We start from the raw sequence: 125,019 nt of genomic DNA, 5'->3' as shown, positions 1-125,019 counted from the left end.
TTCATTCGTGACTTTGTCTTGCCATCTTTCTTGTAATATGTACCTCAGGCATCTATTCAAAACGTCTGCAGTTTGTGTGTTGAGGACTTTGTGGTGTGCCATGATTCACAGACATACAGCAGGACAGACTTTACATTTGAATTAAAGATTCTCAGCTTTGTTTCAACAGAAATGTTGTGTGATCTCCATACTGGCCACAGAGTTTGAAATGCTGCTGTGGCTTTGCCAATCCTGGATTTGATGTCTAGGTCAGTACCACCATCTTTATTCACAACACTACCTAGATAAGTAAATTCCTCGACATCTTCAAGGGTCTCTCCCCCTAAAGTGATGTTGTCTTGTTTAGTGTGGTTGACCCTCATAGTTCTAGTTTTACATCTACTGATTTTCAGGCCTGCTTTTGAGGCAGCGCTATCCAGTGCTGCAACTTTGCTGTCCATATGCTCATGCTGATGTGCCAGGAGAGCAATGTCATCAGCAAAATCGATATCCTCTAATTGACGAGAGAAGGTCCACTGAATACCTCTCTGGTGTCCGCTTGTTGTTTTTAGCATAATCCAATCCATAACTATAAGGAAAAGGAATGGTGAGAGTAGACATCCCTGTCTCACACCTGTTCGGACAGTGAAAGCTTCCGTCAGAGTGCCATTATGTACAACCTGGCAAGTGGAGGGTTCATAATTGGCTCGAATGAGATTAGTGATCTTCTGGGGAATGTCATGATACTGCAACAGTCTCCACAGTGTATTTCTGTCTACACAATCAAAGGCCTGTTCAAGGTCTATGAAAGTTATATACAGTGGGGAGTTCCATTCCAATGACTGTTCTATGATGATCCTCAAGGTCATTAGCTGGTCTACACATGATCTCTCGCTCTGAAAACCAGCTTGTTCATCCCTCAACATCCTGTCAATCTCTGCTTTCATTCTCTCCAACAGGATCCTGTTAAAGACTCCCAGGAATAGACAGCAGAGTGATACCTCTCCAGTTTCTGCATTCATTCAGACTTTCTTTCTTGGGTATTTTAATTATATGTCCATGTTTCCAGTCTCGTGGTATTTCCTCGGTGTCCCATATTCTGCCAAAGACTTCATACAGCACGTCTGTGGAGGTTTCTAGGTCCAACTTCACTGCTTCTGAGGGAATGCAGTCTGGCCCTGGAGCTTTTCCACTTTTCAGCAGAGAAATGGCCTTCCTTATCTCCTCCTTAGTTGGTCTGTCTGTATTTATTGGTAGTGGTATTGGAGCTGAGGGTAAGTCTGGTGGATCTGTTGGTGCTGGGTGGTTTAAGAGACCCTTGAAATGCTCTTTCCATCAAGTAAGTTGTTCAGCTAGATTTGACAAGACTCTTCCATCCTTGTCTTTCACGGGACGATCTACTGTCTGTCTTGCACCTACTAACTTCCTTGTGATATTAGACAGTTCTTTTAGATTCTTCTGGCCTACGGCTTGCTCGGCTTGTTGTGCTAGTGCTTCCACGAAGTTCTTTTTATCCCTCTTTATACTTTTCTTCACTTCCTTGTTAGCTTCTGCATACAGTCACAGCGCTTCTGCCTTGATAGCTCTGGTCTTGCTGCTGTTGATAACTGCCTTCTTGTCTTTTCTATCCTTTATCTACCTTAGAGTCTCTGGTGATATCCATTCGTTGTGTTGTCTTGTTCTTTTGCCCAGGATTTTCTCACAAGCTTCTTTCCATGCTGATTTAGAGCTTTCCCATACTTGCTCTACCGCTACATCTTTTGATCTTAGATCTCTAAGGACTGTACATCTGTTTAACAGTTCTAACTGGAATCGTGATTTTGTCATCTGATCTCTCAGGAGTTCTGTGTTATATCTCGGCCCTGGCCTGTTTACTTGCATGTGGCGCTTTTTCAGTTTCAGCCTGAGCTTTGCTAAGACAAGGTGGTGGTCGGATCCCACATACGCCCCTCTTCTTGCACGTACATCTTGCATAGAACGTCTGAAGGTGCTGCTGATATAGATATGGTCAATTTGATTTTCCGTCCAGTGGTCTGGTGAAACCCATGTTGCTTTATGGCTTCTTTTATGTGGAAAGATACTTCCACCAATCACCAATCCGTTAAATATGCAGAAGTCACTGAAGAGGTTGCCGTTCTCATTGGCTTTTCCTAACCCTTCTGTACCCATGTACTGCTCCTTTCTTGTGTTGTCACTTCTGATTTTGGCATTGAAGTCACCCATCAAAATCAATATATCTTTCTGTAACCCTTCTGTTAACGCCAGATGCCTGCCAGAAGGGCCGGGTTCAACTCTTGTGGGGTTTTCCTATCAAGGATACAACCAACCGGCTCGAGCCCCCACCCAGTGGCCTGGGACAATTTTACCCCCATGCTGGGTGCCTGTAATGCAGTTCTCCCCCCAGCTTGCAAGCACAGAGTTTGAGATAGAAATGGCTTGTTTAATGACTGTAACCTACCCCAAGGTTACAGTGACAAATGCAGTATATTTCAGCAAAGAAGAGACAAACCCCCCTTTACCCAGATACCATCCCCATATGCAGTAGAACCCAGTCTCTTGCTGGGGCTCTTGGCCCTTTTCCACACACACACAGTTTTAGGATGTACCTTCTGCGGTGCAGTCCCAAACCCAAAGCCCGCAGATACATCACCAGGGCAATACTAGCTGTCCACTTGTCTGTAGCCTCCCCTTGCTGTTACCAGCCATCTGCCAGTCGCCGTCATCCGCCGCTGCTCCTGCCGGTCTGCTGCCGCTCCTACCGGCCGCCCGCTGGTCACCGTCGTCCGCCGCCGCTCCTACCGGCCGCCCGCCAGTCTGCCGCTGCTCCTACCAGCTGCCCGCCAGTCCACTGCCGCTGCTCCTACCAGCCGCCCGCCAGTCCGCTGCCACTGCTCCTACCAGCCGCCCGCCAGTCGCCATTGTCTGCCACTGCTTCTACCGGCCTCCTGCCAGTCTTGCTGTTATCCGCCAGTCCTAACCCCACTGCTTAGGACTGCCCTAAGGCAGAACCCAGTGATTTTAGCTTTGTGTGGCCTTAGCTGCCACTCTGTGATTTTAGCTCTTAGTATTTTTAGTGTGGGGTTTCACGAACACCCTAGTATTCAGCTTTATTTTTCAACAGGTGGAAAGGGTTAGTCAAGCCAGGCTTATAGCTATATGGCCAAGGCATTGAGCAAGCTGACTTAACCAGTACCCCTCCCCTTCATTCCGCAATGCTTTCAACCAGGGAGCCCTGTGTAATCAATGTCTTACACAGCTAAGGCGACTGCCCTGTCCCCCACAACAACCCAGAGCATTGCTGAGATCTCACAACTCCCACATTAAGTGTCAGCTTAAATTGTGATTTTTACAACTACATGTTTACAATAGACCAAATCTCATGGCTTACTTGCTACCCATTAGGCTTTGCCTGAAAAGGTATCACACATGCACACCTTTACATTCTCATGCAAATGATCACTGGGAAACACACTCCTCCCAGCCTCAGTATCACACCTGCCGCCGTTTGCATTCTCATGCATATGACCCCTGGGAGACACATTCCTCCCAGCCTTCAGCACCATTGCGTTGCTTCTGCCACATTCCTTACATCCTCCCCCCAGCTGAGAATTTGACGTCCCGGCAAAACACTGTTTCGATTATAACATCCACATGAATTCCCCTCTAATGGCCTGAGAAAGCTCACTATGGCTTCTACAAGTTTGTGTGCCAGATGTATTACATCCTCCCCAACTACTCCAGGTGCCTCATAAGTTAGTCTGTTTATGGGCTTTATGGCTTTATCTCGCCTATTGAGGATGGAGATAACAGGGGTTGCAGGGTCCTCCTCTGACGGCAGGGACAAGGGACGTCCACCCGGGGACTCCCCCTCCACCCGCATTGGTCCTTGTGTCTCTCACTCACAGACTGGGATGTCCTGGACAAAAACATTTCCGTCAGCTAATTGGGGTGTATTTGCACATGCCTGGTTTTCCTTCAAACTGTCGGCAATTGGGGCAGGTTCATCATTCCAGACTAGTCTTGTTGTGGAAGGAGGGTCCCCAGGCTGGGGCCTAAACACTTCTGCTCTGGGATTTAGTGCCAAAGGTGTTGCCCTTTCCCCAGGTTCCTGCAATAGACTCTGGGACCTGGTTCCCACTCTAGGGTGTTCAATGGGAACCTCATTCTCTTTAGAATCACTCTTGAAGTTGCTAGATAAGGGTAGATCATCTCCACTGCACCCACTGCCTGTGTTGGGTAATGGGTGTGACCTTGCACTTTCTTTGCAACCCGGCTGTATGTCATAGTCCATCTCTGCAGATGCACCAACCAACTCTCCCACGGGCAGTAGGAGATTCCTATGTACGGTTTTTATTGGCCCTGATCTGCTCTTAGGTTTAATCTTGTAAACAGGTAGGTCCTTAAGTCTTTCCACCACCAGGTAGGGTGTTGCCTTCCATTTATTAGCAATCTTATGTTTACCAGCAACCCCTAGATTCCGCAGGAGAACTTGGTCCCCAGGTTGGAGCTCCTGAGGGTGCACTCTTGCATCATACCGGTGTTTGTTACGATCTGTGTTCCTGCGGGCAGCTGCCGTAGCCAAACGGTAGGCATTCCGCAGCTTTTCCTTTAGTCGAGAAACATACTGCAGATGTGTCTCATAGCCTTCCCCATCCCCTGACACCCCAAAACATAAGTCTATTGGTAGTTTGGGCTTTTGTCCAAACATTAGCAAATACAGGGTGGTTCCCGTAGCATCATTCTTTGTGGCATTGTAGGCATGCACCAAAAAAGCAACATGTTGACTCCAGGCCGCTTTTTGCTCCGGGCGCAATGTCCCCAGCATGTCCAATAAGGTTCAGTTAAACCGTTCTGGATGAGGGTCACCTTGTGGGTGGTACGGGGTTGTCCTGGACTTCTTTATTTCTGCCACTCTTAGCACCTCCTTTAAGAGTTGACTTTCAAAGTCTCGCCCTTGGTCAGAGTGTATCCGAATTGGGAGTCCAAACACTGAGACGTACTTTTCCCACAATCCCGTGCCACAGTGGTGGCTCTCTGGTCCCGTGTGGGGTAGGCCTGAGCATATCGGGTAAAGTGATCAGTTACCACTAAGATGTTTCCAACATTCTTCCTATCCAGTTCCAGAGACAAGAAGTCAATGCATATCAGTTCCAAGGGTTTGCTGGTTGTGATGCTCTGCAGACAGACTGCTCTAGTGGGCAGAGTTTTGCGTTGAACACATCGAGCACACGTCTCACATTTCCTGCGTACATCCTTGACCATCCGGGGCCAATAGAACCTATTACGGAGAAGCTCAAGTGTTCTTTCCATACCCAAATGTCCGAAATCATCATGCAGAGCCCTCATGGCCAGAACCCTTTACTTGGTTGGTAGTACCAGTTGTGTTCGTTGATTTTGCAATGGATCTGCGGTGACCTGGTGCAGCACGCCTTGTATCAGTCTCAGTTTGTTCCACTCCCTTAGTAGTATTTTACTTCCCGGAGTGGAGGGAACAATGGTCCGAGGGTCTTGCCCCTCTCTTTTTGCGAGTAGGGTGTCACGGATGTTGGCATCTTGCAACTGGGCTTTTTGCCAGTCCGCCGCATTGAGCCTAGGCAATGGCGATTGATCCAACGCAATATAGTTCACAGAGGCCGACGGCACACTCTCGGGTGGTAAACCCAGAGTTTCAGCAATGCAACTCTCAGGGGCCTGGGACTTGTGATAACTTCCATTGCAAATGGCTCTTACTCCATCTAGAGAAATTTTAGCAATCTTTGGTGGCTGTGGGCATCGTGACAATGCATCAGCGTCAATGTTGCTTCTGCCCGATCGGTACTGTAGGCTGAACTCGTAGCTGGCCAAGGCAGCCACCCATCTCTGCCCAGTAGCATCCAGCTTAGCACTTGTTAATACATATGTCAATAGATTGTTGTCTGTCCATACTTGGAACTTAGCACCATATAGGTAGTCACGAAACTTCTGAGTGATGGCCCACTTTAAGGCCAAGAACTCCAGCTTGTGGATCGGGTAACGGGTCTCACTGTCAGACAATCCTCGGCTAGCGAAGGCCACAGGCCTATGTTTGCCGTCCACGTCTTGGTATAACACCGCCCCTAACCCTTCCAAACTGGCATCCGTATGCAAGATAAAGGGTTTGTTTGGGTCAGCAAACACAAGGACTGGAGCATGAGTTAGGCAGTTAATGATCTCTCGGAAAGCTTTCTCACACCTCTTATCCCATTGTGATCCAAAAGGCTCTAGAGGACCATGGCACTTCTGCCCTGGTAGTTTTGAGGGCCCCCCCTTACCCTTGGTCTTAGCCTTGCTCTTGTTGAGCGGGTATCCGCAAGTGAGATCATTCAAAGGCTTGATAATGGACGCATAATGTTTCACAAATCTACAGTAATATCCACTAAATCCAAGAAAGGTTTTAAGCTTTCGGTAATTGTTGGGACGTGGCCATGTGACCAGTGCCTCTATTTTGTTTGGATTAGTACTCACACCTTCCTGGGACACAATAGCTATGTCTACACATGAACCCTACATCGAAGTAGCTTATTTTGATGTAGCGACATCGAAATAGGCTATTTCGATGAATAACGTCTACACGTCCTCCAGGGCTGGCAACGTCGATGTTCAACATCGATGTTGCGCAGAACCACATCGAAATAGGCGCTGTGAGGGAATGTCTACACGCCAAAGTAGCACACCGAAATAAGGGTGCCAGGCACAGCTGCAGACAGGGTCACAGGGCGGACCCAACAGCAAGCCGCTCCCTTAAAGGGCCCCTCCCAGACACAGTTGCACTAAACAACACAAGATCCACAGAGCCGACAACTGGTTGCAGACCCTGTGCATGCAGCATGGATCCCCAGCTGCAGCAGCAGCAGCCAGAAGCCCTGGGCTAAGGGCTGCTGCACATGGTGACCATAGAGCCCCGCAGGGGCTGGAGAAAGAGCGTCTCTCAACCCCTCAGCTGATGGCCACCATGGCGGACCCCACTATTTCGATGTTGCGGGACGCGGATCGTCTACACGGTCCCTACTTGGACGTTGAACGTCGAAGTAGGGCGCTATTCCTATCCCCTCATGGGGTTAGCGGCTTCGACGTCTCGCCACCTAACGTCGATGTTAACATCGAAATAGCGCCCAACACGTGTAGCCGTGACAGGCGCTATTTCGAAGTTAGTGCTGCTACTTCGAAGTAGCGTGCACGTATAGACACTGCTAATGTGACCCACATACTTCACCGATGTTCTACAAAACTGGCATTTGTCAATAGAAAGTTTCAACCCATAGGCCTCCAACCGGTCGAGGACCTTAAGAAGTCTTTCTTCATGCTCCTCCAATGTTCTTCCGAATACGATCAGGTCATCCAAGTAAACCAGGACTTGCAGTAGGTTCATGTCTCCTACAACTTTCTCCATAAGACGCTGGAATGTGGCTGGTGCCCAGGAAATCCCTTGCGGCATGCGTTCGAACTGGTAGAACCCTAATGGGCAGATGAAGGCTGTCTTCTCTTTATCTTCTGCCCCCAAAGGAATTTGATAGTATCCGCTTTGAAGGTCTAAAACTGAGAACCACTGGCTTCCTAGCAGGCAGTCTAAGGCATCTTGGATCCGAGGCATAGTGTACTGGTCAGTCACCGTACGGCTGTTTAGGGTGCGGTAATCAATGCACATTCGGATTTTTTCATTCTTTTTACGGACCACAACAATGGGTGAAGCATATGGGCTGCGGGACTCTGTAATGATGCCATTCTTTGCCAGCTCTTGAAGATGCTGTTGCACATCTTCCATCTCAGAAAGGGCGATCGTCCTAGATCTTTCCCGGAAGGGTCGAGAATCATGCAGCCTGATGTTATGTTCAACCCCTTTTGCACATCCCACATCCCACTCATGCAGTGAGAATACCTTTGTTCTCTTGCAAAGCTTTTCCCTTAACCGCGTCTTCCATTCCTCAGACAGTGGTGAATCTTCAAAGTTAAATTTTTCTGGATCTATCATTGGGGCCGGAGTACCACACTGGGGCTTTACCACTGCATTGGGCTCAAAAAGGTCTGCTATCTCTTGCCCTCGCTTTACAACAATATCACGACTCGTCTCATTAGCGATTAGTATAGTCACCTCTTCCTGGGCTTCAGCGGGTAAGGCTATAACTCCACTGGGAACCAGCACTCCTTTAGGAAGGCCTCCGTCAGTTGTGCCCGCATACCTCAGGGTACCCATTGGTAGTTCAGGCAACTCCTGTTTAGAGTCCTCAAATTTTTTGTAGGCTTCAGCACGAAGTGCATGAATCATCAGGGTGCTCAGATATTGGTCCCCGGCCCGTCGTCTGCAATATTCTGCCAGTACTTAAAAGAGACTGGAGTTGGTCCCTATGAGCACCAACACGTCAGAGATCCCCTTGGGGTCAGGGAATATTAAGGCAACTGTGTCCACCTCCTCTCTTACCCCTGCCACATCTTCTGGGAACTCTAGGTGCACGATGATATATCCCACATAGGGGTATTCATTCAGGCTGAGTCCACACAGGCCGAGACCTGTCAATGGCTGGATAGGCAGGTGCCCAAGCCTTTGTTGATAGAATGACTGGAATATGATCGTCACTTGAGACCCTGTATCAAGGACGGCTGTACATTCCACCCATTCTATTTTCAGATTGACTTCTGCTTTAGGTCCTATTAGTCCTCGTGGGAAAGCCGTGGATCTGTCTCTTCTAGGGGAGCCCTTGTTTCCCGAGGCTGTGGGCGGCTCCTTTCCCAGTCCCTGTAGCCGTTTCCCGACTTTTCCCAGGTGGCCCTCAGCTTTTGGTACACCAGTGTTGGATTTTCCTTATTTCGACATCTTGCTGCAGTGTGTCCTTCCTGACCACATTTGTAGCAGAAGAAGGATCCTATACTTGGCCGGCCTGCAGAAGTAGCTGTCCTGAGCCCAGTCTTATGAACCGCTGGTGCTAGCTGTTCACCACTCCCTGGTGCCTGGGCTGAACCTACAGCACCCCTCAGTTCGTCCACCTGCACCATCAGGTTTTGCACTCTCTGGGCAAGCTTCTCTCCACCGTTCACCATCAATGTTTTGGGGAGTTGCGAGGGGGCCGTGCTGCCATGTTTGGATGGTTGAGTGCCCCCGCTCTCACTGGTGGCCTGCCTTTCTTCCTCTTCTCGGATCTCTTTAATCAATCGTGAATAGCTGGGTGGGGCCGCCAGTCGTTTCCTTAACCGAAGGTGGAATAGGATTGGGTGCTGGTATTGTGCTCCCCTCACAATTTGGGACACTCAAGTTCGATCCATTTGCTCTGCTGTGATGGCTCCATGCAAGACAACTCTCTGCAGTATTTTCTCCAACCTCTGAATATAGGTTGATAACTTTTCGCCTCTCTGTTGTCTGGTGCTTAGGAATTTGCAATAAACTTCCTCCGAATCTTTAGTCCTCCCAAAGGCATGATTGAGAGCTTCTAAGCAGTCATTTGCACTAGCATCCGGATTACCCAGCTTCAACATGCGAATGACATCCAGCGCAGGACCCCGGAGACTCTCTATCAGTCGCCTTCTCTTCTCAGCTTCAGGTACTGCCCACTCTCGGAGCATTTCAGTGGTATGTTCTAACCAGGGTTCAAACGCTTCTTCCCCTGGTATTGGGACCGCACCACCCGAAAATAAGCGTAACTTACGGTATGAACTAGACTCATGATGAGGTTGCAGGACCTTCTCCAATGCTTGTCCCAAAGCTTTGGCCCATACATCCATAGAAGAGCCAGGGGCCGATGGTTCAGCACTCAGTAGACTTGACACGTCTGCCATAGTCTTTCCTTCCTGTGCCAAAAAGGCTGTTATCTTCTCCTCAAATACAGCATGTGAAGTGGGGCCTGTTGCAAAGGCCTTGGCGATCACAACTTTCAAGGTGCCAGTGGGAATCTTTATCTCACTTGGGATCTGCAAAGAGTCCACAGCTACTGGCAATTCACATAGCAGCACAAATGCTTTGTCGTCTACTTGAGGTCTATGCCCCCGTATGCGACACCTCGTTAGAGAATCAATGCCTTTTGTTAGAAGGGCCTCAATTGGGCCATCTTCCATACCCTCAGGTATCCCTAAAACTAATAGACAATTTCTAGGGTCAATACCCAACTCCTCACACCAGTCTTCTAGCATATGGCCAGCCATGGTATAAACTCTAACTTATCCCGCAACAACAGAACTACTTCTTACAATGTTATATATATATGTGTGCTTGCAAGGGGTACTACCCAGCAAAAGAGATCCCAGACGAGCCCCCACTTATGTAACCCTTCTGTTAACGCCAGATGCCTGCCAGAAGGGCCGGGTTCAACTCTTGTGGGGTTTTCCTATCAAGGATACAACCAACCGGCTCGAGCCCCCACCAGTGGCCTGGGACAATTTTACCCCCCGTGCTGGGTGCCTGTAAGGCGGTCTCCCCCCCCTTGCAAGCACAGAGTTTGAGATAGAAATGGCTTGTTTAATGACTGTAACCTACCCCAAGGTTACAGTGACAGATGCAGTATATTTCAGCAAAGAAGAGACAAACCCCCCCTTTACCCACATACCATCCCCATATGCAGTAGAACCCAGTCTCTTGCTGGGGCTCTTGGCCCTTTTCCACACACACACAGTTTTAGGATGTACCTTCTGCGGTGCAGTCCCAAACCCAAAGCCTGCAGATACATCACCAGGGCAATACTAGCTGTCCACTTGTCTGTAGCCTCTCCTTGCTGTTACCAGCCGTCTGCCAGTCACCGTCATCCGCCGCCGCTCCTACCAGCCGCCTGCCAGTCCACCACCGCTGCTCCTACCAGCCGCCCACCAGTCGCCATTGTCCATCGCTGGTTCTACCAGCCTCCCACTGATCTTGCTGTTATGCGCCAGTCCTAACCCTACTGCTTGGGACTGCCCTAAGGCAGAACCCAGTGATTTTAGCTTTGTGTGGCCTTAGCTGCCACTCTGTGATTTTAGCTCTTAGTATTTTTAGTGTGGGGTTTCACAAACACCCTAGTATTCAGCTTTATTTTTCAACAGGTAGGAAGGGTTAGTCAAGCCAGGTTTATAGCTATATGGCCAAGGCATAGACAGGGCCAAGGCATTGAGCAAGCTGACTTAACCAGTACCCCTCCCCCTTCATTCCACAATGCTTTCAACCAGGGAGCCCTGTGTAATCAATGTCTTACACAGTTAAGGCGACTGCCCTGTCCCCCACAACAACCCAGAGCATTGCTGAGATCTCACAACTCCCACATTAAATGTCAGCTTAAATTGTGATTTTTACAACTACATGTTTACAATAGACCAAATCTCATGGCTTACTTGCTACCCATTAGGCTTTGCCTGAAAAGGTATCACACATGCACACCTTTGCATTCTCATGCAAATGATCACTGGAAAACACACTCCTCCCAGCCTCAGTATCACACCTGCCGCCCTTTGCATTCTCATGCAGATGACCTCTGGCAGACACATTCCTCCCAGCCTTCAGCAGCACTGCATTCCTTCTGCCACATTCCTTACATTTCTTACCTTTCTTGTTAATAATACTTTGGAGAGTCTCATAGAACCCTGTTTTAATACTTTCATCAGCATCATTTGTGGGGGCATAGCACTGTATAATCAGAATCTTGTTTATCTTGGTGTAAAACCTGGCTGTAATGATCCGTGCTGACACTGCTGTCCACTCAATTAGGGATGCAGTTGCATCCTTGGACAACAGCATACCTACTCCTTCTGTGTGTGGTGCATCCTCCTCCTCATGCCCTGAATAAATAAGGGTTTCACCTGTTGCTAGACACAGTTGTCCTGATTGTATCCATCTTGTTTCACACAGCCCCAAAACTGCCAGCTTGTATTGTCGCATTTCTGCTGCTATTTGTGCTGTCTTGCCAGCCTCATACATTGTTCTAACATTCCATGTTTCAATCGGAGTTGTAGTTCTGGGTGAGAGAAGGATCATCTGTGATGCAGCCTCCTCTCGGCTTTCGCTGCCCTGCTTCATAATCATTCCGGCTGGATTTCCTGCTCTTCCCCAGACATGACAAGTTAAAGTTTTCCTTGTGGATGTTTCTGTAACAGTTTTCTTTTTACAGGCAGGGTTGTTAGCCCTACGCCAACCCCTTATCCTCAAGGAGAGGTTGGATCACTCTTTGTCTGGTCTCTACCCATTGACCTGTCTGACAAGGGAGACCCTACCAGGAGCGTAAAGCTCCAACCAGCATAGCTCTCCGGGTCTTTGACACACACAAGCTCCCCAACCATGACAAGGTGATGATCTATCTGAAGGGAGCCTTTGATACCTGTTTTATAATCAACATAGACCTTACTCAAGTGTTTTTTTTAGTTCCTCTCCAAAGGCCCAAGCCTGTTCCCATTGAACTCAATAGCAAAACTCCCTTTGATTTTAATGGGAACAGAATTTGACCCCAACAAGAATGCAAAGAATGTGATTTTGATCAATTGCTTACCTGTCCAGAGACAAATTTCACACATGTTGTTCTACCAGGCCAGGGGCTGGCAACCTGTGGCTCTGGAGCTGCATACTGTCTTTTTAAGGAGTCAGTTGCAGCTCCATGGCTGCTGCTGCTGACTCTTCTTGTGGCTCCCTGCCCTGACACGCTGAAATAATGGAACTACATGTAATTGGTTTAATGGCTAGCAATGGGAGGTATTCAGCTGTTAAACCAATTAAATATAGTTCATTATGTCAGCATGGCAAGCCAGGGAGCTGCCTGCACAGCAGGTCAGGGAAGTGACCAGGAGAGCTGAGGGGAGGGGTGACAGAGTCTGCCCCTGAAGGAGCCTGGCAGCCCCACTGAGAAGGAGGTGGGGGAAAAGGAGTGGGGAGAGGTGGCACCACAGAGAAGCAACAGCACTGCAAATAGGAGGAGCTTGTTGGCTGAGGCAGGTTAATTCTGGGGCTGGGGGGTGGATTTGGGGGCTAAGGCCTGAGGTGGATAAAACCTAGAGATGAGGGTAACAACTTTCTAACTGGTACACATCATTGTGTGTGCACTGTTCTTAAAATGGGTGACAAAGTACACTTGGATGTTATTTATTAAGGACTGTCTCATTCACATGCATGGAGGCTCATGAAGTACTGATTTGGTAACTGAATTTGAAAATTGGCTCTTTTCAGTATTTTGGTTACAGATCCCTGTGAGAAGCTGATTCTGATTGCCCTTCCTGTGTGTCATGCTGAGGAAAATGATAAAACAATTGAAGCACACAACACACACAATTCTATCCCTTTTGCTCCTTTTACATGTTTTTGACAGACACACAGATAAAAATGCCAAAAGCCACTAGAGGAAGAAATTAAGTGAAGTTTACCAATAGGGCATAGTCACAAGTCTTTTTGAGGATGAAGTGAAACAATTAATTTTATAAAAAATCATGAGATCTGCGCTTCAATTTGTATAGACTCATAAGTGATGTCTTGGTTTCCAAATATAAAAATTATCCTGCAAATATTTTAACAGTACCCAACTCTTTCTGGTGAATGTTTTTTTTTCTATATTAAATCGAGTTAAAATTATTTGTGAGATGGCTTAGAAATATCTGAAAAGTTAGGCAATAAAAGCAACGAGGAGTCCTGTGGCACCATATAGACTAACAGAAATGTATGAGCATAAGCTTTCGTGGGCAAAGACCCACTTCGTCAGATGCAGGTGATGATTGACAATTAAAAGTACCTCTTAAAAATTGTCATCACCATAATATTTTATGAAGAAACACTGTAGAAAAAAGCTATTTACTTTTTTTTTGCAGATTAAACATGTTTATTCACAGGGAATTAACTTTTATTTTTCCATTCATGTGTCATCTATACATTTTATTTGTTCATATTAGTGTATTGTGAACACAAGTTCACATCCTATTATAATATAGAAGGAGGAAGAGCAAAAAAAATAAGAAAACGGTGGTGGGGGCGATGAAAGAATGTTCGTTTTCTTTGCTGTGTAGGGAAGGGGGTAAACAATGAAGCTGAGCACAGAGCTCCCCTAGCTGTAAATCCGACACTGGAGATTATGTCACAGTTATTGCATAGGATGTGTCATTGCCCTCTGTTTGCTGCAATTGGAAGAATCCTGTTTGGGACATGTCCCCTTTCAGCTGAGCGGGGTAGAGATCCCTACTGAGTGCATGAGAGCATGAAGGAGTGGAGTACGTTCAGCATAAACTGGACCATGGCCTTAGCCTCAGTGCAGTAAATCTTCCCATTGCTGGGCGTACACCACCACCCCAATTTGGGCTACACCTATTCCCGACCTCTCACGCCCTGCGACAGTATAGAAACCCAACCCCAGCGGGAGGGATCGCCTACCTGGCGCTGCTCCGGCATGCACCCAGGGTGACACACCCTGTCTCACTACCCCTGAAATCAACGTGGCTCTTGGTTTTAGCAAGCTCGTAAGCTGCTGTTCTGCTCCCAACCTCGGGCGCTGAGCTCGGCCTTCAGGAGGTGTTTCCCCTTCGGTTGACAACGAAGAGGGGCGGGGCCAAATCCCCAGTTTTTCGCTGGGGCGGAGCCTGTGCTGTCTCGGAGCCAGTCGGCAGCGTCTGCATCCCAGACTCGGAGCATCTTCAGGGCGGAGGCTGTTAGCAGCGGAGCCCCGCGGGCAGGAGCTCGCGCCCCCACTGCAACATGGCTGAGATCGCCAGTATCCGTCCCAGCTTCGGTGAGTGGCCTTCATCACCGGGCCGTGCCCAGCACCCGCTCCCCCCATCGAGACCGGGTCGTGCCCAGCACCCCCCACCCCCATCGAGACCGGGCCGTGCCCAGCACCCCCCACCCCCATCGAGACCGGGCCGTACCCAGCACCCCCCTCCCCTCCATCGAGACCGGGCCGTGCCCAGCGCCTCCCGCATCCAGACCGGGCCGTGCCCAGCACCCTCCTCTCCCCCTCGAGATCGGGCCGTGCCCAGCACCCCCCTCCCCTCCATCGAGACCGGGCCGTGCCCCCCACCCCCATCGAGACCGGGCCGTGCCCAGCACCCCTCTCCCCTGCATCGAGATCGGGCCGTGCCCAGCACCGCCCCGCTCCATCGAGACCGGGTCTGGGCCAGGGCCCGACAAGATGCAGGCTCACTGAGCCGAGCACGTAAGCTTGGACTGTGGAGGCGGGGCCTTGCTGCCCTCCCTGGTTTTCGTGCGGGGCAGAGCTACAGTCACTGCCGGTCCGCTGGAGCTGCTGGGCCCTGGGCACAGCCTAGCGGGTAGAGGGCAACTGGGAGTCTCTCCATCAACGCTGAGCTGACCGCCGGCCTGTGCTCCATCCCCCGGGTGCGGGGAGCAGGTGCAGGCAGCCGCGGCTGCCTAATGGCTCCGAGCGGGATGACGTGATGTCTATTCCAGGCCAGGCAGAGCCCCGGACTCTGGCTGGAGCCTTTGTTCCCGGCTCCCTCGAGGAGGGGAGGCTCCGAGGGGGCTGCTGAACCACGCAGCTACCGACCCCACCAGCAGATTCCAGCCCATCTTAGACGAAGCTTACTGGAGCATTTTTTTCCCCTGGGCTTTGTTCCTGTATGTCAGCAGGGAGGTGTTGGGGTGTGTTTGTGGCCTAAGCAGTGTCCTCAAAACTGTAGCGAGCAGCACCCCATCTCACATGTGGGTATCCCCACCCCACCTCAGTCTCATTAAGCCACAATAGCCTAATTGTGTGTCTGGAGAGATGGTAGAGGCTGTAGCACTGAGAAGAGGGGGGCCCTGCCTTGGGTCAGGGACCTATTAACTTTTGAGAAGCTGCTCAGTGTTCTTGTCTGATGCACATTGTAGCAGATCCTGGAGCTGGGGGCTGAATAATAGGCATATCTATTGGTCCCCTGGGTAACAAACAAGAATGCTTCTTTGACATTTTTATTCAGCAACATTTTAACTAAAAAAGTAGTGTTAGCTATAGCAAATGGTGAGGGGGAGAAGGGAGCAGGAGAACATGGCTTTTTCAGATTTCTCCTCTTTCCTCTCAGTCTTTCCCTTTAGGCTGCTCTTGAATAAGGCCTCACAGTTAAAAAATGGTTGCTGCATTTTCATTTTCTTCTCAATTGTTATATAAAACTCAGCCATGCACACATACCTCATTTGTTATGGTAAGCCCACACTTTAGCTATTTATAGTAACAGAGAGAAAGCTGTGCTAGTCTATATACTATCAAAACAAAAAAGCAGTCAAGTAGCACTTTAAAGACTAACAAAATAATTTATTGTGTGAGCTTTCGTGGGACAGACCCACTTCTTCAGACCATAGCCATATCAGAACAGACTCAATATTTAAGGCACAGAGAACCAAAAATAGTAATCAAGGTGGACAAATCAGAAAAAAAAATTATCAAGGTGAGCAAGTCAGAGAGTAGAGGGGCAGAAGGGGGGAGTCAAAAATTAGATTAAGCCAAGTATGCAAACAAGCCCCTATAATATAACCCTAGGTACAATCGCATTTGCTCTGATCCTACTGACAGAGACCAAAAACTACAAGATCTTTACCAAATATTCAGAAACCTGAACTACCCACCAGGAGAAATAAAAAAAAACAAATCGACAGGGCCAGACGAATACCCAGAGACCAGCTACTCCAAGATAGGCCCAAAAAAACCAAGAACAGAACACCACTGGTCATTACTGACAGCCCCAACTCAAACCACTGCAACACAATATTAAAGACCTACAACCTATCCTTAATCAGGATGCCACACTCTAGAAGGCCCTAGGTGACAGGCCTGTTCTCTCCTACAGACAACCTCCAAACCTTATGAGGATTCTTACCCACAACCACAGTCTATACCACAGGAATACCAGTCCTGGAATTTTTCCTTGCAATAAAGCCCGCTACCACCTTTCTCCACATATCTATTCTGAACATACCATCACTGGACCTAACCAGGTTATTCATAGAATCGTGAGCCGCATTCTCATGTTCCTCAACTAACATCATATATGCCATCATGTGCCAACAATGTCCAGATGCTTTGTATATTGGACAGACTTCAAACTCTCTCAAAGAGTTAATGGGCATAAAACAGACATAAAAACACGCCTGATCCACAAACCAGTCAGCCAGCATTTTAATGGAGTGGGCCATTCTGTTAATGACACTAAAGTTTACATCTTACTGAAGAGGAATTTTCACAACACTCTTGAAAGAGAGGCTGCTGAACTCTCTTTTATCTTCAAATTTGACATAACAACACATGGTTTGAACCAGGATGGAAATTTGCTGGGTCATGGTAGGGGCTCATTTGCGTACTTGGCTTAATCTAATTCTTGACTTCCCCCCACCCTTCTGCCCCTCTGCTCTCTGATTTTCTCACCTTGATTTTTTTTTTCTGATTTGCCACCTGGATTACTATTTGTGGTTCTCTGTGCCTTAAATATTGAGTCTGCTCTGGTATGGCTATGGTCTGAAGAAGTGGGTCTGTCCCACAAAAGCTCATCTAATAAATTATTTTGTTAGTCTTTAAAGTGCTACTTGACTGCTTTTTTATTTTGTAGCTATTTATATTTACAGCTAGGGTTAATTGCTGTGGAATCTAGGTGTTGTACACTGGCCCTCATAATGGGTACACTATTGCAACATCACTACAGAACCCCCAATTATTAAAAAACAAAGCAAGTTAAAAGTGACACATTCTGCCTTTTAATTAGTTTAAATAGTTACTGAGTGAAATTTCATTTATGTGGGAACTTTATTTTAAATTAGTGCTGGTACAGTGCCAGAGGGTTACTAGGAACTTTACAAGAAGGATGGAGATAAAATCCCTGCCCCAAACAATTTATTAATTTAATATAATGTTTAATTCTTGCTATATAAAGGTGCAAACTATTGAACAGTCACTGTATGGAGTGTCACTGTAGCCATGTGTGGCCCAGGATATTAAAGACACTGCAGGTGATGTAATACGTTTTACTGGAGCAACTTCTTTTGATGACGACATGCTTTCAAGGTTATACAGAGGTCTTTTTTTGGTCTGTGAAATTTACTCTGAGTTTACGTTGGAACAGATGCCTAACAATCTGTTTCACCTTATATTAGCTGTGATACTCTGTAGATTTCCCTGGCCTGAAGAAAAGCTCTGTGTAAGCTCGAAGCTTCACTCTTTCATCAGAATTTGATCCAATAAAAGATACTACCTCATCCACAGTGTCTGTAATATGCTGGGACCCACATGGCTACAATAACATTGCACATAGTGATTATCAGACAGTTTGCAAATTTATACAGTAAGAATTAAACATGATGTTTAGTGAATAAAATGGTTGGAGCAGGGATTTTAGAGAATAATTCCCTAGGGGGGGTTGTGGAATGGATGTGGCCAGTGTGAGGATTGCAGGGGGTGCACTGTCCACGTGTGCCTGTCCCACCCTGTGCCCCTGTTTTGCCGTTGCCCCTCCCCTTCCCTGTCCATCAGGGCCATCCTGGGGTGGGGGCAGGGGACCCATGGCACACCCCCACATTGACCCAGGCATGGGGCACTAGGCACCCCCTCCCCATGCTGCAGGTGCTGCCCTCATCCTGCCCCATCACCAACCAACTGGGCTGGGAATTACCTGGGGTAGGGCTTGACAGCAGCAGCCAAGGGGGCACCTTCTCCCCATACTTGCTGTGCAGGCAGAGCAAGTGGCAGCTGGCTCTGCTATGCTATGCGCTGCTTGCCTGAGCTCCATTTCTTCACATGTGGTGGAAAGTGAAGTCTGCTTCCTGCTGCCATGGAAAAGTGGGGCTCAGCAGGCTGGGAGGGTGGTGGAGGGTGGAGCAGGCTGCTGCTTGCATGGCCATATAATGAGTGAAGGGGAGAGGAGGCCTGGGGGGAGATTCCCTCCCCACCCATTGCTGCCACCACCTGCTGCAGAGCTCTGCCCACCCCCACCCCGTAATCTTCCCTCCTCCCATCTACAAGATCGCTGGGGCAGCTATCATGAGGCTCGCAAAAGCACAGGACATAGGTTGGCCACCCCCACCTTGTCCTATGGATGGGATAGCTCTGCCATCCATGATCATCCCCTCCTGCCCCTGCTCCGCCATTGCCCACCCCTTCCCTGACCCTGCTCCAGTCAGACCCTGCCCTTGCTCTACTCCACCTTCTGCTGCCTGTGGAAATGCTGCACCCCTTCTCATGGCTGTAGGGACAGTCCCCTGCTATACCTGGAGCGGTGCAGCCTCGGAGTAGCTCTTTCACACTGTGCTGCTGTGGGGGGATTGGTGGGACTGCCCTGTACTCACTGAAGGCAATGCAGCACTCATGGTGAATGTGTGTGTGTGGAGGGGTGTATGCAGTGGGTGCCTGTACACCCTGTGCACCCCCATGTGTCGCCTATGTTGTGGATTCTTCGTCACTGGAGAATTTTAAGAGCAGTTTAGATAACCATCCATCAGGGATGGTCTAGACAGTACTTGGTCCTGCCATGAGTGAAGAGGACTGGAATTGATGACCTCTCAAGATCCCTTCTAGTTCTTGTGATCTGTGATTCTATGTAAGAAAGAGAGACAATGCCATGGAGCCTGGGGATGTATCATAGCCCAGCATTGCCTCCAGAGCATGCACATTTAGATTTTTTTTTTTATGTAACTCATCTGCCAGAAGGAGTCAGCAGCAGCCAGGGCTGAGTTCAACATCTAGGGGCTGCTTTTCATCCATCTCACACAGAACTGGCTTGAGCCCCCACTCAATGGCTTGGGAAATTCACACACCCCTGGGTGCTTCGGAGAGGCAATGCTTCCCCACTTGCAAGCCCAGAGTCTGAGTGTAGAAAAGAAACTTTTAATGAAAGAGGCAGAAAAGTCATCTGGTATAAGCTTGGGAAAAATACCACATCCAGGCTACGTCTACACGTGCAGCCAACATCGAAATAGCTCATTTCGATGTTGCGACATCGAAATAGTCTATTTCGATGAATAACGCCTACACGTCCTCCAGGGCCGGCAACGTCGATGTTCAACTTCGATATTGCTCAGCCTAACATCGAAATAGGCGCAGCGAGGGAACGTCTACACGTCAAAGTAGCACACATCGAAATAGGGATGCCAGGCACAGCTGCAGACAGGGTCACAGGGCGGACTCAACAGCAAGCCGCTCCCTTAAAGGGCCCCTCCCAGACACAGTTGCATTAACAACACAAGATCCACAGAGCTGACAACTGGTTGCAGACCCTGTGCCTGCAGCATAGATCCCCAGCTGTCGCAGAAGCAGCCAGAAGCCCTGGGCTAAGGGCTGCTGCCCACAGTGACCATAGAGCCCCGCAGGGGCTGGAGAGAGAGCATCTCTCAACCCCCCAGCTGATGGCCGCCATGGAGGACCCAGCAATTTCGACGTTGCGGGACGCGGATCGTCTACACGGTCCCTACTTCGACGTTGAACGTCGAAGTAGGGCGCTATTCCTATCTCCTCATGAGGTTAGCGACTTCGACGTCTCGCCGCCTAACGTCGAAGTTAACTTCGAAATAGCGCCCGACGCGTGTAGACGCGACGGGCGCTATTTCGAAGTTGGTGCAGCTACTTCGAAGTAGCGTGCACGTGTAGACGCAGCTCCAGAGTCCCTAACCAAGCCTCACGTAACTGTCCGAGCTCAAATGGATTGAGCAGCATCCTTTGCCTCTCAGGCTCACCAGTCCAATACTGTATAAAGCCAATCCACACATTCAAACTTTCACTGTACCCTACTTTCAAATGCCCCACTTACAACTCAGTCCAGTCCATGCAGGCCCTGACACATCACCCTGAAGCATTCCCTCATTGAACCTGAGGCAATGCCACCTTTGTGCTGGTCCAGCATCCTGCTTGCCCCTTGCCAGCTGCCCCACTGGCCGCCCACTGGTCACTCCTGCCAGCCACCAGCTGCTTCTCCTACCAGCTGACCACTGGTCATGCCTTCTGGCCGCCTCTTACCGGCCGTCTGCTGGACACACCTGCCAACTGTCTGCTGCTCCTCCTACTAGCTAGCCACCATCTTGTTGGTTTTTGCTGTAGGCAAAACCCTGTGATTGCAGCTTTTAGTGATTTCAGCTCCTAGGGGTATTCAGCTTTAGACCTAGCCGCAGCCTCTCAGTATCCACCAAGAAATCTTGTGGCACCTTAGAGATGAACAGACATTTCAGAGCACAAGCTTTCATGGGCAAAGACCCACTTCATCAGATACCTTTGTTTACAAGGTATTACATATACACGCCTTAGCATTTTCATGCAAATGGTCTCTGAAGGACACATTCCCCAGCTCCTTTAGCAGTATTGAGCTCCTGCTGGCACATTCCTTACATATAATATCGCCACAGTCTACATTGAATTGTTGTCTCAGTTGAGAGATCTCATACAGATAGAGCTTGGAAGACTGTCGTCTTGTTCCGACACAATGAATAATATTACACTAGCCAGGATGAGCATACAGCAATGAACATACGGCATCATGACAAGTTACAACAATTCAGCTGAACAGTTTGCTTGTAATAATACAAATCTCAATTACAGATGGAGCTAGTGTAGCTGCTGAGACTTCAGACTTCCATTTCAGATGTGGAAAAGACTCTGGGTTTCCCTATCAGTCAGGATCAGTACTTGGAGCTCTCAATACAGAAGAAGACCACAGACCCCATCAGACTTTAGGAAAATATTGAAAGGCACACAACCCAGAGAGGAATCTCATTAGTCTCCTCTACATCACTGCAAAGAGGAGTTCTGCTTCCCTGAAGTGCTGACACCAGTGTTTTAAGCACTGCATCATATAAGCCTATGCAGAGCAGATCTAGTGGACATAGTGGCTAAAATACCAGTGGCAGACAGAAGCTGGAATACCCTAAACAGTGGGGCCAACAGGCTTGCCTGGATCCTGGGCAAGGTGTGGGGAGGTGGGGGAGTTGCACACCCTGGGAAGGGGAGCAGCTTTGCAGCAGAGCTGGGGCTGATCCCAAGCATACCACACCCTACCCCACGCAGCCCTTAGCACTGCCTGGAGTGGGTCGTTTGGAGCTCTGGTGGTGATTTAAAAGGCCCAGGGTTCTGTTCATAACTGCTGCTGCAACAGCAGTAACAGTGACAACTGTATCCCCTCTCGCCTCTGCCACAGTAGCGATGGCAGTAGCTGGTAGCCCTGAGCCCCAGGGCAGTTACCCTCTTTGTTCCTTCTGTTGTCTTTACACTAATGTTTTCACCATTGCTTCCACTGGTGGAGCTGAGGTGGTGGTATCTATGGTATCATAGAATCATAGGGCTGTAAGGGACCTCAGGAGGTCATCTAGTACAGCCCCCTGCTTCAAGGAGGAGCAACCCCAACTAAGTCATCCCAGCCAGGACCTTGTCAAGCTGGAACTTAAAAACCTCGAGGGACGGAGTATCCACCACCTCTCTAGGCAATGCATTCCTAAGCTTCACCACCTTCCTGGTGAAGTAGTTTTTCCTAATATGTAACCTACACCTCTCCCTCTTCAACTTCAGACCATTACTCCTTGTTCTGCCATCTGACACTACTGAGAACAGTTTCTCACCCTCCTCTTTAGAGCTCTCCTTCAGGAAATTGAAGGCTGCTATTAAATTACCCCTAAGTCTTTTCTTCTGTAAACTAAAAAAGCCTAAATCCCTCAACCTATCCCCATAGATCTTGTGCTCCAGCCCTTTAAACATTTTTGTTGCCCTCCGCTGAACCTGCTCCAGCATATCCACATCCTTTTTATACCGGGGGCAGGGGGCCTAAACCTCGACACAATAGTCCAGATGTGGCCTCACCAATGACAAATAGAGGGGGAAAAAACCACTTATCTAGATCTGCTCAAAATGCTCCTCCTAATGCACCCTAGTATGCCATTAGCCTTCTTGACTGCAAGGGCACACTGTTTACTCATATCCAGCCTTTCATCCACCATAACCCCTGGATCTCTTTCTGCTGGGCTGCTGCTTAGCCAGTCAGTCCCCAGCCTATAACAATGCTTGGAATTCTTCCATCCCAAGTTCAGGACTCTACACTTCCCCTTGTTGAACTGCATCAAATTGTAGGCCATTTTCTTTGCGGGGGGTCAGACAGCCTAGTGACAAACCCCTTTAGAAATCTTCTCTCTTCAACTACTAATCTACTAAGCTCTGATCAGGAACAGAATCACAGAATCACAGGGCTCGAAGGGACCTCAGGAGGTTATCTAGTCCAGCCCCCTGCTTCAAGCAGGATCAACCCCCCTTAAGGCATCCCAGCCAGGACCTTGTCCAGCCGGAACTTAAAAACCTCAAGGGATGGAGAATCCACCACCTCTCTAGGCAACGCATTCCAATGCTTCACCACCCGCCTGGTGAAGTAGTTTTTCCTAATATCTAACCTACACCTTTCCCTCTTCAACTTCTGACCATTAGTCCTTGTTCTGCCATCTGACACCACTGAGAACAGTTTCTCACCCTCCTTTTTAGCGCTCCCCTTCAGGAAGTTGAAGGCTGCTATTAAGTCAGCTGTAAGTCTTCTCTGTAAACAAAACAAGCCCAGATCCCTCAGCCTATCCTCATAGGTCTTGTGCTCCAGACCCTTAATCCTTTTTGTTGCCCTTCGCTGAACCTGCTCCAGCAAATCCACATTGTTTTTATATTGGGGGGCCCAAAACTGGACACAATAGTCCAATAGTCTATTAGGGTTTAAAAAAGAGCTTGATAAATTTTTGCAGGGTAGGTCCATAAATGGCTATTAGCCAGGGATAAAGTATGGTGCCCCTAGCCTTCAGAACAAGGGCAAGAGATGGATGGCAGGAGATAAATCACTTGATCCTTGTCTTCTGTTCTCCTTCTCTGGGGCACCTGGCATTGGCCACCGTCGGCAGATGGGATGCTGGGCTGGATGGACCTTTGGTCTGACCCAGTATGGCCATTCTTATGTTCTTATGATGTGGCCTCACCAATGACAAATAGAGGGGGAAAAACCCACTTATCTAGATCTGCTCAAAATGCTCCTCCTAATGCACCCTAGTATGCTGTTAGGAACGGTACTGTATAGAAGCCTGTGGGAGAACATTTCAGTCTCCCTGGACACTCAGTGGCAGACTTAAGGGTGGCAGTTCTGACCAACAAAAAAATTTCAAAAATCAAATGGAGAGAGAGTTCTTTGCTTTGGTTTTCATGGCTGAAGATGTTAAGAGAGATTCCCAAACCAGGCTATTCTTTTTAAGTGACAAATCTGAGGAATTGTCCAACACTGAGATGTCATTAGAGGAGGTTTTGGAACAAATTGATAAGCTTAATTGTAACAAGTCACTGGGACCAGATGTCATTAATCCAAGAGTTCTGAAAGAAGTCAAATGTGAAATTGCAGATCTATTAACTGTGGTTTGTAATTTAGCCTTTAAATCTGTTTCTGTACCTAATGACTGGAAGATAGCTAATGTGACACCAGTATTTAGAAAGGGCTCTCGAGGTGATCCTGGCAATTGCAGACAGATACATCTAACATCAGTACTGGGCAAATTAGCAGAAACTATAGTAAAGAATAAAATTGTCAGACACATAGATGAAGATAATTTGTTGTAGAAAAGTCAATATAGTTTCTGTAGAGGGAAATCATACCTTACTAATCACTAGAGTTCTTTGAGGTGGTCACTAAGCCTGTGAACAAGTGTGGGGAGGGTTGTTCCAGTGGATATAGGGTACTTAGATTTCCAGAAAGCCTATGACAAAGTCCCTCACCAAAGGCTCTTAATTAAAGTAAGCTGCGATGGAATAAGAGGTAAGGTCCTCTCATGGATTGATAACTGGTTAAAAGACAGGAAACAAAAGGTAGGAATAAATAGTAAGTTTTCAGAATGGAGAGTGGTAACTAGTGGTGTCCCCCAAGGGTCTGTACTGAGACCAATCCTATTCAATCTATTGCTAATTGATCTGGAGAAGGGGATAAAGAAAGAGATGGCAAAATTTGTAGATTATACTAAACTGCTTAAGATAGCTAAGAACAAAGCAGAACGTGAAGAGCTTCAAAAAGTTCTCACAAAACTAAGTGATTGGGCTACAAAATGACAAATGATATTTAATATTGATAAAAGTACTGTACTCCACATTGGAAAAAATAGTCCCAACTATGCATACAAAATAATGGTGATTAATTTAGCTATACCCACTCAAGAGAGAGATCTTGGAGTCATTGTGGTTAGTTCTCTGAAAATGTCCATTTAATGTGCAGCAGCATTCAAACAAACAAACAAACATACAAACAGAATGTTAGGAATCATTAAAAAAGGGATAGAGAATAAGACAGAGAATACCTTATTGCCACTATATAAATCCATATTATGCCCACATCTCACGCAACAGATGTGGTTGCCCCATCTCAAAAAATATACTGGCATTAGAAAAAGTTCAGAAAAGGACAACAAAAATGATTAGGGATTTGGAATGGTTGCCATATGAAGAAAGATTAAAACAAGTGGGACTTTTCATCTTAGAAAAGAGGAGACTAAGGAGGGATATGATAAAGGTCTATACAATCATGACAGGTATGGAAAAAGTGCATAAGAAAAAGTTACTTACTTATTCCCATAACATAAGAATTAGGGATCAACAAATGAAATTAATGGGTACCAGGTTTAAACCTAACAAAGGCTGCTTCTACGCTCGCTCCTTCCTGTCCGAATGAAGTAGTTCAAAGCAGGCTAATAAGGTGCTAATGTGCATATTCAGCACCTTATTAGCATAAAGATGGCCATGCCAATTTCAAAATGCAGACTTCGAATTGCAGATTGACAGCGTAGATGCGGTTAGCTTCGAAATAAGCACCCTACTTCAACATTCCCTTACTCCCACAAAACTAGATTGGAGTAAGGTAATGTCGAAGTGGGATGCTTATTTTGAAGCTGTCTGCATCTACACTATCAATCTGCAATTCGAAGTCTGCACTTCGAAATTTATGTGGCTGATATTATGCTGATGAGGTGCTGAATATGCACATTAGCATCTCATTTGCCTGCTTTAAATTGCCTTATTACTATGCCACCTCCAAGGGGAGGGGGTGAGTCTAGAAGCTGCCAGAAGGAAGTTTTTCATCAAGCAGCACTCAATAAGCCTGTGGAGTTCCTCACCAGATGATGTTGTGAAGACCAGGACTTTAATGGGGTTTAAAACAGAAGTAGATAAATTCATGGAGGTTAGGTCCATCAGTGGGTATTAACCAGGATGCGGATAAAAGGTGTCTCTAGCCTCTTTGTCAGAAGCTGGAAATGGATGACAAAAGAGGGATCACTACTCTCTGGAGCTTCTGGTATTGGCCACTGTCCGAAGACAGGATACAGGGCTAGATGGACCTTGGGTCTGATCCAATATGGCCATTCTTATGACACTGCTGGTCACAAGTGAACACTTTCACTAGAGCAGTGCTGATCTTGATGTTGATGGCATACAAATCTGATTTAAGAGAATAAGGCAGGGGTGGGGAACCCCCAGCCCTGTAGTTTGGATCTGCACCCCAGCTTGCCTGGATCCATCCCCCAAGGCTCAGGGCTCCTCTCCCTGACTTCTGGCCTGTGGCAAGTGTGGAGCATCAAAAGGACTGCTTGTATTTTGTTTTGGTTGTTTAAACAATGTTATTCTAGTGTAAGTAAATACCTCCTACACTTAGTACAACCAATGAACTCTCAAGTGAATATAGTCTATTTATTACTCAGTGATCATGGTGAGAGAAATTCCTTTGACCCTTGAGATAATTTCCCTGAAATTATTCTCGTCTTTGTGGGAGTCAATTCCCCACGCTTACCTATGCCCTAGCTTTTGCTTAATAAAATCTTCAAAATCTTGATTGCCTTATTCCAGGGGTGGAGAAGATTTTTTGGTCAGGGGCCATTGACCCATAAAAGTGAGAACACACAAAACCCTCTCTGAAATGGCCCCTGATTGAGACACCTCACCCCCAGTCATGCTCTAGCACCATGGGCAGGAGTGTGGAGAAAGTGGGCACTGAGATTCAGGGCTTTCCCCCAGCCAGATTAACTCTTCTGTGGATCTGGAGGGGACCAAAAAAGAGGGGTTCAGAGTTCAGTGTGCAGCAAGGTGCTGCTGATGAGCAGATGTGAGATCTGAGTGGGATGGGAAGGGTTCAGGAGTGGGCTGGGGTTGGGGTCTGGCTCAGATGTGGGGATACAGGAACAGGCTAAAGGTGATGGTTTGGGTGGGAGGGAGGGTAAAAGAACCTGATGAGTTTGCGGGTCTGGGTGGGAAGGAGGGTACAGGAGCAGGGTGCGGGGGGTCCTGGGTAGGAGTGGGAGAGTCTGGGCAGGAAAAGGGTGCAGAACCTGGCTCGGGGTGGGAGAGTCTGGCCGGGGGTGGGCAGGAGCTGACTGTTAATGAGGGGGGTATGGGGCAGAAGAGGGAAGAAGTGGGCTGGGAGTGTGGAAATCTGACCAGGAGATGGGACAGGAACAGGCTGAGAGTATGGGGGTTTGGGCAATGGGGGGCAACTTACCTGCACATGTCACCATTGCTGCTGCCAACCCCCTTCCGCTGCCCCCACATCTGGAAGAAGGGCTATGCAGAAGAAGCTCCGTGTAGAGGCATTTCTCTCACCACTCCCAGGCTCTGCCCCGAGCTACTCTGATTGTCTGGAATTCTGGCCAGTAAGTGTTGTGGGAGAAGCCCCTCCAGGCAGCTGTACACTACCACTCCTCCAGCCACAGGAGCGGGAGGAGGAGCAGCAGTGGAGCCTTTTCCAGCCCCCATGAAATTCATGAAAGCTCATTACCTAATAAATTAAAATTGTTAGTCTTTAAGGTGCTACAGGACTGCTTGTTTTTTTCTGTGAAGCTACAGACTACAGTGGCTATTCCTCTGAGACTATTTACCATGCTTTTTTAAGTACTGCATGAACATACTCATCCTAAGGGACTATCTCATCTCTAATTCCTTTGTCTCCTTTGCAGATGTGTCTCCAGTTGTGGCAGGGCTTATTGGTGCCACAATCCTTGTGGTGTCTGTTTCAGTAACAGTGTTTGTGTGGACATGCTGCCACCAGCAAGCAGAAAAAAAGCACAAACCCCCTCCTTACAAATTCATTCACATGCTGAAAGGCATCAGCATCTATCCAGAGACCTTGAGTAACAAGAAGAAAATTATCCGGATCCGCAGAGACAAGAATGGCACTGTTAAGGAGACTGGAAAAGGAAACCTTTTGTTAGATGCTGTAGAAGCTGGTTTAGTGGGCTCTGAGAAGGCCCAAGATGGCATGAGTTCAGGCCCTTGTATTGACCGGCTCCCAGTAAAAATGAATTATGGAGATGATCTAAGTCCAGATCAGAGCATCACTCCAGGTGGGAGCAAAACCTCCTCTCCATCTTCCCCAGAAGAAGATGTCCTGCTGGGAACACTGACTTTCTCAGTGGACTACAACTTCCCCAAGAAAGCATTGGTGGTGACCATTCAAGAGGCCCATGGACTGCCTGTGATGGATGAGCACAGTCAGGGCTCTGACCCCTATATAAAGATGACAATTCTTCCAGACAAAAGGCATCGAGTGAAGACTCGTGTATTGCGCAAGACCCTGGACCCTGTCTTTGATGAAACCTTTACCTTCTATGGGATCCCCTACAGCCAGCTCCAGGATTTGGTGCTTCACTTTCTGGTGTTGAGCTTTGATCGCTTCTCTCGAGATGATGTGATTGGAGAAGTCATGGTGCCCCTTGCTGGAGTGGATCCAAGCACTGGAAAGGTCCAGTTAACCCGGGAGATAATCAAAAGGAACATACAAGTAAGTGACAAGTAAGCTGATCCCATCAGGTTAAATTTATTTGGAGTGGAGGACTCAAAATATTTAGGAATATAACAAATGCTTATTCATGTATTTCTTACTTGTGCAAGGCCCACTGAAGTCACTGGGAGAAACCAAATCAAAGTATTGCATGATTGGATCCCAGGTTATTTGCATTTTGGGCCCTTGTCCAAAAGTTGCTATGAAAATGGTTCCAGAGTCAAATACCCACAGAAGCACTTGTCTTGTTTAGTGTCTGATGACCATATTTCTCATTTAAATCCTAGTGTTTCAATCAACTAGGTGTCACCGTTGCCAAAGTGAATCATACATGGCATATTGTTACTCAAAACAGTGAAGTGCACATCACAGCAGCTAGAAGGGAATTTTTAACAGTCTATAAATGGTGGTTACCTTTTGTAATTATGCTGCTGTGTATATTTTCTCATTATGGGATAATATTTTATTTTCTGGTTTTGTTCAGTATCTGTCTTGCAAAATTAGAACTAAGGCAACCTTAGATAAAGACATTTTAATACACACTGATTTGTTTTCTTGTCCATTTCTAAATTGAAATTAGTTCAGTGTTGATTTCTTGTTGCACATTTTATCTTTCATGCACGGAGGCCTGAATATGCAAAAGGAGTTACGCATGGTGACAATGAGCATCTTAACACTCAGAAAATCACTGCACTTCACTCCTGAGTTAGGTGCCCGAGTTCCTGTACAGCCAATCGGGAGAACTAGGCACCAATTCACAAAAGCTAGCCTGCTAGCATACCAATGCCTAAGATAGCCAGTGGGGCACGCTGTTGAGAAGAATCAGAGAGGTAGCTATGTTAGTCTGTAGCTTCAAGAACAACAAGAAGTCTTGTGGCACCTTATAGACTCACAGATATTTTGGAGGATAAGCTTTCATGGGCAAAGACCCGCTTCATCAGATGCATGAGTGGGGGGTGGTGGTTTCAGAGGGGTATTTAAAGAGTGGGGTCCCAGTAAGAGGGAGGGTCAGAGCTGGCAAGGTCTATTCAGCAAGGTGAAAATGGCCCAGTATCAACAGTACTTATCAAAAGATAAAACAAGTCAGATCAGACAGGGGGATGTGAGCCTTTGTCAGAGTCTAATGGGGAGTCTAATGGGGAGCTATTGGTACCCAGAGCAGAGAAACTGCCTTTGTAAGCTGCGAGCCACTCCCAGTCTCTGTTTAATCCATGGTTAATGGAGTCAAATTTGCAAATAAATTGCAGCTCAGAGATTTCTCTCGCCATTTGATTTTTTGTTTCAGAACTGTCACCCTTAAATCTGCCACTGACTGTCCAGGGAGATTGAGAAGAATGTGTGCTAAGCTCCATGCTATCTCAGGCTACATCTACACTATGAGATAAATTCAAGTTTATTAAAATATATTGTATAGTGCTGTTTTTTCTAAATTCGCTTTTGAGTATCTGCACTTCCCACTGGGCTCCCAACAAATCTGACACAGTGCTTCCACACTGAAATCACCAAACATATACTATAGCAGCAGTGCATTGTGGGAACCTATCCCACAGTTCCCCCAGCCCTGCATTCTGAGCCAGGACCAGCAGCGCTCTCAGTTTCCTGGGTGCAGCAGTTTGGGGGACCTGGGAAGCTGACAATGCAGCACCCCTGGTCAATTTCCCAGCTCCTGCTAGTACAGTAAATCCTCCATTTAATGGACTAATAGGGCTGTCTGTTCTTTCCCATAGTTCCTTAAATGTGAGGATTTGCTCCCCCAGTCCAAGTCCCACCCCAAACTTCACCCCAAAAAACAACCTCCCCAAAACAACCCCTAAAAATACTCCCCCTCCTCAAAAAACAAACCAACCCCTACTACTCATGTCTCCAGTGGAAAAGCTGCTAGAGCCTGCTGGCTGGGGGTGCCTGGTCACAAGTGGCCAAGGGTGCCTGCGGGGTGGGTGCCTGCCCATGGGCATCTGGCTTTGCATGGCTCAACCCACCTGGGGGTGGGGTGCCTGCCTCTGTGCATGGCTCAAGCTCCCTGCGGTAGGATGCCTGGCACTGCATGCAGCTCCACCAGCCTGTTGGCAGGATGCCTGGCCCAGCACGTGGCTCCAGCCGCCCAGTGGCGGGGTGTCTGGCCCTGTGTGTGGCTCCAGCAGCCTGGCAGTCAGGTGCCTGGCCCAGCACACAGCTCCAGCCGCTGGATGCCTGGCCCCACTCACGGCTTGAGCTGCCTGGCTGCAGGGTGCCTGGCCCCGTACATGGCTCAAGCAGCCCAGTGTTGGGGTGCCTGGCTCTGTGTGTGGCTCAAGCATCCCGGTGTTGGGGTGCCTGGCCCCATGCCGGCTCAAGCAGCCCATCAGTGGGGTGCCAGACCCCGCACAGCTTGAGCTGCCCAGCCATGAGGTGCCCGGTCCCTGCCACAGGACTACAGCAGCCTGGTCAGTTTCCCACCTCCTGATAGTAGTGGGGAGCTGGGAGCCAGGTGCAGTAGGCATAGCTTTGTGGGATAGTTAGGGGACATCTCTGTAGGCTAAGAATTTCAATTTTAGCATGTGGCACTTCCACGCTGGCCTTTAATTGAACTTCTGAATTTGAGCTTGACTCTATACTTGTCAGGTAACTGTGATTTTGTAATCTCAAGATTAGTACACCCAAAACTAAGCTAACGGTATTTTCAGTGCAGATGGTCACACGGTAATATCAAGCTAACTGCCTTAAATTCGAATTTATCTGCTAGTATAGATGCCTCCTCAGAGATAGGCAAGCCAAGTCTGTAGCTATACACCTCTCTGCTTGGAATTCTCAGTGGCAAACCTCCTGGCAATAGGTGCCTCGCTGTTGCTGGGATGAGAGCAGGTCTTCCTGGATTATTTTAACCAAGGAAACAGAAACCAAAAATAGGCATGTCACGTGAGAGGCCCTCCTTTACCTCAGTGGGCTGCAGCAGGCCACAGCCTACTGGGGTTCCACATGTGGTCCTCCTGCTTTAAGTATCCTCCTGCCTGAGTGGGAAACTCACCTCTCAGGCAAGAAGCTATTTGCTGCAGTTCCATCAATATGCTGCTTTTCTTTGTCTATCACCCATGCACTTAGTGATGTTTCTATACTTACCTATTGCCTGGCTGACCAGAGATTTAGAATGAAAACCAACTACTTATTAGCAAAATTATTGATGAGTTTTTGTGGGACAGACCCACTTCCTCAGACTGCTGTTTTGTTAGAATACAGACTAACATGGCTATGTCTCTGTTACTTATTAGCAACAGAGTATTTGAAGGACTGGCAGAAGCTGTGATTTAACTCCATTTGAGGGTCTTTTGTCTTACAGTTCTCATGGTTGTGTACAATTGTATGATTTTATTGAATTCATTTCAGCAGTGTCCCGATCAGTTCCACTGACGCAGGTTTGTGCAAAGGGGCAGCTGCCCGAGGGTCCAATGATTGAAAGGGCCCAGTGCTCTCAGTTGCCACCACTGCTACCACAGCTGCAGCTGGAGCCCTGGGACCTTTCAATTGCTGTTGTAGCCCCACGCAGTGCAGAATAGATAGTGTTGTATGACTGGCAAGGGAAGGCTAGACCCCAGTCCTGCCCCTTCCACCTGAAGCCCCCACCAATGTTTCCTCTAATTTTTTCCCATTCCTGGACAGAATAAATTTTGTTCCATGTACCAACATATGTGTGAATGTGCACCACCAATAGAAACACAAGCTGCAGGCTGTGGGTGCTCTGCTACTCAGTTAGGTGGCACCTGAATGTCTCCTGGGTGGCCACCCAAGTGGTCAGATTACATGGAACACTAGCCTCCACCCCTTTCAGGGGCCTGAAGGCTCCCTCATCCAAGTGTTTCCTGTAAATTGAGTGCTTGGCCAGCCGCCCAGTAGAGATTCCAATGCCATCCAGATGATTAGCAGAATGCTCACAGCCTCCCACAGCTGGCAGCATGTATTTCTACTGGTGTTGCACATCTGTAGATACTTTGGTGCATATAACAAAATTTACTTTGCACACAGATGAAAAAAAATCGAGGGAATGTTGCTCCACTCCCTCAGGGGCCTGGCAAATCTGTTGGTAGGCCTGTTCTCTATGTCTTTTTCACCTTTCACCTGGCCAAGAGACTAATTCCTTTAAGAAGCAGGCATTCCTTTAAGTGTCATCCTTATCACTGTTGCCTGCTGAAACAAACCACTTTGGGCTGGCTCTAAGAACCACCAAGAAACTTGCATTTGCATAGAATATAGTAGATCAATGCACTCCACACAGTCTGCCATTTTACTACTGGCTGCAACACACTGCCTTGGGCTTTAAAACCCAAAACCGTTGTCGGCTACCATACCAGATACAGTGTTTCCCACCTTTCTCCTGCCATGGCAGGTGTGATTAATGAAAAATATTTGAATCTTCATCTGCAAATTTGAAATTGGCAGACTAGATTTGTCAACTGTGCTTAGTATCCAATGTGGGTTGGAAAGAGGCTGTTCTAAAGTATGCTTGCTGGCTGTAGCCCTAATAGGCTGCTATGGCTTTTATGAGTAGCCAGAGTGCAAACATATTCTCATCTTGCTCCCTCCCAATCCAACACAATCACACCACTGCAGACCCACAAAAGAACTAGTTAGGCACTCCACCTACTAGGGAGTGTTCCTGCACCTTCCTGGCCTCTGTTGCCAGTGTGACAGAGATCTCAGATCATGCAACAAAATTTGGTCATGAGGAGAGCACTACACTTAGTATTGGACCTTTTAGGCTGAATTTTAGTTCTGACAGAGTGTTGGCACTCAGTGTAAGAAAACCAAGCAATTCCAAGTCTATGCCTACCTACTCTTGTGCATTCAGGCCCTAGTGAATGAAAGATAAAATGAAAGAAAACAATAAATCAGTACTGAACTAATTTAATGTAGAAATGTACAAGAAAACAAATCAATGTGTACAAGGCCCAGGTGTTCAATGGGGCCACAAATACTATTTAAAATGGACTTTTTAATAAGTATATTAGTATGTGTTGGGTTGATATATTCTTGGATTTGTGGAAATAATACAATCAGTATTGTCAGGAGATGGTTGTGTGGCAAGGGGGCTCCTAAAAATATTCATGCTTAGGTCTTCCAGCGTGTGAGTCCTGCTTCTACTGACAGAACAGGTAGATCCTATGTTTTGCTGCCTTTTGGGCTGTGGTCTCAAACTCCTGGATCATGGACCAGTCCCTACTAGAATGATGGTGCAATGCAGCCTGGGACTCGCAGTGGGCTTAGGGGAGGTGGTAGGCCTGTCCATGACTACCCCCAAGCCATGCCTCTTCAGCCATTGCCTCACCTTCTCTCCTTATGGCTCCCTGTCCCCCAACCATGCAGCAGTTGTGCCCTGCCACTCCACATGGCAGCAGGAGCTGCAGAGGAAGCAGAGAGCAATGGGTGGGTGCATTCACTCTGCTTCCCTGTGGTGACAATATCTGCCCAGAGAGGGGATGTAAGCATTGCCCCCATGCTGTGCCAAGCCCTGCCCCTCCCAGTGAGCCCCAAACCCATGTACTTGGGGAAACAGGGTGTCATGGAGGGGATGAGGAAGGGGCAGGGATTGGAGGCTGGTAACAGACAGGCCCCTCCTTCCCCTACCCCAGCCCATAGGGAGTCCCAGGCCAGGTTGCGCAATTGCTCTGACTGGGACTGGCCATGGGCTGATAGTTTAAGACTCCTGTTGTATGGTATTAGGCAATTTGCATCAGTTGTTCAAATTCTGTCCTGACTATGAGCATTAGGGTCATGGATGGCTCCCTTTTGGCTGCTGGATAGAGTACACTATTGTTCCCTAGCTGGTTACATCTCATATTTCAGTGTTTCCCAAACGTAAAGATTCGCATACCCATTTTGGGACATCAGCCTTATCAATGTAACCCCTCCCCCAGTGCTTATCTCCTGATTTTTAGTAATTTATTTTCTGCCCTGTACCTCTTGATAACCTTTTGTGTGGCACTGGTGGTTTGCTTACCACTCTTTGGGAAATGCTGTCATATTCTGCTCCTTAAATTAAGTACATTATGGCTTCATATGGCTTCTGGATAAATTGGAGAAATGGTCTGAGGTAAACAGGATGAAGTTTAATTAGGACAAATGCAAAGTGCTCCACTTGGGAAGAAACAATCAGTTTCACGCATACAGAATGGGGAGAGGCTGTCTAGGAACGACTACAGCAGAAAGGGATCTAGGGATTATAGTGGACTACAAGCTAAATATGAGTCAACAGTGTGATGCTGTTGTAAAAAAAGCAAACATGATTCTGGGATGCATTAACAGGTGTGTTGTGAACAAGACATGAGAAGTCATTCTTCCGCTCTGCTCTGTGCTGGTTAGGCCTCAGCTGGAGTATTGTGTCCAGTTCTGGGCACCGCAGTTCAAAAACAATTTGGAGAAACTAGAGAGGGTCCAGAAAAGAGCGACAAGAATGATTAAAGGTCTAGAGAATGTGAACTATGAAAAAAGGTTGAAAGAATTGGGCTTGTTTAGTTTGGAAAAGAGAAGACTGAGGGGAGACATGATAGTGGTTTTCAGGTATCTAAAAGGGAGTCATAAGGAGGAAGGAGAAAACTTGCTCTTCTTGGCCTCTGAGGCTAGAACAAGAGGCAACGGGCTTAAACTGCAGCAAGGGAGGTTTAGGTTGGACATTAGGAAAAAGTTCCTAACTGTCAAGGTGGTCAAACAGTGGAATAAATTGTCAAGGGAGGTTGTGGAATCTCCATCTCTGGAGACATTTAAGAACAGGTTAGATAGATGTCTATCAGGGATGGTTTAGATAGTCCTTGGTCCTGCCATTGGGGCAGGGGGCTAGACTCGATGGCTTCTAGAGGTCCCTTCCAGTCCTACTGTTCTATGATTCTATGATTCTATATTACAGTAATGGGCCCTTTAGAAATGTATGTAGTAAATAAATGTGGAGAATTAAAGAAAGAAACCAGTCCAAGGAATGATAGCAGACTACTGTTCCAAATCCTCCTCAAAGGCATTGGTGGATTCATTAGGAAAGTGTGTTTGTTAAGCTGTGATTTAAGTTTATGTGTGAATATGTGGCATGATAGCATCACATGAATCAAAATCCAGTATATTACTTGAAATTTTCTGTGCATGAGTTTCAAAAGTAAACTCCTTAAAAGACTTGCAAAACTAAATACAATTTTCAGGCAACAGAAACTACTGAATAGATTTCAGTATGGGGTGATTTTCCCCCTCCCTGTAATTTATGAGTTGAAATACAAATGGTGAATTCCAACATTTGGATTTACTCCTTAGAGTCTCTTAAAACAAACTCAGTGGGGCTATTTGGAATTGTTATGAGGACACAACACTTGCATTCCAGTTCTGATTTCTCCTTTAGCTGATAATCTATTTTTATCATATTCTTTTGTGGGCAGGTATCATTCTTATATGTGAAGTTAGAAATATGAAGTATGAATCTGCTTTTATTTCTAAGTGTGCTAATAAAGGCCATTCCTGTTACTCAGCTCCAGATTACACTGAATATGGAATTCTCTTCTTAAGTCCCTGCTCTAACATATGACCAGCATCAGATGAAGTGAGTCTGTGCTCACGAAAGCTCATGCTCAAAACTTTTCTGTTAGTCTATAAGGTGCCACAGGACTCTTCGTTGTTGCTCTAAGATATGGTGCATTTTTACAGTACTCCATTAAAGACTTACTGTATCTCATCGTAGAGCATCTGCATTTTCATTTGTAGGTTAAATTATTCTTCTACATGCAATCTTTAGATAAATAAGTAAAAAATACAGAGGATTTTTTTAGCCTGACAAACTATAAACTTTAAACAAACAAACAAACAAACAAAATAAACAACCCCCCTAAAACAAAACAGCCCTTTTTCCTTTATAAAACATTACTTGCTACTATTAATTTTTTCTGCCATGCTTTTTTATTGCTTATGATAACTCTATTCCTTTCTTTCTGTCCAGGTTATTTCAGTATGCTATTCTCCATCCAGTCTTGTTAGTTTCCTCACACATTTTACAGAACAGAGTTAATGTCTTATGACAGAAATTACCTGTCTAAATGTAATGTCTCTGTACATACTGGATTAATTTAATCAGGGAAATAAATTGTTGATCAAAACATAAAGCATGCTTGATATTCACTATGACTTCATCACATAGCTGCCCACAAGATATCTGGAAGAATGTGTACTTTTAGTGAATAGCTCATTGGTAATCAGTGTAACCTTAAAAAGTCCTGCTGGAACAGCGGTAGATAGTGAACTGGACTGCAGTTTTTCAGACTGGAGATTCACGATTCTAAAACCTTGGGCATTCCAGCACGAGTACAATGGAACGTCCCAAACACTGATCTGAAAAAAAAAAAAATTCATATTGTATTAAAGCAAGTTACTTGATTGATTTTCCCCAATGGTACTGACTTCTAACTGTGAAGCTTAAGGCAGATTCTACTCTCAAATTTGGGGTAGCGGTCATCTCTCCCAACTTGCTAGACTTGTAATTAATTAACGCCAAACAAAAATGACTGATCAGTATCCCTGGCTGTAGCCAGACGATCAAACTTGTTTTCACAGCAACATGACAGTTACTTCGAAGCATCATTAAAAAGAAATTCAGTCCAAATAAAAAAATTATAGCCTCCATTATAACCTTAACCAATGATGCATATGATGTAGCATTACAGTTATCCAAAGAACATTTTAAGTGAGAGCTGTGCATTCCTAGGGGTGCACATGGAAAATAATGTTTCAAGGGCAAATACATCAAAATCTGGAGAATGACATTTTGAAAATTTAAGAAGTTATTATATATCTACAAGACAGTAAAGCTGTAATTCCTGATGGGTTTCCCATTAATTAATATAAGGATTTTTCTCATGTGGCATCCAGATTACACAAAATATACCTTTTTACTTCAAAATAACAAAAAGCCTAACAACCTCTTACAGAGGCTACAGTTATCAAGAGATTAAATGCTGGCATTCACTGGCCTATTTCCCTAGGGAGAAATGGAACTAAATGTAATTGGTATAATGGCAGGCAACAGGAGGGATAGAGTCATGGGAAAGTTTGGATATGGAGAAAGCAATGAATGAGGCAAGAAAGTACTACAGTGTGCTGCGGAGCACAAGATGGTAATCTGCAACATGAGATTTCAACAAAAGGACTGTAAGAAGTCGACATGGCGATCAAATGATGGGAAGTCCAAGAACATGACAGATAGGATCTTGTGAGATGATAGATAACATCAGTACAGCAGTGCCGAACTTTCCAAGGTGCAGATATAGACTTGGACCACAGTCTAGTGATCTCAAACACATGCATCTGATGAAGCGGGTCTTTGCCCACGAAACCTTATGCTCCAAAATATCTGTTAGCCTGTAAGGTGCAACAGGGCTTCTTGTTGTTTCTGAAGGTACAGATTAACTCAGCCACCCCTCTGAAACTAAGCATCAGGATGAAAGTATAAGACACATTTTAAGAAACAAGAGACATGGCAAGGCTAGGCGAGGAAGAAATAGGGAATGCATACAGAGCAGCACTCAAAGAGAAGATTAAGAATGCAGGCACAGAAAAAGACTTAGATAAGAGAGTCAAAGGGATAGACGCAGTGATGGAATAGGCAATTGAGCAGACTGTTCTGGAAGAAGAGAATAAGTGGATTACGCAGGAGACACTGAAGTTGGTCCAAGAGAAGAAAGTGCTGAAGCTCACAAAGGATATTTCCAAGAGGACAGACAGCAATATAGAGTGAAATGCAATGAGGTAAGGAAAGCAGCCAGAAAGGATAAGGCAAAAAGGTTAGAGGAGCAGTGTGAAGATATAGAGGTATTATGGCGAGTGTAAGACTAGGGAGGTATATAAGATGATCAGGAATATTTATAGGAAATGGCAGCCGAAGCAGATGGCGATCAAAGACGAGAACAATGAGGTGCTCCTGAACAAGGAGGTTGTGCAGTGATGGATGACTTATTGAACCAATCAATACAAAGCACAGTTGGACTCGAGTGTCTCAGAAGGACTGATTGAAGAGCTCAAAGAGATATCTCTGCCGAGCATCAAGAATGAGACTGATATTTCAAAGGAGGAAGTAGAAAGAGCAGGAAAACAACTAAAGCAAAACAAGAGCCCTGGAACTTATAAGATCACAGGAGAGATAATCAAATATGGTGGAGAAAGTATGATTCAGGAAATACACTGACTATGTAATATAGCATGGAAAGAAGGGAAGGCACCTAAGGAATGGACAAAATCCATGCTAGTGACAATACGCAAGAAAGGAGGTGTATTGGAGTGCAAGAACTACAGAACAGTTGCCCTAACAAGTCACCTAGGAAAGGTGCTGCTGCTGCTGACACTGAAATTGCAGATAGAAGAACATCTAGCAGATAAGCAAGTGGAATTCAGGAAAGCTAGAAGTAGCATACAGCAGATATTTGCACTAAGATTGATAGAAGAGAAGACTTCATGAAAGAACATCTACAATTGCTTTGTCAATTTTCATTGCAGCATTTGACAGTATAGATCAGAAAGTTACTTGGGTGGTGTTGGAGACATACGGAGTGGATAGCAGACTGATATGGTTGTTGAAGGATATCAACGATGACGATGAGGCAGCTGTGAGAACATGCGGAAAATTGGGAAGCTGGTTTAGAATGAGTAGAGGTACAAGACAAGGAGATCGGATATTGTTGAGTATCTTCATCATGCACCTAGAGAGATCAATGGACGAGATCAAAGAAGAGGTAGAAGGGATAGCTGTACAAGGGATGAGACTCAACAGTTTGAGGTTTGTGGATGATATAGTTATCACTGAAGAAGATGAAGAGAAACTAGTGAAAATGATGCAGGTGCTAAATGAGGAAGGGAAGCAATATGGACTCATGATGAACATTGATAAAACAAAAACAATGGTATTTGGAGACAAGGAAATAGAAAAAAGATCAGTGTAGCAAGGATCGAAGTTCACATATCTGGGGAACAACATAATGTGATCTAGACTGTAAGAAGGAAATAGCGACTAGGATAGCGAAAGCAAGAGCATGTTTGAAGGCAATAGATAAGATCTAGAAAAGTAAAGTGATTAGCTTAGGACCAAGGCTGAGTGTCTTGAAAATGTGTATTCAGCAGCATGTTGTACGGATGCGAGACATGGGTGATAAAGGAAGTGAAGGATATTGGCATTCATGAGCAGTTATTATAGAAAGATACTGAAAACAGGATGGATGCAGGTCACTGACAAGGAATTATATAGGCAGATACAGCCGAAAGAGAAGCTACTGCGGAAGGTTATACAACAGAAGTTACAGCTATTTGGGCATATCTGAAGAATGAACAACAAACAAAAAAATTAAGACCCTGGTATTCGGCATAATGGACAGTCTGAATAGGAGAGGCCTGCCCCACAGAGAATGGGTATAGTAGATTGGTGTGGAGCTAGTCTACAGAAACTAAGCCATGCCACACTGGACAGGGAAAGATGGAAGGAAATAGTGAGGGAGGCATCAAACACCAATGGTCACTGAGCCCGTGGTTGTTGCTGAGGATGACAATGATGAACGGGACAGATCTGGTCGTTAAACCAATTAAATGTAGTTCCGCTATTTCAGCACGGCAAGGCAGGGAGCTGGATGTCTACCTTCTGTCCCTCATTAAATGCATTGGTTTTAAAACCCCTACCCATCACCTTTTAGTTTATTTGAAGAGTGAAAATTAGCAATCACAGCCATAACATTTTATTTTTGCTGAGAATCTACTGATAAAATTACTCTTTCCATACAAATCTGTGCCTCAGATACAAGAACTTACCTTTGGCAAGCTAGTTGGTCTTAAAGTGAAATCAGTTGGAACCCTTATATACAAAGAGGCTACAAGAAGATTTTAAATTACAGTGGACAGCTCCTAATTTTAAATACCTGGCAGTAATAATGCCAACAAATTTGAATAACCATATTTAAAGAAAATATTTTGCCACCTGATCACCACTGCAGCCTCCTCAGGCTATACGAAAATTAGCTTATGACTGTGAATATACATAAATCCAAGCTGGTTTAGGCAAAATATACAATGTAACATTTTTAAAAACAAAAAATCAGTCATGTAGCACTGTAAAGACTAACAAAATAATTATGTGATTTTGTTTTATTTTTATTGATTATTTTGTTAGTCTTTAAAGTGCTACATGCCTGCTTTTTTGTTTTGATAGAATACAGACTAACATGGCTATCCTGTCATATTTTTAAAGCTACGTTCTTTTGTGTGTGAGTATAATTCTTGTATGTGAAGCGACCCTAATCTTAGAAATACAAAGTTTGGATTGGTTTAGAATTCTAGACGTGCTAATGAGAGACTTACCTGATACTCTGGAAACATAATGGCTCTGTGGTCAATGTAACACTTTGTAAGTCGTTTTGTTTTTCCTATAAGCTCAGACTGTGGCTGGTTCTACAAAGATGTGGCCAAGCCACCTGATACCGGAACCTATTTTGGATCTCGTACTTTTCCTCTCAAGGTGAGAAAAATTTGAACTGAGCGCAAAGAATTCTCACTTTGAGCAAAAGTGATATAAAAGGCAGAAAACCAAGCAATAGGGATAATAACCCGACGCCATGAGGCCACCCCACTTACCCACTAAAGTGCCTGCTAGAAACATATAGGTCTGAATAAGGTGAAGGATTGGGCCAAGCTAGGAGGCTGCCTAGGTTTTGAAAGAAACAAATTAGAGCAACTTGGGTAAGAATTTGCATGTATCAAGTTTCTTGGTATGTTTGTTTTGCTTATTTTGGCTTAGTAACTTAATTTGATTTGTTTTCACCTGCAGTCTGTTAAATTGTTTCCCCAGTTCAGCCTGTGATGTTTCCAGCAGTCATATTTGGTGGGGTAGGCAGAGAGAACTGATGACCTAGATTACCTCACTCCCATCCTTAATTAGGTTTTGCATAAGGCAGGCATCCTTTATGTTCAGTCTTAACTTCTCCTCTGCTCTTGTGGAAAAATACAACATCCCAGATGGATCCCACTATCAGATGACATGGCTGCATGCCTTGATACGAGCTACCATAGCCCCTCTTGCCAAGCTTACAGGAAAAACACATTTATTCACAGATCATTCTCTTCAGTAGTGAAACACTAAGTTCTTTGACTATTACTCATTGCCCTAACTTGCATGCCTGCATTAGTAATACAGGTTTATACCTCATATTTCTAACTTCACATGCAGGAATGATACATGCATATACATAAGCTAATCATCGTCAACTTTCCAAAGTTGCATCTAACAAAATGTGTTTTGCCCATGAAAGCTTGTGCCCAAATAAGTCTGTTAGTCTTTAAGATGCCATGGGACTCCTTGTTGTTTTTGTGGATACACACTAACACGGCTACCCTTCTGAGACTTGAAACCTTTTCAATAATCTCACATGATGTATCTCACATAAAACATCGTCCATTTCTTTTCTTCTTCTTGGACTGAGCCGTTGATCGATGGATCTCATCTTCTGTGACATTGTTAGTGAGCGAATAAACCAGTCTTTGATCTGCAGAGCTGATTACAGCTGTTACATGAAAAACCACCAACTGCAGGTGTTGTATGTTCTTTTTGGATCCTACAGTTTTCCTGTATACACTGGATACACTGACTCTTAAAACAATTAAGAGCCTGTACAGTGGTTTGCTACTAAAACACTCTGTCCTAAACTAGAGTTTCCAGATCATTGGGAGATATGCCACATGACTTAACGTTTGCCTTTAAGATGTCTTTTAGCACTTATACTGACAACTGATAGAGCGATTTCCATGAGCAAGTGGGCCATAAAAGACCATCTTTGGTATCAGTGTATCATCCATCCTCATAACATGACCAATCCAGCTAAACTGTTTGTTCATAAGCGTTGCTTCCAGGCCCATGATACCACACAGCTTAAGAACCTCTGTGTTAGGAATTCTGTACCACCAATTCACGTGGGACATCTTCCTCACACAGTGCATATAAACTGATAGAGTTTCAAAACATGGCGGTGATATATTGTCCATGACTCCAAGCCATACAGCAGGATATTCAGGTCAACTGCCTGATAAACTCCATACCAAGACAGCAGTTTGATACCATAGTCATTCCATAGGTGTTTGGTCAGTTCTCCAAAGGCAATGCTGGCTTTGGCTAATCAAGAGTTATGTCATGATCCATGTTTATGCTAGAGGACAGTACACTTCCAAGGTAGCAAAACTTCTGTCTTCTTGAGGCTCACTGTGAGTTCCAAGCAGTGAGCAGAAGTAACAAAGTGATCAAAAAACTCCTGTGCATTCTTCACTGAATAAGCCAATAATGCACAGTCATCAGCAAATAGAAGAAGGTCATGGATTGTTGTAGTAGCCACTTAGTGTGAGCCTGAACTCTCTAAAGAGTGAAAATACTGCCATCTGTTCAGAACTGAATAGGTATGCCCAAGGGACAGTCCTTAAAAGCAACTAATAGTATCATTGAAAAGTAGATGCTGAACAGGAGTGGAACAAAGGACACAGCTGTGCTTTGTACCATTTGATATTTCCAAAGGTGCTGTTGTATCTCCATTGTTAAGGATGCAACCAAGCATGCCTTCATGAAAAGAAGGAACAATGTTCATAAATTTTTGAAGACAGCCAGTTCGCCCTAGTAGTTTCCAGAGCCCATTTCTGTTGACTGTGTTGAATGCCTTGGTCAAGTTGAGGAAAATCACAGAGATCCTAACGGTGCTGTCTATATTTCTCTTGTATTTGTCTAGCTGTAAATATCATCTCAGTGTCTCGACTGGCACAAAATCCACACTGGGGTTCAGGCATAATGCAATTTTTGAACACATGTAGCAAAAGTTAGTTGTAAAGGATGAGGGCCAAGATATTACCAGCTATAGACGGTCACCATAACATGCACAGTCACCTTTATAAAGTTCTGATGGAATTGCGTCACTGCCAGGTCCCTTTCCAGATTTCATCTGTTTAACAGGTTTTTGTACCTCATCAAGAGTTGGTGGCATGACCAGCTGTAAATCATTAAACCACTGAGGAATATCTTCAAGAACACTGCTGTCAAAAGCTGAGGCCTGGTTCAACACTTAGTGCTAAAATCCTTGACTGCTGGCCTGAACATTTTCACAGTCTGTGATCAAAGGGAGGCAGCAGGCTGCATTGATATATAGTCAGCAATGTGTGGCCCATAGGCTGCCTTCAATCCATCATAGAATGCTTTAAAATCATGTCTATCAGCCGCATCTTGGAGTGTAACTGCTTTGGTATTTCCAACATTTCTCTTTAATTTGCTGTAATTTGACTTGTGCCTCCTGCTTAGCTTGAATATATGCCAGTCTCCTGGAGACATTCTATTGTTGATTGAAGCAAGGTATGTCATATGCAACTTATCAAGAAGAACTTGGGCATCACAGTCCTTGTCAAACCAATCCTTGTGCCTGCATTTCTGGAAACCAAAGATCTCGACAGCAGTTCTGTAGGTTGTTTCTTTGAGGTTAAGTCAGTCATCCTCAACAGTGGGTGACCATACTGGAACTTCATTACTGATGACTAAGGAAGTATCAAGACTGCGTTGAAACAGTGCTTGTGTTTCGGGTATTTCAAGTTTATCTACAGCCAGCTTTTCTTGGCGTACAGCAGAATGATGACATTTTGGTGGACAAGGTTCAAGGAGACAACACTGCATACCATGTAGTGGTAAGACCAGGAGCCAGTGCCATGCACTACATCAGAAAGAACTCTTTGTTTTATAATGAAATAGTCATATGCCAATGATTAGACCAAGGATGTGTCCAAGTTGCTTTCTATTTGTTCACCTGTTGGAAGAATGTGCTTGCAGTAGCAAGCTCATGCTGCATACAAGTTTGAAGAAGAGTGCCATTTGAGTTCTCACCTACAATACGATGATGTCCAAACACCTTTTGTCATGTGGTGTAGTCCTGACCAAATCTACCTTTAAAAATTGCCGAGTATGTATACAACTTGGATTTAAAAAGGTACTGAAGAGATCTCTGAATTCAGGCTAGCATAAAAAGCCTCCTTTTCATCATCTGTGGCAGTCAAAGTTGGTGCATAAGCACTAACAAGTACAAAGCATTGTCCCTGCCTGGCTGTGTCTACACTTGCATTCCTCTTTCAAAAGAGGCATGCAAATGAGGGAAATCAAAAATGCAAATGAGGTGCAGATTTACATATCTGGCACCTTATTTACATATTCTTTCAAAAGAAGAAAGTAGTGTGGATGTGGCTCTTTCGAAAGTAAGCCCCCATATTCGAAAGAACCCTTCTTCCCATTAAAAAAAGGGAAGAAGGGCTCTTTTGAAGATGGGGTTTACTTTCAAAAGAGCTGCATCTACACTGCTTTTCTTCTTTTGAAAGAAGATATGCAAATCAGGTGCCACATATGTAAATCTGCTCCTCATTTACATTTTCAATTTTCCTCATTTGCATGCCTCTTTTGAAAGAGGAATGCAAGTGTAGCCACAGCCCCTCAGTTTAAGCTTTGTGATCATAATGCAAGGACTGATGGCATGTGGGTCGGATTCAAGTTAGGAGACTCGTGATGTTCTGATGGTGAAATCAACTCCTGCTTGCCTTGGATGACCCTCAGCATAGCCCACATAGTAATATGAATAGCCTGCTCCAACCGCTGAGAACTGGTTGGTACTAGAAATACATGTTTCACTTAAAGCTACAACATCAATTTTATGATGTGCAAGTTCTCTACCAATGATTGCTGTCCTGCATTTGGGAAGATCATCATGGTCAAGAAATGTGTGTATGTTCCAGTATGCAAAGCATAGTTTGTTTAGTCGTTGATTTTCGCTTGTGACTGCAAAAATTGGATATCCAGTCAGTCACGGTTAACTGGCAGGGAGCAATCAGAACAAGCTATGTTTAAGGGATTGTTTTTTCTACCCCTCTTCTTTCAAAGAAAACAGCACTGTCTCTAAATAGGGCTGCTTTGACACCTAGGCAGGATGCAGGAGCTGCTGTTGTTCCAGTTCAGCAGACAGACAGACAGAAAATCACCACACCTGGGCCACTTATGTGCTGGTTTGTGACTAAATGCTTCCAGTGGTATCCTCCACCTGCATCTGATGTCACTTGCCCATTGTCGTAAGACTTTCATCAAGAGGTAAATATATAGTGTTAAGAGAGATACTTTCACATATGAATGGATCTAAGTGAGGCTGGCTTGTGAGTTCCAACATCATTATCTCTTCTCACAATGACCTTCATGCACGGGCACAAGAACTGTGACATGTACACTGGAGGGAGAGAGAGAGAGTGTAGGTTTGAGATCAGCGTTACCTTCTCCTAGACTGATGCCCCCAAAAAGGCTTAGTGAGCAAAGTCTGCTCTGGTTTGGAATCAGAGTTCCCCCTTCTCCTAAGTACTATTGGTCCACGGCACCTTATTCCCTATAATACAGTGCAACCCCTCAAGATCACTCCACGGAGGGCTTCTTCAATCTGCCACCCTCAACACTGTAATACCCTAACACAAGGACATAGCCCAGTTCTGTCATTCATGTACATAAGCATCTTCACAAAGAATATGAAATGCTTAGTCACAGGGTGTTAACAGGCCAGTTCACTTTGAATGGTCCCTTGAAATATGTGTTAAATGTTTCCTGGACCTGAAGAGCTCTGTGTAAGCTCAAAATCATCCTCTCTCCCCAAGAGAAGTTGGTCTAACAAAAAATATTAACTCACCCACCTTGGCTGGGTCTACACTAGCGTTCTGTCAACAGAAGGGGCCTTTAGTTATTCAAAATAACTCAAGCAGCATCTACACACTTAAAGCATTCCGTTGATAGTGTTGCCAGAACTCTGCATTTTCCTTGACAGTATTATCCCTCAAAAATTTGAGGCATAACAATCTCTGCACAGAATAGTGTCGACAAAAGTGCAGTGTGGACACTTCTGTTGCCAGAGAGGGCTTCCAGTTTCCTGGCAGCCCTTTGCAGAGCTGCCATTGCACTTTCTGGCCCCAGAGGGAAGTGCAGCCTGACAGTTCTCTGTCGACTGAGTGGGTGTGTCCATACTTGCATTCCTCTTTCGAAAGAGGCATGCAAATGAGAGAAATTGAAAATGCAAATGAGGTGCATATTTGCATATTTAGCACCTCTTTTGCATATTCTTATTTCAAAAGAGCATCTTTCAAAAGAAGAAAACCAGTGCAGATGCGACTTTCAAAGATGAGGTTCACTTTTGAAAGAGCAGCGTCTACACTGGTTTTCTTTTGAAAGAAGCTCTTTCAAAATAAGAATATGCAAATGAGGTGCCAACTATGCACATATGCACCTCATTTGCATTTTCAATTTCCCGCATTTGCATACCTCTTTTGAAAGAGGAATGCAAGTGTAGATGCACCCAGTAAGTTGTGTGTAGATGCAATCTGTCATCAGAGGTTCTGTCGAGATTTCCCTATCGACAGTAACTTCTGTCGACAAATGCTTCTAGTGTAGACACAGCCCTTGTGTTTCAGGTAAAAAAATTTTTAACATATATAATGATAGTTTCATCTCTTGGAACTGTTGTATCCATGAAATTCCTACAGGCAATACGCCTGCTCCTCTCTTTCTGTAGTATCTCCTAATAGGAAAGGCTGACACTGATGTAACTGTAAACACTGAGGCCAGGTCTACACTTGGGGAGAAAGGTGATGTATGATACAAAACTCCAGCTATGTGAATAGTGTAGCTGGAGTCGATGTACCTTAGCCGAATTTCTGCAGCATCTCCACAGTGGGAGGCTGATGAGAGAAAGTCACCTGCTGACTTTTCTTACTCCTCACAACACTTGGAAGTGCTAGGGTCAATGGGAGATCAACAAGGAGTTCATTTAGCCTGTTCTTACTAAACCTGCTAAACCCAGGCTCCCCTGAGGCATCGACCTTAAGTTAAGAGTAGATAAACTTTTAATTCCTGTCCACAGTTTTAGCTGAACATTGGTACTTTCAGGAAAAGGAAAATGCTGTCCCACTAGGAGCCTCATATCCTCCTGTAATTACAAAAACAGGTTAGAAATCATTCCTGACCTTTTTACTCTAATCTGGTCATTGTTTTCTTACTGCAAGCCAACCTCTGAGATGGTTATTCACATATTTTTCCATTGAAGGACACTGGTATCTCTTTGTGATTCCCCAGGACTTCTCAATTTCTGCTTCTTTTCTACAGAAATGCATTAGCAGAGGAGAGCTGCAAGTCTCACTGTCTTACCAGCCTGTTGCACAGAGAATGACGGTTGTGGTGCTGAAAGCTAGACATTTGCCGAAAATGGACATCACTGGTCTCTCAGGTAGAAGCTATTTTCTCCAGCCTACTCATAGCTTACTGCACTCCACCTGATGAATAGTTTGGTTCTTCCCTGTAAACACAAAGGGAATGCTGTGAAATGGAGTGTTATTTACACTGTATTTGCTGATCAGTTGTTTACTGATTAGTGTTTGCTTTTCGTGTAATGTTTTGCAGTCAGTGTAACAGTAAAAATTGACCACACAGGCATCATAGAGAACAACTTTCAAAATGGCATGCTGTGTGTGTGCTAATGCAAAAAGTGCTGTTCTACCTTCATACCAGTAATACAATTTTGTGTGCAGATGAAGAAAAATAAAACCTTGCTGGGGTGAACATGAAGGAAAGAAGTTCTTCTCTAACAATATTTGAGAGCTAGGTCCAAAAGAAACCCTAACAATGAAATAGGCTCATTACTGAACAAGACACGAGAAGTCATTCTTCTGCTCTCCTCTGCGCTGGTTAGGCCTCAGCTGGAGTATTGGGTCCAGTTCCGGGCACCGGAGTTTAAGAAAGATGTGGACAGATTAGAGAGAGTCCATAAAAGAGCAACACGAATGATTAAAGATCTAGAGAACGTGACCTATGAAGAAAGGCTAAAAGAACTGGGCTTGTTTAGTTTGGAAAAGAGAAGACTGAGGGGGGACATGATAGTGTTTTCAAGTATCTAAAAGGGTGTCATAAGGAGGAGGGAGAGAACTTGTTCTTCATGGCCTCTGAGGATAGAACAAGAGGCAGTGGACTTAAACTGCAGCAAGGGAGGTTTAGGTTGGACATTAGGAAAAGGTTCCTAACTGTCAGGGTGGTCAAACAGTGGCATAAATTGCCACGGGAGGTTGTGGAATCTCCATCTCTGGAGATATTTAAGAACAGGTTAGATAGATGTCTATCAAGGATGGTTTAGACAGTACTTGGTCCTACCATGAGGGCAGGGGGCTGGATTCGATAGCCTCTCGAGGTCCCTTCCAGTCCTAGTATTCTATGATTCTGTGATTCTAGATGCAGGTTCTGCATGACGAGGTCCAGCAGCAGGGGAAATTGAATGAGTGGAAGCATGGAGAGATTCATCAGTGTGGATTACCAGTGCTGAGGAGCCCAAGCCAGGGGTATGAGGATCACATCCACCCAGTCCCTGCGAACACACGGGGAACACATGGGGAAAATGGAGGAAAGGGGTAGAGCAGCCCCAGGTCCACGGACTAAGAAATGCATCTGCTAAGGAGCCTGGTCTGGGGCCCTAGAAGGAGCAGAACTCTGGGCACTTGCAGTTGCTCCGGGATAAGTGGTAAAGCTGGGGAAAGCCCCACTTTTGGAAAACAGAGTGGAGGCTGTCCACGTGGATCAACCACTTGTGAGCAAGGAACTGCTGAATGAGGCAGTCTGCCAGCTGGTTCTGGACCCTCCTGGGAGATAGGGCACCTCCAGGTGAACAGAGTGGGCTATGCAGAGCTCCCATAGGCACTGAGCTTTGGAGCAGAGGTGGGAGAAGTGCATCCCTTCCTCCCTCCGCTGGTTGATGTAATACATAGTCATACTGCTGTCTGTTAGGACTGCCACACAGAAGCCATTGAGATGAGGTAGAAAAGCCAGATGTGAGGCAAATGGCCCAGAGCTCACACACATTGATGTGCAGAGATAACACCTCTGCTATCCACATTGCCTGAGTGGTGAGATGCTCCAGATAGGTCCCCCAGCCCAAAGTGGGTACATTCTTGACCAGGGACAGGGTAGGTTGGCAGGTGAGAAAGTGAATGCCAATGAGGACACTCTGCGGGCACTGCCACCAGCAGAGGGCATCAGAGACATGAAACATTATGACGATCATGTCTAAGCCATCCAGGCTGGGACGATACGCTGAGACCAACCTGCCTGAAGAGGGTGGAGACAGCTCCTGGTGAACAGAACCATGTATGTACATGCTTTCATGTAACCCAACAGACAGGCACATGTGGATCATGGTAATCGGAAACGTGGACAGAATAGCATAAGAGCTGGGTAAGAGCCCAGAAGTGGTGATTGTGGAGGAATACCCTGGCATGGATGGTGCTGAAAATTGCCCCAATAAACTCTGTGTTGAGCTGGATGAAGAAGGACTTTGCTGGACTGAGCAAAAGACTAGCCTTTCCTTGGTGAAAGCTACCTGAGCCTGTACCTGGTAGAACAACCCCACAGGAACCAGCTGTCCAGATATGGGTAGACTTGGATGCCATTGCGGCGGAGGAAGGCAGCCACCACCATCATGCACTTGGCAAACACCCTGGTGGGTGCAATGGAGATCCCAAAAGGGAGAGCCATAAACTGAAGTTGCAGGTGGCCCACAGTAAACTGCAGCTATTGCTGACAGGAGGGCTGGATGGCGATATGGAAGCAAGCATCCTTTAAGACAAGAGTGGTGTACCAGTCCTCTGGATACAGAGAAGGAATAATGGTGCTCGGGGACACCATACCAGACTTGTGGGAAACGGCAAACTTGTTGAGTTCCCTGGTGTCCCGGATGGGTCACATACCCCCTTTTGCCTTTGCAGCTAGAAAGTAGCTGGAGTAGAATCCCCAGGCCCTGCATGGAAGGGACACCTCTTCCACCACCCACAAGTCCAAGAGCAATTGTACTTCCTTGTGAGAAGGGTCCTGAAAGGGGTGGAGGGGCAGAGAGGAATGGAAACAGATGGCATATCACGAGGCAGGTGTCCTCATTGGTCCAATGTAATGGCTGACCAGTTGGAGGGAATGGAATGGTAGGATTCAGTGCTGCAAGTAGTCTGGTCTCGGGCACATCATCAAAAAAAGTGCTTGGCCCTGGAGCAGGACATGGATTGGCCACAACTGGCCCTGGACTGCTGACAGGGAGGGTTGCAATGAGTGTAGCAGAGCTTATGCTGGTAGATCCAAATGCCCGAGTGGTTGGAAGGGCTTGGACTGCAGCTGTGGCTTGAATGGCTTCTGCAGTGTAGCCTGGATATGTATTCATAGTATTGCGGGAATCCTTGAGACTATAAAGGCGGGAGTCAGTTTGTTGGGTAAAAAGCCCAATGCAATCAAAGGGAAGGTCCTGAATCATTTGCTGCACTTCTGGCAGAAGGTCAGAGGGTTGTAATCAGGCCACCTGGCGCATGGTGATTCCTGAGGTGATAGCCTGATCTGCCATGTCCCCCACATAAGAACATAAAAATGGCCATACTGGTCAGACCAAAGGTCCATCCAGCTCAGTATCCCATCTGCCGACAGTGGCCAATGCCAGGTGCCCCAGAGAAGGAGAACAGAAGACAATGATCAAGTGATTTATCTCCTGCCATCCATCTCCTGCCCTTGTACTGAAGGCTAGGGCACCATACTTTACCCCTGGCTAATAGCCATTTATGGACCTAACCTGCAAAAATTTATCGAGCTCTTTTTTAAACCCTAATAGAGTCCTGGCCATCACAGCCTCCTCGGGCAAGGAGTTCCACAGGTTGACTGTGCGCTGTGTGAAGAAAAATTTCCTTTTATTAGTTTTGAACCTACTATCCATCAGTTTCATTTGGTGTCCCCTAGTTCTTGTATTATGGGAAAAGGTAAATAATTTTTCTATATTCACTTTCTCCACACCATTCATGATTTTATATACCTCTATCATATTGCCCCTCAATCGCCTCTTTTCCAAACTGAAAAGTCCCAGTCTCTCTAGCCTCTCCCCATATGGGACCCGTTCCAAACCCCTAATCATCTTAGTCGCCCTTTTCTGAACCTTTTCTAATGCCAATATATCTTTTTTGAGGTGAGGAGACCACATCTGCACACAGTACTCAAGATGTGGGCATACCATAGTTTTATATAGGGGAAGTATGATATCTTTTGTCTTATTTTCTATCCCTTTTTTAATAATTCCTAACATCCTATTTGCTTTACTAACTGCCGCTGCACACTGCATGGATGTCTTCAGAGAACTATCCACTATAACTCCAAGATCCCTTTCCTGATCTGCCATAGCTAAATTTTACCCCATCTTGTTGTATGTGTAATTTGGGTTATTTTTTCCAATGTGCATTACCTTACACTTACCCACATTAAATTTCATTTGCCATTTTGCTGCCCAATCACTCAGTTTGCTGAGATCTTTTTGTAGTTCTCCACAATCCCTTTTGGTTTTGACTGTCCTGAACAACTTGGTGTCATCTGCAAACTTTGCCACCTCACTGCTTACCTCATTTTCTAGATCATTGATGAACAAGTTGAACAGGATCGGTCCCAGGACTGACCCCTGGGGAACACCACTAGTTACCCCCCTCCATTGTGAAAATTTACCATTTATTCCAACCCTTTGTTTTCTGTCTTTTAACCAATTCCCGATCCATGAAAGGATCTTTCCTCCTATCCCATGACCGCCTAATTTACATAAAAGCCTTTGGTGTGGGACCGTGTCAAAGGTTTTCTGGAAATCTAAGTATATTATGTCCACTGGGTGCCCCTTGTCCGCATGTTTATTAACCCCTTCAAAGAATTCTAATAGATTAGTTAGACACGACTTCCCTCTGCAGAAACCATGCTGACTTTTGCCCAACAATTCGTGCTCTTCTACGTGCCTTGCAATTTTATTCTTTACTATTGTTTCTACTAATTTGCCTGGTACTGATGTTAGACTTATCGGTCTATAATTGCCAGGGTCTCCTCTAGAGCCTTTTTTAAATATTGGCGTTATATTGGCCGTCTTCCAGTCATTGGGTACCGAAGCGGATTTAAAGGATAGGTTACAAACCACTGTTAATAACTCCGCAATTTCACATTTGAGTTCTTTCAGAACCCTTGGGTGAATACCGTCTGGTCCTGGAGACTTGTTACTATTCAGCTTATCAATTAACTCCAAAACCTCCTCTAATGTCACTTCAATCTGGGAGAGTTCCTCAGATTTGTCACCTAAAAAGGCTGGCTCAGATTTAGGAACCTCTGTAACATCCTCAGCCGTGAAGACTGAAGCAAAGAAATCATTTAATCACTCGGCAATGGCACTGTCTTCCTTGATCGCTCCTTTTATATCTTTGTTGTCCAAGGGCCCCACTGCTTTTTAGCAGGCTTCCTGCTTCTAATCATAGAATCATAGAATCATAGAACACTAGGACTGGAAGGGGCCTCGAGAGGCCATCGAGTCCAGTCCCCTGCCCTGACAGCAGGACCGACCACTATCTACACCATCCCTGATAGACATCTATCTAATCTGTTCTTAAATATCTCCAGCGAGGGATATTCCACAACCTCGCTTGGCAACTTATTCCAGTACTTGACCACCCTGACAGTTAGGAACTTTTTCCTAATGTCCAACCTAAACTTCCCTTGCTGCAGTTTAAGTCCATTGCCTCTTGTTCTCTCCTCAGAGGCCAAGAAGAACAAGTTTTCTCCCTCCTCCTTATGACACCCTTTAAGATATCTGAAAACCGCTATCATGTCCCCCCTCAATCTTCTTTTTTCCAAGCTAAACAAGCCCAATTCTTTCAGCCTTTCTTCATAAGTCATGTTCTCCAGACCTTTTATCATTCTAGTTGCTCTTCTCTGGACCTTCTCTAATTTCTCCACATCTTTCTTGAATTGGGGTGCCCAGAACTGGACACAATATTCCAGCTGAGGTCTAACCAGCGCAGAGTAGAGCGGTAGAATGATTTCTCGTGTCTTGTTCACAACACACCTGCTAATGCATCCCAGAATCATGTTTGCTTTTTTTGCAACAGCATCACACTGTTGACTCATATTTAACTTGTGATCTACTAGAACCCCTAGGTCCCTTTCTGCTGTACTCCTTCCTAGACAGTCTTTTCCCATTCTGTGGCTGTGTCTACACGTGCCCCAAACTTCGAAATGGCCATGCAAATGGCCATTTCGAAGTTTACTAATGAAGTGCTGAAATGCATATTCAGCGCTTCATTAGCATGCGGGCGGCAGCGGCGCTTCGAAATTGACGAGCCTTGCCGCCGCGCGGCGCATCCAGACGGGGCTCCTTTTCGAAAGGGCCCCACCTACTTCGAAGTCCCCTTATTCCCATAAGCTCATGGGAATAAGGGGACTTCGAAGAAGGTGGCGTCCTTTCGAAAAGGAGCCCCGTCTGGACGTGCCGCACGGCGGCAAGGCTCGTCAATTTCAAAGCGCCGCTGCCGCCCCCATGCTAATGAAGCGCTGAATATGCATTTCAGCGCTTCATTACTAAACTTCGAAATGGCCATTTGCATGGCCATTTCGAAGTTTGGGGCACATGTAGATGTAGCCTGTATGTGTGAAACAGATTATTCCTTCCTAAGTGCAGCACCTTACATTTATTGTTATTAAACTTCATCCTGTTTACTTCAGACCATTTCTCTAATTTATCTAGATCATTCTGAATTATGACCCTATCCTCCAAGGTAGTTGCAACCCCTCCCAGCTTGGTATCATCTGCAAACTTAATAAGCGTACTTTCTATGCCAATATCCAAATCATTAATGAAGATATTGAACAGAACTGGTCCCAAAACAGACCCCTGCGGAACTCCACTTGAAATGCTTTTCCAGCTGGATTGAGCACCATTAACAACTACTCTCTGGGTGCGATTAGCCAGCCAGTTATGCACCCACCTTATTGCAGCACGATTTAAGTTGGACTTGCCTAGTTTGTCTATAAGAATATTATGCGAGACAGTATCAAATGCTTTACTAAAGTCTAGGTATACCACATCCACTGCTTCTCCCTTATCTACGAGTCTCGTTATCGTGTCAAAAAAAGCTATCAGGTTGGTTTGACATGATTTGTTTTTTACAAAACCATGCTGGCTGTTCCCTATCACTTTACTACCTTCCAAGTGCTTGCAGATGACTTCCTTAACTACCTGCTCCATTATCTTTCCTGGCACAGAAGTTAAGCTTACTGGCCTGTAATTTCCTGGGTTGTTCTTATTCCCCTTTTTGTAGATGGGCACTATATTTGCCCTCTTCCAGTCTTCTGGAATCTCTCCTGTCTCCCATGACTTTCCAAAAATGAGAGCTAACGGCTCAGCTACCTCTTCTATCAGCTCCTTGAGGATTCTAGGATGCATTTCATTAGGCCCTGGTGACTTGCAGACATCTAATTTTTCCAAATGGTTTTTAACTTGTTCTTTTTTTATTTCAAAAACTAATTCTACCCTTTTTCCACCAGCATTCACTATGTCAGGCATTCCTTCAGATTTCTCTGTGAAGACCGAAACAAAGAAGTCATTAAGCATCTCTGCCATTTCCAAGTTCCCCATTACTGTTTCTCCCTCCTCACTGAGCAATGGCCCTACCCTGTCCTTGGTCTTCCTCTTGTTTCTAATATATTTGTAAAAGGCCTTCTTTTTATGCCTGTAGCTAGTTGGAGCTCATTTTGTGCCTTAGCCCTTCTAATTTTACTCCTGCATTCCTGTGTTATTTGCCTGTGTTCATTCTTTGTAATTTGTCCCAGTTTCCATTTTTATAGGATTCCTTTTTTAGTTTGAGATCATGCAGGATCTCCTTGTTAAGCCAAGGCGGTCTTTGCCCATATTTACTATCTTTCCTACATAGGGGAATAGCTTGTTTTTGGGCCCTTAATAATGTCTCTTTGAAAAACTGCCAACTCTCCTCAGTTGTTTTTCCCCTCAGTTTTTCCTCCCATGGGATCTTACCTACCAGCTCTCTGAGTTTACCAAAATCTGCCTTCCTGAAAGCCATCATCTCTAGTTTGCTATTTTCTCTCCTACCAGTCCTTAGAATTGTCAATTCTATGATTTCATGATCACTTTCACCCAAGCAGTCTCCCACCTTCAAATTCTCAACCAAGTCCTCCTTATTTGTCAAAATCAAATCCAGAACAGTTTCTCCCCTGGTGGCTTTTTCAACTTTTTGGAATAAAAAATTGTCTCTAATGCAGTCTAAGAACTTATTGGATAGTCTGTGCCCCGCTGTATTAGTGTCCCAGCATATATCTGGATAGTTAAAGTCCCCCATCACCACCAAATCCTGGGCTCTGGATGATTTTGTTAGTTGCTTAAAAAAAGCATCATCCACCTCTTCCACCTGGTTAGGTGGCCTGTAGTAGACTCCTAACAGGACATCACCCTTGTTTTTTACCCCTCTTAAACTAACCCACAGACTCTCAACACGTCCATCTCCTATGTCCATCTCCACCTCAGTCCAAGTATGTACATTTTTTATATATAAGGCAACACCTCTCCCCTTTTTTCCCTGTCTGTCTTTCCTAACCAGGCTGTAGCCTTCAATACCAGCATTCCAATCATGTGTATTATCCCACCAAGTTTCTGTGATGCCAATGATATCATAGTTGTATTTATTTATTAGCACTTCCAGTTCTTCCTGCTTATTACCCATACTTCTTGCATTGGTATATAGGCATCTCAGATATTGATTTGAACTTGCCCCCCAGTTTTTTCCTGGCCCTCTTTTTACTCTGATATTGTTGCCCATGCTCCTTCCGACCCATCTCCCAGGTTTCCATGTTCTCCACTAACCTGCGGGCTTTGCTTCCCTGTCCCCAGCAAAAACATTTTACTATAATTTTTTGAATTTTTGGCTAGCTGTTCCTCAAAATCTTTTTTGGCTTTTCTTACTACATTATGACACACAATTTGGGAGTGTTTATGTTCCTTTCTATTTTCTTCACTAGGATTTGACTTCCACTTTTTAAAAGCTGCCCTTTTCTCTCTCACTGCCTTTTTAACATGGCTGTTAAGCCATGGTGGTTCTTTGTTAGGTCTCTTACTGTGTTTTTTTATTTGGGGTATACCTGTAAGTTGGGCCTCTAGTATGGTGTCTTTAAACAGTTTCCATGCAGCTTCCAGGGATTTTAGTTTAGTTACTCTACCTTTTAGTTTCTGTTTAACTAGCTTCCTCATTTTAGTGTAATTCCCCTTTTTGAAATTAAATGCCAGAGTGTTTGACCGCTGCGGTGTTCTTCTCAACACAGGAATATTAAAAGTTATTATATTGTGGTCACTATTTCCAAGCGGTCCAGTAACAGTTACTTCTTGGACCAGATCCTGCGTTCCAGTCAGGACTAGATCGAGAATTGACTCTCCCCTTGTGGGTTCCTCTACTAGCTGCTCCAAGAAGCAGTCATTTAAGGCATCAAGAAATTTAATCTCTGAATCCCGTCCTGAGGTGACATGTATCCAATCAATATGGGGATAATTGAGATCGCCTATTATTACTGTGTTTTTTATTGTGATAGCCTCTTTAATCTCCCTTAACATTTCAGCATCACTATCACTGTCCTGGTTAGGTGGTCGGTAATATATTCCTAATGCCATATTCATATTAGAGGAATGAATTGTTATCCATAATGATTCTATGGGACATTTTGATTCCTTTAGGATTTTTGTTTCATTTGATTCTATATTATCCTTCACATATAGTACCACTCCGCCACCCGCACGACCTGTTCTGTCTTTCCGATATAATTTATATCCCGGTATGATAGTGTCCCACTGATTGTCCTCATTCCACCATGTTTCTGTGATGCCTATTATGTCAACTTCCTCCTTTGATATGAGGTACTCCAGTTCACCCATCTTATTAGACAGACTCCTAGCATTTGTGTAAAAGCACTTTAAAAAACTACCACTATTTATATGTCTGCCTTTCACAGATGCCTTGGATTTTTTTATATACGATTGTTTCACATCTGATCTTGCCCATATATTATTTCCCCCGTTCCCTATCTGACTAACTTCTAGGGAATCCCTATCTATGGAGCCTCGTGTAAGAGAAGTCTCCATCCAATCCACGTGCTCCCCCGCACCAATCGGCTTTCCCCCACAGCCAGTGCTGTCTGCAGGCAGGTTTGTGACACCACTTTACCCTCCTGCATAGGGCTGAGAACACCTCCTGCAAGTCCTTAGGTACTGATTTCTTGAACTTGAGAGACACAGCCCAGGAGTCCTAGTTATATTGTCTCAGGATGACCAGCTGGTTAGCCACCTAAGCATCAGGCTCCCAGTGGATTACACCTTTCTCCCAAAGAGGTGTATGTTTTGCAAGCTTGGACTTCCAGACTGCAGCCTGTTGACCTTGATGCTCCTTCTCATTAACCACATCCACCATCAAGGAGCAGGGTGGGGGCGGTGGGGGGAGTATACAGGTACAAGTGTTTACACGCCATTCCCCTGGGCAGGTGGAGAAATGAAAGCTGGTGTTTGCCATTTGGTGGAGGCTGCAGACATCATAGTTTTGTTATAAACCGGAGGGTCAAAGGTGGTGAGGTGATGGTCCCGCCAAAGTGAGGATGTCATAGGTGGGGTCAGTTGACTCAGCAACTTCCTCCAGTGGAAGGTTGAGGCTGGTAGCCACATGCCAGAGGAGGTCCTGGAGCACTCAGAAGTTGTGGGCGGAGGCCCCAAGACCTATGTGCCTACCACTCCCTTGTCTGGAGGGGAGCTGGAGGAAGGCATCTGGTGTCGGGTCCTCCAGGTGATGAAGTAGGGTACAAGGGGCTGCCTCTGAAGGAGTAGGAAGGTGGGAGTCCAGAGAAGGACAGCTGACCTTAGCCTCAGAAGGTAGCTGAGGTATGCGACTTGAGTAGAAGGCATAGTGCTCTGTGCCTCATGATATGCCCAGGGCATCCAAAACTGCCACCAGGAAGACGGCCATTGAGAGGCACCCAAGCCCTGATCCAGGTTAGGATCCCCCATGCTGGAGGGGTTGGACACAACCAAGTTCTCTCCCAAAGAAGCAGGCAAGGTCAAGTGAGAAAGTCATGATGGGGGGTGACCTGGCCTCAGCCATTGGTAGAGCGTGGTCAGTGTTGAGCTTGGAACATGACAGCCCATGAGACTGATGAGGTGAGTGAGACCATTGAGGACAGCAAGGGCAGTGCTGAGATGACAGGCGGTGCTGAGAGCCAGACTGGTGCCAACAGGCAGACTGGCATTGAAAAGCAGAGTGATACCTCAATGAGACAGGATGAGGAAAGCTGGACCAGTGTCAAGACAGGGACTAGCGACAGGAACAAGATTGGCACCCAGACATAAGATGGTGCCAAGGGCTGGTGCAGCACTGAGAAAATGACCAGTGCTGAAATGAAGATTGGCGTCGAGAGTGGGACCAGTACCAAGATGGAGACCTGTGTCAAGAATAGGACTGGTGCCAATACGGAGACCTGCATCAAGAGCAAGAACTGCATAGGGAGCAGAAATGCTGAGGAAGCGAAACCCTGCACATCACAGAGAGCAGGTACAGAGAGCTGGCTCCGCAAGGTTCCTGATGAATAGACCCTGAACCAGAGTGGACAGCGGGACCAAGTTTCAGAATGTCAATGGTGCTGGGGTGTGAATAAGACTGTTGCTGGATGGGGTCAAGATGAATGGATTCTAGAGCCTGACATTGAGCATCCAGGAGATGGAATAGGGTCTAGGGAGGCACAGTGCCAGACATCACTGCAGGAGAGTGTGCCAAGGAGCTGGAATCAGATCTACCTGTGACGGAAACCCTGGAACATGAATGGGCAGGTGTCAAGCAGGATGGAGATCAAAGCAGCTAGTGCGACTGGTGCCGCAAATCAGACCAGTCGGCCAGGACTCAGAGCAGGACTGGGATTCTGCGTTGTTGGGTGCTGGTGACTGAACAGGCACAGCCATAGAAGCAGGCTTACCCTTGGAGATGCACCAAGGGGCAAGGGACTCAGTCTGAGCCAGGGAGATCATAATTTCAATAAATTCTTGTGCCACACAGTATGTATCAGGCATAGACAAAGGGCCAACTGGCACCTGATCATTTCTGGGCAAGTCCAGGAGGATCAGACTTGGTGTGTATGACACTGGGGTATTGGGATCACGGACCCCAGGACTGGCGGGTGCTGTCCGCACTGAGGGTGCTGAGGTTGATGGAGCAAGTACCTATGATATAGACATCTTAGAGACATGCACCGGAGAGTGAGATTGGTGCCACACTGGAGGCTTTGGGTGAGGTCTGCACCTTTTTTTTTGGCACTGGACCTGGAGCCAAAGATGGCATGCTGCACACTGAAGGAGCGGGTACAAAGCCTTGCCATGGAGGTTAGAGTGCTGTCTCCATAAGGAACTGATGGAACTGAAAGTCACACTCCCTGTGAGTGCAGGGCTTGAAACCTCTGCAGATATGGCACTTATCAGTTACATGACCTTCACCCAAATAATGAAGACAGAAGTTTTGAGGATCGCTTGTTGGCATGAACTTCAAGCAGTCATTGCATTACTTAAAGCCCAAGGATTTTGTCATACCCTTCTCCCCCCCGTAGGGAAGAAGGGAGGAGGAAAGACTTTCCCTACTGGAAGACTACCTAACACTGACTTAAACAACTCGAAGAAGAATGACGCATTCATTCATAAATGAATTCTGCAACAATAAATTCTAAGCTCAACATTAATTATTATTTTAACTATTTAAATAAAAATTACTGTTGATAAAAATCTGTTGATTTGCGCATGTATGTTAATGTGGACACAGTAGTTAAAACAATCTGGATTGTTTAAGAAGCTAGGTCCCTTCATTCTTCTCAGCAGCATCAGCTAAGGAAAAAAAAATGTAGGTCCTACATACAGGAAGGGGCAAATGACTTCGGAAAGTAGGTGACTGAAAAATAGTTCAGGGCATCATGGACAAAACAATATGGGCTCCCAGAGTGACGCTCTGGACAAAAGAGCTAATGGGATCCTTTTATTTACAAACCAGGTTGTAACGAGCAGGGCTAGGGAGGCGATTTTTACCTTTGTACACAGCATTGGAGCGCCCCCTCACCCCACCCCACACTAAAATATTGCAACTAGTTCTGGTATTCATATTTTACAAGCAATATTGAAAAATTGGAGCGTGCAGAGCAGAACTACAAGAATGATTTGAGGGACAGGAAAATTGTCTTACTACAAAGTACTTGTAAAGCTCAGTCTATTTTGCTTATCAAAAGATCACTAAACTGTTACTCGACTACAGTATATAAGTGCCATGTAGGAGAATTGCCTCAGGCAATGGCCACACCTGCTCCCTACACAGTTTGGTCCTGGGGCTCAGTCCTGTGTTCAGGCCTCAGTTGGCTGATGCCCAGCTCCTTGGGCAGGCACCATGTTTAGTCTAGTCCCAAAGTCAAACAGCCCAAGCCCAGGGGCAGGGCAGGGCAACCAATAACCAGTCACTACAAAGTCCCAAATCTAAGCCCAGGCCCTGGGGCAAGGCAGGTGGTAAACAAAAGCATATGAAAGCCAAGGCCCTGGTGCAGGGCAGGGCAGCAAACATACAGCCAACGTACAGAGCAGGCCCAGGCCCAGGCCCGCACAAGCAGAGAGAGCAAGGCCACCCAGGCCTGTGCCTGGACTAGTGAGAGGGTAGTGGGCGGGGGGGGGCACAGGACCACCACTCCACTGTGTCAAAGCCCACGGCCCTGTTGGCAGCAGTGATCTGCCACTAGGATCAGCGAGGCACCATACCGAAACAAGCTGACCCCCATTACCTCAGGCCACTTCCTTATCTCCCCTTTCCTCATATCTGTGTAATGCTGGTCAAACTTTTCTAGGTCTGGCAAGGTGCTACAGAGAGTAGTTCCTCCTTTGGGTCTTCCAGCAGGGGTCCCAGTGATTCGGGCCAGCCTCCTGGTCAAGTGCTGGTTGGGATTCTCTGGGTCCTGAGGGCTGCGATGTCTTGGCCACAATATGTACTTCCTCCTCAGGGTCATCTGGCAGGAGTCCCAGTGGTCCGGGCCAGTCCTCCATCTTTAGGAGCAGCTCCTCCTCTTCCCACCCAGAGAGTTCAGAGCTTCTGTCTGGCCTCTCTGGTGGCTGGACCCCTATGGAGCCCTTGGTTGGGAGTTTTATATAGGTATCAGCACCTCCTGCCTTCCAGCCAGGCAAGGGAGCAGGACTAAAATCCGTCCACTACAGTGCAGGGAAAGACACTGATAGGAATAAGAGGGTTTTGATGTTTGCAGGGTCCTTTCGAAAAGGACCCCCATGTAGACGAGCCGCGCGCAAGTGAAATGTGGCACTTTCAAAGTGCTGCAGCTGGCAGCATGCTAATGAGACGCTGAATATTCATTTCAGCGCCTCATTAGAATTCTTTGATTTGGCCATTAGCATGGCCATTTCTGAGGTTTTTTCCCTGAGTGTAGTTGTAGGCTTAAAGTTTAGTTGCTTAAATTTCAGCAAAGGAGGTTTAGGTTGGATGTTAAGAAAAAAGTCCTGACTGTCCAGGTGGTTAAGCACTGGACTAAATTGCCTAGGAGGCTGCGGAATCTTCATCGTTGGGCATATTTAAGACGTAGGTCAGATAAACGTCTGTCAAGGATGATTTAGAGATGGCTCTTGGTCCTGCCATGAGTGCAGGGAACTGGCCTCAATTACTTTTCCAGGTTCCTTCCAGTTCTAGTATTTTGTGATTCTATAAGTTTTTCATCTGGGGAATTATTCATGCTGATTCTTCACCTGTAAGAGAACCGGGGATTTAAATAAACTTTCTCAGGTATTTACAAGAGGATGAACTTTGACTTCTGTTTAGATTCTCTGATTTCCTGGTTGGACCACTTAAGGCACACTATTCCAAGGAGAATTATTAGGCTGTGTTATTGGTTTTCTTTTTCCTTTTTTTTGGCAGATCCCTATGTTAAGGTGAATGTTTATTATGGCAGAAAACGCATAGCAAAAAAGAAAACCCATGTGAAGAAGTGCACTTTGAATCCCATCTTTAATGAATCCTTCATTTATGATATCCCTGTGGATCTCCTTCCTGACATCAGCATTGAGTTTCTAGTCATCGATTTCGACCGCACCACAAAAAATGAGGTAGTAGGTCGGTTGATTTTGGGAGCACACAGCATCACCTCAAGTGGCATGGAACACTGGCGAGAGGTGTGTGAGCACCCCAGAAAGCAGGTTGCCAAATGGCACAGCCTGAATGAATACTAGTCGAGGCTACAGCAGCAACTACTGGCTCACAGAACAGACCTAAACCTTGTTTTAGTCATAGAACTAAACTTTTGTAAGATGCAGCTGATTGGTTCTCACGTGATGTGATTTTTGCAGGGCACTAAAATTCTAAAAAGCATTAAATTTAAAAATACCACAAATATATGTAAGTGTAATCACGCTATTGCATGCCTAATAAAAACTAAAATGAGTGTAACTTACCAATATCAAGTTGCAGATTTTAATATTACTGTTACTATGGAAGTTGTGTTTGTGCCGAACTGTCTTTGCTGGTATTCACCACAGCTCCCCTCTCTTTATTAGGCTTCTTCCAAAGTTTCTGAATTCTACTGTTTAACCTCTAATTTCTTGTTACTTCATCTGGCTATTGATTCCTGCTGGTCTGTCCTTTGTTTGGGAAGCATTAATTGCATTCAGCAATAATGTGAAGAGATATATTATGGTAGAATGGTTCTTTCCTTTTAAGAAAAATGCCTTGTAAGTTGGTATTGGAATATTTCCCTTTGTGATATATTTGCTTTAAAGCTATAAAGTAATGCTTGAAGGTACAGACATCTAATATTGAAATAATAGCAACCTGATCACTTTGCTTTTGCCATATGGAATTTGGTTCAGGATAAATATTTGGCGCATCCCAAACTCTCACAGAGCATAAATATTTTACTCCACTCTATGTATGTATAAAGGATTCATACAGCGCACTGTGACAAGTATAAGGGGAGTAGCCATGTTAGTCTATTTCCGCAAAAACAACAAGTCCTGTGGCACCTGATAGACTAACCAATTTATTGGAGCACAAGGTTTCGTGGGCAAAGACTGAGCCATATGACGAAGTGGGTCTTTGACCATGAAAGTTTATGCTCCAATAAAATCTGTTAGTCTATAAGGTGCCACAGGACTTCTAGTTTTTACAGAGCATTATAAGCTAAATGCATGTTTCAGCTGAGGGAGACTGAGACTAATTCTGCTGAAGGATTTGTTTTTAATTCTGCCTGAGCATTATCTTGTACCAGCCTGACAATGATATTTCAGAAATTAGACAGAGAACTTTATGCCGTAGAAAGGCTTTTTAATGAACAGTGTAATCAAATAATTAATACTCTATTCTCTTCCACATTTGACTTGAGAGTCTATTAAATGTACTTTTTAACTGTTTGTTTCTATAATAGCAAGTATTCAAAGCATTAGCCTTAATCTACATTGAGAAAAATAAAAGTCTTCTCAAAACATGAATTAAATGCTCAAATAAAAGTACAAAGCATTCTGAATTAGCCTTACTTTTTTTTGCTTCCAAGAATTAGAATTTGGTTACTGTCACCTTTGGAATTTAAAACGTAAGTGGATAACTGTGACTTGTAGCGCTTCATAGACCAAATTCTTCATTCAGAAGCACATGTTCCCAAGTTCTGTAATGATAACCAAAGGATAGATGCAAATATACTAAAGATCACTGGAAAAACACTGGTCTAAATTTTTGTACAAAATGGTATTGTGACAAAGTAATGGGATTTGGCTTCCTATAACAAGTCAATTTTTATTTTAAATACAAGCTTTGTTATATGGCATGCATGGGGGACAGGAGATGTAGGTTGCTCAGATGTGGTTACTCGAGCTCTTGGCCCCACTCAGGTTGCCTGCCTCAGCCAGACTCCCAGCTGTTGGGCACCCGCCTTGCTCGGACTACCAGCCCCACTGTTGCTGGCCCCACACCCGGCTTGGGCTGCAAGTGTATTGTTTCAAACTGCTCCTGGCAAGAATGTGCTAGCAGTAGACAGTTATTGATATATACCAGCCCTGCATCCACCAGCGCTGGCAGATGCCAGTTAACTGAGTTTTTTGGATGTTAAAGTGCCAGATAACAAGGCTTGTATTATTAGCAAGCTGATTATAAACAGTTATAAGAAGAGGCCTAGTAAACAGCTCCTCCGCAGGGATTTGAGTTTATTTTTAAACACTACACATTAAAAAAAGAAAGAAGAACTGAGTGGGCAGATAAGCACACAGGAGACTGCAAGTTTTCAGTATTCATTTTGTTGCCTCAGTGCAGCCACTATTCTGTGCCCTGTGGAATGTAAATAATGTATTATAAGTAAATTTAAAAAAAAATCATTTAACTGTTTAACTTGAGACAACTGAATTTTAGATCCCTGTTGGAAAAAACACAAGCCTCACAAATGTTCTTGCTATTGAAAGTAGACTAACTGAGCATGTCTTAGTCTCCAGTTTGCTCTGCAGCCATAATATAGAGCAACTGCTGCCAAGTTAGTAACAACTTACATTATACCATGCATTACCGTCTCAGCAGCACTTTCTGACAAACTGTCTTCAGAAACTTGAATCTTTCCATTGGCAGCTTTTGGTGCTTGTCGGAACTCCCATCAAGAGAACATTTCCGTGGAGCTGTGTTAATGCGGATGGGACTAATAGTCACATTGGCTATGTTTACATGGTGTATTTCAAAATAATTTATGCTGTTTGCAGAGAACAAATTGTGTAAATTATCTCAAAATACGTTATTTCAAATTTGGTACCACCCAAACGGCACTGAAGTTTGGAATAAGGAGCTATTCTGAAAGTTCCATTAACCCCTCTCACAGCAAAGGATAATGGAATGGAATACTGTGCTTAAAATAGCACACGGAGTCTAAACATAGCCATTGAGTCTGAAGTCCTCTCGATTTTGGAACTACATGCACCTGACGAAGTGGGTCTTTGCCCATGAAGGCTTATGCTCCAAAAAGTCTTAGTCTATAAGGTGCCACGGGATGTCTCGTTCTCTCAGTTTTTGTAGGTCTTACAATACAGTAAACACAGCATGGGCTTCGCCATATGATTTACAAGGACACCTCAGTCTTGAACACAAGGCTTCCTGCTTGAAGTTAACAGTAGATTTTACTCTGTCTTAATTCCTTTCTGTCTCTTCAATGTGTTACTGGCGCTCAGCCATGAACTGAAAAGATTTTCTTGTGGAAGCTGCTGCGGATCTGTTTAAATCCTGATATTTGCACTGAGCAATCGGATTGTTAAAGGTCAGAGTCTGTCATCCTTCCTTCCATATCCTCCCCCCACTATAAAAATAATTGCTTGAGTACATTCCATTCAAAAGTCATTAAGAGGTTCCCCTTTTATCTTTATGAGAAATATGCTTTAGCTTATATCATCTCCTTAGTCCATCTCCTTTAGTTGAAAAAGGAACGACTAACACCTTGTCAAAGCAGAGGGCTCAGGATAAATAAACTAAGACTTATTGGGCAGATCTGAATAACTCCAATACTTCTTAGGAATAATGGGAAATTGAAGATTTGCAGATAATTTTTCTTTGATATAAAATTGATAGTCGCTGACAGCTGCCTCATGGTGGAATCTCCCAAATGTGTTTTTTCTTTACCTTGTGTCTTCAGTTGTAAAATTAACTTGAACAGTTACAAATTTGTGGTAAAAAAAAGTAAAAATGCAAAAAACCCTAATTTGAGATGTGTAAAATGCATAATACTGTATGCTAATCTACAAAATGTAATGCTATCTTGTATGTTGAATTTGTTAATGCACATTGAGTGTGCAAATAAAGACTGATTCACTTTAAATAGCTGACTGTGGACCATTAGTAGAAATCAGAATACAAATTTATTTAAAACCATCAGTATAAAAACTATTTTTAAGAATTAATTTCTAAAATGTGTGTGCCTGCCATAACCTGTTACATTTCTTAGACCGCAGCAACTCACACACAAAGAAAACAACAAAGTGGTAGCTGAGGAACGCAAAAATGCAGAATGCAAGCTAATTAAAATCTGCTTGTCCCTTCACTGCGTTTAATTGTATCAGAACCACCACGATGGCCCAAGCAAGAAAGAAAGTAGGTTAGTAGATGGAGAAAAACCACTCATAAGAGTTTGCAGTCCTGATGCAGGCTCCTTTGTTGACCATGCACAGCCAATATTAATCCAGTATGTTTCTTGATTCCTAGGGCTGCGTCTACACGTGCACGCTACTTCGAAGTAGCGGCAGTAACTTCGAAATAGCGCCCGTCACGTCTACACGTGTTGGGCGCTATTTTGAAGTTGAAATCGACGTTAGGCGGCGAGACGTCGAAGTCGCTAACCCCATGAGCGGATGGGAATAGCGCCCTACTTCGACGTTCAACATCGAAGTAGGGACGTGTAGACGATCCGCGTCCCGCAACATCGAAATAGCGGGGTCCTCCATGGCGGCCATCAGCTGGGGGGTTGAGAGATACTCTCTCTCCAGCCCTTGCGGGGCTCTGTGGTCACCGTGGGCAGCAGCCCTTAGCCCAGGGCTTCTGGCTGCTGCTGCTGCAGCTGGGGGTCCGTGCTGCATATACAGGGTCTGCAACTAGTTGTTGGCTCTGTGTATCTTGCACTGTTTAATGAAAGTGTGTCTGGGAGGGGCCCTTTAAGGGAGCGACTTGCTGTTGAGTCCGCCCCGTGACCCTGTCTGCAGCTGTGCCTGGCTCCCTTATTTCGATGTGTGCTACTTTGGCGTGTAGACGTTCCCTCGCTGTGCCTATTTCGATGTTGGGCTGAGCAACGTCGAAGTTGAACATCGACGTTGCCAGCCCTGGAGGACGTGTAGACATTATTCATCGAAATAGTCTATTTCGATGTCGCTACATCGAAATAAGCTATTTCGAAGTTGGGTGCACGTGTAGACGTAGCCTAGCTGACACTAAGTTCTTATAGCTGCAGCTAAAGGCTGGCTACTTTGAACTAGAGCAGGTCGGCATGCAGCATTGTTCATACGAGCAGTTTTCCAACATCATGCTAAAGCATTTTTGGTTTATGCTGCAGTTTGCCATGAACTATCTATTCATCTAGATAAGCCCTATAACTAATGTTCTACCATCTCTTGTTGGCTAAGAGACATTGGGCACTCTTGAAGCACTGTGATCAGGCCACAATCATCCATACCATCAGCACCTATCTAGATTACTGTAATACAATATACCTGGCCACGAAGCCATCAGCCCTTAGGAAATGCCAGATGCAACAAAACACTTTAATGTGTTTCCCTGGCAACGCAGGTTACTGTGCACACAGTAAATGTGTTTCATGGGCTTCTCGTAGAATATCAATTTAAACTTAAGGTCTCAGTTCTCATTTTCCAGGCACTTATGGGCCCAAATTTATGGAAGATAGCCTAAAGCTCCAGGGAGAGCATGATGGGTCAACAATTCACCTCCTGAAACACATGGAATTTTCTACCATTTGGGAAAAGACTATGTAGGAGACAGGTTTCCCAAGGGCCTGCCACAGGAACTAAGGGCCATCACAAACCTCATTATCATCAGTTTCAAGTGGTAAGTGCGCTCCTTTGATTATGACTTCGCTAATACAAATACAGTTGCATATATCTTATAAAAAAATTTACCAGAACAAAACATTACACAGTGCACATTTCTCTCCTGGGAAAGGAAGACAATGTATGGACCACATGTGATAAATATTACTCGTCACTTAATGCACTACTGACAGAGGCTCACATGCCATGGACTCAGAAAAGAATAGGTGATATTTTTCCGTTAACTGGCAACAAATATCTGACTGTATATTAAACAAACAAGAGGCCTTTTTATTGTTACTTTTGGTTATTTTTATTAAACTGATAACATCGTGGCCGTGTCTACATGTGTCCCAAACTTCGAAATGGCTACGCATATGGCCATTTTGAAGTTTACTAATGAAGCGCTGAAATGCATATTCAGCACTTCATTAGCATGCGGGCGGCCGCGGCACTTCGAAATTGATACGCCTTGCCGCCCGTCCAGACGGAGCTCCTTTTTGAAAGGACCCCGCCTACTTCAAAGTCCCCTTATTCCCATCAGCTCATGGGAATAAGGGGACTTCGAAGTAGGCGGCGTCCTTTCGAAAAGGAGCCCCGTCTGGACGAGATGCGTGGCGTTAAGGCGCATCAATTTTGAAGTGCTGCGGCCGCCCGCATGCTAATGAAGTGCTGAATATGCATTTCAGCACTTCATTAGTAAACTTCGAAACGGCCATTTGCGTGGCCATTTCGAAGTTTGGGACACGTGTACACATAGCCAGTGGAATTCAGTCCAATTAGGTACCTGATGCAGGAACTGAATTTCAAAGAAGTGACAGCAATTATCTACAAACCTGACATTTATGGCTATAAGTTGAATCTCTCTCTAGTCCAACACATCTGTAATCCGGCGTGACTTTAGTTAGCCAAACAACCCCTTATCATTGTATTACAGCTTATAAAACTGGAAGAGACCTTGTGAGGTCATTGAGTCCAGTCCCCTGCCCTCTCAGCAGGACCAGGCACCATCCCTAACAATTTTTTTTTAAATGTATTCACCCCAGATTCCTAAACAGCCTCCTCAAGGATTGAGTGCACAACCCTGGGTTTAAGCAGAATGCACAAACCACTGAGCTACCTGTAGTTAAGTTACCTGTAGCCCCATAAAGCTTGTTTACAGCCTCTTCACGTTCTGTACTGCTAGCTGTAATTTACCCCAAATGTCTTTTAAGACCCAAAAAGCAGTGAAAGTATTGGTAATGCTGCTAACCTATACTGACCTCCGGTGGTCTGACAAATTCTTGTTTGGCACTGGTCAGGTCCTAAGGGTGCTGGACTAGAGAGGTTCAACCTGTACATATCACAACAAGGGTCTCAGTTATCAAAACAACTAAATTTTCCACTAGTTATGCTGTTCTTTGCTCTTTGATTCTAAGGTGTTTTTCACCTCAATAATTATGCAGTGAGTGCAGGAGGGGCCTGAGCCCTGCTGGCACTCTGAGTGAGGCCCCTCTCCCAGGCTGCATTTGACCAATCCCTAGGACACCCCAGGTAGCCATCACAAGCCATCACATGCACTTCTAGAGCAAAGGATCTGGGACAGCTGCTGTGATTTAATCTATGGACAGAATAGGGTTATGAAACAAAGGACTCTCACTGTATGCAAATCTTATTTCAGAGTTGGGAAGTGAAGTAACCCAGGTAGTCATCAGTTATCCCTGACTACCCCACCCAAAATGACAGGTGGAAACAACTGAAATCGAACTGGGGGGAAGGAAGTGGGTCCTGACTAGAAATATGTCTGGCATGTGAAAATTATTAGAATCACATTTCAGGTTAGACACCGTACATAGCCAGATTCCTATGGCTGGATGTACACTTGCCCCCAACTTCAAAGGGGGCATGTTAATCAGGGCAATGGGCTATTACTAATGAAGTGCTGCAGTGAATACACAGCGCTTCATTAAGCTAATTTCCCCCCCGCATGGCAACTTTGAATTGCCGGCATGCCTGTAGCTGCGGGCACTTCAAAGTCCCTTTACTCCTCAAAGGGAGTTCCCTTTACTCCTCAATGCTTCAAAATTGCCACGGAGGAGAATCAGCCTAATGAAGTGCTGCATATTCACCGCAGCTCTTCATTAGTAATCTCCCATTGCCCTGATTAACAAGCCCCCTTCAAAGTTGGGGGCAAGTGTAGACAAGCCCTCAGTGTACTAAGCTTACAACAAAGCAAAAAGAATACTTCAAGCTATCTGCTAGGCTTATGACCACTTAAATCAGGGATGGAGAACGTATGGCCTTCAACTTGCCTTGATTTGGCCTCCAAGGCTCAGGGCTCATTCCATCAGCAGGGCAAACAATGCTATTGCGCCAGCCACATGGGGGGCACCAATGCCACCTGAAGGGGAGATCAGTTTGCTCTCATCAACCAAGGCCATGAACTTTGTTCTGGACCCCCTGCAGAACCAACTGTGTAAATTTTGTCATGGAAGATGATGTGTTGAAAGAGTACCATATGGTTGCAAATGCAGAGTTGCAAACATCCTGTTGAATAATCTTTCTTCCCAAACAAGCCAAGTCTCTTTGCTTCTCCATTCTTTGGCAAGGACCCTTGATGCTCCTGGTCGTTGGCAGCATCCACAACTAAGTTGTTGGGAGGTGACTGGTATATAAACACTTCACCCCTAGTTGGCAGGAAATAGCTCCTCTGATTCTTAGCTGTGGGGGCAGCGCTGAGGCTAGGGTTTGGCATAACATTTTTGCATTGTCTGCAATTATCTTAAAGGCAGGGCCAGATATGTAGGGGCAGAGGTGTTGAGAATGTCTACTATTGGGTCCATCTCTCCTGTTTGTATGCCCAGTCTTTGGGCCACCCTGTACAAAAGCTGTTTTAGTGCTTTATTGTTCTCTAAAGTCAGTACAGTGACATTCCCCACTTTTGCCTCATCAGGTGACAAGGAAAAAGATATTGTGCTCACACATGGCTACTCTATGTCCTCAGCCGCAGATGAGTCCTTAGGGCCAAACCCCTGTAGGTCAGGAGCTGGTGCTGTAGCTTGGGAAATGGGCGGGGTCAATGCTGTGATCATAGGTGCCAGGAAGGCGGAAGAGCAGTGGTCAGCAACATCACTGACAGTGAAGGTGTCAGAGTAGATGCTGATGCCAATGTTAGAGCCACTAACATCTACATCCCTGTTGCCATCAGTGCTGGTGGAATAAACTATACTGAAGTGATGGATGGAGCCCTGGAATGGGATTGGTGGATCTGGCTCTTGTGATAGGCCCAACGTATCCAAAAGAGCCATTGTGGAGCTGGTTGCCAGTCAACAAGCCACTACACGTTGAGAGAATGGTGACTGTGTTCCGAGACCAATCTCGCGCTCCTGTGGAAGGGGTCAGATTCTGATTCCAATGCTTCTGATGCTAAGGACCATAGTAGCACCATGCCCCATAGTGCCACTGGAGGATGCACAGGGTCCAATGTTGATGCGTGGTGCCTTGTCGATGCATGGTGCCTTAGCACCTTGTCTTTGGGCAGTGCCCAGCACTACGCCAGATGCCAGTACGCTTTACACTGAGCATGATGAACTCAATACCAGCTCCGGTGAGACCCTCTCTTATACTGAAGCACTGCCTCCAAAAGTGTAACTTTCAGCCACCAAGCTCTATCTTTTACAAGTCTTCGGCTTGAATGTTTTGCAGATCATACAACTCTCCTTTTGAGGAGATTTCCCCAAATACTTTGAATCAGAAGTGTGAGGATCTCTCTTGGGCATGTTTGTCACAGTCAGTACAGGTTTGAAGTGGTTTACAAGTACCTAAAAGAGTGTTATGAGGAGGGAGAAAAATTGTGCTTTTTAGCTTCTGAGGATAGGACCAAAAGCAATGGGCTTACACGACAGCAAGGGAGGTTTAGATTGGACATTAGGAACAACTTCCTAACTGCTAGGCTGTGTACACACTTGCATTCCTCTGTCGAAAGAGGCATGCAAATGAGGGAAATCAAAAACGCAAATGAGGTGCAGATTTACATACCAGGTGCCTCATTTGCATATTCTTTCAGAACAGTTTTTTCGAAAGAAGAAAAGCAGTGTAGACACAGCTCTTTCAAAAGTAAACCCCATCTTCCAAAGAACCCTTCTTCCCATAAAGAAACAGGAAGGGTTATTTCTAAGATGGGGTTTACTTGGAAAGAGAGGTGTCTACATGGCTTTTCTTCTTTTGAAAGAATATGTAAATGAGGCACCAGATATGTAAACCTGCACATCATTTGCATTTTTGATTTCCCTGATTTGCATGCCTCTTTCAAAAGAGGAACACAAATATAGACACAGCCTCAGTGGTTAAACATTGGAATAAGTTGCCTAGGGAGGTTATGGAATTTCCATCACTGGATATATTTAAGAGCAGGTTAAACATCTAGTTAGGTGGTATAGATGGTATTTGGGACTGCCATGTGGGCAGGGGACTGGATTCAACCCCTCCAGGTCCTTCCAATTGCAGTGTTCTATGAGGCCCAGTGACCTAGGTATTCCCTAGAGTCAGGGATCAAGAGGGGAGAACCCTCTCAAGAGCTTCAGAGCATAAACTATTCAACAAACCTAATTACAACTATTCACACTAGAATGAAAAACTATCTGCACTATAAAAGCACTGCTAACGCACTTACAAAGACATGCCTGGGGAAGTTGCAGGTGTCTCCAGAAGCAAGAAGGAACTAGAAAGGGAGGGGGTCCTCAAAGCCCTACATTGGGCACCATAGAGGTGCCACTCCACGGGGCCCACAAGCTGATTATAGGGCTACCTGCTAGGGGAAAACCTTCTGGGTGTCATGCATGCATGCGTACACACACCACAGAATGCACATGAACAATCACTTGAAGATGAAAGGGCACCTTCAGGTCCTTCCAGCTCCAGGTTAGAGACCACCTTCTTGAAAAGTGCTGGAATGCTCTTGTGCCATCCTGTACCACTACAGGAGGGGCCCCCCCAATGGCTACATGTGGAGATGAGGAAGTTGCATGCCCTGATGTGACACCTTCTGGCAATGAGGAGGCAATCTGGTGAACTGTTTGTCTAAGGAGATTGACTGCACTTCTGATGCTCTGGCCACCGAGTGCAGCACCTGGGATGAACTTGGGAACCTCAAGAGGTTACATGAACTGCACAGATGGAAAGCAGGTGAATCTAGTGCACAGCCAACAGTAAACAAAATGCCTTGTGGGCTAAACATAGAACCCGCATGGGCTACAGGTTGCCACCACTGCAGCTAACTAAATCCACCATAATTATATGCGTACAACAAACTGTTTATTTCTGAGTCTCCAGACACAATTTTATTTATTGACACTCTTAGGCACCTAGAATTAAAACATAAAATGCAAACATTCACATTAAAACTCTATATTTTGTCGAATGAAAATTTCTGTGTACAAATTTGTGTGTGATAAAATAAAAAAATCTTCTTGAATAACATTGTGTAAAAATGCGCTTGCTGTTCAGATTTATTAATCCCACATGCAACAGGCTCAAACTGAATAACTAAATATTACATTTATTAAAAGGCTAATTTAAGGCACAAAAGTATCACCATTTATCTGAAAGCAGGAGTAGAAATTAGCTCCATTAGCTTTCTTCACTGTTCACAGGTTGTCCCCTTAATGTCTACAAGTTTTGAACACATTAGCACCTGAGTAGAATTTCAAATACAATTTCTTTCCCTGAAGAGAAGTGAGAATTAAAATCATGTTTTACTTTTCAAGAAAGTTCTGTTTAATCAGAACTAGACCTGTTTTGGTGATATTTCTCTATTTTTCCCTTGATGTGTTCTGTTGTGTGACTTATCAGGGATTTTTATCTCAAGGTTATAAGTAATACTTAATCCAATACTGAATAACTACTGGGACCTTAAAAATCTCTAAATCAGTAGCTATGATAAAACTATACAATCTTGCTAATAAACTCTTTCATGACAACAAACAAGCAAAATGTATTCTAAATGTTTTAGATTATTTTCAGATACTGTTCCCATGCAATGGATTGTGTGCTTTCCAGCAGCATAGCATAGCACAGCACAGGTGGATTTGCAGTGGAGCATTATAAGGAAGGAGAAACCAGAAACTGATTTCTACAACTTGGCAGTCCAGGTGCACATTTTAAATACATGAAATACCCCAAAAATTCAATATTTGTATTTGATTTCCTTCACAGAAAATTGAACTTAAAATCCATTTCCTATAATGCTGTTTGCAAAAGAACAGGAAAAGCTAAGCAGTTTAGTGAAGGAAAGAAAGCATGAGGGCTCACCCATTTCCCCTACTTGTTGCTTTCATCAGATACTTTATACACAAGTCTCATCTTTCAACGTACAATCACATGTATAAAACTAAGTATGGACATACATATCTGAAATCAAAACAGCATGGTCAATGTTATTCTATGATTATTTTTGTCAATAATTTAGTTGGGATATTTGCGGGCACTTTGGTTTTATATTCCAGTTTTTAGTGTTTATTTGCTGTGGCCTAAAGTTTCTCTTGGCATTTCTGAGTCATCTAGATGACTTGTTATTTAAAAAACCACACACACACACCTTTGACACTATTTTTATACTTGGTTAAACTCTGGATTAAAAATCTTCATAACTGACACATATTAGTCTGCCATAAGGATCATTTAATTGACAACATTTGAAAAACGTGCTTCATAAAACTGTTGCTTCCTAACGTGGGAAAGTGAACACAGGGCACAAATATCTACATATAGTCACTTGAATATCATTCTCAGGACTGACATTATGCCCAAGTAATCATCTCCTTTCCCTACATCTTCCTATCTATCCGAAAAATGGAAGTGTCTCATTATGTTCAGAGGTATTTCTGCTGGCAATAGGACCTACAATCTCCATTTTACAACCTCTCTCCCCAACACAGTGTAGTGTGGGGTAAAGAGCCTCAAAGCATAAGAAATCTGACATGAATAGACTCCAATCTAACAATAATGGTTTCAGGAAAAAAAAAATTTAAGATGTAAAATTTAATGCAAACACATATATAAATGAAACACTACAGATAAGATTTTAAACATACAAGTCAAGAAAGTCAAAAACTATCTCATTGCATATACTATACTATGGCAGTACTAGAAAACAGTATACAGAATAAGAAAATGCTACACATTCATGCAATGTTCTCAAGTTATGGTTGCCATAGGAAACAATTTTAATTTTCCTGACTTGTTAAAATCTTAACTATTCTGTTGCATTACACTTGTTTCTGAGAATTACTTTTAGAGAAGCCGGCCCATGGAGTAAAACATTGTGCATTTTTCCAATGAATGAGTAATCAGAACAAATAGTAATTTCTGCATGAGCTCTTGTCACTGACAAGTGTACACAGTTCCATTGGTCTGCTACATATGCTTTGCACAGGTTACATTTTAATGCTGACCTGACAACCCTTCTCATACATTGTTAATTACTTTTCCACAAAGCAGCAAAACTTTGTTGTGCAATCCTCCAGGGAAAAAAAAGACAACTAACTCAGGCTCTATCTAAAAGTTAAAGACACTATACATGGTTCAGTTTCTATTATGCTGTGATCCCTTAAGACAAACATTCAGAAGTGCATGGACATACGTAAAAGCATTTGCAACTACATCAGTGATGTTTGTCACATCCAAATCAAAAAGGTGACAGAAAACAGAAGTAAAACCCACAGCTGTGTCAAACTAAACGTCCTGGGGGGGGGGGTTTACTTAAAAAAAAAAAAAAAAAAAAATCAAAAAAAGTAAATCAGCCTTCCACAAAACTCTCAATAGTTAGCTTTTCTTTTAAAATAGTCAGAAAAGATCACATGATTCTCAAAAACCTAGGTCACTGGATTGCGTTACTTGTTCCAATTGAGTTTGACAAGTACACTCCCCTTTCAGGTCACTGAATCTTTCTTCTTTCGGAATGGTGACTTTAGTCTCTGCCATATGCTGCTTTTGGGTTTGGATTTTTTGCCCAGGGCCATGACTGCTTCCTTCTCTTTCCTACGGATTTCTCGCACAAGAGCATGAAATACGTCATCAATATAATAGCGGTATGCAGCTGAAGTTTCAAAAAAAGGGCAGCTGAATTCTCGTGCTAAAGCTGAGCCTTCTTCTTTGGAGACCTTCAACAAAATACGTATTTGTGAACAAAACAAAAAGCGTTCATTCCTTCCCGCTTTCCTGCTCCCTCCTGTTCCTCTCAATCAACCACACACACTCTTTCATACTACCTGCTCTTTCACCTTTCATACGTCTCTCTGAAATCTCTCCCTAAAATCCAGTTTTCTCAGAAGATCTGTTTACACTTAGTCATTCACCTGATCGTTTAAAACATTTTACTACCTCCTACATCCATAAGAAACCAAGCTCCTTTAGGTAAGGACTGGGTCATAATTTACATTTGAAAATATTGCTTACAATTTTGGTATTACATAAGCAATAAATAGAAAAGGTTTTAATAGTGAAATGCAAACAAATTATTCATCTTTCAAGACAAGAAGAATTAATAAAACAAATGACTCAGACACATATTAAATCATAATTAATCCACTCCCCTAACAGTGTAGGAGCATTCTGTATGGAAGGCTTTATGGCACTTAAACCACATTCTGGGGGTGGGATAGGGTGGGGAAGGGGGCGGGGAGGAGGAGAAGGATGATGATGACTGTTCCACTGACTAAAACATTGTAGTCAGGATGATTTTACAAACATTATATTCTTATCAAATAATTAATCTCCCTTGTTGGTGTTAAATTACAACTATCTGAAGGGCAACATGCAACCTCCCTAACCTGTCAATAGGCAAGTCAGATTTCCTCACATGTCTTTGTCTACCTTCTCTGGTGGTTTTCTCTCAATATCAATGATTTGGTCCATCCTTCCTCCCAGAACTGAACACATCATTTCAGAACATGGGCTCACTGGAGCCATAAGAAGGGATTATTGATTCCCTGTCCTGTTATATGACATCTCAGTGTATACATATTCAACAACGTCCAAGGCTTGGCTTCCATATCACTTGTGAAACTCATTTAATTTCCTGTGTTACTACCAACACAGATCTATTTTAAGGTTACTATTTGCCATATTATTTCTCCTCTCAGTGAATATGTAGTATGGAGTATTCCTCTTCAGATGATCAGATAACTTTTCTCCAGGTTAAATTTCATTTTATTTTCTGTCCATGTGTGTGTTATAGCTCAGTTCTGAAGATACTTATAGTCAAAACCCAGCCTATTCTATGATTATTTGCTAAGTTTGTTCAGGTGCTGTTTAAAATCCTATGTGCAGACACAGCCTCATTTCAGGATAAGAGACATGGAAAATTGAACTAGAATTGAGCTTTACAAATTCTAGTGGTGAAATCCAAATTTTGAAAGCTGAAAACAAATGAGTTTGAGGTCTGTGTGTACTAGCTTTATGGATACTATGTCTATTAACTTTACTTTTGATATTATTATTCTGTAATAAAACTATGCACATTTTTGACATCCTACATTCTGTGATTAAAATGTACCCCCATGACATCACATCCCTCTTTCAAAATTACTAATAGAAATATTTTAAAGATTAAACCAAGAGTAAAAAAGTAATTCAAGAAAAGGAACAAACAAATACACTTACTATAAACCAGAATGTTGTTGTAACAGCGTTCCCGAACCACACTTTACCACAAACCCCTTCAGACAATAAAAAAATTACTACACCATCCCAGGAAGGGGGACAGAAGCCTGAGCCTGCCTAAGCCTCACTGTGCTGAGAACTTGTAATCTGAGCTCTACCACCAAGGCTGTAGCTAAAGCCTGAGCCCCACCACTCAGCCCAGCAAGCAGGGCTTGAGTTTTGGCCTCAGCCCCAGATTTCAAGAGTAATGCCAGCCCTGGTGAACCCATCAAAACAGATTTGCAACACACAATTTAAGAACTGCTGTTTCAAGATATGCACCTTCTGACCTCCTTTAGGTAGCTTACCTGTCGTAGCAATGTCAGATCAGATTTGTTCCCCACAAGAACCACAGGAGTGTCATCAGTGCGTCGAACACGGTAGATGAGCTGTTTGAACTCACGTACTTCGTGAAAACTTCGACGATCCGTGATTGAGTAGCAGATGATAAACCCCTCACCTGCCCTCATGTACTGGTCACGCATAGCCGTAAATTCTGCCTAGAAAGTAAGTGCTTTTTTGTGCCGGTACTTAGCAGCCCCAGCCAGGTGGGGGGGAAGGGGGAGAGACTGTGCCAGCCCCACAGCTGCGAGCCAGCGGGGGCACAGAGCCCCACCAGCAGTCCCAGTGGAGGGGGAGCTAGCTGAGTACCGGCTCCTCATTATTTGGTGGGGGTGGAGACGGAAGCTATGTATTTCAATTTCTATTCAAGCTCAACAGTTATTGGTCATCTCATCATTGGCAGACCTCTATCTATTCTAACAGCAGCTACACACCACGTTGGCTTGCTTATGCCACACATGGTCCTCCGGAAACACTAGAGATTTTAATGGAAGCTCTCTGTGCAAAATATTTAACACCAGAAATACACAACTAAAAGTGCAACATGTAGCAGTCAGATAGTTAAAACAATGTTATGAACAGTTTGTTTCCTTTCCGCCCTTTTACACAGACAAAACATTGCAGAAAATTGGGGCCAATATACGAAGTGAATAAAAGCCATGTATCTATTGCGTTAGGGAATGGGTAACAATGCTGGCCCCTCTTAATTGGTATATATTACGCATAAAAAAGGAACAATTGGAAAATGCGGAAAAAGACTAAAGCAGGATACAAAACAAAATGTATGCGTTTGGTAGCCACAAAACATGCAGTATGTTTGGGGAAAAGGCTCATCCAAAAGACAAAACTAGAAGCAAGCACAGACAATACAATTTTGAAGAAAAAACAAATTTCTCACCTTTCTACCTGCTCTTTGAAACGTGTTGCTCATACCTATTCAAGTTAGGGCTGTGCACATGCATGCCTGGCTCTTGGAAAGTTTTTTCCTTAGCAGCTACCAGTGGGGTCAGCTGGGGATCCCACTGGTGATTATATGAAGCCTATATATGACCCACCACCCCCTCAGTTCCTTCTTGCTGTCCACTCTGACAGTGGAGCAGAAGGGTGGGTTTCAGATATGAGAACACACAAAGAACAACAGTTACAACGTCGAGTAACTATTTTTTCCTTCTTCAAGTACTTGCTCATATCTATTCAAGTTAGGCAATTCCCAAGTTAAACCCAGGAGGAAGGGCTGAAGTTAATGCATGGCTGACTCAAGGACAGCAGCGCTGAAGGCTGTGTCTCATCTACATTCCTGCACAACAGCATAGTGAGACATAAAGGTATGTACAGAGGCCCATGTATGGTGGCTGAAGAGGCCAGTCGTGAGTAGTATGTGTCATGACAAGCAGCAGGGAAACTTTACTGAGGTCACAACACACCTGTATATAGGACAAGATCGAGGAAGAGATGTGCTGCAACAAAACCAGGAGTCTCTTCATGCACTCAGCGATGGCCACAAAGAGCAGTGAAGTCTTACTGAAGGACTTGGTCTGGTTGGTACAGAATGCAAGTGCCCGTCTCACCTCAAGTGCGCAGCTGCAGCTCCCCCTCGGAGCTATAAGATTTATGATAGAAAATAGGATGAAAAACGTCCTGGCTAGTATAGAACCTGGAGATCACTTTCATCAGGAGAAGCTGGTGAGGGCACAGGTGGATCTTGACCTTATAGAACACTGTGTATGGAGGCTCTGACAGGAGGGTCCAGAGTTCAAAACACCCTTCTAGCAGAGGTAATGGCCACCAGGAAGACCACTTTCCAGGAGAGGTAGAGGAGGGAACAAGTGGCCAAAGGTTCAAAGGGGGAGGGTGGGTGCCCACAAGTACCTGTAGTAGCAGGTTAAGGTCCCAGGCTGGTACCAGCCAACGAACTGGCAACTGAAGATGGTCCGTGGCCTTGAGGAAGTGCCTCACCATAGAGTATGCAATAATTGATTGTGTGCCCTCCTAGAGATGGAATGCTGAGATGGCCATCAGTGTAAGCTTTTGGGAGGAAGCAGCAAGGCCTTGATGCTTCAGGAAAATGAGATAGTCTAGCACGTGTCCCAGAGGCGGAGACAGGTATGAAGTTGCACTGACTGCACCAGCAAGAGAAATGCATCCATTTGGCCAGGTAGCATTGCCATGTGGATGGTTTGTGACTAAGAACTTGCTGTACTGGCCCCAAGCAAGCCTGCTTGGCCAGATTCAACCATGAAGCCACTACATCATGAGGTGAAGTGGCAAAGGTGGCTGTGGTTCTGTGTGATGAAGGAAAGGTGTAGAACAGTCCCAGCATCCATGGTATGAGGAAAGCGTTTCCTGTGGAGCCCTGCCTGAGGCCTTGGAGAAAGCAGAATGCGGGACACTTGTGGTTACTCTGATAGGTGAAGTCCAGTCACGGAAAGACCCACCTTTGGAAGATTGAGTAGGGGATGTCCGTGTGGATCTGCCACTTGTGGGCATGGAACCGATGACTGAGACGGGCTGACAACTGGTTCTGGACCTCTGGGAGACAGTTCACCTTGAGGTGTCCTGAATGGGCTATGCAGAGCTCCCACAGGCGCAGGGCTGCTGAACAGGGGTGGGAAGACTGCACCTCCTCCTGCTGGTTGATGTAATACATGGACATGGTATTGTCTGTCAGGACCACCACATAGCAGCCACAGAGATGAGGTCAAAATGCCAGACAAGTGAGGTGAACAGCCCAGAGCTTGCACATACAGATGTGGAAAAACAGTAACTCCACTGTCCATATTGCCTGAGTGGTGAGAAATCCCAGATGGGAATCCCAGCCCAAAGTGGATGTGACCATGACCAGAGACAGTGCAATGAGAGGCATGAAAGGGAATGCCCAGGAGAACATTTTACGGACACAGTCACCAGTGGAGGGCATTGGAGACATGGCAGGGCATCAGGGTAACCATGTCTAAGCCAGCCCAGCCAGGACAGTTCGCTGAGGCCAACCACGTCTGGAAGGTGTGAAGATGGAGCTAGGCAAATGCGATTATGTATGTACATATTGACATGTAACTTAGAAGCTGAAGACATGTACAGCCCGTGGTGAAACTCAAGAGCGTGAGCAGGAGCTGGGTGAGTGGTTGGGAGCAGTGATGGGGAAGTAATACCCTGGCATGAATGGCATTGCTGAACTAAAACAATGGAAATGCTAGGGAACTGTGGCGCAGCAACAGGAACTCAAGCCTCAACAGGAACAGCCTCCCGGGCGGTATGTAAGAAAATGAGGGGGTGTCAGGTTGGGCGACTCACCAGAATCGCCGTGACCACTGGAGGAGTTGCCATGTTCAAGCCTCCACTGCAGCTGGAGTTGCTGCTGCAGCAGGAGTCTCACCATGGCCTGGACCACTGTCACAGCTGCAGGAGCCACCGCTGTGACTGCAGGTGCAGGGGGGTGGGGACAGGTGGTGGCTGCAGCACAGCATCTGGCAGATGTCCATTGTTTCTGAAGTCCATTGAATCAAGATCTGCTAAATTAGGGGGTTAATGTAACTTGAATAGACAGGAGCAAGCACTCAAAGAACCACCTCTGAATATGCCTGGCCATTAGTTCCATGCTATTCATATCTGTATTGGTCATGTACCTGGCCTGCTGTGTCCAAGATGTCCAAATTTGCAGGTTCATCATCAATCCGTATTTGTATTTTATAAGCATCTTCTGTGGATTCAGAAGACAACAGGTATGGAGAAGAGAAGTTCAGTAAAACTATTAGTACCTATCTCATATACACAAGGAAATACTACTCCTGAGCATTTAATACTTTTTCTTTAAATCACTGTAAAAACTTTTGTCCTGTATCAAACAATTAAGACAAATTGAAATGTAATTACCCTGATGAGACAGGGATTTGGAAATTTATCTATGCAGCAATTGTTTTTAATCAAAATTTTCTACTAAATGTTATTTTTAAGCAAGAGAAGACACTATAAAATCAATTAACGTAAGAATTCAATTTTGTGCATCTTAATAAAGACATAAGAATAAACTACAACATTTCTTTCCGACTAGTGAGCATTTCCCAAATGAGGTGAACAGGAAGACATTAAATAAATAAATAAATAAATCCTAATGGCAAACAGCAACAGCGCTGCTAATTTCCTAAACAGGATAAATTATTAAGTGTACATCTATACAACAAGCACAACAGCACAATTATGCTGCTATAGTATAGATACTAACTATCACAACAGAACAGGTATTTTTATTGTAGCCAAAATGTAGTATTTTAATTGTAGCCAAAATGTAGTATTTTAGTGTGGGTAATAAGTAGTAATAATGATAGTAATAAGTACAATGTTTGCTATAAGGTTTTGCTTTTTGTCAACGTGACAAATTAATTCTTGCTTCTTGTCTGCATTGCAAACTAAGTTGAGTACGGTTCTTTTGTTATTTCTTTAGTTAATATGAAATCCTTTCTAAAATGTAATCCTGCCTGAAATTTTCTGTAAAATCATTTAGTAACAAAGAGGTAGCTGTGTTAGTATGTATTCTAAGAAAACAAGCAAGCAGTCGTGGCACTTTAAAGACTAACAAAATAATTTATCAGGTGACAAGCTTGCGTGGGGCAGACCCACTTTTTCAGATCTGGAGATAGTGCTGTACCGGAAAGGGCATGATGGTTTTATAATGCAGAGATCCAAGTAAACCTGAAATAAAAACTGACAAATCAGATACATAGGACATCTGCTGTTAAAGTCTCTGCTGCAAGATGCATACTCTCAGGTCTTTAACTGTATGGCCCACTCCATTGAAATGCTGACAGGTTTATGTCTGCTTTGTGTCCATTCATTCTTCCACCACAGCCTGTGAGATCTTGGCATCGATGTTAAGTTTCTTTTGCTGCTTCATAGTTCTGCCAGCACAGCTTCATATTACCCCACAGGAGTAAGATCCTGCATGCTCCATAATGGAGCTTGTCTGTGACCCTGGGAATTTATGCCCAGATATGCTGCTGAAGTGTGCTGCCTGCTCCACTCACCATGCTGACCAAACAGGAAATGAAATTCAAACTTTTCCCTGCTGTTTCCTGCACTCCTGGAGAGCAGTGGAGCTGAAAGTGCTAGCCAGAGTGGTCATACTGGGGCACTGTGGGATACCTCCAGGAGACCAAGAATGTTGAATTTCAAAATACTCCATCTGCACTGCCCTAAACTTAATCATGCAAAGTCGATTTTCGCATTACTCCTTGTGAGAAGCAGGAGTACCCAAATTGACCTTAAGAGCCCTTAAAATCAGCAGAATGGATGCTGTAGTATCAACTGATTGCTTAGAAAATTGACCTAAGTTAGCTAAGTTCGATCTAACATCCTAAGGTAAACTAGGCCTAGATCTCCTGAGTTCCAGTACAGTGTTCTAACCTCTACCCTAGCTGGAATGTAAGTTGATTCTAATAAAATTACTCTGTCTGCTCAGACAGGAAAAGATATGAGAAAGTTAATATTTCAGTACACAGATTTAAGATCCCATTTTAAAATGTTTTTAGGCACCTTTCATCAATGTTATTGGGAGTCAGCCACTTTTGGGCTGGTGGAAGGTCAAATTAAGGTACACAGTTTCAGCTATGTTAATTATGTAGCTAAAGTTGACATACCTTAATTTAGGCTTCCATGCTGTCTCCACTAAGGAAGGTTAATGGGATCCTGTGCCCATGTCCACTTCCCTTACACCTAACAGGGGGAAGGAAACCGTGGTTGATGGGAATGCCCAGTAAATTAAATTTAGTGTGTCCACCCCTAGGTTTGCAAAATCAAACTCAAAAAAACTGACTGTAGCAGGGTCGATCTTCCCTGTAGCGTATATGTACCCTTACAATCAAACCCCAGAGTTACAAACACCAATCACACAACTTATTTTGAATCAGAAATACTGAAACAGATGGCAGCAAAGACCAAAAATGTACAATATTGGTTAAACGACTAAAAAAAGAAAAAACAGCACTTCTCTTTTGTAAGTCATTTCAAAGCTGTTTGAAAAATTCACAGCTGAACATTGACTTAAAGGACAACCATACCAGAGTTACAAGCATCCACCACTCCTGAGGCATTCATAGCAGCTCCTAATCCTCCCTTTAGACTTATGACAATGTTCCTAGCTATTACTGACATAATATAAATGAGTTTCTGGTTTTCTTTAAGAGTATAAGATTCAAGGGAAATTATTCCACAAAAAATACTTTTTAACTTAGAAAGCAGAGACAGATGTTGGTGAGTTTTTTCTTACCAATGGTAGGATCATGGTCCTCTGGGAATCGGTGGCTGATGAACTGCATAGTCATAGCTGAGAATTAATATTGGATAACAGAGTTACACAGGTGATTTCCAGGCCTCCATCCTGATGGATCCCAAAGGTATGGTGGAGACACACAGTATACTCTTTGTCATCCAGATCTTTACTAGATGGAATTCTTGGTTAACTGGAAAATTTCATGAATGGCAGTATGCATTTTTTCTTTAATAACCAGAAAAAAATTACAAAAATTATCTGGAATACATTTCTGGTTATAGTGTTTAGCGTATAAAGGTTATCTTCTGGGGTGATAAATGCCATGTTTAACTAGCAAGACAGAATGTCATGTATATGTCACATAGAGGTCAGAGTAGGGCGATCAAAGGAATCTTCTCACAACTTTGAAGATACCCAAACACTGAATGACGGTAAAATTACTGATGGCTTCCTCCATCCAAAGGAACATGCTCTGGTAGAAGACGACTCTGAGAAAGAGCACCACATTCAGGAAACTAAAATTCCTTACGCTGTTGTTGAATACACAGTGTCTAGAGATAGTTTTTGAAATGTATTGAACACCATTCTGCTCAGGACGTAATGCAAATGCACACTGCTTGCAATAGTTTTCTGGTGCAATCCATGTATAGTGATTGTCTGTATACAGTAAGTGAAAATTTAGTGTTCTGTGGTTTGTTCAAATTGCCAACTACATGTAATGTGTGAAAATTTCTGCCCAATAGGTATACCGCTCTGCTGACTGGAAAAAATAACCAACCAGAATCCCCCATTCCCCAACATTTCCGGGTAACAGAGAGTATACTGTATTTACAATTATTAATTACACAGAAACATGTAAATGATACAACTGGCATATGATAAACTGAAGCACTTCATAGGGAAAAAGGCACACTTTATTAACTGTCAAAACAAAAAGCAGTCTGTCCCATGAAAGCTCACCTAATAAATTATTTAGCTAGTCTTTAAAGTGCTACTTGACTGCTTTTTGTTTTGATAGTATATAGACTAGCGCGGCTCCCTGTCTGTTACTATTTATTAACTGTAAATCTCAAAAGGGATAAGGTAATGTGCTTATCACCAATGTTCCCTCTAATTTATTCTATACCTGTGCAGAAAAAAATGTACATGCACAGAAGCATGTGTAATTGTGCACTATCAGCAGAAACACAAGCCCAGCTGTGGTATCACTCTGCTAATTAGACAGGTAGGACTGGAGTCCCCCCAGTGGGGGGCACATGCACCCAGCTTACAGGGAACAATGCTTATCATGATGAAAAATTGTGAAGGATAGTCTTCCCACTTACCCCACCAAACCAAACAAAAAAAGTGTTAAAGTAACAAATTTTCATTGTGAGAACTTACATCTTAGGGCAGTTTTATAAATTAAACAATACCTTATGAGCACATATTAGATTCCACAGTATTAATGACCCTTACGAGCTGGCCACTGTAAGAGAGACGGCTACAGTAAAATCATCTCTGAGGGGTTTCCCCGGATGCTTCCAATGTCTGAGTGTACAGAGAAAGGGACAACTGGCGAAAGACAGCTTTACAAATCTCAAACCAGCCCTTCCCTGAGGCTTCGACAAACATCGAAAGGCGATGGGGGGGGGGGGGGGGGGCAGACAGACCTTGCTTCGCAAGAAGCCTCTGCACCATTGGGCACGAACTGGCCCAAAAAGTCCCATTGACCCGCAGTAGCAGTGACTCAGCTCCAGGCCCCGCGCCGGCCTCGGTACCCGCCGTATCCCCGCCGCCCATCGGCGCCTGGCCTAGACGTCCCCAGGTACCCACCGCTCTTGCCCACGCCGCCAGCTCCCAGCATCACCAGCTTGTACTCGCGGGACTGCCCCACGGCGCCACCACCCGGGCGGGCTCCGGCGTCCATCGCCTGCGCTGGGGGAAGCCAGCCCTGCCCCCTGTGGGGAAAAGAGCGTCAGACAGCGCCTTAGTCTATAAATATCCCCCAAGCCGCCGCCGCCGCCACCCCTCACTCACTCACTACCTCAGGTCCACCGTGCTCCGCCTCCAGGCATCCTTCCTTCCGCCCGGCAACTTCAACCACTTCCCAACGCGACAAAACCAAAATGGCGTCGAGGGGCTGCTCCGCCCCTTCCGCCAGTGGGGAGCTGAGGTGCAGGCCTGGGCGCAAGCGGCCGGGTGGTGTCAGGAGGCGGACGGGAAGACGAGTTTCGGGGAGTACCTGTTTGAGCCACAACAACGTATCTTCCTCCTTTAGCCTCGTATGGGCGGAGCCACAACTTCACCCCTCCCACAAATACCTTTGAAAATTCAAAATTTCAACCATTTTACTCTGCCAAGCTCTGTGTATATTTATTTCAGCTAGTCCCCATGAAAGTCAGAAACCCGATGTGGCAGTTGTTTCTAGGTCCCTCGTTATCATCAGCAACAAGTCAACGTCGGTATGACCAATTTGCAAAAGACAGAGGAACTATTAAGCTCTTCCCAGAATCACAGGCCTGGAAGGGACCTCAGGAGGTCATCTAGTCCAGCCCCGTTTCAAGCAGGATCAACCCCATCTAAGTCATCCCAATCAGGACCTTGTCCAGCCGGGACTTAAAAACCTCGAGGGATGTGTGCATAGGTATGTGCAGAACTGGTATCAGAGAGGTGCCTGTATCAGTCTATCTGCAAAAACAAGGAGTCCTGTGGCTCTTGACAACCAAAAGGATTTACAGTAAACTCTTTCAGATCTGGCATTCTATCATCTGGAACTCTGAAATAACCAAACAGGAAAGCAGTCATGTTGCACTTTAAAGACTAATAATTTATTAAGTGATGAGCTTCCATTGGGCAGATCCGCTTCTTCAGATATGGCATTAACCATAAGTAAAGTTTGTGGGCAAAAATCCACTTGGTCAGATGCCCACAATAACTTAGACTCCAAAAAATCTGTTAGCCTACAAGGTGCCACAGGACTTAGTTTTTGAAGATACAGAGTAACACAGCTACCCCCGATATAAATTTACAGCGTACAATACAGTAAACCCTCAAAATTCACAATTTCAGGATGTGCCTAACTCATGCTAGCCAGAGTTAAACCCAACTCAAAATCCCACTCCCCCCAGGCCCCTGGCTCAACCCCCACCCTTGCAGCCCTGCTCACAGCTCCAGCTCACACCCCACCGGGGGGTGGCTCCTCCCAGCTGCCCCAAACCCCACAGAAGCAGCAGCCGTTCCTGGCCCCGGAGCCCCAGGGAAACAGCAGCCACGAGCACTCCTTGGCCCGGGTTCAAACCCTCCATGCACAGCTCTGGTTCAACCCCAGTCCCACCCCCCTGCAGCCCTAACCCACCCCAGACTTAAGCCCCCCACCCCACAGCCCCAGCCTACTGCCAGGCTTCACCCTCCCCAACTCCAGGATTTTACTTTCAAAAGAAGCTCCAGGTGCTCCTGCTCCTCCCCCCACTACAACACGTGCGTTCCGTGGGGGGGGGGGGAAAGTAGCCCAATGTGAAATTCAGGTTATGGGTGGGTGCATGGGAACATAACCCTTGTGTAAATTGAGGGTCTACTGTACCACCATTCACAAAACAAAAAAGCAGCCTTGTAGCATTTTAAAGACTGACAAAATAATTTATTAGGTGATGAGCTTTTGTGGGACAGGCCCACTTCTTCAGATCTGGAAATTCTGATGAAAGTAAACTGGCTCAATGAAAATGTAACAGAGAATGAAAACTGACAAATCAGCTACATGGGACAGAAAGAGCAGGGGCAAAGGGTGGGGAAGAAAATTACTTACTGCAAGTGTCTGTTAAGTGACGTGCCTGAGACCACTATGAATATCAAACATAGGGAAGCTGTCTTTGTAATGTGTAAGGTAATTGGTATCTCTATTAAGACCTCATTGCAAAAGTATCAAACTTGAGAATAAATTTCAATTTAGAAGTCCTGGGGCAACTTGTCGACTAACAGATAGGTTGGAGCATAAGCTTTCGTGGGCAAAGACCCACTTCATCAGTGCATGAGTCATGCCTTGACGAAACCAGTCTTTGCCCACAAAAGCTTACACTCCAAAATATCTATTAAGAACATAAGAACATAAGAATGGCCATACTGGGTCAGACCAAAGGTCCATCCAGCCCAGCATCCCATCTGCCGACGGTGGCCAATGCCAGGTGCCCCAGAGAAGGAGAACAGAAGACAATGATCAAGTGATTTATCTCCTGCCATCCATCTCTTGCCCTTGTTCTGAAGGCTAGGGGCACCATACTTTATCCCTGGCTAATAGCCATTTATGGACCTAACCTGCAAAAATTTATCAAGCTCTTTTTTAAACCCTAATAGAGTCCTGGCCTTCACAGCCTCCTCGGGCAAGGAGTTCCACAGGTTGACTGTGCGCTGTGTGAAGAAAAATTTCCTTTTATTAGTTTTGAACCTACTACCCATCAATTTCATTTGGTGTCCCCTAATTCTTGTATTATGGGAAAAGGTAAATAATTTTTCTATATTCACTCTCTCCACACCATTCATGATTTATATACCTCTATCATATCGCCCCTCAATCGCCTCTTTTCCAAACTGAAAAGTCCCAGTCTCTCTAGCCTCTCCCCATATGGGACCCGTTCCAAGCCCCTAATCATCTTAGTCGCCCTTTTCTGAACCTTTTCTAATGCCAATATATCTTTTTTGAGGTGAGGAGACCACATCTGCACGCAGTACTCAAGATGTGGGCGTACCATAGTTTTATATAGGTCTATATAGTTTTATATTAGTCTATATATATATATATATATATATATATAGTTTTATATTAGTCTATAAGGTGCCACAGGACTTCTTGTTGTTTTTGAAGATACAGACTGACATGTCTATCTCTCTGCTACTATTCAATTCAGAAGTCTCTCTTTGTAAGCGGGTGTTAAAATCTTTGTTTTAGGATGCAGATTCCCAATGTCAGATTTGCGTCCGTTCATTCTTTGGTGAAGTGATGGTCTAGTATCTTCAACATAGCAAAGGGGCATTGCTGGCACATGATGGCAGATATATTAGTGGAGGTATAGGAACATGAGCCCGTCAGTAAATAAAGTACTCTCCATGCAATTTTTTTTTTTTAATATCTAATTTTTTCTTTAGTGTTATTCATTGCTAAATATGCCTTTCTATTATCCAGAATATTTGAATACAGTAAGATGTCAGAGTACGCAAAATCAGAGTACAAGACCCTGTTCTTACGTGCCTGACCCCAATTCCTATTGTAAACCCTGTAGCGCTTTCAGGTTACGCTTAACTCGCTCCCCCCCCATTCTGGCTCAACCCCACCAGCCCTGCACAGCCTAGGCTCAGCCCCCACCCCCTCGCTCCGCTCAACACCCGCACATAGCTCCTGCTCACCCCCCACCCCTGCCTCTAGCTCACCACCCCTCAGGCATGACACCGATTCAACCACCCTGGTCCCGATTCAACACCCCCTGCCAGCTCACCGCCCGCGCACAGCTTTGGCTCCCCTGCCACTCCCACCCCTGGCTCACTACCCCTCGTGCGTGGCTCCAGTTTGCCTCCCACCCTGGTTTAACTCCCCCATGCGCAGCTATAATTCAAACCCCTCACATGCAGCCCCATTTCCATACTCCTGCCCCAGTTTAAATCCCACCCCCCCCACATGCAGCCCCCGTTCAACACCCCACCCCCAGTTCAACCCACCGCCAGCTCAACCCCCTGCTGCAGCCTGGCTCACTGTCCGTGCGTGGGTCTAGTTCACCTGCCACCCTCACCTCTGGCTCACCACCCCTCACACGTGGCTCCAGTTCACCCTCCACGTGTGGCTCCAATTTAAACCTCATGCATGTGGCCCTGTTTCCATCCTCCCATGCCAGTGTAAACTCCCATGCATGGCTCCAATTCAAACCCCCTCACCCTCAGTTCACTCCCCCCATCTCACCACCCTCGCCTGGCTCTGGCTCTGGTTCAACCTCCTGCCATGTCCTGGCTCAGCACCTGAAAAGGGCTCTGGCTCACCACCCCGCACACAGCTTCAGCTTAACTCCACCCCTCGCCCCCCCTGCAGCCCTAACCCACCCCAGCCTTATCGCCCCCACACCCACCTCCCATGCCCCCAACTCACCACCAGGCTTAACCCTCCTCAACTGCCTCCCCCCAACTCCAGGACTTACCTTTCTGATGCTTCCCTGGCTGCAGAACGTGTTGTGCCAGGGAAAAAGCCAGACCCCAACTTGCGTGAAATCCGGGTTATGTGAGGGTGCATGGAACAGAACCCTCATGTACTCTGAGACCCTACTGTATTTGCCAACCTCCTGGACCCAGGGCTCCTGGATATGAAAGAGTTTACCGTGTTTGAACAGAAGCCTCTCAAGGCAAAACCCCACTTGTTTTGTTTGCAGGATTGGGGTTTATTAAAAATAATTTATGGCAATTAGTTTTAAAAGTTGGTGATATGTTGAAATAAGCATAGCAAATACAAATCTATAAATACATTTAAACAAGAGAAACCTTGAAAAACCAAAGAACTGTACATTGCATGCACAATTCTGCCCCTTGTATAAATCCCATCTGATGAAGTGGGTTTTACCCAGGGAAGTTTGACCTAGTAAATTTGTTAGTCTCTAAAGTGCCATAGGACTGGTTGTTATTTGTGAAGTTACAGACTATTACGCTTCACCTCTGCAACCCTGTACAGAGGACAATGGAGAAGAAAAATCACATGACAGAAGTTTGTCGCATCACTTAATGCGCTTCTGAAAGGGGCTCAGATTTCAGTGATGAGCGTAACACAAGAACCTAAACAGAACAAAATATTTTTAATTGTAGACCAAGTTTAAGTAGAAGATTTCCTTTTTTTTTCCCCCCTAGGTTGCTTAATGCTAGAAATGAACAGGACTAAATGGTATGGCTGGTTTTAAAAAAAACAAATAGAACACTGATACTATTTTTAAAAGGTGCTATGTGCGTCACATTGTCACTACAAAGGAGCAAAAAAAACCCCAAAGTGTTCTCAAATGGAAAAAAGCAAGCTACTTCTAATGTCCTATTATGATATTCTTAGCAACTACCTGTAACAATAAAAAGGTACGATATTTTCAAACAGAAAACCTGATTTTCAAGTTGAGTCCCGTTAAAATGGTTTTAATGGTCTTAGTGAGGAAGAATGTTTCATCAAATTCTAGTCCTGTTAAAACACCAAGTTAAGCGGGAGATAGTGGTTATATTCCCACCCCAGAGGCACTGGCTTGTACCCAAGAAAGCTATCTGATAGAGATGAAGAGATGGAAGCAAAAGGAATATTTGTATATTTATTTAAGGAAATTATGTTTCTGTAATTATTTACAACATGTAGGAAACCAGAGAATAAGTTTATACAAAGCCACCCAGCCTGCACGGTAGTCAAAATGTGTAAAAGTTACACTTATTACAATATTTCCAACTACTACTCATGTTTTAAATGCGAATCCACACTTCCATTTACATTGTGTCCTGCCACACATTAGTGGCTTCATACATGTTATCAATATGAAAGACTAATTTTGGCAACATCTTGCCATGCTAAGAAAGGCCATGTTGCGGTTCCAGTCACTGTAAACAATTCACAATCTTTTCAAGATTCTGCTTCTGCGCTTCAGTGTAATAGCAGAGCTTGCAATCAGGTCTTTGGAGATATACAAACCAGGATGCTATGTTTCTCTGTTAAATTGTCATGAAACAAAACTAGTGGAATCAGACTAAGAAATTAATGACACCAACATGACAAGTAGTATCACATGAACCAGATGAAGAAGGTTAGATTGTATACACCACTGATATACCAAGTATGTACTAGTATTAATAGCAAGCCAAAACCATCCACAATAGGAAATTGTGGGGAAAAAGCCTTAACATCTCCCCCAACCTCCAGGGCATTTGCCTAGAAGCATGTTATTCTAAGTTACTGAAACTGAATTTTGGAATTAAGGGTGGGGGGGGGAGGGCGAGCGGGAGAGACACCACACATGGAAAGTGCTTAAAGTAAATTAGGAATTCAAGAAAACATGATCTTAAAGAAATGTGTAATGCATAGCTTTTTTTCCCCCTCCAGTGAAAATCAAAATGCTGAGAACATCTTTTGTCACCACTGACTCAAGACACATTGACAGAAGGAAAGTTACTTCAAAATACAAACATAAAATCTGTATGTAAGTCAACCTGGTCAGCTATCTCCATTTCTGAAGCTAGACAGGACACATGGAAAATGCAGGGGAAGAGATATACCTCCCTATTCTTGTTCTGTGAGCACATTCCCTCACTGTATAAAAAGTCTGTACTGCACTGAATTTGTGATTTCAAATAACTTTTCATAAATGACAAATTCACTGCAGAAATATGGATTGTAAAAATATAACAGAACCCCTTTCAAAAGGGAATAGTGCACCTTTAGCAGCTTCTGCAAAGGTAAAAACAATATACATTTGCAAAGTTCATTTTGTAATATACATGCATTATTGCTAGAGAAAAAAAGGTAACTGAGGGTACAAAAACTGTTTTGTAGCTTCTAGGGCGCCATCCAAAATGGCATCTGTTGTTTAGCTCGTTGTTGCGAGGAAGGATACTGGTATCCCAAACTCCATCCCTGCGAAAAGGTACTTGCATTTTTATGGGCACCATGTTCCTCTTCTTCATCTGATGAATCTCCAGTGTAAGATACCAATCCAAACCCCTTTTCAGCAGTTTTTATCTTCTTAGCTGGATGATCTAGGGAAAAGAAAAAAAAAAACACGCCCCCCCCCCCCCCCCCAAGAGAAGGGGGGGAGAAAAAAAAGGAAAAAAAAAAAAGGTAATTCCCCAAACAAGTTAATTAATTAAAAAAAAAAAGACGTTAATCATAAATTGTTAGTTGGACACCATTTTGAGGTCACAGGGTCATTGGTCACCCAAGGTTGGAGGTCACACGAAATATCACCAGCAACAGCACATGTGATCCATCAGAGCCATGTAAGAGAGCAGAGAAAGAAAAAAAGAAACACAAAACAAAAAAAAAAAAGGTAAAGTTAGCAAATGAGTTTGTGAGAATGTAATTTACCGTAAGAGATAAATTTGTAAAGAAAAGTCAAAATTTAATCATAAGAAGCCTAATACAATGGCAAACTGGCTCCAATGGTGAAGAAAAACTGATGTTAAACTAATAAACTGTGTCTGCAGTTCTTGGATACAAGGAAATGTGCAATTTTCAGGGCGTGTACAAGTACAGAGATTTAAAATGTTCTCTCAAATAGCAAATATTTGATGCTAAAGAATTATATGAAAAGATGGTATCCTGTGATGATTCGTCAGTTTTGGACAATTTTGGGAGAACACTTACTGGACACACGGCTTATGTTAATGATTGGTTTAATATGTACAGCTATATAATTTGAGCTTGATGGTCATGTAAAACTGTGATACACAGAGCAATTGTACAGAGCAGTGCCTAGGCTGATTATCAAAAATTAAAAACACAACAAAAAAAAGGAAGCCTTCCTCTTTTTTGAAAGGAAGAGCAACATATCACCATTCCCAGGATTTTACCAACATTCAAATATTTACTTAATCTCTCAGAAGCAAGGTATCTCATGGGTTGACAGTTCCAAGCTATATAAGAAATCCATGGGTTTCAAGCCATTTGAAGTAGCACTCCAAAAGGATGGCCCAGAATGGATTGGGTATTTCAGCATTTGCAAAAATCAACATTAGATTATACATTGCAAGGTGAGCTTGCTTTTGCATATGGATTTTTTTGGTTTGTTTGCTTACCATGGTTGCCCAGTAAGGACCCCGATCCATTTCTTTCTTCGGATTCTGTTTTCATTGCAGTCACTGGAAAAGCTGGTGGAGGCATCAACTGCCTGTTTTAAGAAAAGCATTATTTAACTATTAACTTAAATAATTTAGTAATTTAAAAATAAATTACCGAATAAATAATTAAGATATTAAATAATCCAATAATTAGCAATACAGGAGTAGTGGGTTAAGAATTTAAAGAGAAGGTATAAAATTAGACAATGTGAGACCGGAATGAATTCTAACACCTTGCTGAAGATCTACCAGAAGCAGGCTAACACTGTCTTACAAATTTAAAGGAAACAGTGCTTGCATGATGTTTTCTTCATCAAGCAAAATAATGAATTAGGTAGATGGACCAATTCATGTTTAGCTCACCAAATTAAGTTTCCAAGTAATTTGATAATCTGATCACTTACATTTCAACATACCAAAAGAAAGTTATGCACTTAGTTGTCAAGCATATCTGAGTTTTTAAATTTTACCAATTGCCCAGATGTATTTCTCCAGGACTTAAAAATGAGATCTAGAAAATTATTTCTCAAGTTCTTTGTATAGGCAATTCCTTATTATAAGTAACATAGACACGTATGAAGGCATAATATATTTGTTATTATGCCTTCACATTTACTGAAGAACTCAGTGAGAAACCTACATAATTTGTAAGAGTTTCAAAAGGCTGACAGAGAAACCTAGAAAGTAAGAGTATGCAGGGAATGGGCAACAAAAATCTCCACATTATAAAAGCCTCACAATCCTTCTGACTGGCTTTTGTGACTCCAGTGTGGGTCGCAGCCCACCAGCTGAAAATTAACATGATTTTAACCCTATTTGTACTTTAACATTTACCTGTCCCTCTCTCTCTCCTTTCCTGAGGAACTTGCTGACTTCGATCCTGTTCCATCGATTTCACTCTGACCGGAGAAGCCTGTACCTAAATTAGTCATATGAATGGGTCCATGCTATGAGCAGAAAAACACATGGCATTAGCAAATCTACAACTATAAGTTACAACTCCTTAATGAAAATGTCAGGAAGCCCAACCTTTGGGAATATAGTGCAAATTAGAGACATGATTTAATATTTCAAATTTTCAGAGTCTAATATTTGAGATTGCACTATACAAAAAGAGGAAGAGATCAGTAAATAGCTACTGCTCTTTAGTGTAACTATTAAAATGCTTTTTCCTAAAGTATCCTGAGCAAAGTAAGTTGTATATAAACATCTTCAAACTGTCAAAAAAGAATTTTGTAGAACACTCAATTACAGTATCTAAGGACCACATTTTAATGGTATACCAAATCTCAAGTGCTTTAACCCCTTTTGCAAATTAAATTTAGGTTCCTGAACCAGCTAGATGTTGCAACATTGAATACAGCAATGCCTAAATACTGAGCCCAAGTGCCAAGGCAGAAAAGGGCTTGCATCACCTAGACCATTTTCACCACAATGTTTGATTGTGCCCCCATGAAGCAGTCAGACCACTTCCTACTTTCCTCTTGGACTGAAACAGAATGCTACTTGGAACACCAGTTTTCACCTCACAGACATTTGTGGGTGCAAGTATATCTGCCATTTGAGATTGATCATAACTTTTTAAATGTTTTCTGCCAAAACAGTCTTTTAAATGCAAGTTTGGATAAATTTTACTAGGGACAATTTGGACTCAGGAAAATACTTCAGGGATGAGAAGGCACTCTTCCATGGCAGCAACTCCCTTTCTGTTAAGAAACTTCTATGTGTAAGTGGTGAATTATATTACACATTTATCAAATTGCATAGATTTTTATCTCAGAACATTATGCCTCGTGCTATCTCAAAAAATTTGAGTCTAGACTTACTATAAAAAAGAAACACGAGAAGTCCTGAGGTATCTTATAGACTAACAGATTTATTGGTGCACAAGCTTTCACGGCCAAAGACCCACTTCATCAGATGCCATCTGACAAAGTGGGTCTTTGCTCACGAAAGCTCATGTTTCAATAAATCTGCTTGTATATGGTGCCACAAGGCTTCTAATTATTTTGCGGATAAAGACTAACACAGCTACCCCTCTCAGTCTAGTCTTACTGTAATCCTCCTAATTACTAAAATTGCCAGAAACCTGAATAGAAGATTCTGGAAGCAATTAATATACTGTGTCTCACAATAAAAGCAATTGTTGTTTTTCATTATAGAACACTATGAAAAGGAATTATTTAATTTTTGTCTGAAAGAAATGGAGGCACTAAATGCAAATGGGGTGTATCTGGTCAAAAGAACAGATGTGTGAAGTCTTCATCACAAATATAATATTGTATTTAATAATTCACTTGCATTGCCTAAAGTGTTAGATGACAGTCATGAAACAACAAACTACAGTAAGAAAGATCAATTCACAGCAGTCTCTTGTAGGAAAGGGAACTTGAGGCAGGTACTAAAATTGCTTATTTTTTTGCACCTGGTATCCCAGCAGTCCAGACTCTCTTTCATCTGGTAGCTCCTCAGTGAAGCGCCTCTTTTGGCCCTGAGGCTGTGGTTGGACTTGTGGTGGTGAGGCAGCTGGCAAGGTTGGTTTCACTGGTGGAACAGGAAGAAAAGGGCCACTCAGAGGACTCTAGTGACAAAAAAAAAAAATAGGTGAATAACATTGCATGGAAGAAGCTGATATAGGTCGAACCCTCGGGACCTGACCGCTGCTGGATGAGAGAATTTGCTGGTCCAAAGGAGGTCAATGCTGGGCACTTGGAGGATATTTAGGGGTAAATTACAGCGAAATAAAACAAAAAAAGCAATCCCGTAGCACTCAGAATACTAACAAAATAATTCATTAGGTGATGAGCTCTCGTGGAACAGACCCATTGCACCCCCACCCACCTAAACCTGTATTCTATTTTTTCTACTCCAATTGTCTGATTGCATCTTACTCATGAAAGCTCATGATCTAACAAATTTTTTTAGCCTCTAAGGTGCTTCAAGACTGCTTATTATTTGTGAAGCTACAGATTAGCACAGCTAAGCCTCTGAAACTATAAAAAATTGTGTTAGCAGAGGCAGAAGCTTGTTAGCTCACAACTTTAGGTCAATTCACCCACTCCTTGCCCTACCTGGCCAGTGCTAGCTGGAGGTTGTACTTGTGAAATTGGATACTGTGTCGGTACAGTTGGTACTCCAGCGGGTAATGCTGTTAACACTCCAGGTGCCAATGGCACTGCTGGTGGTACGATGCCTGGCACTCCAAAAGGTGGTTGAACTGGCTGCTGAGGAGGAGGAGGAGGAACAGAGTAACCAGACTGGTAGCCATTGGCTGGATAGTATGATGGCTGAGGAGGTATGCTATTTATAGCAGCAGGTTGTGTGAAACCTGGTGAGAGAGAAAAAAATAAAATCTATTACTTCTAAGCCACCTGCAGAATCTGAAAACAAAATACATGTAAATGGACAAAAATGGTAAGAGGAAAGCAGTTGTTTACAGAGGATAAACGAGGGAAGAGATTTTCAAAATTAACAGGGAAAAAGACTATTGCCCAGTACCATCAGACTTAAAAACTTCAGAGTTAACACATACCTGCTAAAGGTACTGCAGTGGTTATTTGATTCACAAAGCGGGAGTATTCAGCATGAACCTTCAAAGGACATTAAGAGATTAGCAAATAAATATATACCACAAACCATGTCAGATTATCTTCTTTGCCAGAAAAATATTTCTTACTACATAACTGTCCAACAATTAGCACAATGTGGTCCCAGATCTAGGGTCTTCCAAAAGCACAGTAATGTTAATGATCCAAGCAATAAAGGGAAAAGGACAAAGCTAAGACACTGGTATGGTTTGTTCGCATGACAGAGTTCTATCAGGGATATATTATTGGAGTCTTTAATGCAGAAGCGAAAAACCCCTGACCCATAGTCCAACCTGCAGCTTGTCTGGATACAAGCCCCATGGCTTGGGGCACCCCTCCCCAGCATCCGGCTTGCTGAGGGCTGCTGGCAGCTCAGCTGGGACAGGCAGCCTGACTGGGGCCACTGGTCGGTATCTGAAGGTCTCTCTGCATCTCCCACCATTTCTCTGCTCCCCTACCCTGTACATGCCACTGTTCAAAGCCAGTTGCTTCCATGAAATATACCACCACCAGCAGGTCAAAAATTAGGAAATTTTCCTAAAAGCATAATGGAAATAATTACCACAAATGAGGCATACCAGAGCTAAAAGGGACTGTGAAACTTCGTATTTGTGTGAATACACTACCATGAAAAGTCACTTACAGTTTGTAACAGATTCTCACACAGCTTTTTAGCAGCTGCCAGACCTTCTGGTTTTGGATGACTGAAAAAAAAAAAAAAAAAAAAAAAAAGAGTCAGGAACTTAAAATGAAATGCATTAGAGGTCTTGCTGTTTTGTGGCTGAATTTTATGACTAAACTTGGGTGCTTCTTCCTCTTTTCTGCCTCCATTGGTAGCTTTTTCCCTCTCCCTTCATATAGGTGATCAACTGCTGTCTGATCAATACACTACATTTTTCCTATAACCCATCTGTTGCTCTCAGTACCAAATGAAGATGCTTAGAGTAAAGGAGAAGCCTATAGATATAATAGTGTTTTATGAAACATTTAAACAGAAGCATAACATGTCTTTCTAAACAAAACCAAAAGTATGCGGCATTAAGTTCTTGTGCAAATCAGTAAGTTAACATTAAATGCAAGAAATTTTGTCTTAAGAAGTTGTTGCATTTGCGAATGTTTCATTCAAGCTTGCTCAGCAGTCAGGTGGAGATATTTCTGTTTTCAGCGTCACCTGAAATTACATTTGCAATGACTGTTACAGAGATTCTTAAATTCACCATACCTTATGTAGATATACATAGGTTCAAAGGCTTCTCTGCCTGAAGCTGGCTCTATGCAGCCTGAGCCCTTCCCACGTAGGAAGACCTTGGCACCAGTCTCAATCTGAATGTGTTGCAAATAGGAGCAGCTAGGCCCTTCCACCTTTTCCTTCACATTAAACGTTGGTACAGCATGCTCCAGACCAACAAATAATTTGTCCTGAACATAATGCATCTGCAAGCATAACAGCAAACAGCTAATAATTTCACTTAAAGTTTACAAACTCATTTTCAAAAGTTAAATTTATTCCTACAGAAGTAGAACAGTTAAATGTTGGATGGTACAGTCAATCCTATGCTCTTCTTTAAGTAGAACTGCTCTCTGCATCCCTTTCTCTAGGAGGATGGTATCAGCAGAGCCCCTCTTCACAGACTCCACCTTCTTAGTCCTCCAATTATCACAGTGAATTAGATGTTAAACAAGACAAATACTGTATGTAAATGGGTAAATCTTACAATATAAGCATAAAATGCTATAAGAATCACAGGCCTGCATTACATACCCCTGACTGGAATGGAGGCTTCTGGCCAACAGCAGGAGACAGCTGGGCAATGGGGGCTGGCTGGTGATAAACAGTCACTGTAGCGCCATTGAAAGTTGGACTGGAACCAGTGGCAGCTTTCACTACTCCATTAGTAATTATTTCTTTAATTCGGTTTACAGCTCCTGTTGTGTATAATGCAATACCAGTTTCAGGAAAGGCATAACCATCTTTCGAGTCTTTATATTTTAAATCCTTCTCTTTGATTAGACTACCCCAAACAGAAACCTACTTATGCTTGAAAACATCTGTGGTATTGCCTTGCCTGCTTTAATGGGTTGATATTACAGTGAAAGATATGATATCCAGCGTTATACCAACTGGAAAGCTCTATAAACTATTATTTCTGGTCTTCAATAGGGTCTGATTGGCACAAGGCCAGCAGGCTCCCTATCTGGCTCCCCAGAAGCAGCAACATGTCCTAGCTGCTCCTAGGCATAGGAACTGCCACAGGGGCTCCATACACTGCACCACCATTGGCTCCACAGATCCCACTGGCTGGGAACCACCGATGGCCAATGGCAGCTACAGAGGTGGCACCGTCAGGCAGAGGCAGAATGCAGAGCACCCAAGCTGTGCTTCTGCACAGGAAAAATGAAACAAACCCAATCCCACAAACAATCCAGTAGAAGAACATCTTCCAAGAGCAATAAACTGCTGCACTCATACCCAACCCAGCAGATTGGTTTCACTCTGATCTCTTCAGCAGAGTTCCAACTCTTCAAGTGTCTGCTAAATAATACATCCTTGGCACTTTACACAAGGGACACCCCCCACCCACCTTTGCATTTACAATAATATTATGTATAAGCTAATTTCTGAGTGATTAAAAAAAAAAAAAAAGACATGGGACTAAGATAACTGACCAAAAGCAAACTAAAGTAACTGATAGAAAACCATTTTGTCTACATGTTCACTGTACTGCAATCATACTCCTGGACCACTTACATGCTCAAATTTGTTATATTATTTTAAATGACATTCCCACTGCTACACACACACACACACTCTCTCTCTCTCTCTTCCCCCGCTCCCAAAACTAACTCAACTGCATTTGACTGATTTCACCAGAAGAGAATCACTCTTATGGATACTATTGCTAGGCAGATGTTTGCTTTGATTTCCATTTCAGGGTCTGTTTGTTTTATTTTTCCTACAAATTTTTCCCGGATGAAATTTGGGGACGTGACTTCCTCCAAGAGAGAACTATTTTCTCAATTTTCATTCTCTAAACGATCAGATTATATACAGTTTAAAAAGCTTCAAGTGTTAATGCTGTTTTCTCATCATGAATACCAGACTACCTTCCACAGAGTTTAAGATCATATTGTTCCTGGGATTCAAACACATTGGGTGCGTCTACACTAGCTGGCTACTTCGAAGTAGCCAGCCCAACGTTGAAATAGCACCTGTCACGTCTACATGTGCCGGGTGCTATTTCGACGTTGAAATCAACGTTAGGCAGCAAGATGTTGAAGTCGCTATTCAATAGCACCCTACTTCGACGTTGAACATTGAAGTAGCGTGTGTGTAGACGATCCGCGTCCCGCTACTTCGAAATTGCGGTGTCCTCTATGGTGGCCATCAGCTGAGGGGTTGAGAGACACTCTCTCCAGCCCCTGCAGGGCTCTATGGTCGCCATGTGCAGCAGCCTTAAAGGCACCACTGACCCAGATTTCCCGTGGCAGGAAGCTGAGTGTGTGCAGGCAGCAGCACAGGCACGTGCTAGTCCTGCACGCTTCTCACAGGCCCCGATCCCCACTGCCTTTATCCAGGGCCTCCAGCCAGCCCCCTGAGTGCCCCCAGGGCTCCCCTCCTGAGGGAACCCAGGCACCCCCAGCAGCCAGGCGGGGGGCCAAAAGGATGCAGGGCCCCTCCTGGTCAGAGGCCGAGCTCCAAGACCTGCTGGGGCTCTGGGGCAAGGAGGAGGTGCTCCACATGATGGGGAGCAAGCAGAGGAACGCAGAAGCGTTCGCCCGACTGGCCGAGGGCCTGGCTGCCCAGGGTCACCCTGCCCGCACCCGGATCATGTCCAGAGTAAAGTGAAGGAGCTGTGGCAGGGGTACACGCCCGGGCCTGGGACTTGGCCAGCCGGTCTGGGGCCGCCTCCGCCACTTGCCCCATTACAGGGAGCTCAGGGCCATCCTGGACCCCCAGGACACCTCCTCCCCCCACCCCCTGGCCACCCTTGACACCACGGCTGACGGGACAGCGGAGGAGGGGTCCAGCAGCGAGGAGGGTGGGGCTCCTCACTGACCTCCCTTCCCGGAGCACGAGCCGGGCATCCGCCCACCAGGCTTCCCCCGACTACGGCAATGGACAGTCAGGTACGTACCCCACAGAGCACACACCCATGGGCCACAGGGCGGGGGCACCAGCCACGACCGGGAGCCTCACACACCCCCAGTGGACCCCAACCCGTGAATGCCCAGCCACAGTACAGTCCCAGGATGGCGGCACGACCATCAGTGCCTGTCAGCACCTGTAACCATGGACAGAACTCAGCCTTGACCCCAGGGGCGGGGGGACAATGCCATGGCGACAGCCAACAGGGACATCAAACCACCGCTGGGGACAGGCACCCAGTACCCAAGAGGGGCAGGGAGAAGGGGCCAGGGTACTGGACTAACAGCCTTCCCCTCCCTCTCTCCGGCTGCAGCATCGGACGCCCCAGGCAGCCAGGCACCGTCCATTGTCCCCGCCAGAGGCCAGCCACCGCCAGCAGCCAGAGACACCCCCAAGGCCAGCAGGATGGTCTCGCCACTGCCGGACTCTTGGGATGGCCCTGGTGGACCCTCAGCTGCTGCTGGCAGCTCTCCGGCAGCAGACGGAGGTGGCGGAGGAAAGACTCTGCTTCGAGCGGGAGGAGTCCACCCCGTGGTGGGCGGTGTGGGAGGACTTTATGGGGGTTTTCAGGGACATAGCCAGGTCGATCCGGGAAGCTGTCGCCCGGCTCCCGCCCCCCGCTGCCTCCCAGACTGCCCTCTCCGCCGCTCCACCCGCCTCGCCACCTGCTGCCCCGCCTGCCTCACCACCTGCAAGCTCCACAGAGCCCACTGGGGCTGAAGACCGGCCAGTGGAGGCATCCCAGCCATACCTGCCGGTCCTCCCAGCCCCCAGCCGGCCACGCCGGGGACTGCGGACATGGGGAGGGGGGTTGCGAGCCGTACCCGCCGGGGCTTGTGCCCCTCTACCCCCACCCCGGACTAATGGGGGCCCAGTGGACGGCTCAGCTGTTGGCCCATGTATATAGTTGTCCCCCTTTTTGTAGATTAGTTGCAGTTTCTTTGTTGACTCAAACAAGTTATCCAGTTTAAAAAAAAAACAAAAGTTTTATTTTCCAAAAAGCTGGAGTCGTGTGCTTGTTGGTGTGCGGGCATTGGGGGTGGTGTGTGTGGGGGGGGAGGGGGAGGGAATCTTCTGGGGAAGGCCAGGGAAGTGCTCAGGGATCTCCCTGATCGAAGTGGGCCTGCAGGGCCTCATGGACCCATACCCCCTCATGGTGAACTTGGTGGCTGGGTGCAGCGGCCAGCTGGGGGAAGCCCATGCCAGCGTTGACCGCCCACCCTGGAAGAAAGCCTCCCCCTTGCTCTCAACGATGTTGTGGAGCGTGCAGCACGCTCCCACAACCTGGGGGGTGTTTTGGAGGCTGATGTCCAGTCGGGCAAGGAAGCACCTCCAGCGGCCCTTCAGACAGCCAAATGTTCTCTCCACCACCTGGCGCATGTGGTTCAGGCGGGCATTGAACCACTCCTGGCTGGTGTTGAGGTGGCTGGTGTACGGGTGCATGAGCCAGGGCTGGAGGGGGTAGGCCACGTCCGCCACGAGGCAGAGGGGCATGGTGGTGTCACCCAGAGGGATTTCCCTCTGGGGGATGTAGGTCCCCACCTCCACCCGGCAGCACAGGCCCGAGTTCCTAAAAACACTGGCATCGTGTGTGCAGCCGGGCCAGCCCATGTACACGTCCTGGAAGCGGTCCCGACTGTCCACGATGGCCTGCAGGATCACGGAGTGGTAGCCCTGCGGTTGATGTATCTTCCTCCGCTGTGGTCCGGGGCGTGGATGGGGATATGGGTCCCATCCAGGGCCCCGAAGCAGTTGGGGAACCCCATGGAGGCGAATCCTGCGATGGCTGCGTCCAGGTCCCCAAGTCGGACAACTCTCTGGAGCAACATGGCATTAAGCGCACGGACCACCTGTGGGGAGGGAACACAGGTGCCCATGAGGCTGTGCAGGGTGCCCTAGGGCCCTTCCCCCAGGCCCCCCTCCCAGACACCTCCCTGGGTACCCCACTTACCCAGCCCATCCTCCGCGGTACCCCTCCCTTTCTAGCCCCACACCCGGCCCCTCCCTCCCCTCCTCCCCAAGCCCACACCCAGCGCCCCCGCCCCCCAGTGGGTGCGTGCCTGGGCCTCCTTACCTCCATGACGACGACCCCGACCGCAGCCTTTCCCACTCCAAACTGGAGTCCCACGGAGCGATAGCTGTCTGGAGTGGCCAGCTTCCAGACACCTATTGTGACTCTCCTCTTGAGGGGGAGGGCGCGCCGCATCCGGGTGTTGTGGTGCCTCAGTGATGGAGTGAGCTACTGGCAGAGCTCAAGAAAGGTCTGCCAGCACATGCGGAAGTTCTGGAGCCACATATCGTCGTCCCACTCCCGCATGACGAGCTGCTCCCACCACTTGGAGCTGGTGGGGTAGCTCCAGAGGCGGGGGAGCAGCCGGTGAGGAAGAGGGGAGCCTGGTGGTCAGGGGCGTCCCCATCTGCCTCCGGGATGTGCTCCTCTGGCAGGAGCCACTGGGCGGCCTCCCGGGCAGCACCTAGCAGGGCACTTGCCCCCTGGATGACTACCTGGAGGGCCTCTGCTTCCTGTTGCTGCTGCTGCAGCTGCTGCTGGGTGTCCATATCTGCTGTGACTTGGTCTGCGAGAGAGTGGCTACTGCTCTGCAGACCTCGTGCTGTGCAGGCCGGGTGTGTCTGGGAGGGGCCCTTTAAAGGAGCGACTTGCAGCTGCCCCAGAAGGGCTAGTGTGCTTTGTGACCTGGTCCGCAGTCTTTCCTGGCCCCTTATTTCGAAAGGGGGTGCTTGTGTGTGTAGACGCTCTGCATTTCCTTCCAGGGCGGCTCTTTTCGACGTTCCCCGTCGCTACTTCGACGTTGAACGTCAACGTTGCCAGCCCTGGAGGACGTGTAGACGATATTCGTCGAAGTAGCCTATTTCAATGTTCTTACTTCGAAATAGGCTACTTTGACGTAATGTGCTAGTGTAGACGTAGCCACTCTCCCTCTACTAAGTTAACCATTCCCAAATTCTTTAGTAAATTCTTAATTTAACAGTTAAACAAATAAATTACATGCGTTCAGGGATCAGCATGATCACGTGTGATAAAACAGCAAGCATAACTCCCAATGATGTAAGCGGTTTAAAAAAAAAAAAAAAAAGTGCACTGCAGCCCTTCCAGTCACTAATAGGAAGAGTCCATGGACCTCATCCTTAACGTTACTCAAATCACAGTGAAGCTTCTCTTTCATGCAAGTTGTCAATCTTCATGCTTTTTAAACTAGCTTATTATTTTTCAATCTAGTATTTTTTGTTTCTCAAAATAGGTTAAAATAAAAGGACTTGCTGATACTGGGTGCGAAGTGAACAATAACATTCTGGTAAAAAAAAACCCACTAGAACGTCATAGTTCGGGTTCCAGATCATTTGTGCATCCTGGATTCTGGATAGGACCTTGCTATCAGTACGATCGGAGACAGAATACTACTTCAGAATTTCAAAGTGAAGAAAATTAAAATTTTGAAATTAAAATGTAAAAATACTAAAAGCTCATGTTAACAAAGACTATGATTCCAGATTGAAAAAAAAAGCTCAACAACCAAACCTCACTCACAAATATAGAAAAAAAAATTACGTACAGAATCACAAACCAGAGTAACTCTATAATCTACTATATATTTTAGAATGACTGTCAGTGCAACATTTGTTAAAAAAAACCCTCCTCTTAAACTGTAAGAGCCACAACCACAAAATTTGGTACGCTGCTCCTTTTACTCTAACTTGAGCCAAAGTCAGAGTGTGGTAGTGCCTGGAAAGTGGGAAATGCCTGAAAGCCTAGGATTTCCTTGAAGATGGAAAGGAAGGGGGGCACTGACAGGAGTAATGACATACTTCAGATTTGCCACTGGGAGCAGAGCGCGCAGGGTTTTCTCCTCCGGTAATGTTTAGAATATAATCTATACAGTTGAGTGGTCTAAATTAGCAGGAATTCTTTAAAAACATGGTAAATTTTAATATCTGGTTCTATTATCCAGAGCTCTCATATAATAGTAGACATCCTTCAGTCTACGTACACTATGGATCGCGCCCTTTGTACTTGCATTTGGGATCATCATTTGCAGCAGACTGTGAAGGCCCACACAAGAGTGACAGTCCTTGCTGCATCTGTTGCATGTGTAATGGGTGTTTGGCAAGTCCTTACTGTACTTTCTGTGGGCTCGCTACTCCTCTGCTAGCTGTTTGATCCTCATCTCACCCTTCTGAAGGCCCTTGTGTAGTTCCTGCCTCCATCTGCTGCAATCGTCTGCCAGCTCCTCCCAGCTGTCCGGCTCGATGTCTACCTCCCTGAGGTCCCTCTTGCAAACATCTCTGTAGCGCAACTGGGGGCATCTGGGAGGTCTTTTGCCAGAGGCCAGCCCGCCATACAGGATGGCTTTTGGGATCCTTCCATCATTCATCCTGTGGACATAGCCAAGCCAGCGGAGCCGCCACTGCCTGAGGAGGGTGTGCATGGTTGGGATTCCAGCTTGCTCAAGGACAGAGTTGTTGGACACTCTGTCCTTCCATGATATTCCAAGGATGCGCCTGAGGCAGCACAAGTGGAAGATGTTCAGCCTCTTTTCCTGGCGGGCATACAGGGTCCAAGACTCGCTGCCGTAAAGGAGGGTGCTGAGCAGGCTCTGTAGACTTGCATTTTGGTGCGCGTGTACAGCTTGATGTTATTCCACACTCTCTTGCTGAGTCTGGACAGAGTTGTGGCTGCTTTTCCAATCCTCCTATTTAAATCAGTCTCCAATGACAGGGTGTCCATGATGGTGGACCCAAGGTAAACGAACTTGTGGATGACCTCTAACGTATAGTTGTCAATGCTGATTGATGGAGATTCAGCAACGTCCTGACCAAGTACATTTGTCTTTTTTAGGCTGATGGAAAGCCCGAAGTCCTTGCATGCTTTGGAGAACTGACCCAGCAGTTTCTGAAGCTGGTCTTCTGTGTGTGACACTACAGCAGCGTCATCTGCGAACAGCATCTCTCTGATGAGGACTTCCAGGACCTTAGATTTAGCTTTTAGCCTTGCAAGATTAAACAGTCTCCCATCAGATCTTGTGTGCAAGATGCCCTCTGTTGAAGATCCAAAGGCATGTTTCAGGAGGAGTGCGAAGAAGATCCCGAACTATGTCGGAGTAAGGACGCATCCTTGTTTGACGCCGCTCCTGATGCTGAAAACATCAGATAATGTGCCGTCATATTGGATGGCTCCTCTCATGTCTTTGTGGAAACACTGGATCATCTTGAGTAAACGTGGTGGACAGCCTATCTTGTAGAGCAGTTTGAACAATCCATCCCTGCTGACCAAGTCGAAGGCCTTGGTCAGGTCGATGAAGGCAATATAAGCCGTGTCTACACGTGCACGCTACTTCGAAGTAGCGGCACTAACTTCGAAATAGCGCCCGTCACGGCTACACGTGTTGGGCGCTATTTCGATGTTAACATCGACGTTAAGCGGCGAGACGTCGAAGCCGCTAACCCCATGAGGGGATAGGAATAGTGCCCTACTTCGACGTTCAACGTCGAAGTAGGGACCGTGTAGTCGTTGCGCGTCCCGCAACGTCGAAATTGCGGGGTCCTCCATGGCAGCCATCAGCTGAGGGGTTGAGAGACGCTCTCTCTCCAGCCCCTGCAGGGCTCTATGGTCACTGTGTGCAGCAGCCCTTAGCCCAGGGCTTCTGGCTGCTGCTGCTGCAGCTGGGGATCCATGCTGCATGCACAGGGTCTGCAACCAGTTGTTGGCTCTGTGGATCTTGTGTTGTTTAGTGCAACTGTGTCTGGGAGGGGCCCTTTAAGGGAGCGGCTTGCTGTTGAGTCCGCCCTGTGACCCTGTCTGCAGCTGTGCCTGGCACCCTTATTTCGATGTGTGCTACTGTGGTGTGTAGATGTTCCCTCGCAGCGCCTATTTCAATGTGGTGCTGCGCAACGTCGATGTGAACGTCGACGTTGCCAGCCCTGGAGGACGTGTAGACGTTATTCATCGAAATAGCCTATTTCGATATCACTACATTGAAATAAGCTATTTTGATGTAGCGTTCACGTGTAGACGTAGCCATAGAGTGGCTTCCTCTGCTCCCTGCATTTCTCCTGCAGCTGCTTCACAGAGAAGACTGTGTCAATGGTAGATCTCTCTGCGTGGAATCTGCACTGGGATTCGGGATACACCCTCTCAGCAATCTTCTGGAGTCTGCCGAGGATGATGTGAGAGAACAGTTTACCAGTGATGCTTAGGAGGGAGATTCCACAGTAATTGTTGCAGTCACTTCTGTCTCCTTTGTTCTTATAAAAGGTTACGATGTTATCATCACACATATCCTGTGGAACCTCTCCCTCTCTCCAGCACAGGCACAGTAGCTCATGTAGGGGTTCCAGGAGGGTGTCCGTGGCACACTTGATTACCGCTGGTGGAATACCATCTGGGCCTGGGGCCTTTCCAACTGCAATTCTGTCGATGGCTTTCTTCAGTTCATCCAGCTGGTTCCTGATCCAGTTCGTCCATTACTGGTAAGAGCTCGATGGCATTGAGGGCTGTATCAACCACAATGTTCTCGCGTGAGTACAGCTGTGAGAAGTGCTTGACCCAGCGCTCCATCTGTTTGGCTTTGTCAGTGATGACTTCACAAGGTTTGGATTTCAGAGGTGCCATCTTGTTCTGGGTGGGTCCTAATGCCTTCTTGATACCCTCATACATTCCCCTGAGATTACCAGAGTCAGCACAGGTCTGGATACTGCTGCATAGCTTAAGCCAGTAGTTGTTGGCACAGCGCCTGGCTGTCTGCTGTACTGTTTTTCTGGCTGCTCCGAGTGCTTGCAGGGTACTCTGGCTCGGTGAATGTTTGTACTCCAGGAGTGCAGCGCACTTCTTTTTGATGGCTAGAATCATCTCCTCAGAGTTAGCTTTGAACCAGTCATTTGTGTTTCTAGCTCTTCTTCCAAACACCGAAAAGGCTGCGTTGTAAATTGTATCCCTCAGATGCCTCCATCTGGATGTCAGATTGGCACTCCCAGGGCTGCTGCGCAAATTCTCCTCGAGGATCTCTCTGAACTTTTCAGCTCTCTCTGAGTTTGCTGTATTTCTGGCATCAATACAGGGCCTTCCAGTTAATTTAGAGTGGTACAGCTTCTTGAGTCTCACCCTGAGTTTGGAGCAAACTAGCGAGTGATCGGTATTGCAGTCGGCACTATGATAGCTGCGTGTCAGAAGGACGTTTCTGAGGTTATCACGTCTAGTGAAGACCACGTCTAGTTGATGCCAGTGTTTTGAGCGTGGGTGTCTCCATGACACACTGTGCTGTGGCTTGGTTTGGAAAAATGTGTTTGTGATGCACAGATTGTGGTACGTGCAAAGTTCAAGAAGATGCTGTCTGTTTTCGTTCATTTTTCCCACACCAAACTGGCTTAAGCAGGAAGGCCATGAGTCATGATCAGCTCCAACTCTTGCACTGAAGTCACCCAAAATGTACAGTTGTTCGTGAGCAGGTATTCACATTATGGCAGCACTAAGCACGTCATAGAACTTGTCTTTTACTTCTGGTGTGGTGTACAGGGTTGGAGTGTAAGTGCTGATCAGGTGGACAGGATCAGCACAAGTTTGAAGTATGACCTGAAGGTGTCTTTCCCATCCGCCCATGACTAATTCCACCATTTATAGAAGGGTGTTTCTGATGGCAAAGCCAACACCATGCTCCCTGGGTTCTTCTTGGGCTTTACCCTGCCAGAAAAAGGTGTAGTCCTTTTCTTTAGGGATCCCAAATCTGTGAGTCGCGTCTCTTGCAGAGCAGCAATGTCAACTTGGAGCCTCTTCAGTTCCTCATTGAGGACAACGGTCTTTCGGGTGTCGCTGATGTCCTGAAGATCTTCAGTCAAACCAGTCAGCATGGTCCGCACATTCCAGCAAGCAAGCTTAAAACTTTGATGGTTTCCTTTTCTTGTTGATTTTCTTATTGGTTTGCCTGGTGCTCAAATTTCAGTCACTTGTCAGGTTTGGGAACCTTAAGCCTCACGCACCCAGTGAGGCAGGTGAACTGTGGCGGATAGTAGCCTACTGGCTGGGGGCTGCCCAGCTTGAGGCAGGCGGTGACTGTCCAGTGAGATGCGATGATCTCTCCCACCGTCGAAGGCAACCCCTGGTGCTCGTTCTCTATGCCAGCCGAGCAAGAGCTTATAACCGGTACCCATTACCTCCCGTGTTGGTTCAACGCTGTTAAGTGATGCTGGAGTACCTCTCCAGGCACGAGCCTGGGCAATTTTTTTTTTTTTTTTTAATCTCAAATAAGCAGCATTTTAAACACAAGCAATTTTTAGTTATGTTTTCCGTAAGTACAGTACAATGAAAATACAAATATAGCAAATAAATATAAGTTTATAGTGTACAATACTACTGTTGTTGGTAAATAAAGTACTCTGCATACATTTTTGTTTCTTAATATCTAATCTTATTTTTCTTTAGTGTTATGCATTGCTAGGTATACCCCTGTATTAGCAAAGTTCTTTGAATATCCGTCAACCCCCTCATTCCTGGACTGCTAGATATGAAGGAGGTTACTGTATTTTATAGTGAAATTACATAATTGACATCTGTCTACATTGGCAAACCTATACATTACAGGAAAGGTTGCAAACTAGTTTATCGGAATGGTGATGGGCATAGGAATGCTGCAAGTAGTGTAGAGGAGGTAATACATTGGGAAGAAACATTGACAAAAAGAGCAGATGGGAAGTTGAACAATTTCACTTATTCCTTTGCGTTTTAAAGTTTGTCTTAGTGCACTGTGCTGTCTAGCCCCTCCAACTGAAAACTCGCCTCTTGTAATAACACTGCAGACTGATCTACACTGGGATCTTACACTGTGCATCTCAGGAGGTGTGAAAAGTCCGTAACTCAGATGTAGCTATGCTGACTTAACCTCCAGTATAGACAACAGTACATTGATGGAAAAATTCTTCTGTTAACCTAGCTACTGCCTCTTAGTGAAGGTAATCTAGCTCCCGAATGGGAGAACTCTTCCTGTGCATATAGGCAGTCTCTACACATTGAAGCACTACAGTGGCACAACTGCAATATTGCAGCTGTGCCACTGTAGTGGTTTAAACATAGGTATATACAGTAGGATTTGAATGTACATGATCAGAGAGAGGATCTCTCCATCTATGCCCTAGCACGGGAATTCTTCCTATGGCTCACCTGAGGACATCTAGATGACTTATTATTCCTTTTGACAACAGGGCTGCATCTGAGCTTGTCGTCTATCAAACCCTCAGGTCTGGTGACTTGTAGGATGAAATGGACAATGTTTCTAACTTTTCAGCCAACAACAGATTTATCTTATTGCACAGTGTTACCTTCTCCCAGATGATTTACAGCTCACAATAAATAATTACATCAAATTAACTAAAAACCACAAGAGTACAAGACACATATCTATGTATTACTTACTGTCAACTAGCTCCCGTGTCTGCCCCTGGACATGGAGGTACAAAGGCCGATCCCTATTAAAACACAAAACAAAACCAAAAAATCTATTAAAGCACTAACATCGTTAACCAGAGATGAATTCATCGCAATTCCTTTATGATTTTGATAATGCTACATGTATTTTCTTAATATAAAATCAATAATCCCTGTTGAATTCTGAGAGAAATGGCAACAAAACAAACCAGCAGCCTGAGAAGGTATAAATAAATTATAATTAAGTAAGTCTTAACTGTATGTTTTTCATTTAATTTCATGACCCTTGAAAGGCAAAGGGATACAAGAAATTCTGAAGCTCCTTATATGAATGACTGAATTCCCTACATTACTAAAACCTGGAACTTGAAAATAATTATTTTTCAACATTTACATTACGTTTACTCTTTGGATTTCACTCATTTGGTTCAACTGCCGGTGCTTTGTCACTTTCACTTTCTGGTTTGCTTGTTATCATGCTGCCATTGGCTACCATATCCCAAACTTTTACAGTGACAGGCCTACCAGTCCAAGAGGCAAGAAGACCCATACCAGTGTGCTCCTTGTAAGGAGTGACACCTCGGTTCCACTGAAGCCACTGACTAAACTCCCTTTGACTTGGGGCCAGGATTTCACTCTAACAGTATGCAAGTCGTAATCCAGAGTTCCCTAATGAATGGCATAACATGTTTCCTACACATGCCATTTAACAACGCAGTGAAATATTAAATATACTCTTGTATACATCTGAAAAAGTAAACTCCACCCTTGTAGCACTCAAAGTCTTTGAGTCCCTTGAGCTAGCTACGTAAAGAAAATCTGCTTCAGAATTTAGATCAAGCTGAAATTCCATCAAAAGCATTTTGAGAAACTACTAATTTAACTCTTCACTTGAATGTTAAACCAAGAATTCCTAGGTTCAATGTAAATAAGTTGTTCTTGAAATACTACATACTGAAATACTTGACAAGAGAGTACTGAAGTCCCTAAGACCAGCTGAAAGCAGTTTTGATTTGCACTGCTCTAATGAGCAAGAGTCCTCGTCATGAGCCTTACTGTGCTAGATGCTGCACAAATGCAGTTACACATGCCATCAATATTTCAACCTGCTAACGATTAGCCTCCACAACAACCACAATACTGACATAAGTGTCTTTGAGGGTAACTACATATAACCATAGTAGTACTCAACCGTGATGCCAAATACTTTAAAAGAACTACAGACCCAGGTCCTATTTTTGCCTTTTCCTCCACAGTCATGAACCTCCCTCGAGTAGAGACAGCTGCTCCACTGAGACGACTTATCTGTAGATTCACAAGGAAAAAAAAAAGTTACACATGAGGACCTACTTGAATCACAGGATGATTGTCAAATAAGTGCTGCTGACTTACAGGCAAGACATGGAAAAGGAATCACGGGCTTTTATTAATTGCAGTAATTTGGAAAGCCAGAGAAAAACCACTCGTTTAAGAAAAATTTGCTGAAACAGCACAAACACTCATGTATTATAACTATTCCTGCTATTTTTTTGGTAACCGTCTTGCTGTAACTATATTACAGTCAATAATGCATAGGGCTGACAGTGGGAGATCCAGGTGCCTTGACAAAATTGTGATGGAAACCCAATATTGCAGGATCTACAATTTAGCAAAATTTAAGAAGGATCTCAGTCATGAAACAAGTGGTAAATGAAACCTGGACCAAATAGTCAGTGAAAATTCAACTGATTAAAATTATGGAAGTACTTCAGTATGAAGAGAAATCAAAAATACCAGGACTGTTGATTTAGAGATGCTACCTGATAATTTATACTGCACAAAAGTTACACGTAGCACTTTAGTTCACCTTTAATTAAATGACATTGAAAGAAAACATTTAAAACTGAATAAAGGGATTGTTTGTGGTACCAAATTACAGGCATTTATTTTAAAAAAAAAAAAAAAAAAAAAAAAGGAAGACTGCAAATCACTTGGCTTCACTAATGAGCATTAGATTCTTGTCTCTCACGGGCAGTTTATTTCACTTTGGTTTTTTATGCCTTAATTTGAAGAATCTGATACTGGTCACAGACAAAATATAGACTAAATGGACCAGTAAACTGATCCAATATAGCAAATCCTGTATCTGTACAAAGGACACGTCCAAACAGCAGGCTTCTGTTGGGAGACAGGAGGTTTCTCGGCAAAAGTCTGATGCATTGGGAGTGTTCTGACATTTCCTCGTTCCACGAGGAAAAAGGGGTGTCTCGGCAGAGGGAGTGTTCCTGACATTTGGCCCATTGTGGACGGGCAAATGTCAGGAAAGCTTAGAGGGCTTTGTAGAGCCTTGGGTTGGGAAATGGCAGCTGCAAACCTGCCTCCTCCTGCCCAGGCCTGTGGCTCTCCTACAGCAGAGCACAGAGCCAGGAAGAAAAATGCAGGAAGCCAGAGCTGGGGTTTGTGTACAGTCCCGCCCCTTGGAGAGGTGTGGGGGGCAAATCCCACTCATCACTGCCCTGCATCCCTCCATGCTGTGCATGAGTGCAGATGGCAGGCTTGTCTGCACTCTCACTGAGCGTTCATACTGATCTCTATTACCCAGAATATTTGATTATCTGGCAACCTCCCGGTCCCATGGATGCTGGATATCAAAGAGTTTACTGTATGTAAATTATTCTGAATATGTTTACAAGCAGTCACAAACTTTGCTATTATATTGCATTGTTTCAAATTCAGAATCTAGTCACTCTGGCCAATAAACTACAATAACTACATCTACACTAGGGGAAAACTTCAAAATGGCCATGCTAATGGCCAAATCAGCGAATACTACTCAGGAGCTGAAATGAATATTCAGCACCTCATTAGTATGCTGCTGCCTGGGGCACTTCAAAAGTGCTGAGTTTCACTCTTGCATGGGTCATCTACTCAGGGGTCCTTTTCGAAAGGACCCTGCAAACGTTGAAATCCCCTTATTCAATAGGAATAAGGGGACTTCAATGTTTGCAGGGTCCTTTCAAAAAGGACCCCCGAGTAGACAAGTCACGCGAGAGTGAAACGCGGAACTTTTGAAATACCATGGCTGGCAGCAGCTAATGAGGTGCTGAATATGAATTTCAGCGCCTCATTAGTATTCTCTGATTTGGCCAGTAGCACAGCCATTTTGAAATTTTGCTCAAGTGTAGACACGGCCAATGTGTTTACAGCTCCCTGCCCTCTACTTATACACAAGCAAAAAACTTTTTCTAGGAAACTTCCATGAAGTAAGGAACATTCAATTTTTTAAAACTCTAAAGAGTTAAAAGTCAAAAAATTAGACATAGGTTCTTTACATACCTCATCCTGAGTTTGTCCTCTTGTCAACAGGTTTCTGCATGTGAGGGGTACATCATTGATTTCCACTTCTGCTACTACAAGGTCATCCTTACTTTTGTTTGTAGCTGGACCTTTCCCTGGGGCCTGCAGCTTCAACAGACCATTACAAAACTTTGATACATGGCAATACTCATTTGTACCATACAACACAACAAATCGACCAGAAACAACAATCTTATCTTCTATAGCCCTTTGCACGCTGTGAACTCATTAGCTTTACAAACACTAAAAAAAATTATTAGTAATCTCTAGTATTAATTACTTACCTATCTCTTCACATCTTCAAATACGCTGTATACGTACCATCTGACTAATTCTTCACAAAACACAAATCTTTAACGCAGAAGGAGAATTCCCACTGGAAACAGCCAGCCCCTGAAAATCTTTGCCATGGGGTGACACTTTCCACTGGTGACAGCCAACCCGCGAAAATCTCTCTCACCTTTGGAGCCCTCACCACATGCTAGCCAGGCAACAGTGCTGCACTGCCCTGCAGTCACGTGCTTTTACTGGATCGGAGCTACCCCCATGACGTGGTTGGGCACAAGATAGACCCCGACTGCACAGTGCCTGTGTAAGGGGAGCTGAGGGTTGAGCCCTGTACAAATGTGACCTGCAAAGAAGCTTCTCGGCCTCTCAAATAACAATGACCCCCACAGCCTAGCCGCCACGGGCTTCCTGGTGCCGAATTCAAATTTGCAGGCTTCCTGTTACTGACTTCCTGTGCACCTGGAGAGCAGCAGAGATGGAAATGGCCAGAGAGGGGAACCCTGGGGCACTGTGGCATACAGATGGGATGCCTCTGGAGGCTAATAAAGTTGATTTAAAGTCATGGCACTGCCACACTAGCCTTAATTTGAACTTTTAAAAATCGAACTTCATGCTACACCAAGTCACTTTTCATGGTATTATCATTTACGGTGAAGACAGTGACATTGTAAAATCAAGCTACCTGCCTTAAAATCAACTTTATAATGTAGCGTAGACATAGCCTGAGATGGGTATTAAGATCTTCATTTTACAGACAGAGAAGCTGAGAAAGGAAGGTCTTAGTGTCTAAGGAACTGGATTCCAGAGAGAGAGAGACTTTGCTCAAGATGCAATTTCTCTTTACTTCAATTCCCAATGTGTAAAATGGAGATAATACTTTCATGCTTAGTGTAAATTGTAAGCTTTTCCAAACTAATATTGTCCTTTACTATTTGTTTGCACAGCATACAATAAAATAGGGACCTGATCTCAGTTGGTTTTGAGAGGCTACAATAAAACAATCAGAACAATAAAAGCATGAAGAGGTAAAGCTTGTGGGGGTACACACTTGACGTTCCATCCACGGTGATTTTACAGACCGCTTCAAATCAGAATTTCTCCCATGTGTGTTTCCAGACAGTGCAATATCCTACTGAGGCCAAAAAATTCACTCTCATGTTGGAGAATCTCAAATTCTATCATGAAATAATAGGAAATAAGGCTCTGAGACTGGTTTCATCGGAGGTTAAACTTATCAACCAATGGTTTCACATTTGTCAGTTAGTAAAAATTATGAAGATTCCAGGCAGCAAGGAGATCTGAGAAATGTTTACTACATAAGCCCATATAAAAGATTTTCAAATCAAGCTTTAGATAAATCCTCTATCATTTCATTAGTTTTACTCAGAGAATAGAGACCGTGACAAAATAAGGAACAAAACTTTAGTGCAACTTCACACTAGCCCCATTAGACTACGCAAATTGGTGGAACCGATGTTTCTTTCTACCATCAACAGGCAGTGGAAATAACAGTATAAACCAAATCACAAAGATCCACAGGTTTTAAAAAGATTTGTTGATGTCACATTGTACTGGCTAGGACAGGAAGCTGAGATCTCCAAGTTCCACATCTGGCTCTACCATTCCTCAAAGCCAGTGTTTCCCTAAAACACTGGGATACCCCTTAAGGGACTTCAGCCTTATAAGCGTACCCCCCCCCCCCCCCAGCCGTCACAGTATTAATCTCCTGATTTTTAATAATTTATTTTCTGCCATGCACTCCTTGAAATCCTTTCACATACCACCAACAGCATGTGTACCAGACTTTGAGAAGCACCGCTCTATGCTACAGCTGAAGGTAGGATTTCCAGTCCAGTAGATACATGCTGCCTATCTTTTATTTAGCTAACATGCTAAAGTGCAGTTGTGGCAGTTTATACATGCCACAGGCTTAGGGTCTCAGACTGAATTACATTCAGACAGCTAGACAGTACTGCTGCCCATACTGCCTGAATTACACTGACATTTTTAAGATGCTAGCTTTACCAAAGCTGGTGAGTATATGTCTAACCTAAATGAAAATTACATCTTCAGGGGAAGTGTAACACTACCTTATCTGAAATTTAAGTACATTACTTATATTGCATGTTTGTTTTTACTCCTGTACGGAAAACTCCTTATAAGACTTCCTTAAATTAATGCCATACGCATGCACTCTACACATGGTTAACTTTAACCAGGTAAGCAGTATAACCTTAAAAAGACCACTTGTTAAATCTTAAAGTTAACTGGATTGCTCTTTATCAGATTGAAAAATTAATATGCATAAAATACTTCGACAAGACTATAAGTTCTAAATATTACTAAACCAAACTGTAATTTCATCCAAAAAGTTATAGAGCTGTTTTGCCCAGAAATGTAGCACCACCATTTCTAATGCTTTCTGAATACAAATTGGATCCTTCTGTTGAATTCTGCATCATCAGAACTGCCTTTCCAATTACTGTTTTTCCATTATATTTAAACCCCTTTTCATTTTTTAAAAAAAAATCACATACTATTTTCTGAAAAATAGCAAAATATCTGAAATCTTGTGCATTTCACTGGACTGTGCCTTCATCCTCAAACCTTAACATTAGGTCCTCCTGGCAGTAAAGTGCAACCACTGTACATACTATTCAACAAGAAGTCCTGTGACACTTTGTAGACTAACAGAAAATCTACAAGGTGCCACAGAACTTCTTGTTGTTTTTGAAAACACAGACTAACACAGCTACTTCTCTGATACTTGTAGGTACTATTGCTGACCTAAAGAGAAATACCTCTTACCCACCTTGTCTGTAGCGTTCGCTGTTGGTTTCAGTTTTCCTTTAGCCATTAGCATCGCATTGATTTTCGCGGCCACCGCAGCAGCTGCATCCAGAGCTCCCGAGGGGGCGGCAGAGCTCTCAGAACCAGCCACTGCGGAGACACCATCGGTGCTCGTTGGAAAGGGGCGCCCAGGCAACGGGGCCGTGCCTGGGAGAATGAAAACAGCCGGAGAAGGACCGGGCTGGTCCCATTTACTGCGGCGCCTAGAAAAGTAAACACGTTCAGCTTCGTTCCCCGAGCTTCCAACCCCTCAGCTCACAGCGCCCCAAACCACCCTCACCTCCCCCGCTCCACATGCTCACAGCGCCCGGACCCCCGCGAAACCTCCAATACCCCCCACCCCCACCAAAATTGGACTCTCCAATCCCGCCTTACCCGCCAGCGGCCCCGGAATCCCGCTGCCCTGTGCTCCCCGCTGACATGGCTCCAACCGGCTCGACCACCGCTCCAAACCCTTCGTCATTTCCGCCACCCACAAGGCAACTGACGCCCTTCCAGCCATCGTCATAATGTACGCACGTTTGCGACGATTTCCGGTGTCTGAGTCCCTAGGAACTTTGCCGCTGGTCTCTGTTGCCGGCAGAAATTTGTTGGTTACCGTACCGTTCCGGATGTGGGTATGGTAGAATGGGTGACTGGACATGGGGAGGTGCTGTCGGCAGGCTGAGCGAGCTGTGGGTTCTCAGTCTCTCCTGATGAACTCGTTTCCGGTGCCGGGGCTGTGGCCTGGGGAGCTTCGCTCCGGCGGACGCTGCGGACGGATGGTGGGGTATTGCTGGGAAATTGGCTTAGGGCCTGTCTCGGTCAGTGTAGGTGGTCCGTATACAGTTTTGTGTGGCTCATGGCGGGGCATGTTGGCGTGGTGCTTGGGTGTCGCCGCTGCCTCAAGGACGGGCCGGGGCTGTGCGAGAGTCAAGCAGAGTTACTCTGATTTGTCCCGCTCCTGACCAGAATGAATTTGGATTTTGTGCACCAATGGGGGAGGGTGTATGTCGCTTTCATATTGGTGCACAGAAAACAACTCATGTGCTGGGAGTGGAGCAAAGGGGTTCCAAGTGTGAAGACTGGGCTCAAAACTGGGGCAGAGGGTTGGGGTGCAGGAATTTGAGGGTTTTGGCTGGGGATGAGGGGCTCAGGACTGGGACAGAGGGGTGAGATTGAAAGCTGTTAGTGCTCCAGTTGGGGCTTATTGGCTGGGGTCAGGGAGGAGGGGTTCAGATCTGGGGCAGAGGGGTGGGATGTAAGGGTGTAAAGATTTTGGCTGAGGAAGACTTCTGCAGTGGTGTAGATGGTGCTAGGTTGTGTTTTGGGTGCAGGGGACTGGACTTAATGACCTCTCAAGGATCCTTTCAATTCTATGCTTTCTGCAGGATCAGGCCTGGGCCATTCTGGCCATGGCAGGATCAGAGCTGGGTTAGGACAGGATTGCCCTGGCTGTAGCAGATTGGAGATCGATATTTCACACACCAGTAGAGCTAAGTGCGGTGATGATTCATGCTGGGGTTTTTCTGCTGTGCTTGCAGAGGTAACATCCAGGAGCACTTTGGTCAGAGGAGAAGCTGTTGGAAGTAGACCCAAGCAGTTTGGACATCCTTCTAAAAAGCCTGAGGTGCTGGAGATGTGAGAAGAAGTGCTTATGTGACAATGCCAAATGAGGTGGTCAGGTGCTTAGTTTTTCTGTTTTTCCTCCCTTGTACAGGTTTAATACCAATGGAAGAGAACAAAACAGACAGTCTGCTCTTGTCAGGTGACGGAAAGAGAGTGAGAGCAGTGAGCCCTTGGGCATGGTTGATGCCAGGGAAGAATTGTGCAGCTGGATGCTGATCATACACTGCAGTCATGGAGATAAGTATTTGGTTAGGCTATTGCTCTGTTCACAGCACACCCGGTTCCAGGTAGGTACTTCCAGTTAGCTAGGGATGGGTTTGAAGACATAGGTTTGTGACTATCAGCAGTGATTGTAAAGTCGCCATTTTAAATCACTTCTCATTTCTCTGGGCCCAAGCGGCAAGTCCTCATGAGACAGACGGATCTAAGGGGATGACTCCAAGTGGTGAATTGCTTGCCTTCCTCTTATGTGTTTCTCTTCTCTAGTGTATCGGCCAACATATTATTTCTCTTTCTTTCCCTTTGTTGATGTCATCTCTTTCTGCAGGATATGGGGTAAAGAATGTGAGAATGGAGCGCTCTCATTGTTGACTCAGTCTCTATTCATTGAGAGAGTCAATATAGATGGGAGAGGGAGGGTTGAAAACAAGAATTAACTCAGCAGTAGAGCTTAGTGTAATTATGGCTCATGCTTAGCTTTTTCTGTTGCACTTGCAGAGGAGTCATCCAGGAGCCCTGGCCAGAGGAGAAGCTGACAGAAGTGTGTTCAAGCAGCCTGGAGATCTTTCTAAGGAGACCTGCACAATCCTTAGCTTTCCATCTTCCACATAAGTGGCTGAGAGAATGCATTCAGTTTTTTTAATTCCTCGTCTGCATTTCACAGGTCATCAGCTTCCTGTTAGGCATGGGGTCCTGTGGGATAGAGTCTGGGGAAGGGACCATAGCCTGCAATGCAGAGTGACTATTTTGCATGTAGGTGCAACAAGTTCCTTTATAATTGTAGTCCTATAGCAGTAATGGGATGGGTGGTCAGAGCTGTGTGGTGTGTTAAATGCGAGAAGAGGTTATGCAAGATTGCCAACTGAGATGCTAACTGGCTTGTTTTTCCCTTTGTGCTGGGTTTAATAGCAAGGGAAGAGAAATTAATTGTGAAGTCTACTCCTATAACACAAGGAAAGAGAGCAAGAGCGGCAAGTTTGTGGCCATTATCAGTGTGAGACAAGAGCCATTGACCTGAGAGTAGAGCAGCCACCACTGTCACTGAGATATGGGTCTGGTTTGCAGATAGCTCTTCATGCGGCCCACCCATTGCTCCTGGTAGAGATGACTCGTTAGCTAGAGTTGGATTGTAAATAGAAGTAAAGAGGGAGGCAAAGTCCCTATTTTCAGTGGCTGCTGTTTTCTTTGGGTGGAAGTAGAGTGTCATCTTCAGCAGAGAGTTGGATATAGGAAGAAGTGCCAAAGTAGTGTGTTGCATGTCTTCCTCTCCTGTTTCTCTCTCTCTCTCCTCTAGTGAGTTGGACAACACTTTCTGTTTTTCTGTCCTGGCCTCTACTGCTTGTTCTCTCTCTTTATGTGGGACAATTGCAGGCATTCAGCGTTTGCATCCTCACATGGTAGGTCACTTGAGCCATTGAGAAGTCGGGGGGATGTAAATGGTAGGAGGCTTTAGGGGTGAGGGTGGAGTTGTGACTGTGGTTGTTAGTCTCCATATCATTGCACCACCAAGTGCAGCAGCAGTCCTACCCTCCCTGACTTTGACTTCCAGCCTCTGACCTGGTGAAAGGCCAGAGCCCCTGGGGCATGAAGCAGGATTTCCACTTTACTGAGGAAGCGCCTCAGAGAGGGGCAGGATGTCATGGTGTGTTTGTGTGGATGTGGAAATGCAACTGCCTCAATTTTCTGTCTATGGCACCTCAGCTTGTGCCTCCAAGAGAAAGGGACTAATGCTGCCTCTGTTTGCCATGGGCTATCACAGTTCCTCTAGGGCAGATGCCTGCTCTGTATTGCCCTAACTGGGGATGGGGAGTCACTGCTGTTCAGAGGTGCTGCATTAGACATTGTTACTGCATTATCCAGAATGGTCACGTGTGGCCATGGTTGCTCCATGAGGGAAATGCTATGTGCACTACTCCAACTGAACACCAGATGACACTGTTGCTACATTAGAGATTCTTTATGCATTACCCCGAGTGGCCACTTTTGATCACTGTTGCTCTGTGATGGAAATGCTATGTGCATTACCCCAACTGGCCACAGACCATCACTGTTCCTACATTAGAAAACTGTGCTTTAGTCGGAGTGGCTACTTGTGGCCACTATCATTACATGAAGGCAATACCTTGTCGGCAGACCACTGAATGGTCACCAGGTATCCCAGTTGGGTTATTGTGATATGCTTTGTGTATAAGCTGAATTAGCCACACGGTGTCTGTGTCATAGGTGTTGGTTGTTTTGTTTGGGTTTAGGTGATGCACACAGTGGTCACAAGATAGGGGTCATTCTGTGGATAGCTGGGGGAAGTATTTGGGTGATTCACACAGTGGTGGGAGCTGATAGAGGAGGTATCTGAGCCTTTAGCTATCATCTTTGGAAAATCATGGGAGACAGAAGAGATTCCAGAAGACTGGAAAAGGGCAAATGTAGTGCCCATCTATAAAAACGGGAATAAGAATAACCCAGGAAACTACAGGCCAGTCAGCTTAACTTCTGTGCCAGGAACGATCATGGAGCAGGTAATTAAAGAAATCATCTGCAAACACTTGGAAGGTGGTAAGGTGATAGGGAACAGCCAGCATGGATTTATAAAGAACAAATCATGTCAAACCAATCTGATAGCCTTCTTTGATAGGATAACGAGCCTTGTGGATAGGGGAGAAGTGGTAGATGTGGTATACCTAGACTTTAGTAAAGCATTTGATACAGTCTCACTTGATATTCTTATCAATAAATTAGGCAAATACAATTTAGATGAGACTACTATAAGGTGAGTGCATAGCTGGCTGGATAACCATACTCAGAGAGTAGTTGTTAATGGTTCTCAATCCTGCTGGAAAAATATAACAAGTGGGGTTCCACAGGGGTCTGTTTTGGGACCGGGTCTGTTCAATATATTCATCAACAATTTAGGTATTGGCATAGAAAGTACACTTATTATGTTTGCAGATGATACCAAGCTGGGAGGGGTTGCAACTGCTTTGAAGGATAGGGTGATAATTCAAAATAATCTGTATAAATTGGAGAAGTGGTCTGAGGTAAACAGGATGAAGTTTAATAAGGACAAATGCAAAGTGCTCCACTTGGGAAGGAACAATTAGTTTCACTCATACAGAATGGGGAGAGACTGTCTAGGAATGACTACAGCAGGAAGGGATCAAAGGGTTATAGTGGACCACAAGCTAAATATGAGTCAACAGTGTGATGCTGTTGCAAAAAAAGCAAACGTGATTCTGGGATACATTAACAGGTGTGTTGTGCACAAGACATGAACAGTCATTCTTCTGCTCTACTCTGCGCTGGTTAGGCTTCAGCTGGAGTATTGTGTCCAGTTCTGGGCACTGCAGTTCAAGAAAGATGTGGAGAAATTAGAGAGGGTCCAGAAAAGAGTGACAAGAATGATTAAAGGTCCAGAGAATGTAACCTATGAAGAAAGGTTGAAAGAAATGGAATTGCTTAGTTTAGAAAAGAGAAGATTGAGGGGCAACATGATAGCAGTTTTCGGGTACCTAACAGGGTGTCATAAGGAGGAGGGAGAAAACTTGTTCTTTTTGGCCTCTGAGGATAGAACAAGAGGCAATGGACATAAACTACAGCCAGGGAGGTTTAGGTTGGACATTAGGAAAATGTCAGGGTGGTCAAACAGTGGAATAAATTGCCAAGGGAGGATGTGGAATCTCCATCGCTGGAGATATTTAAGAACAGGTTAGGTAGATGTCTCTCAGGGATGGGTTAGCGTGTACTTGGTCCTGCCATTAGGGCAGGGGGCGGGACTTGATGGCCTCTCGAGGTCCCTTCCAGTCCTAGCATTCTATGATTCTGTGGGGGCAGGGAGGGTTGTCTCCTTGTCCATAGCTAATTGGGGCAAGGGTTTGGGTAATGCAGGGTGAATGCTGTGCTGCAAAGCTAGCATGTGGGAGGATTTCAGTGATATGATGTGAGTAGTGGGGTTTGTAGGGATTTTATTCCCCTCATTATTTTACCTGTGTTTCCTACTGTCATGTAGTAACTCCATGTGTGTGCCTCAGATCTCTAGGTGTAGCATCAGTGCACAGCTGGAGATAAGCATTTGTGTGTGGTTACTTCTCCCTCATAGGCAATGGCTCTCCATGGCCTTTGTAATCTTGGCAACCAGGGATTACCTTTTTCCTGGGAAACAGGACAAAGACAGGAGGAGTGGTCTGACCAGTTGGAATTTTAACTGTGCAGTTAGGGAGGCATGCAGACTCAGATGACTTGAGAGCAAGGAAGGAGGGCTGGGGCCGTGGCTTGGGCACCTGTCGTTCCTCTTTCCCCCTGAAGGATTGTATTGACTGCTTCTTGTTTCCATGCTGACAAGCCTGTTCTATGCGGTGTCCCTATTTCCTAATAAATGTTCTATTCTACTTGCTGTCTGAGAGTTGCATCTGAGTGAGGATGGGGTGCAGAGCTTGGTGAATCCCATACTCCATATCCTATACACATTGATCCAGGACTGCGTGTTGCCATACTGCTAGCTGGGGAGAGGCTTTGAGTGAAACACACAGGTATAATGGGGAGGGTATGCTAAAGGAGGGTGCCAATCTAGCTGGGGGAATTGTTTGGGTGACATGTCAGGTGAATAAGTGTGCTGTGGAGGGCTGCAAAGCTGGCTGAAGGAAGGGATTAAGTGATGCACACAGTGATCATGGGGTGTTTGTGATCATGAGGTGGTTGTGTGTGGTAGTGCACAGGTAGCTAGGGGAAGGGTTTTGGGTGATGCACACTGTGAACATGGGTGTGGTTCCCTACTATAGAGGTACCTCCAGAAAGGGATTGAATGACACAGTGATCACTAGCTAACAGGGAAGAGTTTGGGTGATGGATACAGTAATTGGGTGGGGGGGTGAGGTGGTGCAAAGGTATCATAGAAAAGCATTTGAATGATGCACATAATGATTACATGAGCGGTTTGGATGTGGAAAATCACAGGTAGGTATGGGGAAGGTTTGGGTGATGCACAGTATCATCACAGGGTGAGTGCAACATGACCTCACACCTCAGTCAGCTGGGAATCTTCAGTGATGCACACTGATCATGAATGAAAGGTTGGGCATGAGGAAATATTTTTGTGATGCACACCGTGATTACAGGGGTAGTGTGGTGCCGTATTAGCTAGCTGAACAAATGGATTGGATGAGGCACCCGGTGAACATGGTGAGTGTGGCACCATGAAGATAGCCGGGCTGGGGAGGGCTTCAGCAAAGCACACGCTAATTGAGGTGTTTGTGGCTGTGGCAATACACAGTTGGGGGAAGGGTTGTGTGAGGCAAGCAGCGATCACAGGTGCACTGCAGTGCCATAAAGGTGAGGGAAGGGTTAGGGTGATGAACACAGTTATCACA

The 125,019-nt window shown here is 45.0% G+C and overlaps 3 protein-coding genes, 1 long non-coding RNA gene and 1 other non-coding gene across 7 annotated transcripts; 2 read left to right on the top strand and 3 right to left on the bottom strand.

The window, feature by feature from the left end:
• The first annotated feature begins 14,509 nt into the window (after positions 1-14,509).
• On the top strand, positions 14,510-66,388 carry SYT11 (synaptotagmin 11). The gene is made up of 4 exons (XM_074981388.1): positions 14,510-14,642; positions 27,812-28,635; positions 47,798-47,918; positions 62,479-66,388. The coding sequence occupies exons 1-4, from the start codon at positions 14,609-14,611 to the stop codon at positions 62,787-62,789; spliced, it is 1,290 nt and encodes a 429-aa protein (XP_074837489.1). The 5' UTR covers positions 14,510-14,608; the 3' UTR covers positions 62,790-66,388.
• An 8,722-nt stretch (positions 66,389-75,110) lies between these two features.
• On the bottom strand, positions 75,111-86,541 carry RIT1 (Ras like without CAAX 1). Of its 2 annotated transcripts, XM_074981389.1 has the most exons (6): positions 86,417-86,541; positions 86,206-86,330; positions 84,388-84,444; positions 81,752-81,825; positions 78,095-78,286; positions 75,111-76,246 (listed from the first exon to the last, which is right to left on the bottom strand). In XM_074981389.1, the coding sequence occupies exons 2-6, from the start codon at positions 86,297-86,299 to the stop codon at positions 76,016-76,018; spliced, it is 648 nt and encodes a 215-aa protein (XP_074837490.1). In that variant the 5' UTR covers positions 86,300-86,330; positions 86,417-86,541; the 3' UTR covers positions 75,111-76,015. The 2 variants fall into 2 exon arrangements, with proteins under 2 accessions (XP_074837490.1, XP_074837491.1); XM_074981390.1 differs by lacking the exon at positions 86,417-86,541 and having other exon boundaries at positions 84,388-84,498; positions 86,206-86,306.
• Positions 86,542-91,668: 5,127 nt separating this feature from the next.
• On the bottom strand, positions 91,669-118,298 carry KHDC4 (KH domain containing 4, pre-mRNA splicing factor). The gene is given in 15 exon segments (XM_074980998.1): positions 91,669-93,114; positions 94,153-94,244; positions 95,029-95,141; positions 96,620-96,775; positions 97,266-97,522; positions 97,727-97,784; positions 98,425-98,485; positions 99,004-99,215; positions 99,544-99,707; positions 111,347-111,399; positions 112,584-112,663; positions 114,674-114,802; positions 117,795-118,035; positions 118,208-118,262; positions 118,265-118,298. Coding segments are annotated over 15 exon segments (1,902 nt in total). The 5' UTR covers positions 118,296-118,298; the 3' UTR covers positions 91,669-92,914.
• Positions 99,310-99,436, bottom strand: LOC142004095 (small Cajal body-specific RNA 4). The gene has a single exon (XR_012642926.1).
• Positions 118,299-118,460: 162 nt separating the features above from the next.
• LOC142003597 (uncharacterized) lies at positions 118,461-124,041 on the top strand. Of its 2 annotated transcripts, none has more exons than XR_012642856.1 (3): positions 118,461-118,596; positions 119,356-119,441; positions 119,532-124,041. It is a non-coding gene; the product is annotated as an uncharacterized LOC142003597 (long non-coding RNA). The 2 variants fall into 2 exon arrangements; XR_012642855.1 differs by having other exon boundaries at positions 119,203-119,441.
• Positions 124,042-125,019: the final 978 nt, after the last annotated feature.

Source organism: Carettochelys insculpta, chromosome 30 (assembly GCF_033958435.1).
Source record: "Carettochelys insculpta isolate YL-2023 chromosome 30, ASM3395843v1, whole genome shotgun sequence".
Lineage (NCBI taxonomy): Eukaryota > Metazoa > Chordata > Testudines > Carettochelyidae > Carettochelys > Carettochelys insculpta.
The sequence above is the reverse complement of the archived record's forward strand: the minus strand, read 5'-3'. Positions and strand labels throughout refer to the sequence as shown.

Coding starts and splice junctions, on each gene's coding strand:
- SYT11 (XM_074981388.1), top strand. CDS start 14,609: ATGGCTGAGATCGCCAGTATCCGTCCCAGCTTCG. Junction 14,643..27,811: donor CAGTATCCGTCCCAGCTTCG/GTGAGTGGCCTT, acceptor TCTCCTTTGCAG/ATGTGTCTCCAGTTGTGGCA. Junction 28,636..47,797: donor TAATCAAAAGGAACATACAA/GTAAGTGACAAG, acceptor TCTTTTCTACAG/AAATGCATTAGCAGAGGAGA.
- RIT1 (XM_074981389.1), bottom strand. CDS start 86,299: ATGGACGCCGGAGCCCGCCCGGGTGGTGGCGCCGTGGGGCAGTCCCGC. Junction 78,287..81,751: donor TCTTGGACACAGCAGGCCAG/GTACATGACCAA, acceptor CTTACTTTCTAG/GCAGAATTTACGGCTATGCG. Junction 76,247..78,094: donor ATCTGACATTGCTACGACAG/GTAAGCTACCTA, acceptor ATTTTGTTGAAG/GTCTCCAAAGAAGAAGGCTC.